Here is a 144,179-nt window from a genome sequence, read left to right as displayed (position 1 = left end):
AATTACAGAGTTAAATAGAAAGTAGTTACAGCTAATGGTAAAACTAATGAATTATGAAGTCATTTCACCATTATTTCCTTCAGGTTTAAAATGAAGAAGGTGGGCTAGGTCATCTCTGAGGCCTTCTTAAGCTCTAAAAATCTATGATCTGTAGAGAGTACCTCCATTTAAACTGACACTTAATGTTAAACATACAAAAACTTTCTGACACACAAACAAACATATAAAAACTTAGAATGCACCTTCTGTAAGTACCAATATAGCATTAGTATGGCTAAAGCCTGAAGTTTTAAAGGAAAATAGAAAGCAGATGCTTAAGAATAGAGAAGCCATAACTTAATAATTTGTGCAGTACCTATGAGTTCTGAATAAGGCACTTGAATCCACGAAGCATTTGACAAATTCCAGTTCATAACCATTTGTTTATCAGCATATTTCCAGATCCCCAAGTGTGGTGGAGATTGTAAATGTAGTATTATATAGGAATGCATTATGTATTATTATTTAGGAAATGATACTACGGAATAAGAAATTTTACAAAATGCATTTCATTATTTCAAAATTTATGGTCATAAAGGCAACTGGACAATGTCAGCAGGGTGAGGAACACAGCACTCCATCTCCCTGGTCATAACCAAATGGCCCCAATTTCCAGTCATTCATGCTTTCTGGAACATGAGTCTCCATTTCAAAATGTCCTAATAGTTATGAATGACTTGTTTCCAATTAAATACTAATATGTTTTTCTATCAGATTAGTTCATTATGGAATAATGTACATCAATTTCATGCATAATTTGCACTTTTACAGCTGAAACATCAAGAAGAAACATTATCATTAAATGTTGATTCATGAAGCTAAAAAAAAAAATAAAACATCATTTTTAATTCAAGCCCATGTTTATCAGGCCAGCAAGAACAGAGAATTGTGCAGAGACATCACACTGCTTCCCAAGGGGTCTCCACTTTCCCATATCAATGTCTACCCCTGTTTGCTGGCTGCTGCTTTCAAGGCAGAATTTCTAGGCATAGAAAGTTGTTCTGTTCCTAGTAAGAACAGAAATTTCACTCTAAAACAGGGGTTAGCAAACCACACCTAGTGGAATATGTGCATTGCCTGCCTGTTCTGCCTGTTTTTAGTTCTAGAAATAAGCATAATTAGTGCATTTTTAAATGGTTGCAAAAAGAAAAAAAAATTTTCAAAACATTTAAAAATTATATGAAATGCAAATTTCAGCATACAATAAATAAAATTTAAAACACAGCCAGCTTCCAGGTAGCCCTAGGGGTAAAATATCCACTTGCCAATGCAGGAGACACAAGAGACATGACAGTGATCCTTGAGTCATGAAGATTTCCTGGAGTAGGAAGTGGCAACCCACTCAAGTATCCTTGCCTGAAAAATTCCATGGGCAGAAGATCCTGGCAGGCTACCGTTCCATAGGGCTGCAAAGAGCTGGACACAACTGAGCACACACACACAGCTTCACTTGTTTATATATTGTCCATGGCTGTTTTCCTGCTATAGCAAAGTCAAAATGTCTCAATAGAAACCATATAATTCACAAGTTATACTTACTATCTGATCCTTCAGAGAAAAAGTTTGCTTATCCCTGGCCTAGGACATCAAGGAAATTGCCTGAGGCCCATATTCCATCCCACAATTGGAAATACGTTCTCTTTCCCATCCCTTATACAAAGTCAAATTTTGCTTTAGCACAGAAGCTTTCTATAAAAATATCTCTGTTTTTCATTCTAAAATGCCTCCCATGGTTCTTCAGGCTTAGTATAAAACAGCACCCCTACTTTTCTCCCTGTTTTCTTCCTTGAAGGGAACCCACTATTCTGATTATCCTATTTAATCCATTCTATTCTTCTCTGGCCCCAGTCCCAAACAGATTTCTTCCAAGCACTCCCTGCAGTGAGAATTTATTTTCTATTTGTTTGCATCTCTCACTAGAGAGTATACTCAATGAGCTGGAGTCTAAACATATTTTTCACCATCACCATCTTATAGTACTCTTTCAAAAATATTTAGTGATTGTTGACATGAGCAACAAGGCAGCTTGAGACACTCCCTTTGTCTCTCCCCTTCAGTCTACAACTAGGAAAACAACCATAACTCAACAAATGTTCCTCTGCCCAACATACAAAGAGGGATCCACATGTTTGCACATCTGAAGTGGATGGATTAAATATACAAAGGAGGCAGACCAAGGAACAGTGGAGGCAGTGGCCATGATTCCAGTCTATGGTCCGCAGGAGCTATGCCCACAGCTCAGAGAACCCAGCAGCAGCAAAGGAGCTAGAGCACACAACTCTAGCTTCCTGGCCACAGAGGGACCTATTCAGTTCAGTCAGTTCAGTTGCTCAGTTGTGTCCGACTCTTTTCAACCCCATGGATTGCAACACATCAGGCTTCCCTGTCCATTACCAACTCCTGGAGTTTACTCAAACTCATGTCCATTGAGTTGGTGATGCTATCCAGCCATCTCATCCTCTGTCGCCCCCTTCTTCTCCTGCCCCCAATCCTTCCCAGCATCAGGGTCTCTTCCAATGAGTCAACACTTCGCCTGCGGTGGCCGAAGTATTGGAGTTTCAGCTTCAACGTCAGTCTTTCCAATGAACACTCAGGACTGATCTCCTTTAGGATGGACTGGTTGGATCTCCTTGCAGTCCAAGGGACTCTCAAGAGGCTTCTCCAACACCACAGTTCAAAAGCATCAGTTCTTTGGTGCTCAGCTTTCTTTATTGTCCAACTCTCACATCCATACATGACTACTGGAAAAACCATAACTTTGACTAGACAGACCTTTGTTGGCAAAGTAATGTCTCTGCTTCTTAATATGCTATTTAGGTTGGTCATAACTTTCCTTCCAAGGAGTAAGCATCTTTTAATTTTATGGCTGCAGTGATCTGGGGATCTGCAGTGATTTGGGAATCCAAAAAAGAAAGTCTATCACTGTTTCCATTGTTTCCCCATCTATTCACCAGGAAGGGATGGGACCAGATGCCAAGATCTTAGTTTTCTGAATGTTGAGCTTTAAGCCAACTTTTTCACTCTCCTCTTTCACTTTCATCAAGAGACTCTTTTGTTCTTCTTTGCTTTCTGCCATAAGGGTGGTGTCATCTGCATATCTGAGGTTATTGATATTTCTCCCGGCAATCTTGATTCCAGCTCATGCTTCATCCAGTCCAGCATTTTGCATGATGTATTCCGCATATAAGTTAATTAAGCAGGGTGACAATATACAACCTTGACGTACTCCTTTCCCAATTTGGAATCAGTCTGTTGTTTCATATCCAGTTCTAACTGTTGCTTCTTGACCTGCATACAGATTTCTCAAGAGGCAGATCAGGTGGTCTAGTATTCCCATCTCTTGAAGAATTTTCCACAGCTTGTTGTGGACTCGTAGCCATAAGGAACTGGGAGTGGGAGCCACAGGGCCAACAACGCAGTCCCTTCAGCTGCAGTAATCCCCATAACTCCAGTTCTATTGCTTGCAGCTATGACACCCATGAATGCCACAATGCCAGATATAGCAGAGGCACCCAACTCCCCCCAACACACTTCTCCTCCTCTGCCCTAATGACAGTACCTATAACCCATGCAACTCTTGACATGGTGAAGGCCTTCGTCACACTGGTGATCCCAGCAACATCAGCAACCCAGGCAGCAGCAGGACACCAGTGTCCTGCGAGGCACAAAGAGTTATAATGATGAAGGCACTGGCATAACTTCTGGCAGAGATGGTAGAGGGTAGAAATATGGCCAGAGGCAGCTCAGGTAAGAGAAACCAAAAACTTGAGCTATGGCACCACCCACTGAAAAACAAATAAACAAAAAAATCTGTATTAACTGTTGAATTGTTAGAATCAAAGTTTAAAAAGCGTTACCTAAATTTAAAAGGGGTTAGCTGGGGACTTCCTTGATAGTCCAGTAGCTAAGACTCCTTACTTCTAATGCAGGGGGCCCAGGTTTCATCGCTGATCAGGGAACATCCCATATGACAGACTAAGAGTTTACATGCCACAGAAAAGAGTTGGCAGGCTGCAACTAAAGATCTCACATACTGCAATGAAGATCAAAGACCCCATGTGCTGCAACTAGGAGCTGGTGTAGCCAAATTAAAAAAAAAAAAAAAAAAACAAGTGTTAGCTCTTTCAAATGTGCAAGTGGAGGAACAGCTCATCAAACACCATGAAAAACACAGTAACACAGTACCACAAAAAGAAAATGACAATCCTCCACAATCTAATCTTGAAGTCATAGAATTTTATAATCTTATAGAGAATTCAAAATAGCTGTCATGAAGAAGCTCAATGAGCTCCAAGGAAACTCAGAAAGGCAGTACAATGAACTGAAGAATAAAATTAATGAACAGAAGGAATACTTTACCAAAGAGACTGAAACTCTAAAAAGAAAGTTAAACAGAAATTCTGGAACTAAAGAACTCAATAAATGAGATGAATTATGCAATAATAAGCACTGGATATAAGGAAGTCCATATGGAAGAGAAAATCAGCAGGCTTGAAGACAGAAATATAGACATGATTCAGGTAAGAGAGGAAAGGGTATCTTTTTTATTTAATTAAGAAAACTACAATAATTTTTCAACTCCATCAGGAAAAGCAACATAAGGATAATGAGGATCCCAAAAGTAAAAGAAAGGGATAAGTGAGCAGAGAGTTTATTTAAAAATACAATAGCTGAGAACTTCCCAAACCTAGAGAAGGAATTGTATACACAAGCCCACAAAGCTAAGAGAGTACCTAATTATCTCAATGCAAAAAGACTTTCTTCAAAACATATTATATTAAAACTGTCAAAAGTCAATGTTAAAGAAAGAATTTTAAAGGGAAAAAAAGATGACAACCTACAACAGAAACCCCATTAGGCTGTCAGCAGATTTCTCAGCAGAAACATTGCAGCCCAGTAGAGAGCTGAATAACATACCAAAATACTGAAAAACTAAAAACGATCATCCAAGAATATTCTATCCAACAATGTCATCCTTTAGACATGAAGGAGAAATAAAGTCTCTCCCAGGCAAAAAAAAAAAAAAAAAAAAGCTGAGGGAGTTCATTACCACTGCTGCTGCTGCTGCTAAGTCATATCAGTCGTGTCCAACTCTGTGTGACCCCATAGACGGCAGCCCACCAGGCTCCCCCGTCCCTGGGATTCTCCAGGCAAGAACACCTTAACACTAGACCTGCCTTTTAAAATAAAAAACTGTTGAAAGGAGCTCTTCTCCTTGAAACCAAAAGGAAAAAGTGCACAAAACTTTGGTAAGGTGATAAACAGAATCAGAAAATTTCAGCTCTATATCAGAATGTCGTTGAACACTGATTATAGCATAAAGGTTAAAGAGAGGAAAAAGCAGCAAAAATAACTATAGCTACTTCAACTTGGTAACAAACTCACAACATAAAAAAGGGATAATTTGAGACAGTACAAACATCAAAGGGGAAAAGGAAAAAATAAAATTCATATAGGCAAATGAAGATAAGATGCTATCAGCAGAAAAAGGACTATATTATCTATGAGATGTTTTCTGAAAACCTCATGGTAATAACAAAAGCAAATCTGGAGCGATGACATAAAGCACTTTAAAAAAAAGGCGGGGGGAATGACTAAAGCATTATAGAATACTACCAAAGTAAAATGGCAGACAAGAACAAGGAAAAAATAATGGAGCTATAGAGCAACCAGAAAACAAAAGATAAAGTGGCAATACTAAGGCCTCCTCTATCAATAATCACTGTAAATGTAAATAACTGAATTCACCAATCAAAAGACAGTGGCTAGATGAATTATACCTCAGCTCTAAAGAAAAACATGGGCTCGAAATTAAGGGATGCAAGATAATATTCCAAGCAAATGGAAGCTGAAAGAATGCAGAGCTCGTCATCTCACGTCAGGCAAAATAAACTGCAATCTTACAAAGATAACAAGAGACAAAGATGGGCATTATATAACGAAAAGGGAACAACTGATCAAAAACACATACTAAATGTTAATACATATGTACCAACCACAGAAACACAAAGACATTATAGCAATTATTAATAGACCTAAAAGGAGAATATGATAACTCAATAATGACAAGGAACTTCAACACTCCACTTACATCAGCAAATAGATCATCCAAACAGAATGTCAACAGGAAACATAGGCCTTAAATGAAACCTTAGATCAGATGGCCTTAACAGATTTATATAAAACATTTTGCCCTAATGAAGTAAAATACATGTTCTTCTGAAGTCCACATAGAGCATTCTCAATGCTTAAAACATATGTATACCTATGGCTGATTCATGTTGTTATATGGCAGAAACCAATGCAATATTGTAAAGCAATTATCCTTCAATTAAAAATACATTTTAAAAGCTATATGTGAGAACACAAAACAAGTCTCAATAAATTTTGAAAGATTGATATCAGATCTTCTCTAAGCACAATATGAAACTAGAAACCAACTACAAGTAGAAAGAGGGAAAATCACAAGTAAGTAGAGACTAAACAACATGCTGCTCAACGACTATTGGATCAACAAAGAAATCAAAGGAGAAATCAAAAATACCTGAAGACAAATGAAAATGAAATATAATGTACCAAAATCTGTTGGATACAGCAAAAGTGGCACAAAGAGAAAACTTGACAGAAATACAGGCCTACTTCAAGAAACTATTAACATCTCAAACAATCTAACCTTATACTTAAAGGAACAAAAAAAAGAAGAATAAGCCCAAAGTCAATAGAAGGAAGTAAATAATAAAAATCAGAATGATGATAAATGAAAATGAAACTAAAAAGACAATAGAACTGATCAATAAAAATAAAAGTTGGTTTTTTGCAAAGATATGGCAAAATTGGCTGGACTTGTTAAGAAAAAAAAAAGAATGCTGACAAATAAAATCAGAAACAAAAGGAGAAATAACAACAGATACCACAAAAATACAATGGGTTATAAGAGAATATTACAAAAAGCTATATGCCAACAAACTGGACAATCTCAAAGAAATGGATGAAAGACAAATATCGTATGATCTTACTCACTCATATGTTGAATATAAAAAAATTAAAACAAAACAAACAGACCAAAAAAAGGCAAAACAAATGTATAGATACAGAAAAGAGACTGGTGGTTACCAGAAGCAAAGAGGACTGAAGGAGGGTGAAATAGGTAAAGGGGGTCAACTATATAGTGATGAATAAAAACTAGAGTTTCAGTGGTGAACATGCAGTAGTGTATTCAGAAATTGAATTAAAATTGTTGTACATATGAAACTTCAGTTCAGTTCAGTTCAGTTCAGTCACTCAGTCGTGTCCAACTCTTTGCGACCCCATGAATCGCAGCATGCCAGGCCTCCCTGTCCAACACCAACTCCTGGAGCTTGCTCAAACTCATGTCCACTGAGTCAGTGATGCCATCCAACCACCTCATCCTCTGTCATCCCTTTCTCCTCCAGCCCTAAATCTTTCCCAGCATCAGGGTCTTTTCAAATGAGTCAGTTCTTTGCATCAGTTGGCCAAAGTATTGGAGTTTCAGCTTTAGCATCAGTCCTTCCAATGAATATTCAGGACTGATTTCCTTTAGGATGGATGGGTTTGATCTCCTTGCAGTCCAAAGGACTCTCAAGAGTCTTCTACAACACCACAGTTCAAAAGCATCCATTCTTTAGCACTCAGCTTTCTTTATGGTCCAACTCTCACATCCATACACGACCACTGGAAAAACCATAGCTTTGACTAGATGGACCTTTGTTGACAAAGTAATGTCTCTGCTTTGTAATATGCTATGTAGGTTGGTCATAATTTTCTTCCAAGGAGCAAGCGTCTTTTAATTTCATGGCTACAGTCACCATCTGCAGTGATTTTGGAGACCCCCCAAAAATAAAGTCTATCACTGTTTCCATTGTTTCCCCATCTATTTCCCATGAAGTGATGGGACCAGATGCCATGATCTTAGTTTTCTGAATATTGAGTTTTAAGCCAGCTTTTTCACTCTTCTCTTTCAATTTCATCAAGAGGCTCTTTAGTTCTTCTTTGCTTTCTGCCATAAGGGTGGTGTCATCTGCATATCTGAGGTTATTGATATTTCTCCCAGCAATCTTGATTCCAGCTTGTGCTTCATCCAGCCTGACATTTTGCATGATGTACTCTGCATATAAGTTAAATAAGCAGGGTAACAATATACAGCCTTGACGTACTCCTTTCCCTATTTGGAGCCAGTCTGTTATCTCAATATTTTAAAATGTATTTAGTACACTTAGCACTAAGTTTCCTAACACATGGAAGTTGCTTAATAAAATCCAAATGATTGAATGAATGAATAAGCAAGTTAAGTTAAGGCTACAAGAACCAGGAAAGAAAAGAGTAAAGAAAGGGTTTTTTGAAAGCACACTTTCTTTTTCACAAAAAAAGTTCTCATTTGTTTGAAAATAAAGGTTACAACTTATGGCACATTGACAATTTACCAGACACTATGCTTAGTTCTTTTCCTCCTATGGCCTCTGCAACAAATCATCACAAAACGATGGCTTAAACATAAGAGAAATGTATTCTCTCATAGTTCTGGAGGCCAGAAATCCAAAATCAAAATGTTAATAGATCCTCACTCCTTTCAGATATTCTAATAGAAATTCTTGTCTTGTCTCTTCCAGTTTTTTGGACCTGTTGACATTCCTTAGCTTGTGGATGCATCGCTTCAAACTCGGCTTCTGTCTTCATTGCCTCTTCTTCAGTGTATTTGTCTTTTATGTTTTGTCTCATACTAGGATACTTGTCTCTGGATTTAGGACCCAGCAGATTAACCTAGGTTGGTCTCATTTTAAGATCCTTAATCTAATTACATCTACAAAGATCCCTTTTGAAAATCAGGTCCCAGTCAAAAGTTCCAAAGAATCAGAACATGACATATATATTGGGGGCTACTATTTAACCCACCACATTTAGCATCTGGATACTAGTACATTTATGATTTTCTTAATTCCTAACAGTTACTAACCTTTCTCAAATTTAAAAACTTTAATAAATATAGTGGGAAAACAAGCATTTGAAATTCAGTGTGTCAGGATTTAAGACTATTCCCTTAACATGGCATTTTATTGCCTACACAGCAGACAGGGCCACTTTCTGAACTGCCCAATCTCACAGGCTGAATATACCAGAGTCCTGAGCCACACTAAATCTTGTGTTTCCCCTTACCTGCTTACACAGCATATGGAGCACAAAAATAGAAGCTATTTCACAATTCCCAACTCAGATTCTTTACCACATGAGCCACCAGGGAAGCCCATTCCCAACTACATTCTAGGCTAATCTGACACTGTTACCCACCGTCTCTAAAATTATGTTCCTATCTCTCTTAGTAAGTTTTACTTGATGTTCATAGTGTTCATGGCAAATTAAACTCACTGGATATCCACCACTGATATGCAGCGTGTATAAGAAATCCCAACAGATTTTTTTTTTTTTTAACCTTTACTGCAGCAGCCTTACAGAAGTAGAGAATATCTTCTAATTGGGATGTAAATCATACTGGAGCATCTTAAATGGAGACAAGGAAGTAGGGCATAATGAATGAATTCTCTGGCCACTTTGAATTAGACATGCCAGGAGTTGGTGGTGGACAGGGAAGCCTGGAGCGCTGCAGTCCAAGGAGTCGCAGTCAGACACAACTGGACGACTGAACTGAACTGAGTGACCGTCTGGTGAATGTAAACCGTGTGAATTTCTCCATCCCCCTTTAAATCATGTAGCTCAAAATTTACATAAAGTTAGTTCCTTGTGAAAATCCCCCTCCTAGCGACATGAGGGAATGCATGTACTTCCATTAGTAAACAATTTGCTCCTTCCTGCAGCTGAATCAGAACTGTTATACATCATGCCAACTGAAAGGGAAAATACAGTCAAGGAAATGGAAGGGTCAAAAGCCAACCACCTGGAAATTTAATGTCAGTTTTTATGTGTAGGCTCCTTCACCACAAACAAATATCACACTTTAATACCACTGAACAACAAAGGAAAACCTTTGACTTGTGGGCTTGTGGGAAAAACAGAATGAAAAAGCAGCATTCATGTGAGAGTCAAAACCTATCCTGCACTTTGGTGAAGAATAAAAAGGCTTTGTGCTATGCTTTTTACCTCTGCTGGAGGTGGGGTTCAGGCTGACTCCATGAAGAGGGAACAGACAATGACTGGGCAATTTCCATGTACCTGATCATTTCCTAGTTTTTGCATCATTCAATCCTCACAACTAACCTTGAAAGCAAGCAAAATGCCCTCATATTAGAGTTGAGGAAATTAAAACTTAGACTACCTAATGACTTATCAAAGGTCATGCAGTTGTTTAGCAGTGATGTTGGGTAAGCCAGAGATTCCCACAAGTAAATCTTAACTGCATCAATGATTTTTTTTTCTGCTCCTGCCAGTATATGTAAATATATGCTTTTAAAATAATGACATGCTAAATCTTGCAATCAAGTTATTATAGTATTCTGGTAAATCTGCAAGTGACATGCTGTTTTTGCTCAAGACGACCAGGATATGACATTGTCTCCTCCTATTACACCCAGCCAGCATACTGACTGTCAAATATCCACTGCTGTAATCTGTTTAGCAAAGTCAGATGCTTGATTGCTATGAATAATTGGATGCCATTAATAATGGTCAGCTCCAGGATATAGGAAGGTGGTCAAGCATGGTAATTGTATTTTGAACTCCGGCAGATTATTTCCTAGGGAGTAGGAAGACAACCACTATGTGGGATACAGTTTCTCTAAATACAATAGAGATAATTGCTTCCCTAGAGGTGAGGGGACAAGCCAAGGGCTCCCTTAATAATTTGTGTGATCAACTTTATAGGTCAAGGTTTTGCAAGATGAGACTAATACTGGAAAGAAAGTCTGACCATTGCTGAATGTCCTCAATAGTTAATTATTTCATTCTCTTGTTCAGATTAACAGTCAGTTTTATGTGTTGGGGGTAGGGGGATAACTAACTAAATCTGGAGACACCAGTGAGGTCATATCATTGACTGATTAGTAAATTTAATCCAGTTGATATTCATCCATAAAGGCCAACCATAAATATTTTACTGTTTAATGTAAATTAAATGTTCACAAAATATTAAAAGCTGTAAACACCACAGAATAACTAAATAGGACAACATTATTATCTTTTTTTTAATCCCTGTCAAAGAATGAAGGATTTTAAAATATCATTCAGGAGATTATCATAAAAATTAGAAACTAAAGAGATTAGGAAATGGTATATTTATATTCATGTGAAAAGAATAAACTGAAAATGATTTTAGAGGATGATAAAAGACTAGGGTAGTAAATAGAAAAAAGAGCAAAAAATAAAATCATAGAAATATGTAATACTTCAATAGCAAAAAGGCATGTTCTATTTCGGGCTTCCCTGTTGGCTCAGCAGTAAAGAATCTGCCCTCAATGTTGGAGACGTGGGTTTGATCCCTGGGTCAGGAAGATCCCCTGGAGGAGGGCATAGCAACACACTCCAGTATACTTGCCTGGAGAGCCCATGGACAGAGGAGCCTGGCAGGCTACAGTCCATGGGGTTGCAAAGAGTCTGACACAACCGAAGTGACTTAGCACACAACATGCACATGCTCTGTTTCAATACTCATTAGTTATCAGTTCCAGACTTGAACATGGAAACTATTTCTTAAATTGGCCAGCAAAATTAGAGAACAAAATTAGAATTAAAAATAAGTATCAGTTCAGTTCAGTCACTCAGTCATGTCCAACTCTGTGTGACCCCATGGACTGCAGCACGCCAGGCCTCTCTGTCCATCACCAACACCCAGAATCTACCCAAACTCATGTCCATTGAGTCAGTGATGCCATCCAACCATCTCATCCTCTGTCGGCCCTTCTCCTCCCACCTTCAATCTTTCCCAGCATCAGGGTCTTTTCAAATGAGTCACTCCTTCACATTAGGTGGCCAAAATATTGGAGTTTCAGCTTCAGCATCAGTCCTTCCAAGGAACAATCAGGAATGACCTCCTTTAAAATGGATTGGTTGGATCTTCTTGCAGTCCAAGGGAATTTCAAAAGTCTTCTCCAACACTACAGTTCAAAAGCATCAATTCTTCAGTGCTCAGCTTTCTTTATAGTCCAAATCTCACATCCATACATGACTATTGGAAAAACCATAGCCTTGACTAGATGGACCTTTGTTGGCAAAGTAATGTCTCTGCTTTTTAATATGCTGTCTAGGTTGGTCATAACTTTCCATCCAAGGAGTAAGCATCTTTTAATTTCATGGCTGCAATCACCATTGGCAGTGATTTTGGAGCCCCCCTCGCCCCCCTCAAAAATTGCTGCCACTGTTTCTACTGTTTTCCCACCTATTTGCCATGTAGTGATGGGACCAGATACCATGATCTTTGTTTTCTGAATGTTGAGCTTTAAGCCAACTTTTCCACTCTCCTCTTTCACTTTCATCAAGAGGCTGTTTTGTTCTTCACATTCTGCCATAAGGGTGGTGTAATCTGCATATCTGAGGTTATTGATATATCTCCCAGCAATCTTGATCCAGCTTGTGCTTCATCCAGCCTAGCGTTTCTCATTATGTACACTGCATGTATGTTAAATAAGCAGGGTGACAATATACAGCCTTGACATCCTCCTTTTCCTGTTTGGAACCAGTCTGTTGTTCCATGTCCAGTTCTAACTGTTGCTTCCTGACCTGCATACAGGTTTCTCAAGAGGCAGGTCAGGTGGTCTGGTATTCCCATCTCTTTCAGAATTTTCCACAGTTCACTGTGATCCACACAGTAAGGATTCCGCATAGTCAATAAAGCAGAAGCAGATATTTTTCTGGAACTCTCTTGCTTTTTCAATGATCCAGTGGATATTGGCAATTTGATCTCTGGTTCCTGTGCCTTTTCTAAAACCAGCTTGAACATCTGGAATTTCATGGTTCAGGTATTGCTGAAGCCTGGCTTGGAGAATTTTGAGCATTACTTTACTAGCATGTGAGATGAGTGCAATTGTGCAGTAGTTTGAACATTCTTTGGCATTCGAATGAAAATTGACCTTTTCCAGTCCTGTGGCCACTGCTAGTTTTCCAGATTTGCTGGCATATTGAATGCAGCACTTTCACAGCATCATCTTTCAGGAGTTGAAAGAACTCTACTGGAATTCCATCACCTCCACTAGCTTTGTTCATACTGATGCTTCCTAAGGACCGCCTGACTTCACATTCCAGGATGTGTGGCTCTAGATGGGTGATCACACCATCATGATTATCTAGGTCATGAAGCTCTTTTTGTACAGTTCTTCTGTATATTCTTGCCACCTCTTCTAAATATCTTCTGCTTCTGTTAGGTCCATACCATTTCTATCCTCTATTGAGCCCATCTTTGCATGAAATGTTCCCTTGGTATCTCTAATTTTCTTGAGGAGATCTCTAGTCTTTCCCATTCTGTTCCTTTCCTCTATTTCTTTGCATTGATTGCTAAAGAAGGCTTTCTTATCTCTCCTTGCTATTCTTTGGAACTCTAAAATATATCTCTCCTTTTCTCCTTTGTTTTTCACTTCTCTTCTTTCCACAGATATTTGTAAGCCATCCTCAGACAGCCATTTTGCTTTTTTGCATTTCTTTTTCTTGGGGATGGTCTTGATCCCTATCTCCTGTACGATATCATGAACCTCGGTCCATAGTTCATCAGGCACTCTGTCTATCAGATCTAGTCCCTTAAATCTATTTCCCACTTCCACTGGATAATCATAAGGGATGTGATTTAGGTCATACCTGAATGGTCTAGTGGTTTTCTCTACTCTTCATAGTAAAGGTATAAGTAAAAAAAAGAAAAAAATAGATGGGAGTATGGAATCATGATACTGCTTGAAACAATATTCTGAACACACTTGACAACTTTTCTGCTATTTGGAGGTAGGAGTTGGGCTGTTTTGACAATTTTTTCAAGGATATTATTCAGTTTTTAGATCAACTGTGAAATGACAGGCAAATGGATAACAGACATAATACAAAAGCTAAAACTATAAAACTTTCAAAAGAAAACAAAGTGTAAATCCTCACGAACTTGGTTAGGCTATGGTTTTTTAGATTTGATACCAAAAAGTAGATAACAAAAGAAAAACGTATAAATTGACTACCTCAAAATTAAAACTTTTTGCTGCAAATGATACCACCAAAAAAAAATGAAAAGACAATTCAGAGTGTGAGAAGACCTTTGCAAATCATAAATGTGATAGAGGATTTATATCTCAATACAAATAGCATAAGCAACCTAAATTGCCATCAACTGATGAATGGGTAAAATGTTATATAACCATATAAAGGAACATTATTTAACCATAAAAGGAATGAAGTACTGATACATGCATGCTACATGTTTAACACTTGGAAACATTATGCTATATAAAAGGAAACAGTCTCAAAAGGCCATATTTTATACAAATCCATTTATAAGAAAATAGACAGAATAATCAAATATACAGAGACAAACAGTATATTAGGGGTTGCCTGCTGTGCTGTGCTCAGTCGCTTCAGCCATGTCCAACTCTTTGTGACCTATGGATTGTAATCCACCAGGCTCCTCTGTCCATGGGATTCTCTAGGCAAGAATACTGGAGTGAGTTGTCATGCCCTCCTCTCAGGGATCTTCTCAACCCAGGAATCAAACCCATATCTCCAGTGTCTCCTGGACTTCAGGCAGGTTCTTTACCCACTGATCCACCTGGGAAGCCCAAGGGTTGCTGCCAGGAGCCAGCACGGGAGATGCCACCCATGACAAGGTCATGCAGGACTCGAGGGACTCCCTGGGCTGATCCCACCCATGACAAGGTCATGCGGAGAGACCTGACTAGCAAGGTGGATCAGGACTTGAGGGACCCCCTGGACTTGCTCGAGCATCTACCCCAAAACCAGAATCTGTCTGTCTTACTATTTTATGCATTTCACCAACTCTTCTGACATTAACAGGGGGCTATCCCCGACAACATTTTTCTGGAAAAAATTAACTTAGGGCTCTAGTTGATAAATCTCCTGGGCATGAAAGGAATATTTCAAACCCCCTGTTAGCAATTCTAGCTTACTTGGCAGGTTTATCCAGACTCTTGCAACATTGTTGAGCCAATGCTTGCTGCCAAGTTCCCACATCCCTTATCCATTGTGTTCCTGGGAGTGCATATAGTCAGGATGTAGAAAAAATAAGCAGTAGCCTTAGCATTAGCAACATTAGACTTTGAGTTAATAAGTTCTTTCTTTGCTGTAACCCACTAAATCTTTGCTCCATAAAAATGTAACTCTACTTTAAGGGTGACGCAGGCTAGGAATTTAAAAAGAAACACTTCAAGGAAAAATTATTGTTCTGGCTGACCAACCTTTATCAAAAAGAGGTCATAAAATATCAACAAGTCTCCAGGCCAGAAGATAATGTACAAACAATAAGACTCTTACAGGAAGAAACCTAGTATCGATAAAAGTTAATACTGACGGAATGTTGAGTTGACTCTGCATTTTTCACTTTGCTCAATGTACAACTCAGGGTATAAAAGCCCTCTCCGAAAATAAAGTGACGGGCCTTGCTCACTGAAGCTTGGTCTCCCCATGTCATTCATTTGCCAACGTCATCCATCCTGAGGATATCCCTGGACTCTGCTGAGGCTGGACATTGGCAGGTTGCTTAGGGCAGGGGAAAGAAGACAGGAGGGAAATGTGGATTTAATTCTAATGTGTATAGGGTTTCAAGAGGGAATGAAAGTGTTCCAAAATTAGATTATGGTGATGGTTGCACAACCCTATGAATATATGGAGCTTACCTGGTAGCTCAGCTGGTGAAGAATCCACCTGCAATGCAGGAGACCCCAGTTAGATTCCTGGGTCAGGAAGATCCCTGGAGAAGGGATAGGCTACCCATTCCAGTATTTGGGGGCTTCCCTGGTGGCTATTAAAAATCATTAAATTGAAACTGTAAATGGATGAACTGTAGGCATGTGAATTATATCTCAATTAATTCAAAGCTGTTTTAAAAAGCAATCCAAGCAAAGAAAAATATCAACAAGTATAAGTTATCTCCCTTGTGAAAAAATTATTTCATTTTTAGTCTAGAGGTTCAGAAGGAGGAACAACTTACCCATGGTTCCATATTGATCCAGAACCTAAGCAGGATCCCTAAGATTTCTGCTTCAAAAATCCCCTAAGACACCTCAATGCCATTGGGAAATTTCTTACCCTTTATGGTCTACTTTGGTAGTAGGGTGGGGGGTCTGTGGCTCTCAATGATAGCCTTACTAGCTGATGCCTTTACCCAGAAGCATTTCCATCAGCTGATATAAACTGAGGACACTATAAACTACAGGAAGTAGGCAATATAAATCTAGCGGGCATCTAATTTCCAACAAAATAGTAAGGGTCCCAAAACCTGGGCAAGGTCTAACTAGTTCCCTGAAAGGAGCATCAGATCAAAGCCTGCAAGGTTTTTAGGCATGAGAATATTATATAAAAAGATAATGGTCAGTTTCTAGAAATGAGAACCCAGAACCCAGATTTCTCAGTCCTCAAATATGCCTTAAAGCCTAAGCAGGAAACTGAAACCAGAGTTAAGAGGGTCAACTCTTTGACCTCTGCTCTTCAGTTAAAACCTTTTGCCTGTAGAGAACATTTCTTTCAAGAGCCTTTAAGCCTACACAAGGCTAGAGCTGCAAAAAAGGAAAATCTTCATCACAACTGCTATATTTTCAGAACCTTCATGCATCTTATTTTAAAATCAGAACAGTGAGAAAATGCCTGGGATACCAGTGGTGTCCTCATTTGTACAATGAAGAAAGTGAAGATCACCTACTTAGAGAATTCAGTGAAAATGAGGTACAAGCCCAAGTAAGAAAGAGTAACAGAGATACCTGTGGGGGGAGGGTGGCAGGAAGGGGTGCAGCACACCAGGGAGGGAGGGTGATGAAGAGATTCAGAGAGAGGTAAGAAGGACATCAGGGCCGGAGAACATTTTGAATCTTCTCTAGAACAGTTTAGACATGATGCAGAGGTTCATTATGCTCGGGAAAGAAACATACAAGACAAGAGAGTGGAAAGCATGTCTTTGTTCTCACTAATGCACTCAGGGCTTAAAAAGAAATTTAATCCTGACAGAAAATTCAGGATGTTTTTTGTTCCTATGCTAGTTCTTTTATTTGTAATAAACTTGCAGATTTCAAGTTTTTATTGTACTTGTTTTCTTTTACTTCTACTAAAATTATTTTTACTTCTTTTCATAAAATAAAAATGTATCTTAAAGAGAGCACTCTATCTTGAGATAGAGGAAATTAACCTGCAACATTTCCCTGTCAATTTTCAACCACAAAAAACTTGCCTGCACGTGAGAAGAAAAGGTGAGAGAGGAGACTGATAGTATATAGAGCTCCGTGTTTTATTCATCTCACCAGAAAGCTGTGGATATTAACTAATTACCCTATGTTATGCATCTGTAGGATAAAGAGTAATCCAGCTGTGTCCTACTTTAAGAAAAACTAAATCTGACTTATAAAATTTTAAATCTATCAAAAGTATAAAAAATGAAATGAATCAGAAAACATACACATAGAAGGATTCAAGATAAAGTAACAGTTTTTAAAAGAATGCTCTTGTAGTACATTTAAAATATGACTTCATTTATAAAACTTGAAATACTTTTTCCAAAACCCATTATTTAAAAACCCAAATGTATAAAAGTAGGTGTATTAGGGGGTTAGTTGTTAAATTCTTAAAAAGCTTTATTTAAAGAGCCCACCACCTCCACATCCTACTTCCATGTACTAGAAATATGATTTGATTTGCTAGCAATTGACTAAATGCAAATTCAGAGAAACACAGCCACTGTAGGAGCTAAATATGCTTATATTTGGCTGCTTCTGTGGGCAAATAGAAAAATTGAATATCTGAGTAATTTAAGAGTCATTCCCATATTAAAGCTTATAATTAAGTTCTCCTAATCTCTTATCTAGAGAAGGCATCGGCACCCCACTCCAGTACTCTTGCCTGGAAAATCCCATGAACAGAGGAGCCTGGTAGGCTGCAGTCCATGGGGTCGCTAAGAGTCAGACACGACTGAGCGACTTCACTTTCACTTTTCACTTTCATGCATTGGAGAAAGAAATGGCAACACACTCCAGTGTTCTCACCTGGAGAATCCCAGGGACAGGGAAGCCTGGTTGGCTGCCGTCTATGGGGTTGCACAGAGTTGGACGCAACTGAAGCGACTTAGCAGCAGCAGCAGCAGCAATCTCTTATTTATAAAGTATCTGTCTACAATACTAAAATATAGATAGATATAAATTACTCATGCCAGTGGAAGAAGCAGAAAACAATACCAAATAGTAGATAATTCTAAAATTATTTCATCTTAGCTTTTGACTAAATTTTATTTAACAATACAAAGATAGGCATTAGAAATCTAATTTTTCATGCACATAAACAGAAGTTTAATAATATTAAGTAGAATCTCTATGAGAAGTAGATTCAGGAATAGAACCTCAACACATGCTATAGTCAGGGAGGAAGTCTTGAGAAAATATCCTGGAGGCTGACAAAAGGCAAGTCTTCTGACTTCAAAATGAAATAGAAGATTTTAGGGGTAAGTACTGTACACTGATTCTTTTCAAACAAACCAATTTCACTTTTTAAAAACTTTTATTTATTGAAGTACCAATGGTTTTCAATGTTATATAAGTCTCATGTGTACATTATATTTTAAATTCTACTTACACTACACAGTGTTCACCCCCAAAAGTAGTTTCTATCAATCATCTTACAATTGACCCTCTTTACCCATTTTGCCTCCCCCCAACTTTCCCTATGGTACTCACTAACCTATTCTCTGTATTTTAAAATTTTCTTTTTTTTTAATGGAACCTCAAAAAGAATATCTATACTTTCAGCATTCCTTTGGTTGGCCTGGGACTGACTTTTACAAGGAATAGAGATGAATTCACTGGCCAGCTTGCATTTCTGCTTTTAGAGGCAATTCATGAAAATAGATTTGTTCCATCTGGTCTATAGGGTCCCAACTGCTGTGTAGTCCCCTAAGGGATCATGGCCAGGGTGTTTAGAAATTTGTGCAATTATCATCATCATCTCACAAAACAAACTTTAAAAAACCAATTCAAGCCAAGAAATGCATAATACAAATCCATTAAGATAGATTATCAGCAGTCCAGAGAACTTGAGCCTTGTGGCAATAAGGCTGAATGTTCACCAACAAGAAAGCAATGTAACCAACTTAAAACTGAGTATATAGCCATATTCTAGATAACTCCAATGCAGACAAAACACTGAGCTTCATGTAAGATTCTAATCTTGACTAGATTTTTATCTTATTAATTCATTCATTTCTAATAATCAAGTCTGCCAGGGCTAGGTAAAAGGGAGTACATTTCTTGACAAAATAGGAACATGGGACTAAATAACACAAGGGAATAAAATTATTTCCAACAATCTATTTAAAAATTCCATTAAGTAATTCTGGTTCATTTTGAAACTTGATAATGGAGCTACATATGAGTTCCATATGAATATGGAGTGATTAAAAACAATGCTCTCAGACAATAAGTATTAAAGCTGGTTATGTTTGTGGAAAACAGATAAGGGACCTCTGGTGAAACCAAAACACCGAGACTGAATATACATGTTGGGTATTCTATGAGAGGTAGGCTATGGCTGAATGGAGATTTACAAAACAAAACAGGGCTAAGAATAGAGACAGCCATGCATGTAATTTTTGTCAAGACAAATTGGCTGATTAAAGTTGTTAGATATTGTGATAAGACAAAAGGGGAACTGGTGAGAAAATTCACTAAGCTCAAATGAATAATAAAACTGAAAATGAACAAAGATTATAACTTCACTTCAAAAAAAAAGGGAGCTAATAATAATGCTGTTTGTATCCATAGCACCTTTTATCTTAGCAGCTCAGAGCATTGCGCAGAATCACTGAATCATGACATCTATGGCTGAAAGTGACCAAAAAGATAATCTAGTCCAAACACATACCCAGGCTTCTGTCTCTTCTACAACATCTCCCACACACAACCTATTTGAACCCTCTAGTAATCTCATTTCCTCCTGAGTATATCATCTCAGATCCATACAACAAAAACACAGAATATTTGGATTTGCCATTTTCTTTGCATTAAAGTATACAGCAATTTTTCTCATTAGGCAGAGCTATAACTTGGTAAGGCAAAAAGACAGGAAAAAAAGAGTGGACTACAAAATTTTGTAAGACAGAAAGTATGTAAGATGTAACTGACTTTGCATATCTTAGGAAGTTTGGAATAAGTCTATTAGATGATAGAGTATTGAGAGCAAAAAGTCTTTCCAGTCTCACTTCAGGAGCCTGGAAAGACTAAAAAATTACAATACCTCTGAGAGTAGGATATAGATAGTAGTTGTAAACCTGGTGAAGGTGGTTAAAACTCTGTGTAAGGAGAAGACAAACTTTCAGAACAACCTCACCCTACCACCCTGTATAGCTAAACAAGGACTGCACGTGGCAGAAGATTCATGTATTCAAAATTGCATTAAATGCCTACTATGTGCCAGACATTGATCTAGGAACTGTGGCTATGGCATTGAACAAAACACAAAAATCTGCCCTCATAGAGTTTATATTCTAGAGATAATACAGCATAAATAAATAAAGAACATCAGATGGAGACAATGACAGGGGGAAAAATCAAGCAGGAAGGATAGGAAGACAAAGGGAAAGGAAATCATTTTAAACAGGCAGGTCAGGAAAGGCTTTCCTGAGGGTGACAGCTGAGCAGAGATCTGAGTAAGATGAGGTGATTATCTGGTGAAAGTTTCCGCTGTGGGAAGAACAAGTGAAAAGGTCTGAAGAGGGAATGTCCTCGTGGACAGAACACAGAGACATTCCCCATAAGGAGATTAGGTTGGTTCAGGTAAAATGAGGGGTGTGGGGAATGATATGAAACTTGGTCTAGAGTTAATCATGCGGTAGGAGGAGGAACTGGAGAAGGAAATGGCAGTCCACTCCAGTGTTCTTGCCTGGAGAATCCCAGGGATGGTGGAGCCTGGTGGGCTGCTGTCTATGGTGTCGCACAGAGTCGGACACAACTGAAGTGACTTAGCAGCAGGAGGAGGAGGAACAGGTTGAGCAGGACTGCAAGAACAAAGACTTTGACAGAAAATCTAGCTGGAGAACAGTGAACAAGGGGGAGAGGAGAAGAGGATGAGGTCTGAGGGAAGGCCAAAGCCACAGCATGGAAGGCCACCTCCATTCTAGATGAGGTTGATTTTACTGCTTGCCATGAGAAGCTACTGGCAGACTGTAACAGATTCTGCTCTGGAGTCCTGCAGAGTAAGTCCTGTAGTAAAATGCTCTCTTTAGGCTCCAGGACTCATAATACTGATAAATCTTGACTTTTTAGACCTAGACTCTGTCCATTCAACTTGAGCCCCCTTGTCTGCCGTCCTTCTGTGAGGCTGCCACCCTTCCTCTGCGCTGAGACAGTAGGAAGGTCCTCAGACATCCTAGGCAGGAAATGAACCACTCATTATGGCAGCACCTCTGTTTCCCCATGTGTGTGCTCAGCCGTGTCTGACTCTTTGTTACCCCATGGATTGTAGCACGCCAGGCTCCTCTGTCCATGGGATTTTCCATGCAAGAATTTCCATGCAACCCACTGAAATGGGTTGCCATTTCCTCTTCCTGGGGATCTTCCCAGCTCAGGATGTAACCCTCATCTCCTGTGTCTCCTGCACTGCAGACAGATTCTTTATCACTGAGCCACCTGGAAATCCCTGACATCATTAAACATTTCCCAAAATAAATATCCATTGCTTCACGTCTAATATTATATGGGTTGCCATGGCCTGATGTTTATAAATGAAAACTAACCTGATAGAAAGAAAGTCAATTTTATTTCTTCTAAATTACTTTGATATGCAAATAAATGTTCTTCTGGTTTGTGGTGCTTGCACTGGAACCGCCCTGGTGCTATTATGATGTACATGCATGTGAACTAAATCACTTCAGTCATGTCCAACTCTTTTTGACCCTATGGACTGCAGCACACCAGTCTGGAGGACTATGTCTCCTCTGTCCATGGGATTCTCCAGACAAGAATACTGGAGTGGGTTGCCATGCCCTCCTCCAGGGGATCTTCATGGCCCAGGGATCAGATCCATGGTTCCTGCACTGCAGGTAGAATCTTTCCCACTGAGTCACCAGGGAAGCCCATTATGAAGTACATGTGCAAATAATTTCAGCCTACAGTGACCCACAGGTGATTTAACCTAATACAAGGACGACGGGTCAATAGGGAAGCAGGTCAGCTTGAGAAGACTATATATGGAGTCTGCATTAGTCGCCCTAATGCAAGTGATTCTGATAATCTCCAGCTTATAATGACTGCCCCAGCATACCCTCAGAATATGTAAAGCTCTAGGTGTCATTAAAATTATCCGATTTCCTCAGTGATGTTTTAAACTCTTATGGAAGAAGACAATCCAGAACCAGAGTACATCCTACCAATTTGGGAATGGGTAGGCTAGCTTAATATCTTAATATCTCTACCTTAGTATCTCTACCTCAGGAACCAACTAGAGCCATGATTCTTAACTCTTAACCCAAGATCACTGAACAGAAAATAGGAGGCCTGTGATCTGACTGACTGAAATTTAGCATGACTTAAATCATAAATAAGCAAAGAACACAATGAAATCAATGACACTTGTGACTTTATCATCAATAGAAATCATAAATATTTCCATATTATACTGCAATTGGCCCAGATATCTCAAAATATATTCATACCACTTTAATATAATGGAAATTACAAGACATCACACTAGATCTCATTATTTAATATATGATAAGAAAGCACATATGTTGCCATACCACATTTGTTATTTAAAATGTGAATAGCATATTTCATTATTACTGGGTTCCACTGAAGCCCTATGGATTTCTATATATAATTCACCTGCCCTACAAGGTAACTTGGTACATAAGGACACATGGTACCAGAAGAAGAAGAAAAGGAAGATGGGGTAAGAAGAGAAAAAAAGACAGAGGGGGTCCAAGACATCTTCAGGGCTGATGTACTTTAGGGGTAATGTTGTCTAGGTTAGCATATGCTCCTGCAGGAGAAAGAAAGGCACTCAGATGCTTATGATGGTCCTCATAAAATAGCACTTGATTAATCCAATACTTTGGCAAACCAATATGAAGAGCTGACTCACTGGAAAAGACCCTGATGCTGGGAAAGACTGAAGGCAGGAAGAGAAGGGGATGACAGAGGATGATATAGCATCACTGACTTGATGGACATGAGTTTGAGCAAGCTTCAGGAGTTGATGATGGACAGGGAAACCTGGCGTGCTGCAGTCCATAGGACAGCAAAGAAAAGGACATGACTGAGCGACTGAACTGAACTGAATGCTGTGCTGCCAAGAACCAGAGATGTCAGCCAGAAATCTGTGCTAACACATGAAGCCTATGTTCAGAGAAGAGCTGGACTTCAGTATTATGGACAATTGGAACAAGCACAAATGAACATATCCTGGCACTCTCCCTGACCCCTGCCATCTTTCATTGCAGTGTTCATTTGCAATTTGATCACATTAAATTGGAATTACCTCTTCTATCCCCACAAAGGGCTTCCCTCATAGATCAGTTGGTAAAGAATCTGCCTGCAAGGCAGGAGACCCTGGTTCAATTCCTGGGTTGGAAAGATCCCCTGGAGAAGGGATAGGCTACCAGTATTCTTGGGCTTCCCTGGTGGCTCAGCTTGTAAAGAATCTGCCTGCAATGTGGGAGACCTGGGTTCAATCCCTTGGTTGGGAAGATCCCCTGCTGAAGGGAAAGGCTGCTTACTCCAGTATTCTGGCCTAGAGAACTCCATGGACTGTATAGTCCCTGGGGTCGCAAAGAATCAGACATGATTGAGTGACTTAATACATTAAATAATGAGATCTAGTGTGATAAGTCTGATAATTTCCATTATATTGAAGTGGTATGAACATATTTTGAGATATCTGGGCCAACTGCAATATAATATGGAAGTATTTATGATTTCTACTGTTGATAAAGTCACAAGTATCATTGATTTCATTGTGTTTTTTGCTTATTTATGATTTAAACCTACTACCATCTACAGCACCATTTTATTGCCTCTCATTTTTCTTTTTCTCATCCTGTCCCCATTACTCCTTTGATCTTCCAGGTTTACAGACTTTTAGCTCTGCTTTCTTATTCTCCTTGCTCACCCATGGGTGATGCTGACAGCCATCAGTTGTTCTTCGGGAACATGCTATATTAACAGCCGCTGATGTCCCCAAACCACACTGCTGTTACACAACAGGCCAGCTGGTCATCAGAGCACAGAGACCAGGATAGGTGAGTACTAGCAGGGAAGGCCACACAGCCCCTTCTCTGAGAATCCTTAGGTGGTTGAGTCTGCCTCACAGCAACTGCCTCCCAGCAGGCAGCAAGTATCTGCTAGCCTCCCATTAATCTGCCAGGTTCAGATTTCCTGCCATTGTCACTCTTGAATTCTGATAACTCGATAACTGGAAGAGTTTATAAGCAAACAATGAAATCAGTGCCTAGAAAATATATTGAGACAGGCTAAATTTACTTAGAGGAAAGAGCATCTATTGACAGAAATTGCAGAATGACTTTTTCATTACAAGGAAAGAAAGACGGAAGGAAAAGAGGCAGTAAGAAAGGAAGCTGTACATCGCTTCTCATTAGAATATATTCCAGATTATCTGCACAGTGGAGAAACAAGAGGGGAAATGACAAACAAGCGGCTGAACTTAACACACTAGACATGAGTTAACTAAGAGCAAAGTTTAAATAGATCTGCATTCATATAAATAGTCTAATTTTCTGTATTAATGTAAATAACTAATACAAATATAATCACAGTTCTTCAAAAACTAATTTTAAATTGAACATTCCACAGACTACATTGCCCCTCTGCCTCACAGGAAGATGTTCATGGTGAGAAGAGACAGAAAATAACAACCATTGAAAGTGGTATGTACACTGCAAAATTGTCATTTCCAAATTCCAATCAGACCAGGTGAACCTCCTGCACAACTCCTGCCAAGAAAGTCACAACACACTCAGAATCAAAGTCAGCCCCTTTGCATATTGTCATTTGAAAAGACCCTGATGCTGGGAAAGATTGAAGGCAGGGAGAAGGAGACGACAGAGGATGAGATGGTTGGATGGCATCACTGACTCAATGGACGTGAGTTTGAGTAGACTCTGGGAGTTGGTGATGGACAGTGAAGCCTGACATGCTGCAGTCCATGAAGTTACAAATAGTCAGACACGACTGAATGACTGAACTGAACTAAACGAAACTGAACCAGACCTTCTGCGTTTGGCCCCTGCCAACTTCTCCCATCTCATTTTGGCACGTGACCCCTCTTGTTTGCTGCATGTAGCCACAGTGACTTTTTGCTCCTCAAGTAAATTTCCCCAACTGGAGCCTCTGCTTTACAGTCCCTTTCGTTGGACTATTTAACTCCCAAATTTTTCCATGACTAACACCTTCTATGATGGTCATTTGTGTCAACCTGACTGGGCTTAGGGATTCCCAGACAGCTGCTAAAACATTATTTTGGGGTGTCTGTGAGGACGTTTCTGGAAGAGGTTAGCATGTGAATTGGTGGACTGAATAAAGGTCACCAACTACAACTGGGCATCATCCACACTGTTCAGGGTCTGTATAGAACAAAAGGCTCAGGAAGTATGAATTTGCTCTCTTGCTTGAGCCAGGACATCCATCTTCTCCTGCCTTTGGACATCTGAACTCCTGATTCTTGGGCCCTCAGACTCAGACTGGAACTTACAACACTGGCTCTCTTGGTTGGAAGGATTCAACTTTGTACTAGAATTACACCACTGGCTTTCCTGGGCCACCAGTTTGCTGATGGCAGATTTACAACCTCCATAAACACGTGAACCAGTCTTTCTTAATAAATCTCTGTCTAGCTACCCATCTATCTATCTATTCATCTACCTATCTATCCATCCTATTATTCAATTCCTCTGGAAAACTCTGACAGATATACCTTATCATACAGCTTATATGTCACTATAGAAGCCTTCCCTGAGCACCAAACTAACTAAATGTTACCCCACCTCCAATGCCCTCTATCCTGTTACCTTACTTCATTTTCTTTAGAGCACCAATCCTGTAGGAAATTTTTATTTCTTTGCTTACCTTCCCCTGTCTTCTCCATGAGAACAAGGACCTTATCAGGTGTTTTTGTTTTTGTTTTTGTTTTTACTGCCATATCTCCATTAGAAGAGCATCAAGCACATAGTAAGCATTCAAATGTATTTTTGTGGATAGAGTCAATATTAAACGACTGCACTTGTTTGGATTGAGTCAATGGTGTCACCTGTTTGCCAGGTTCTTCTGATAGTTAAAACAAGATGATGATAGATCAACACACAAGCACTCACAGCCCCAAAAGGAATCTCTTTTCTGGAGATAAAGTATATTAGTGATAGTCAATATTTTTTTATTTTGTATCACTTAGCTAGGCTTATCAGCTATTCCAATCAACATGGCAGGAATGGTGGGGAGAATCACAATAGAGTTAAGTTTTTAACTATGGTTCAAGTCCATTAACTTGATAGGAGAAAAATACTACTGCTGCCATTTTATACACTAATTTCACACACTAAGAATCAGCAGGTAGTACAGAATAAATACGACTTTGAAGTCAGGAAGATTCAAGTTCACAGTCCAACTCTTTCATTTCTGTTTCAGACTGAATTGTGTCTCCCCAAAATTCATGCTTCAGTCCTAACCCTATTGTGACTGTACTTGTTAAAAGGACTGTTAAGAAGATAATAAGGCTAAATGAGGACATAAGAGTGGGGCCCTAATCCAATAGAATTGGTATTATAAGAAGAGAAAGAGACATCAAAGATCTCTCTCCTATGCACACACAGAAGAAGTCATCCAAGGACACAGTGAGGAGACCATCTGCAAGCCAAAATGAAAGGTCTTACCGGAAACCAACACTGCTGGCACCTTGGTCTTGAATTTCTAGCCTCCAGAACTGTGAAAAAAACCAAATTTCTGTTGTTTAAGTCACCCAATCTGTGCTATTTCGTTATGGCAGCCCAAGCACACTAACAAACCTCTAAAGGTGTGATCATGAACAAGCGATTTAACTTTCTAAGCTTAAAAGTCTATAAAATCAGAAGGGAAAAGTTAGTTTGCAGGATTTTGTGAGGACAAGAAGCAGTTTTATGCAGTTTCAAAGTAGATACTCAAAGGTCATTATGGAGCCCACTGTGGTTTGCCAGCCCAAATATCATCCTTTAGCATCCTACTCTGGAGAAGGCAATGGCACCCCACTCCAGTACTCTTGCCCGGGAAATCCCATGGACAGAGGAGCGTCCATGGGGTCGCTAAGAGTCATGCACGACTGAGCAACTTCACTTTCATTTTTCACTTTCATGCATTGGAGAAGGAAATGGCAACCCACTCCAGTGTTCTTGCCTGGAGAATCCCAGGGACCAGGGAGCCTGGTGGGCTGCCATCTGTGGGGTCTCACAGAGTCAGACACGACTGACACAACTTAGCAGCAGCAGCAGTAGCAGCATCCTACTCATCACCGAAGGTATTTGTCTACAAAGCCAACTGAATAACCAGTTAGGAAACCAAAGGTTGATCAACATCACACAGGACATACAATTCAGTAATGAGACTAACGTGAAGTGAAAGTGAGAGTCACTCAGTCGTGTCTGACTCTTTGAGACCCCATGGACTATACAGTCCATGGAATTCTCTAGGCCAGAATACTGGAGTGGGTAGCCTTTACCTTCTCCAGAGGGTCTTCCCAACTCAGGGATCAAACCCAGGTCATCCGCATTGCAGGTGGATTCTTTACCAGCTGAGCCACAAGGGAAGCCCAAGAATACTGGAATGGGTAGCCTATCACTTCTCCAAGGGATCTTCCCAACCCAGGAATTGAACCAGGGTCTCCTGCATTGCAGGCAGATTCTTTACGAACTGAGCTATCAAGGAAGCTCAGTGAGATTAAATTCACCATCAAATAAATAAATAAACAGAATGGAGGCTTTTAAATTCCAACCAATTGATATATAGACAAAGATTTATATGTCTTTATAGACACAGCAAGTATCAATTTGAAATACTCAAGAAATAAACTTATAATAAGTATTCAGTAATTATCAGAATACCAAAGAATGTGATTTATTTGATCAGAACTGTTATTCCCTTAGGTAACTCATATCATCTATCTGGGCCTCAATTTCCTCATATGTAACAAGGGGGATTTGGTCCACATTATTTTAAAGGCACTTCTAGTTCTGAGTCTGGGCTTCTCTTCTTTGAAAGATAAATCTACTGACACAGGGCCTGTGGTATTCCACTCTGGGGATGGTTTTAGATCTACAAAAGTTCATTCATCCCTTCTCTGACCTACCCCTGTCACCCCATCCCGATGAGGTGCGCACATTTATGGGTTGCCACCGAGACTGGGCAGTACAGTTCACTTCATTTCAGTTCAGTCGCTCAGTCGTGTCCAATTGTTTGTGACCCCACAAATCGCAGCACGCCAGGCCTCCCTGTCCATCACCAACTCCCGGAGTTCACTCAGACTCATGTCCATCGAGTCAGTGACGCCATCCAGCCATCTCATCCTCTGTCGTCCCCTTCTCCTCCTGTCCCCAATCCCTCCCAGCATCAGTCTTTTCCAATGAAGCAAATCTATGCATGAGGTGGCCAAAGTACTGGAGTTTCAGATTTAGCATCATTCTTCCCAAAGAAATCCCAGGGTTGATCTCCTTCAGAATGGACCGGTTGGATCTCCTTGCGTCCAAAGGACTCTCAAGAGTCTTCTCCAACACCACAGTTCAAAAGCATCAATTCTTTGGCACTCAGCCTGCTTCACAGTACAACTCTCACATCCATACATGACCACAGGAAAAACCATAGCCTTGACTAGACGGACCTTAGTCGGAAAAGTAATGTCTCTGTTTTGAATATACTATCTAGGTTGGTCATAACTTTCCTTCCAAGGAGTAAGAGTCTTTTAATTTCATGGCTGCAATCACCATCTGCAGTGATATTGGAGGCCAAAAAATAAAGTCTGACACTGTTTCCACTGTATCTCCATCTATTTCACATGAAGTAATGGGATCGGATGCCATGATCTTCGTTTTCTGAATGTTGAACTTTAAGCCAACTTTTCAACTCTCCTCTTTCACTTTCATCAAGAGGCTTTTAGCTCCTTTTCACTTTCTGCCATAAGGGTGATGTCATCTGCATATCTGAGGTTATTGATACTTCTCTCGGCAATCTTGATTCCAGCTTGTGTTTCTTCCAGTCCAGCGTTCCTCATGATGTACTCTGCATAGAAGTTAAATAAGCAGGGTGACAATATACAGCCCTGACATACTCCTTTCCCTATCTGGAACCAGTCTATTGTTCCATGTCCAGTTCTAACTGTTACTTCTTGACCTGCATACAGATTTCTTAAGAGGCAGGTCAGGTGGTCTGGTATGCCCATCTCTCTCAGAATTTTCCAGAGTTTATTGTGATCCACACAGTCAAAGGCTTTGTTATAGTCAATAAAGCCGAAATAGATGTTTTTCTGGAACGCTCTTGCTTTTTCCATGATCCAGTGGATGTTGGCAATTTGCTCTCTGCTTCCTCTGCCTTTTTGAAAACCAGCTTGAAAATTAGGAAGTTCATGGTTCCCGTATTGCTAAAGCCTGGCTTGGAGAATTTTGATCCTTACTTTGCTAGCGTGTGAAATGAGTGGAATTGTACGGTAGTTTGAGCATTCTTTGGCATTGCTTTTCTTTGGGATTGGAATGAAAACTGACCTTTTGCAGTCCTGTGGCCACTGCTGAGTTTTCCAAATTTGCTGGCATATTGAGTGCAGCATTTTCACAGCATCATCTTTCGGGATTTGAAATAGCTCAACTGGAATGCCATCACCTCCACTAGCTTTGTTCATAGTGATGCTTTCTAAGGCCCACTTGACTTCACATTCCAGGATATCTGGCTCTAGGTGAGTGATCACATCATCATGATTATCTGGGTCATGAGGATCTTTTTTGTACAGTTCTTCTGTGTATTCTTGCCACCTCTTCTTAATATCTTCTGCTTCTATTAGGTCAGAATGTGGTCCACTGGAGAAGGGAATGGCAAACCACTTCAGTATTCTTGCCTTGAAAACCCTATGAACAGTATGAAAAGGCAAAATGATAGGATACTGAAAGAGGAACACCCCAGGTCAGTAGGCGCCCAACACAGTACTGGAGATCAGTGGAGAAATAACTCAAAAAGAATTAAGGGATGGAGCCAAAGCAAAAACAATACCCAGATGTGGATGTGATTGGTGATAGAAGCAAGGCCCAATGCTATAAAGAGCAACATTGCATAGGAACCTGGAATGTTAGGTCCATGAATCAAGGCAAATTGGAAGTGGTCAAACAAGAGACGGCAAGAGTGAATATCGACATTCTAGGAATCAGTGAACTAAAATGGACTGGAATTGGTGAATTTAACTCAGATGACCATTATATCTATTACTGCAGGCAGGAATCCCTCAGAAGAAGTGGAGTAGCCATCATGGTCAACAAAAAGTCTGAAATGCAGTACTTGGATGCAATCTCAAAAACAACAGAATGATCTCTGTTCGTTTCCAAGGCAAACCATTCAATATCACAGTTATCCAAGTCTATGCCCAACCAGTAACGCTGAAGAAACTGAAGTTGAACGGTTCTATGAAGACCTACAAAACCTCTTAGAACTAACACCCAAAAAAGATGTCCTTTTCATTATAGGGGACAAGAATGCAAAAGTAGGAAGTCAAGAAACATCTGGAGTAACAGGCAAATTTGGCCTTGGAATGCGGAATGAAGCAGGGCAAAGACTAATAGAGTTTTGCCAAGAAAATGCACTGGTCATAGCAAACACCCTCTTCCAACAACACAAGAGAAGACTCTGCACATCGACATCACCAGATGGTCAACACCAAAATCAGATTGATTATATTTTATGCAGCCAAAGATGAAGAAACTCTATACAGTCAACAAAAACAAGACCAGGAGCTGACTGTGGCTCAGATCATGAACTCCTTATTGCCAAATTTAGACTCAAATTGAAGAAAGTAGGGAAAATCGCTAAACCATTCAGGTATGACCTCAATCAAATCCCTTATGATTATACTGTGGAAGTGAGAAATAGATTTAAGGGCCTAGATCTGATAGATAGAGTGCCTGATGAACTATGGAATGAGGTTCGTGACATTGTACAGGAGACAGGGATCAAGACCATCCCCATGGAAAAGAAATGCAAAAAAGCAAAATGGCTGTCTGGGGAGGCCTTACAGATAGCTGTGAAAAGAAGAGAGGAGAAAAACAAAGGAGAAAAGGAAAGATATAAGCATCTGAATGCAGAGTTTCAAAGAATAGCAAGAAGAGATAAGAAAGCCTTCTTCAGCAATCAATGCAAAGAAATAGAGGAAAAGAACAGAATGGCAGTACAGTCTAAAGCAAAGAAATCAGACAAAATGTATCTTCACATATCCCCACTTCTTTAGTCTCTCAGTAGTACAAGTTGTTCTAAAACTGTGGATTGGAGGGCAGTATTAGCATATAACTCTCGGGCTTGTGTTTATTCTCTGGTGAGGAATGTAAACTGTCAGTGCTGATAACATGTCTTTCATGGCTCAAATCATCATCACTGCACCAGAAAACCTGTTTTGATATAATTAGCCCATCCCTATATGAACTAAATGCCAAATGCAATTCAGGATTTATGCAGTGTCGGGTCCCAGTGGAGTATGCAAAGAGTCTTAGTGCCTGGGAAAAGCTTACAGAGAGAGGGGTTATGGGTGCTTACATCTAGATCCAGAGTGTGCAACAAAAGAAAAGGGCTGGATTTGCTGCATGTTCAATAAAATACCCCAAAGGCTGTCTTTTCTCTTTTTAAAAGGAGAGGGTGTTAACTAGGTATTTTATTTTTTCCTGAAAGATTTGAACTTGCAAATGAAGGATTTGGTCCGACAACCAAAAGGATTTGTGTCCCATCCGATAAAACACAGAATTGTGTTCTATGCCCTGAGGAAGTCTCCACAGTCTCCTCTTGATGTGATCTCAAGTCAGTGTGACAACATGGAAAAGCACATTTGGTCCCTAACACTTTCCTACTGCTGAAGCTTCCAACAGCATATCCAAAATAGTTCCTGATATTTTGAGAACTTTTCTTAAATCACTTATATAGGAAGACTGTTTTCCCACTCATCTTATCACAATAAATTCAATATATAGCATAATTATTTAAACAATGATTAACTTAAATTTTGTGATCCTTTCTTGTTTATGTATCTGTATAGTTCAAAGATTGTTTATAAACATATTCAAGTTTTATTGCTTCTTTTACAAAATGATACCATTTACCAGATACTTTTTCTTGAATGACTCCAAAGCAAGGCAAAAGTTTCACAGGTATGAAAACTCTAACACTATATATATATATATATATATATATACATACACACACACACACACACACACACACACATATATATATATATACATATCAGACATCTAAAGAGAGTTTTAAATTAACTATAATTTTTAAAATGATTAAAAGATAAAATATTTCTCTATATAGGTAATTCTTGTTTATGGCATGTATTTTCCAATTTTTCTGTAATTGCTACAAATTACTTGTAAAATAAAAAAATTTTTTTTAAAAAAAGAGAGAACCACAATAAGTCCCTTTAGACAGTGGTGAGACATTGAATATTTTTATAAGACAGGTAATTACTCTCAAAAATAACAGAAACTGTCACTGTGCTCTAAAAGAAGAATAAGTTACTTTTATAGGAAGATCTAAAACTCAATATTATATTTAATGTTATCCATAAAAAAGTATCACCAAAGATAATGAGTAGAAATGAAAGGAGTAAGCATGAAATGGAACTCAGAATATTCTTTTAGTCTATATCAACCTAGAACAATTTCCCAAATATGTCCTGTAGTACACTAGTAGTCCTCAAAATGTAAATGTTATGCCAAGAAAACAGAATTCTAGATCCCATGGTGAAATACATTTGGAATAAAAGGTAAAACAATATTACACATTTATTTATAGTGGGAATTCTCTGAGCCTTTAATATACTCGTGTCTTAGGGGGAGGACCTGAATCTGGTATGCACCGAAATAAAGAAAATATTCTAAGATTAAAAAAAGAAGTAATACTGTTTATGTTATAAAACTTTAAACAAATGAAAGCATATAAGATAAAAAGTAAAATTTTCTTTATTTTCTTCCCCATCTTCTATCTCAACTCTCCAGTAATAACTAGTGTAATAAGCTTTTTGTGTGTTCTCCCAGAATTTTTTTCTAAGCAAACACAAGTGTGTGTGTGTATATATGCATATTCATATAGAAATATATGTATATTTAATCATGCATATATATACACACATGAAGAAAGCTGAGCACTGAAGAATTGATGCTTTCGAACTGTGGTGTTGGAGAAGACTCTTGAGAGTCCCTTGGACTGCAAGGAGATCCAACCAGTCCATTTTGAAGGAGATCAGCGCTGGGATTTCTTTGGAAGGAATGATGCCAAAGCTGAAACTCCAGTACTTTGGCCACCTCATGCGAAGAGTTGACTCATTGGAAAAGACTGATGATGGGAGGGATTGAGGGCAGGAGGAGAAGGGGACGACGGAGGACGGGATGGCTGGATGGCACCACTGACTCGATGGACGTGAGTCTGAGTGAACTCTGGGAGTTAGTGATGGACAGGGAGGCCTGGTGTGCTGCGATTCATGGGGTCATGAGGAGTCAGACACGACTGAGCGACTGAACTGAACTGACTGATATATATATTTTACACAAAGTTTTATTAACTAATGTTAACTATGCTAGAAGCTAATCATATAAACTGATTTTTTGGAAACCCAGAAATAAGGTCTTGTCATTTTTAGATGATGGCAGGATTTCCTTATAGAGAAAAATATCAGCTATAACAATAGAAACTATAATAATATGATAGCTACTCTTTATTTAGTATTTACTATTTACTACTCCACTGCCTAGCACTAACCATACTTTTTACATACATTATCTCATTGCAACTGCACAATATTCTGTAAGATGTGTGTTATCCAGATTTTACAGATAAAGAACTAAATTTTGGTTAAGATAAATAACTTATCTAAGATAAACAATTAATTAATGGCCATTGTGAGACTGCAGAGTCAAAAATCTTAATTATTATGCTTTTTTATAAGATTCTTAACCTTGAAAAAAATGATAAATAAAACATACATTCCCTGAGAAGATATGAGAATTTGAGAAAATAATTGCTAGCATAACAGCAGAGGAAAAAAATTTTTTGCCAACATAAACATTTATTGCACAGATTCAAAAGCTGGCTTTTTATAAAATTTATAGTTGCACCATACAGTTCCCAAGAAGTCCCCTGCAAAAGTAATATCATGGCCAGTTGAAAAGCTTTGAAGATAGGAGGCAATGGTTTTCAACTTTGGTGACAGCTTCTTTTGTAATTGCTCCCTTCACCCCATCTCATATTTTCCTCTCCTCATTTCCTACTGCATTTCCTTATTCTTTGAGTTGAGAAAAGACAACAACACTTGCTGACATGCTTTACTTATGCCTCCATCTTGTCCAGTTCTCTTTTGCAGGCGATCAAGTTATGGATTCTTCTCTCTACCCCATCCCCAAACCCCCTCCTCCCCACTCTCCACCCCACACTCCAAAGAGACAAGCACTCATTAGAACCAGGCTCCAATATGAAACAGATGTTGGAATTTTCAAACAAGGACATCAAAATAACTAGGATTAATATGTCAAAGGCTCTAACAGAAAAGGCAGACAACAGATCAGACTGATAATGTCAGTAGAGACATGGAAATTCTAAGAAAAAAAAACAAAAGGAAATGATAGAAATAAAAAACACAGTAACAGAACTGGAGAATGACTTTGATGAACTTTTCACTAGACACAACATAGCTGAGGAAATAATCAGTGAGCTTGAAGACAGGTCAACAGAAACTTTTTGAACCAAAATACAAAAGAAAAAAAAATAAGGAGGATCTCTAAGAACTGTGATACAGTATTCAAAAGAATAACACACATATAATTAGAACACCAGAAGGAGAATAACGAATATGACAGAAGAAATATTTGAAGTAAAAATGACAAAGAACTTTCCAAAATTAATGACAGACACCAAAATTGTCCCCGGAGAAGCTCCAGGCAACAGGGAAATGACCCTACTTCTGTGTCCTTAACTTGCCCTCTCAAATCTCTTGGTCTTGGGCAGTGAAACTGGTTTTAAAGGGAAAGGAAAAGGTGCCTGTAATAGTTTCTCAAGACTGCTGTAACAAATTACCACTAACTTGCTGGCATAAAATAACACAGTTTTATAACAGTTTTGGAGGTCAGAAGTCTAAAATCAGGTAGGGCTGGTTCCTTTCATAGACTCTTGGGGAGAATTTGTTTTCTTGCCTTTTATAGCTTCTGGAAGTCTCCTGCTTTCCTTGGCTCATGTCCCTTTTTAAAATCACTACAACCTCTTCCTTCCATTGTAACATCAACAACTTCTCTTCTATAGTCAAATCTCAATCTCTCTCTCTCTCCTCCCCCTCTATCATAAGGACAAGTGCTATTACATTTAGAGACCATCTGAATAATGTGTAATAATTTCCCCGTCTCAAGATCCTTAAACTAACCATATCTACAAAGTCCCTTTTTTCATCTAAGTACTCATTCACAAGTTCAGAAGTTAATATCTGGATATCTTTGAATCACTCTTCAGCCTACCCAAGGTACCCTTTAGAGGCTTAGACAAAGCAGAGAATATAAATTGACTGCAATATACATCCATGGATCTGGTGTTCACTCACAGGACTAAGATTATTATGAAGCTTGATAAAGAGCTCCACATTAGCTACTAAGGATATCAAAGAACTCTAAGGCAAATTTCACCCAAGCCTTGCAGTTAGACAATATGCCTACATAAGAGATGTTGGTAAATGCTTTCCTCCTTTGTTTTACAAACTAAAGAAGTTGGCAGCTGTCTAATCCTTTATAATTTTGACAAGTTCTAGAGACACTAATTATAAAAGAGATGTTGTCTTATAAACTTTCAACATTAATTCATATGCAAGGTCTTGATTATCTTCCAACTTGAAAGGCTTATTTTTGAAAACGGTGGAAAATAGTGTATTTTCCTATGGAAGCTGGCAGAGTTTACATTCTTTCTATGAAACAATAAGCTTGAATTTCTAAGAATTTATTTTAGAGCATGAAGATATCTTTGACAAACATACTTCACCCTAGGCAATGGCTCCTGGTATTATTAGAAAGAGGCCTGGGAATAACTAAGAAAGCTTGTTTATATTTGAATAGAGGAGGAATGGGAGGTCATTGGGCTAAATATAGACAGAAATGACTTTTAAAACATTAACAATCAGTACTTTTGGCACCTGGAGAAGGAAATGGCAACCCACTCCAGTGTTCTTGCCTGGAGAATCCCATGGACAGAGGAGCCTGGCAGGCTACAGTCCATGGGGTCGCTAGAGTCGGACACGACTTAGTGACTAAACCACCACCATCACCACCACCACCGTTATTGGCACCAGCAAGTAAGAATGAATGCCAGCTAAAAACAAGCCTTGCACCCTTACTGCACGTATCTATTGCTGTCAGCCCTGAACATGCAGCAAGATTATCATAAGAAAATAAACATGTTAGTAGTCTTGGTTCAGGATTCTTATATTTCTGAACTTGCTTTTGTTACTACAGTTTATATAACTACTCTAAAAAAAAATTTCAATCACATACACGATGATGGGGAAGAAGAAATCTCCAAAAACAAGTAGCAACTGCGGAGAGATGAAACTTCCCTTTGAAGACAGGGATGGAGATGGTGATGGGAACCGAGCTTCTAAGATCAGGGCAATCAGCAGACGAGTCCCATCCTGCGCGATAAAGAGTCTTCTTCTCATTCACCTTTTGTAAATTGTACATCTCTCCTCTCATTTATCTACTTCCTCCATTTCCTTCTCTCCCTCTCTCTTTCTCTCTCTTCTCTCTCTCTCTGTCTCTGTCTCTCAACACAAACACAACCTTCCATCTCCCCTAGGACCTCCTTCACTCCATTTCAACCCTATTTTCTAGATGGAGGGTTCCAAATCTATACTTCCAGTTCAACTCTGCTCACCAACATGAGCTCCTGTTTGGAAATGTCTTGTCTTGGCATGAAGCACTTTCACGTATTTTATCAAATATTTCCTTACCCAAATTATTTTTTTAAACCTATGAAGTTGGCATTAAAACTTGTATTTTCCTAACAGAAAATAAGGCTTTGACTCCTCTGTTCTTTTCTTTTTCCACTTTTCTGACGTAAGCGACTGCAACTGTGTGTTTTGTTTTGCTTTTTAATAACACAGTCAGTTGATTTGGCTGATTCAAAGAACCAAGAAAATAAATGGTAAAAAAAAATTATCAGGACCTGATTTTTTAAAATAATTTGACAAGTTCACTAAGCCAAAATTACTAAAATCAGAATTTGTATCTGGACAAATTAAAATGTCACAGGGCCTGTGCTGAAAATATGGTTCTTAAACACATCCCATCATCTCAGTGGCCACCCCAGTTCATGCCCAGGCTAGATCCACTCCTGTGAATACTTAGAGCTAATGACACAAATCACTCTGCTGCTGCTAAGTCACTTCAGTCTAAGTCCTTGTAAAACAGGATGATTGCCCTGCTCATAGTAAATGTGGTGAGGCAATAGCTCACTGACAGGTGAAAGATGGATTGGAAGTTTTAGGGCATTCTGCAAACTTGGCCGGATCAATCTGAAGTAACAACAAAGTTCTCTGAGATCAATAGTTTTCAATGTATCATCTAGGATTCATTCTTGTATTTCCAGAAGTACCACTTCTAAAAGTATGTCTCTTATATAATGCCAACTCACATATAAGGAATGACTCTAGATAGATCCCTCTATCCTGATCAACACCTCCCACAAGGAAAGCAAGTGTGGTACAGGCTTTCAACTCATGTCCCAAGTAACTGCATAACATGACTCAATGACATACTGCCACTAAAACCTGGTGCAAACAGAGAAATTTGCTTCTGTGCAGACACCAGGTCAAACCCCATATTGAGAGACAGCATGTGTTTCTGTTGGCTTGGTCTCCTCTAAGGCAGACTGCAGAGGAAGTGTTGATTTTTATAACAAACCCAAATGAGCTACAAGGCCTGAACCCATCTAGCACATTTAAAGCAGACTGAATGCCAGGTGAGAAAAGTTATGGACTCCCAAGTCTTGGAACATATCCAAGCAGCCAAAAAACAAAGAGCTCTCTAACTGAAAATACAGAAACATTATCATAGTTATATTCCTTATCCTCAAAATAGCTGAAAAGTGAAACACAACAATATTACAAAAAAATAACATCTGTGTCTTTAGAAATGAGTGCTCCATGTCATGTTATGATGTTATTTAATAATTATAGATGTTGCCTGATCATTTGGTGATAGCAAAAATCTGCTAAGTGCTTGCTGTGTGCCAATAACATATTAAGAGCATTTTCCAATTTAATCTTCACAAAACCCTGTGATATAATAACTGATTTTTTCTCTCATTCTAGAGATAAAGAAGCGGATACTTGAAGGTTTCATAGTTAATGACAGACTCTGTCTGTATCCTTAACCTCGATATGATACTGCCCCTTAACCATCTTCAACTCTGTAGAAAAACTGATTACCAAATGTCAAAAAAATATATTAAAACTTCACCTATATTTGATCATTTTCAGGCAATTTATTATTGCCCTAACTACATTTCAAAGACGATATCTATTTATAGCTACCATGTACATTGCTATCCCTACGTGTTTTTTTGTCCCTAGAAAAATACTTTTTTATATGTTGCATTCAGATATTACATTAAGTACCTTTTCCAAAAATCCCTGTAAGTACAAATTATTTTTCTAAACCCACTTGCTGTCTTCCCACTCAAGAACTATAGACATGCTGAAAACCGTGTCTATCCTGTGCTTTCAATCCATGAACTGAAAAACCCAAGCCAGTTCCCACTGACAAATCTTATTATTCTCAGATACAGAAGAAGAGAAATATTCAAATTCTATGAACACTTTCTGTACATATTTCCAATCTCTATGGATAGGCAGTGATGCATGTAGAATTGCAATATTCTAATTTCCATTTGCCTTCATTTCCCCAATTTCATTTCCCACCACATTCCTGTCTTAGATCTTTTAAGTTAAAATACAGAAACATTATCATAGACAAGTATTCTAGGGATGGAAAAGAAGAAAAATAGACAAGGGAGCATCTTTTAAAGGAAAGAGTGAAGAAAACGCAAGTAGGCAATATTCTGGGAGTGTTAACATAGATGTAAATAAAATTTCTCCAGCTCAAGAGTTAGTTGGAAGCAAAGCTATCAAAAGCATCATAATAACTAACAGGCAGGCAGGATTACTATGTGTTAAGTGTTCTATTAATAGAATAATGTATCTCAATTCCCAAACAAACCTATAATTTATTATCATTTCATTTGTGTCGATGAGATTCCTTTGCAGCTTTCCCAGCTCTGCTCTTTGTAGCTCACCCTCTGAAGGGCTTTGGGCCGACCCCTATACCTGCATTTATTACATCATGGTGTAACATTATTTATCACTTATGGTCTGAAATCAGTGTGAGCTCCATAAAGGAAATAACTGGACCTTCTTTATTTCCTTTGTCCCAGAAATTTTCAGAGTTCTAGACTATGGTGAGTGCTTGATGCTTGACCTGATGTTTCTCAAGAACATACATTAGAGGTAGAGGAGAAACAGAGAAAACACCAGAATGCATTGGGGGAGCTCTAGTCTATTCTGCAATAATGAGAGAATTGTGGCTGTAAAGCAACCTCCTGCTCCTAAATAAATTTGGAGTCTTAAAATAACATGGACTAACAAAAATTAGGTTTGAATATAATTAACTTTTAGTTTACCAGTATGTCCCTGGGGCTGAGCATACAGGGACTTATTGCACTCTGTTTTTAAATAAATGTCAGAAAGGGACTAGGGGAGTTTCAAACCAGTTAAAAGCTTCACTTTTCTAGCAAGAGTGTTTATTCATAGAATCAAAACATGCCTGAGTGAATGCCCCTGCTCTTGAGCACATACCTGTGGCCCATATTGGAATACTCCTTTCTCATCTCCAAGCCATCCATTAGCACAAGCTTCTTCTACTGGCTCATCATTCAGTATCACAAAAAGCAAACTGCAAAACTACTCAAAGAAATCAACAGCTCCACCATATCCTCTCCTCCAGGATCAATGCTAATTTCCAAGTAGTGTAAGTTATGACCTACACTGGTCCTCAGAATGCAAACTGCACCCCTAGATTACTCAATCCTATGACAGCCAATTTGCATTATGAAAACAGAAGACATATAAGTAATCCATACATATGGGTTTCAGATAATCTAACAGTCCACACAAAAATGAATTATAGATTTTGCCCTTCAACCTAACATCACATTAGGTCCTTTGTACTGATGCTACAGTCCTACAGAAGTGAGGTTGTGGATTTACTTCCTCTCATAGGTCAATGAGCCTGGGATGGAGTCTAAGTTCCAGGCATGCCATCACTAAAAAAACAGAAACCCTGAGCCCCTTTCTCGTGGAAACAGAAATATACTAGTCCCCAAACAATATGATATACGAGTCTCCCAACTGCTAGCAATGGCTTGAGCACATAAATATGGGAGGTAGAAGCCTACATAGAAATTTTTAAAGGGCTCTATAAGACAACAGAGAGGGAGAGAAAGAAAGGTCTAGGATAGCAATGATGTTTCCTGCCCACTGTGCACAATCAAAGGAACTTTGGCTTTCTCATTTTTCTCAACAGAAGAGCTCTTCAATTTCTTAAAGGGTGGTAACATTCTTACATCATCCACAATCTTTTTAGTCTTGGCTAGTTAAAGGTGAATTGGTAATATTAGCAAAGAAAACCTTTGGAATTCATCATATTCCCTGGATTAAACATCAAAACCAGATGTTTTTAGTAATGATTTTCTGTATCTGGAGTCTGAGGCATCTTCTTTTCCAATTTTTTTTTTCTTTTATTAGAACAAGAAGGAATCAGTGGGCAATACGCTTACTATGTAGAAGCTTAATCAAGCTGTGCAACCGAGCTAAATAACACTTCCTTATTAGAAAGAATCGGGTAGGCCTAATTTGTGTAAATAGAGCCAATAGCACTGATACATATTTCTTTTGATATAGTAGATGAGTCATAGTCTAATTTTGTGAATATATAAATATTTGTACATCCATTCTTATCTGAATAAGACTGTGAAATATATGAAATACAATGGGCATACTACAATCTGATTAAGTTAAAACTTGTTCTTGTTAACCTAATTCTATAGTTTAATAATATTCTCATTGTTGTTGTTGTTCCATCACTAAGTTGAGTCTGACTCTTTGTGACCCCATGGACTGTAACACACCAGGCTTCCCTGTTCTTCGCCATCTGCCAGAGTCTGCTTAAACTCGTGTGCATTGAGTCAATGATGCTATCCAACCATCTCATCCTCTGTCGTCCCCTTCTCCTCCTGTCCCCAATCCCTCCCAGCATCAGAGTCTTTTCCAATGAGTCAACTCTTTGCATGAGGTGGCCAAAGTACTGGAGTTTCAGCTGTAGCATCATTCCTCCCAAAGAAACCCCAGGGCTGATCTCCTTTAGAATGGATTGGTTAGATCTCCTGGCAGTCCAAGGGACTCTCAAGAGTCTTCTCCAACACCACAGTTCAAAAGCATCAATTCTTCAGCGCTCAGCCTTCTTCACAGTACAACTCTCACATCCATACATGACCACAGGAAAAACTATAGCCTTGACTAGACGGACCTTAGTCAGCAAAGTAATGTCTCTGCTTTTGAATATGCTATCTAGGTTGGTCATAACTTTTCTTCCAAGGAGTAAGAGTCTTTTAATTTCATGGCTGCAATCACCATCAGCAGTGATCTTGGAGCCCAAAAAAACAAAGTCTGACACTGTTTCCACTGTTTCCACATCTATTTCCCATGAAGTGATGGGACCAGATGCCATGATCTTCGTTTTCTGAATGAGCTTTAAGCCAACTTTTTCACTCTCCTCTTTTACTTTCATCAAGAGGCTTTTTAGTTCCTCTTCACTTTCTGCCATCAGGGTGGTGTCATCTGCATATCTGAGGTTATTGATATTTCTCCCGGCAATCTTGATTCCAGCTTGTGTTTCTTCCAGTCCAGTGTTTCTCATGATGTACTCTGCATAGAAGTTAAATAAGCAGGGTGACAATATACAGCCTTGATGTACTCCTTTTCTTATTTGGAACCAGTCTGTTGTTCCATGTCCAGTTCTAACTGTTGCTTCCTGACCTGCATACAGATTTCTTAAGAGGCAGGTCAGGTGGTCTGGTATTCCCATCTCTTTCAGAATTTTCCAGAGTTTATTGTGATCCACACAGTCAAAGGCTTTGGCATAGTCAATAAAGCAGAAATAGATGTGTTTCTGGAACTCTCTTGCTTTTTCGATGATCCAGCGGATGTTGGCAATTTGATCTCTGGTTCTTCTGCCTTTTCTAAAACCAGATTGAACATCAGGAAGTTCACGATTCACATATTGTTGAAGCCTGGCTTAGATAATTTTGGCAAATACTAATTAAGGATAAAAGGATACTCAAACTTCGTGAAATCTCTGAGTTCAAAATATAGTCAAAGAATCATTACAGAAATAGGTACTTGCCCAGAGAGCAAAAAGAGCAGGTCTTAGTTATAGATTATCTTGTGTTTAAATAAACAGGTAAAGAAAAGCGTAACCAACTCTGTGATACCTGAATTTAAATGCTGCTCAAGTAGCACTTGCAAAGAGATCATTTACCCTCCCTCATAAGGAAGGCTAGAGAGACACTGAACATTTATAGTTTGCCTACTATGTGTCAGGTGCTATTCTAAAGAGTATATGCATGTCATTTAAATTAGTCCTCATATAGGTAATCACTTCATATTGGGGCCACTTTATCATTTAACTATACAGCACAGATATTTGAGTATTTACTTGCACTGAGCACCATTTTAAACATTGAAAATTCAACAGTCACTACAACAGACAAGATCTCTACTCTCATGGTTATCTGTCAAGGGCAGATCAATATTAAAGCAGTAAGCAAATGAATAATTTTAAATTTCCTATAGGAATAATGCCACAAAGATAATAAAAAAGTAAAATGGAACAGATGGTGACCAGGTTTTATCCAGGGTGATGTGAATATCCTATAATATACATGCTCTTTTCCATCCTTGTCAGATAAGGTGAGTTGGTGACACTGGCAAAATCCTTTGGAATTCAATGAACTCCCTGGAAAGTGAAAGTGTTAGTTAGCTCAGTCTTGTTGAACTCTTTGTGACCCTATATACTGTAGTCCACCAGAACCTCTGTCCATGAAATTCACCAGGCAAGAATACTAAAGCAGGTACCTATTCCCTTCTCCAGATGATCTTCCGGACCCAGGGATCAAACTCAGGTCTTCCACATTGCAGGCAGATTCTTTACCATCTGAGCCACCTGGAAAGCCCTCCCTGGAGTGACAATCAAAATCAGGCTCTTTAGGTAATGATTCTCCAGATCTGGAGACAAAGACAGCCTCTTTTCTGAATTAGAAACTGATAACTGGAACCTTTGGGGATATAGGAAAGCATCTCATTATGTCCCACTCAGCTTCCTCCTTCTCTGAGATTTGAAGGCTCAACATCTGTATTATATTGCCTCTTGTGAAATAATACAGAAGTTAGAATTCCTCCTGGCTCAAATAACAAGGTTTTTACAGTGTTTCAGTTGGCCAGACCTGACTAGGTCATGCCTTCAAAATGGGGGAAGGCATTATGTTTTCTCAAGCTCAGTCTTTAACCTCATGACAGTCTCTGAGGAAAGTGAAAACTTGGCTTTTAAGATGAACACACAATTCAATTAATGTTTTTATACTAATTCCCAGAATTACACTCTGGGTTCCATGGAAGAAACAAAGTTTTAAATAAGACATGATAGCTGCCCTTTTGGAGACTAACATTTAGTAGGCTCTAGTCCATCCTAAAGGAGAACAGTTCTGGGTGTTCTTTGGAAGGACTGATGCTGAGGCTGAAACTCCAATACTTTGGCCACCACATGTGAAGAGTTGACTCATTGGAAAAGACCCTGATGCTGGGAGGGATTGAGGGTAGGAGGAGAAGGGGACAACAGAGTATGAGATGGCTGGATGGCATCACTGACTCGATGGACATGAGTTTGAGTGAACTCTGGGAGTTAATGATAGACAGAGAGGCCTGGCATGCTGCAATTCATGAGGGCGCAAATAGTTGGACACAACTGAGCAACTGAACTGAACTGAACTGAGAATTGAGGAATATAATCATTACTTCTTGGTACTAATCTGTCCCAAGGTACATTGGTACTTGCTAAAAAGCATTTTTCAAGTCATGATTCTCTATGGAAATCCCCCAATTGCTATAGTGTTCTGATATATACTATACAGGAGACACATTTTATTCCATATAAACTTTAGCAAAATATCACTAGATAACAGTGACAATAAATAATACTTCAGAATTATATTCCAATTCACTGTCATTTTCCACTTGATATTTTTACTTGATTTTAGATTCATTAACTGACATTAATTATAGCTAAAGTACTCAACAACTTTCACAGTTTTCCACAGTTTATTGTGGTCCACACAGTCAAAGGCTTTGGCATAGTCAATAAAGCAGAAATAGATGTGTTTCTGGAACTCTCTTCCTTTTTCAATGATCCAGTGGATGTTGGCAATTTGATCTCTGGATCCTGTGCCTTTCCTAAAACCAGCTTAAACATCTGGAATTTCAGGGTTCACGTATTGCTGAAGCCTGGCTTGGAGAATTTTGAGCATTACTTTACTAGCGTGTGAGATGAGTAGAATTGTGTGGTAGTTTGAGCATTCTTTGGCATCGCCCTTCTTTGGGATTGGAATGAAAACTGACCTTTTCCAGTCCTGTGGCCACTGCTGAATTTCCAAATGTGCTGGCATATTGAGTGCAGCACTTTCACAGCATCATCTTTCAGGATTTGAAACAGCTCAACTGGAGTTCCGTCACCTCCACTAGCTTTGTTCATAGTGATGCTTTCTAAGGCCCACTTGACTTCACAGTCCAGGATTCTGGCTCTAGGTGAGTGATCACACCATCGTGATTATCTTGGTCGTGAAGATCCTTTTTGTACAGTTCTTCTGTGTATTCTTGCCACCTCTTCGTAATATCTTCTGCTTCTGTTAGGTTCATACCATTTCTGTCCTTTATCAAGCCCATCTTTGCATGAAATGTTCCCTTGGTATCTCTAATTTTTTGAAGAGATCTCTAGTCTTTCTCATTCTGTTGTTTTCCTCCATTTCTTTGCATTGATAGCTGAAGAAAGCTTTCTTATCTCTCCTTGCTATTCTTTGGAACTCTGCATTCAGATGCTTATATCTTTCCTTTTCTCCTTGGCTTTTCACTTCTCTTCTTTACACAGCTATTTGTAAGGCCTCCCCAGACAGCCACGTTCAGGAAGCAACAGTTAGAACTGCACATGGAACAACAGACTGGTTCCAAATAGGAAAAGGAGGACGTCAAGCCTGTATATTGTTACCCTGCTTATTTAACTTCTATGCAGAATACATCATGAGAAACGCTGGGCTGGAAGAAGCACAAGCTGGAATCAAGATTGCTGGGAGAAATATCAATAACCTCAGATATGCAGATGATACCACCCTTATGGCAGAAAGTGAAGAGGAACAAAAAAGCCACTTAATGAAAGTGAAAGAGGAGAGTGAAAAAGTTGGCTTAAAGCTCAACATTCAGAAAACGAAGATCATGATATCCGGTCCCATCACTTCATGGGAAATATATGGGAAACAGTCAAAACAGTGTCAGACTTTATCTTTTTGGGGTCCAAAATCACTGCTGATGGTGACTAAAGCCATGAAATAAAAAGACGCTTACTCCTTAGAAGGAAAGTTATGACCAACCTAGATAGCATATTCAAAAGCAGAGACATTACTTTGCCAACAAAGGTCCATCTAGTCAAGGCTATGGTTTTTCCAGTGGTAATGTATGGATGTGAGAATAGGACTGTGAAGAAAGCTGAGCACCAAAGAATTGATGCTTTTGAACTGTGGTGTTGGAGAAGACTCTTGAGAGTCCTTTGGACTACAAGGAAATCCAACCAGTCCATTCTAAAGGAGATCAGTCCTGGGTGTTCTTTGGAAGGAATGATGCTAAATCTGAAACTCCAGTACTTTGGCCACCTCATGTGAAGAGTTACATTGTAAAAGACCCTGATGCTAGGAGGGATTGGGGGCAGGAGAAGAAGGGGACTGTCCAGAGGATGAGATGGCTGGTGGCATCACTGACTCAATGGACGTGAGTCTGAGTGATCTCCGGGAGTTGGTGATAAACAGGGAGGCCTGGTGTGCTGGAATTCATGGGGTCATAGAGTTGGACACGACTGAGCGATTGAACTGAACTGAACTCACAACTCTGAAAAAATCTGCAAAATAAAGTGGTCCATTTTTATTTTTAGAGTGCTTTTCTGCTAACAATTATAAACTTTGAATGTAGTAGATTTTAGATATAGCATTTCATTTCCTGAAACAAGACTGCATTTCAGACATACAAAATGGCATATAATATAAATATATATATTCTTTAAGATAGCACTAGAATGATAGGAGACCCACTTCCATGGAAACATGTTTAAATCCAAGGTTAAATTACTTTAGAGCCTTTTTCATTAACAATAATAATAACAACAGTGCCATAACATGCAAAGTTGCTTCCAAAGTTCAAAGGAAATTAATTGCTTTAACTGCCTTCTACACAATACTTGTTTCTTTTCTACTGATTTTCCAGTTTTGCGTCTCAAATGCCTATCCTCTAGTTATTTCCACTATCTTTTGAGATGCACTCCTGTCCAGGTCATTGAGAAAACAAATGTTCATGACCTACATCTCTTCTCCAACCTCATTTTCATCTGCATTTGATACTAGGAACTCCTCAACTATTCTCTCTTTACCTGTACTATTCTAAGCTCATAAGAAGAGAAATCATATCCTTATATCCCTCTCTCACATTATTTTGCACATGAGTCCTCCAAAGATTCTTTAAATTAAAAAAAAAAAATCAGTATCTCTATCCTAGTTTCTTTGTTTTATACCCCAGAGATATTTCCTATTGTTTTTCACATTCCTGTACTCTCTCATAATTCAATCCATCTCCGATGTCTATAGATTCAATTTAAAAATATGTGTTTTATGTTTATCCTTACCCTTTTTTCCCCAGAGCTTTCAAGTACAACCATGATTCTCCTCCAAGCCCGATTATTTAAATAAATTCTAAAGTATATTTCAGACCCCTAAATTCGCCTCTTAAAGAGATCTTAGACAATATGGAATATGGTTCAACAGGTTACCTTTTATCACATTTTTTAAAAAATACTAACAAAGACTTTAAAATTATATTCCTATTATTCAAACACACTCCAGCCCTATAACTGGTTACTTACTTTTTTTGCAAACTCCATGATTACAATCACTTATTCCCCTCATAGAAAATGAGGATAATTGTGGCTTCTCCTTTGGAGAAGCCAAATTGTTTCTTAAACTCAAGGTCAGAGGATACACTGAATTGACTGATAACATTTCATAGACAGAACTCTCAGCTGGCCTCCGAGATTCCTAGCCCCTAGTATACACTCCTTGTATAATCCCCTTCCGTTGAGTGACGATGGGATCTGTGAATATGATCAATGTCAGTCTCATGATTAGATTACATTATATTGCAAACATAATTGAGGATGAAGGTGCCTAATAAGTTATCTTTGAGTTAATCAAAATGGAGTTTATCCCAGGTAGACCTAGGATGTAGTCATGGCACATTAGAAAAAGGTCTAGAGGTAACAGACAAGTAGCAGCAGCAGATGCTCTTCTGCTGACCTTGAAGAAGCAAACTTCCATGTTGTAGAGAGGGAAACATGGCAAGGAATGGTGAGCAGCTTCTAGGTGAGATCCTCAGTCCTATAACCACAAGGAATTAAATTACGCCAACAACCAGTGAGCTAGGAAGAGGACCTTGAACCTCTAATGAAATTACATCCCTGGAAACACCATGATTGCAGCCTGTGAGGCCCTGAAATGAGGACATAAACTATGCCCAGACTCTTGACCCACAGGAATTGTGAGATAATTAATGAGTGTTGTTTTAGCTGCTAAATTTGTATTCATTTGCTATATGGCATTTTGCTGTTGTTGTTGTTGTTCAGTCACTAAGGCAGGTCTGACTCTTTGCGATCCCATGGACTGCAGCACACAGCTCCTCTGACCTTCACTATTTCTCAGAATTTGTTCAAATTCATGTCCGTTGAGTGATGTTATCTAACTATTTTATCCTCTGCTGCTCTCTTTTCCTTTTGCCTTCAATGTTTCCCAGCATCAGGGTCTTTTCCAATGAGTCAGCTCTTCATATCAGGTGGTCAAATTATTGGAGCTTCAGCTCCAGCATCAGTCCTTCCAATGAATATTCAGGGTTGATTTCCTTTAGGATGGACTGGTTAATCTCCTTCCTGTCCAAGGGATTCTCAAGAGTCTTCTCCAATACCACAATTCAAAAGCATCCATTTTCTGGTGCTCAGCCTTCTTTATGGTCCAACTCTCACATTTGTACATGATTACTGGGAGAACCGTAGCTTTAACTATATGGACCTTTGTTGGCAAAGAGATGTCTCTGCTTTTTAATATGCTGTTTGTCATAGCCTTTCTTCCAAGGAGCAAGTGTCTTTTAATTTCATGGCTGCAATCACTATCCACAGTGATTTTGGAGCCCAAGAAAATACATCTGTCACTGCTTCCAATTTTTCCCCTTATATTTGCCATGAAGTCATGGGACCAGATGCCAGTTATACAGCACAAAAACCTAATTATATATTTTGTCTCCTCTTACTTGTTTTTCTGGACCTTTTTTTACTTAACTCATTTTGACTTCTTTGACTATATCCTGACTATCTGGAGTTTTGATTTCCTTATCATCCCAGCCTCTAGAAACTACATGTTTCTAAACCATGCTGAGCCTTCATGGATTTCTGACTTCTGTAAAATGCACATATCTCCCTTCTTTTGAGTTTCCCTCAACTCCTATCTCTTCATACTATTCACTCTATTATTGTACTTTTTCCTGGGTAGCTGTTTTGTGACAACCCACTTTGTCCTGCCACTTATGTCTCTGTCAGATAAAGAGCCAATCCACAGTCCTGTACAAATTGTTCAAATCCAAACTACACTATATCTCATGTTGAGTCGAGTACAGAATTATAGGTCAAAAGACCTCCAAGTTATCAGTGGAAATTTGCATCTGGCTCTCATTGTTTTCTGTCTGCCTTATAATTAACTTTTTGAGGAAAGTATCAGAGGATTCCTAAGAAAAAAAGCAGGTACTTGGTCTTGGTAACCAGACACTTCTTGATAGACCTGGGCAGATAGTTTGGTTTAAAAAGAGAAAAAGGCTTTAGGTGGCAGCAAATGCCCTAGGAAGCAGTCCTGTTACTGAGAGACCCAGTGTGGTTGCAGCCTGGTCTCTTCTCTCTAATTCTCCTGACTTCAGAAGTGTGAGCTGACCACATTGTTGCCTCCTTTGCCCTCTAAATCAGATTAGTCCCTAGATTCTGATCTCCCTCAGATCCCAGCTCCAGGGTTGACTCATTGACTATCCTTGTTGCCTGCATGACCCATCTGAAAGAGACTTTAGTTACTATGTTATCCTATCTTTTGTGGCCTCCATAATATTCTTGAGAAGGTGGCAAATAGACTCTGATTAATATCACTCAGCACTAGAGAATGAGCTCAAACAGTACATATCAAATCCGTAAACTGTTTGCTTTTCATATCCTGTCTACATTTAACTTTATGTGTCAACGTGACTTGGCCATGGAATGCCCATATATTTGGACAAACATTATTCTGGGTGTTTTTGGATGAGAATAGCATTTGAATGGGAAGGCCATGTAAAACAGATTGCTGTCCCTAATGTGAATGGCCTTTGTCTAATCAGTTGAAGGCCTGAATAGTACAAAAAGGCTGAGTAAGAGGAAACCTACCTGGCCTGATTACTTGAACTATAAGATCAGTCTTCTTCCCTTGGACTAGAACTTACATCATTGACTTTCCTGGTTCTCAGGACTTTAGACTTGGACTATGGCTTATACCATTCGCTCTCCTAGATCTCTAGCTTGGGACTTCACAACCCCCATAATCACATGAGCCAGTTCCTTAAAATAGATCTCTCTCTCATTCTCTCATTTATTCTCTTTTCCTCTCTCTCTCTCTGCATACACATACACAAACACACACACACAGTTGACATTTGAACATAGATTTGAACTGTGTGGGTCTGCTCATTACATACATTTTTTTCAACAGTAAATACTACAGTCCTATGATAGTTGGATCCACAATTGGTAGAATTCACAGATGAAGAACCACAGGTTCTGCAGAGGGTCAGTAATCCTAATTACCATGTTGTTCAAAAGTCAACTACAGATAGTCAGAAAAATAAGATAGACAGATAGAGAGATAGACAGATAGACAGATAGATAGATAGATAGATGCGGATATAGATCTACTATTGCTTCTGTTTCTCTAGAGAACCCTAACTAATACCCTTATCTGTCTGTCAACTGAGAGGCTTCTAAAGAGCAAGAACCATTCCTTGGGACTCCCTGCCTTCTTTTCCCATGTCCAGTACCATGCTTTGCATGCTGCGGGTGTTGTATAAATGTTGTTAACTAGATTCTTAAAGAAGGAAAATCTGTTGAAATCCCTTACCAAGAGTGTGATATATTAGTATAAGCAACATTGATTTGTATGCCCATTAGAGCTCCCAGCAAGCTAGATCTTTCCTATGGACAAATAATTTGAGTTGAAGAATAGGAAGAAGATAGCCTTTTCTCTCTGCAGAGGTTGCTGAATCAGTTCTTCTAAGGAGACTTCTCTGTTTGTAATCACTTCGGTATTTCTAAAATGGCAAGACAGTATACAAAGGAGTTAACATGAGATTGCCAATTAACAAATCAGAATCAGAGTGAAAATTAAAAAGCTGGAGTTTCAGAGGCTTTGTGGGTTTTTCTATTCAAAGAATAAAACAATTTTTTTTTTAAGAATAAGAATAATGAATTGAGGAGAAGGCAAAGAATGGCTAGTACAGCCTAGACAGAGGCTGTCTCCAGAAAGCTTTCAAAGAGCTATAGACTTTAGTCTAAGAGAAGAAAAAAGAACCAGGCATGTTAATCTCTAAATGAAGCCTTGCTAAGGCATATAACACTTTTCGCTTCACTATATTAGAATAAACAGGGTTATTGAGCCACAGCCTGGGCCATTTTTCAGTTCAATCTTCAGAATTCAAGGACAAGTAGGTAAGTTTACTTAAAAAAACTAATTTTGTTTGCCCAGACAAGCCCACCAAAGAGCTCTGGGCTAGATAAAAACATCCTGACAGTGGCACAATCAAAAGTTATTCTTGCAATTGATTCAAAACTCAAGCTCTCAAACAACATTCAGGGAGAACCTGACCTGACCTCATAGAGATTCTGAAGAATTTTCCATTTCCATTTCCAAAAACAATGCCATTGACCTCTATAAACAATAAGCAACTGAGATTCCAGGTTTAAAAAGAAATATGGAAACATCCTGGTACAAGTGCGGAACCTCTTGCTTCTTGGGAAATTAACCTAAAATATAAATATAACCTAATATTGGCACAGAATATGTTTATACTCCAAATGTTGATTAAATCTCTCCAAGTCCCACAGGGTTCTTATCCACAAAGCAGTAAGCTTTACTTTCTGTAGCTTTATAAATGTGTGTATCTCTCCAGTGGTTCGATTGCCTCCTATGAATACATTACATCATTAAGTGAGACCAATTGCCTTTTTGTTTTCAAGTTAGGGAGCCATCAGCTTGAATCTATCCACAAGCTTCCAAGTGAATTGACATATGTGTTTTCCTTCATTCTTTACCATTTCATTGAAAATGGGTTAAAACCCAGTTGCATGGTATTGGTTTCAAAATCAAAGTCAAAATAAAGATCCAGAGACTAGAAAAGACTAATAACTGCTTCACGTAAAGGGCTTAATTATTTAGCATAAACTTGCTTATTATATTAAATCAGCCTATCCATTCATCCCAAAAATAAACACTAAATAGAGCATCTCTGCAAAGACACATACAGGGTTGTGCTGCTTCAACACCAAAATTGTTCCCCACTAACTGGAAAAAGTTACACATCCAGTCAGTACTAGGGATGGATGGAGTACAAAGCCACAAGAAAGAAAATCAACATGTAGCTTAGAACTCTATTCAGACAGTCTCCATGATGCCAGGGCATAGTCCCAAGGTGGGGCATGATCCAGCTACTGCCCAAATCCCACACTTACCACTCAGTAGCACACACACAGAATAGATATAAATAACAATGCAAGAGCTTTGAAAATGGAACTGAAGGAATTCCCTGGTGTTATGGGTTAGAACTTAGCACTTTCACTGCTGGGGCCCAGGTTCAATTCCTGGTTGGGGAACTAAGACCCTGGAAGACCTGTAGAGTGGCCAAGGGCGGGGGAAAAACAAAACAAAACAAAACAAAACTGATACTGATACTGAAACTATAACCATTTGGAACTTGCAGACTGTACTGCACAGGATTGACTATATGCTAAAACAAAAATTTTCAACATTGTCAAAGATATTTAAACAACAACAGAGTCTCATAGCATAATGTTCAAATGCATAGGTACAATTCAAAATTACTCTACATATGAAAAACCAGAAAAATCCAACCAGCAAGGGGAAAAAACATCAATAGCCACCAATGCCAGGATGACACAAAAGTCCTCAATAAAATATGAGCAAACAGAATTAAAGCAGAGTTAAAAAGAAAAATAAAAAGTACTGTAAGTACCATAACCAAACAGAGGATATCCCAGGAATGTAATACTGGTTTAAAATATAAAAATAAATCAGCATTATCTACCATATAAACACTGTAAAGAAATAAACTGTGATAATATCATTTGAAACAGAGAAAGCATTTGACAGAATTAAACAACCATCTATGACAAACACTCTCAGAAAATTAGGAATAGAAGGGAATTTACTCAGTCTAATAAAAAGGCATCTACAAAAACCAATAACAAAACAAATGAACAAATTAGGAAATGCAGTGCCCAATCCCCCAATAAGTGTGATTAGCACAAGTATATACACAGGTCAGGCAGTGCATGATGTTTCCCAGCCTATGGCCACTGACCACATTTTCCTGCTTTGTTCATGACAAGAGTGAGGCAAAAAAAGAAAAAAAAAAATTCATGGTTTTGCTTTACCCATAGATCAGGAACAAGGCAAAGATGTCCACTCTATTCATTTTTATTCATCATACTGGCAGTTTTAGCCAATGTAATGAAACAAGAAAATAAACACAAGGCATATAAAACTAGAAAGGAAGAAACAAAACTGTTCCTATTCACAGATAACACAAAAGTCTATGTAGAAAATCCCAAGAATTCTACAAAAACAAACAAACAAAAAAATCCCAATACCTTTCAGTGAGTTTAGCAAGATTGTAGGATACAATATCAAATACAAAACTCAATCTTCTTTTTATATGTTAGTAATGAAAATTCGAAACTCTAAATTTTTAAAACATTTAAACTTTAAACATCATCTTCAACAGCTCTCTTCAAAAATGAAATACTGCGGTATAAAATAGCAAGACATGACTTGTATCTATATGCTGAAAACCATAAAACACTTATGAAATAAATCAAACCTCAGCTAAATAAGGGCTTCCCTTGTGGCTCAGCTGGTAAAGAATCCACGTGCAATTCAGAAGACCCCAGTTCAATTCCTGGGTCAGGAAGATCCCCTGGAGAAGGGATAGACTACCCACTCCGTTATTCTTGGGCTTCCTTTGTGGCTCAGCTGGTAAAGAATCTGTCTGCAATGCAGGAGACCTGGGTTTGATCCCTGGGTTGGGAAGATCCCCTGGCAAAGGGAACAGCTTCACCCAATATTGTGGCCTGGAGAATTCCATGGACTGTATAGTCCATGGGATCACAAAGAGTCGGACATGACTGAGCATTCACTTTCTTTTCTTTCATCTAAGTAAAGAAACATACTTGTTTTGTGAATTGGAAGATTCAACATAGTTATTAAGTCAATTATCCCAAAAATGACCTGCAGACTTAATGTTATTTATGTAGGAAATGTTGTTGATACAGACAAGCTGATTCTAAAATTTGTATGAACATTCAAAGGAATTAGACTAATTAATTGTTTGCTTAAACAAAAGAAGATATATCCACATAATGCAATACTACTCAGCAATAAAAATAAAACAAACATTAAAATACTAATGGAAACTTAGCAATTTTTTAAGTGAAGGAAACTAGATGCAAAATTACAAATAATGCATGATTCTATTTTTATGAAATATGAAGGAAGGCAAATTTCTAGATACAGAAAGCCCAGAAAGATAAGTGATTTCCCGGGGGATGGACGTAAGAGATTGATTGAAAGCAAATGGACATGAGAGAATCTGTTTGAGGTAACAGAAGTATTCTAAAACAGGATTATGGGGGTGGTTGTATAACACTATAAGTTACTGAAATGCACTGAATTTTACAAAGGATTGATTTATGGAGTGTAAATTATGCCTCAATAAAGCTTTGAAAAATAAAAACTTTAAGGAGCAAGCTACAGGAAGTTATTAATATGTATGAGCCAAGATTGGCAATACATTGATAACTGTTGGTACTGTGTGATAAGGATCATTATATTATTCTTTCCTCTTCTGTTTATATCTGAAATTAAGAATACTGATGTACATAAGTATCAGTATACTTCATGCTCATAAGTGGCCCTTTAGGCAATTAAAGTTGTTATGTAGACTTCCAAAAAGGCTCAGAATGGGACTGTTTGTGCCTACAAGATAATTTACACAATATTATATTAATGACATCTGAACTTCCTAAGGAAGTTCATATTGTATAATTCTATTGATATGACATGTCTGGAAAAGGTAAATTTATAGATTTTGAGATTCTGCTAATGAAGAATCTTGACAGGTCTTATCTACAAAAAGCTTTCCAAACAAAGACATTAAGTTAGTTGAGATTCTCACACTAGGCTGAAGTTGTGGGAGGAAAAAAAAACACTTTAACGTTTTAACACCCTTTGCTGCTAACTAGACTCAACACTTCCAAAAATGTCTTGTTTTTTCCTGAGAGTTGACATTTTTTGAGTTTTTACATCTAAGATAATCCCTACTTTTCTGGAGAAAACCAAAATGGTGTAAAGTCTATGGAATTTGGATTCAGAACAGAGTTAGGTCTAATTCCAAAGTTTACCAGCTATTTGACCTTCAGCAAATTAATTGTTCTTCATCCATTACACATGTAACAAATCTGACCTTTGCAGGGTATTGTGATTATTGAAGTCTATAAGCTATACAAAGCACCTAACAATCTGGCACAGAGCAGGTATTGAATAAATGATGATTTACTGTCCAGTCATTTTCTAAATGAGTTTATTTCACAATAAAATGTAGTAACTATTGTTATAATCTTGGTAAAGAATATAAGACACCCAGATTTTCAAATCTAACTTCTCCAATGAAGATGCTAAGGTTCAAAGACTCAAGAAATCCCAAAGTTAGAAACCAAACCTAGGCTAGAACCCAAGTCTTACTCAAAGGGGTCATTAAACGACCCCTTTTAATCAGATACTTTGAGTTTGCTTCCTCACTTTGCCATCTGACATCCTCTTTACACCTAGTTTCCTCATTTGTAAGGTTAAAAAAAATAACAATAGCAGCTACCTCCAAGGTTTGTTGTGATGATTAAATGAAATGAAGCACACCAGGGCTTAGACTAACAGGGCCCAGTAAATGTTAACTATAAGCACTGCATTTTCTGAATTCTAAGATATATTTTTATCTGTTCTATCTAAAGTCAGTGTCTTAAAATTGAAATTTATCTTAATTTTAGTAATTTTCTTTCCCCCAGAAAATTACTATGAATTCTACCTTTTTTAACTTATGATATATCAATTTACATTCCATCAACAGTGCAAAAGGGTTCCCTTTTCTCCACACCCTTTCCAACATTTATTGTTTGTAGATTTTTAATGATGGCCTTTCTGACTGGTGTGATACTTCATTGTAGTTTTGATCTGCATTTCTCTAATAATTAATGATGTTGAGTATCTTTTCACGTGTTTATTGGCCATTTGAAGAAATGTCTGTAGGTCTTCCATTTTTGGGGGTTTTTTGATATTGAGCTGCATGAGCTGTTTGTAGACAATGGTATGGAGGTTCCTTAAAAAACTAAAAATAGAACTATTATATGACCCATCCATCCCACCATTAGGCATATACTGAGAGAAAACTATAATTCAAAATGACACATGTCCCAGTACTCAGTGCAGCACCATTTACAATAGCCAGGAGATGGAAGCAATCTAAATATCCATTGATAGAGGATTGGATAAAGAAGATGAGGTACATATATATGACAGATTATTACTCAGCCAGAAAAAGGAATGAAACTGGGTCATTTGTAGAGATATGGATGGACCTAGAGACTGTCATACAGAATGAAGTAAGTCAGACAGAGAAAGGCAAATATCATATGTTAACACATATATGGAGTATCTAGAAAAATTGTATAGATGATCTTATTTGCAAGACAGAGACACAGACATAGAGAACAAACATACAGACAACAAGTGGCGGGATAAATTGGGAGATTGGGACTGACATATATACACTATTGATACTATGTATAAAATAAATAACTAATGAGAACCTACTGTATAGCTCAGGGAACTAATCAATGCTCTGTGGTGACCTAAATAGGAAAGAAATCCAAAAAAGAGGGGATGTACACACACACACACACACACACACACATATATCTGATTCTCTTTGCTATACAGTAGAAACTAACAACATTGTAAAGCAACTATACTCCAATAAAAATTAATTTTAAAACCTAAACTAAAATAAATAAATAAATAAAACTTATGTTTACTTAGACTCAAGGAAATGTCAAGTTACCAGTTTAACTGGGTTTTGTTTCCTCTACACTTTAATATATCCAAAAGGTTACTAAGATCATAGGTGAACTGAAGGCTGGCACCATGTCTTGCTCATGTTTGTAACCTAATACCTACCACTGGAGAGTAGATTAATAAGTATATACTGAATGAATGAATGAAAAGGAAGAGAGAGAGGAAAAAGAATGAAAAGGTGAAGAAAGATAACACAATGGGAAGAACAAGAAATCAGACACCAAGGAGATCTAAGTTCAAGTCTTCGAATTGCCATAGATTTTTGGATGATATTGGATAACATTTAAACCACTTTTTTTTTTTTAACTTTTAGGCAGGAATAATGATACCTACACAATAGGGTTGCATTGAGGATTAAATGACATGATTACTGTGACAGATACATGTAACCAACAACCCACTTTACATCTCCATTCAGATGTCTATCTTGAACTTACTATCTTCAAAGCTGAACTCTTGATTCAAGTCCCCAGCTCAGTAAATGCAACCTCCATCCATTCTTTTTTGAAAACAAAAACACTGGCATGTTACTTGACTCCTCATAGCAATCCAGTTCCCCCTCCCCATAAGAACAATCTATAGCGTCCAGCACCTCCCATCACTCCCAGAGATCCTTGTAAGTGAAAGTTTCTCAAACAAGCTTCATTTGCTTCATAGTAAGTCCACCTCTGCCCTGTGCTCATTCTTTCACTCCTTTAAGTCTCTGAAGAAAAGCCACCACCCTGTTTCTCTCAGCATCCTCCTACTCTGCTTCCCATTTGTTCATGGTACTTTACAGTCTGACAGCGCTCAAGACGATACATATTCGCTATTGCTGCTCGCTGTCTGTCTCCCTGACTACACATTGCCAGAACACGAGCCCCAGCGTTCAAAGTGCCTGTGTCAGCAGCTTAGTCACGTCCACCTCTCTGCAACCCCACGGACTGGAGCCCACCAGGCTTCTCTGTCCATGGGATTCTCCAGGCAAGAATACTGGAGTGGGTTGCCATTTCCTTCTCCAGGGGATCTTCCCAACCCAGGGATTGAACCCAGGTCTCCTGCAATGCAGGAAGATTCTTTACCATCTGAACTACCAGGAAAGTATTCAAGTAGGATCTGCTTTTTCCCCTATACCACTGGTGTCTAGAATAGTCAGTGACATATGTCGATTCTCAAACAAATAACCATTGATTTAGCTTAAAAATAGATGAAAATTAGGTCATTGGGTTATTATGACCAGAACTAATTATTTGCCTGAAATGCTTTTCCTTTTGTGAGGTGAATATCTATAATAAATACCTAGAAACAAAAACTACATCTTTACAAGTGTGTTGATTTCTAAGAATCTGAAATAAATTAATTTTGATGTCGTAAGTAAAATAACTGCAAACTTAATAAATCTCTTCAAAGCAGATAATCCTAGCAGTCATCTAATAGTCTTTTCATATTGTACAAATATTATGATGTTTGAAACTGCAGACAGTATGATGATTGAAACTGCACTGATTAATTTATGTTTCAGTTTCTTAACTAATCTACTAATTTACTGAATTAGCTAATGTAGTTACTGAATGACTAATAAATACAATTCAGAAATATGGTGAACTTGAAAGTGATTGGCATGGGAGGAAAATAAAAATAAAATTTCTTTTCAATATTCATATCCTGTTTTCTTCTCAGGGACCTTAATGAAGACAGACCATGCTCTAGAAATGGTACCATATCAAGTTTAGAAAGACAGTTCAGAACAACTGCTGTAGGCTTTTAATTCCTCCTTCCTCTTTTGTTCTACTAAAGAAAATTGGGATAGTAAGAAAAGACTATTTTTTTTAAATTCCATATCCTACCCATACTCAGAGAGAAAAGAATCCACAATTCATTTCAAAACCCTACAATAATCATAGCTGAGCAACTGATAATCCAGGAATTAACAAACTCTAATTAATGATGTCTCCTTATTGTAATATAATAAAGCAAACTTTATCATTTATCCCACTTCCCTCTGGATAATCCAAGGATAGCTGCATAAATTTATCAGATATAGAGAAATAGTTGTTACTGGGAAAAACTGAAGATTGAACACTCAATGAATGCTTTTAAGATGTGGGTTAACTATAGCTATCTCAGTATGCCCATCTTGGAATTCATCAGGTTCCTGTGCTTTAAGTTTCTTGACATCCACTATGCCTAGATCCATCTGCTATTTTCCAAGATAGCACTTCTCTGACTCCCAACATTTTCTCATTGAGGCCAATCTTTTATATTATCTAATGTTCAGGATCTCCCATCACCCATACACAGTGGCAACACCTTCAGGAACTTTATTACTGGTAACAAATTTCCCTTATTATCATCAGCTTACTCTATTAACCAAACGTCTGCATGTGTAGAAGAGAGGGTGAGAGACTAATTAAAGATCAGAAATTAAGAAACCTGGAAAGAAAGCAGCTCGATGCATTTGTGCTTTTCTCTTTCTTTCTCAGAATGTATCAGAAGTGGCTGAACTGGGTCAAATCGAAAGGGTTAATATTAGTACTTCATTCAAGGTTGAAATCTTTTACTGAGTAAATTTTAAGAGCTCTGTATTAGCTATTACTAATAATAATTTAATAACCATTAAAATATTTAGCAGCACACAGATAGGTCTTTCCCAGTGTGAAATGCAAGGGATTATTATTTTTGAACTGTGTGTTGGAGAAGACTTTTATGAGTCCCTTGGACTGCAAAGTGATCCAACCAGTTCATCCTAAATGAGATGAGTCCTAAGTGTTCATTGGAAGGACTGATGTTGAAGCTGAAACTCCAATACTTTGGCCACCTGATGCAAAGAGCTGACTCATTTGAAAAGACCCTGATGCTGGGGAAGATTGAAGGCAGGAAGAGAAGGGGACAACAGAGGATGAGATGGTTGGATGGCATCACCAACTCAATGGAGATGAGTTTAAGTAGACTCCAGGAGTTGGTGATAGACAGGGAGACCTGGCATGCTGTGGGTCCATGGGGTCACAAAGAGTCAGATATGACCAAGTGACTGAACTGAAATGAACTGAACTGATTATCCACTTCAGCTATAGATAGGCTTTCCATTTGATCTTGAAAGTGTAGGTCACATGCTAAATATCAATTCTAATAACTCAATTACAAGTGAAAACTTAGGAAGAAGGACTTTTGGAAAATAACAATATAGGTCTTAGCCTAAACCCCTCTTGGGGCTTAGTGTGGTGCTTCTTTGCACTGCCCTTAGCAGGGAGGATTCAAAATTATCCTCCTGCATTCTGGATTTAGTCCTTTCTGCCTTGATTGCTCAAGTATATTATTTGCTTGTGCTAGACACATGGAAAAGGCCTGGACACTGCCCACATGTGAACAGTGGACAGGATGGGTTCTATCTACCAAACTTGATAGTATCCCTAAAATATATAGGAGTCTCCATCCTCAAAATGTTCAAATGAGATAATTGAATACACAAAACTCTCAGATATGTGATCAAAATACTCACACTTGGCATCATGTACACAAACTTTAAATCAATGAACAACTGCTGTGGGTTGAACAGTGTCTCCCCAAAATTTATACCTGTCCAGAAACCCCAGAATGTGATCTTATTCAGAAACAGGGTCTTTGTAGATATAACTGGTTAAGATGAAGGCAAACTGGGTTAGGTTGGGCCTTAAATTTAATGACAGGTGTCTACAATAAGAGGAAAAAATACACAGAGATGCAGAGGAGAATACCAAGTGAAAACAGGCAGAGATTGGAAGGACATGTCTATAAGCCAACAAATGCTAAAGACTGCTTGTTATCACCAGAAGCTAGAAAAGAGGCAAGGAAATATCTTTCTCTAGAACCTGTGGAGAGAGCATGACCCTGCAAACACCTTGATTTCAGACTTTTAGCCTTGAGAACTGTGAGATAATAAATTCCTATTGCTTTAACCCATCCAGTTTGTAGTAATTTGTTATGGCAACCCTAGGAAACAAATACAGCAGCCAATACACACGGTTCCATAGAACTCAGGCTAACTTTGGGAGGATATTATTCCTTGAGAATGGACTTTGAAAGACAAAAGCTATAGACTAAGCCCACATCAGATATGCAAATATCAGTCTCCTCTTTGGGATGGGAAAAGTATAAAAATCATATCAACTGAAAAATATGCACAACCTAAAAGTTGACAGCTACATTTTATTTGGCAGACATTCTTAGGACTTCAAGCCCAGAAGACAGCATCTCAAACAACTGTTCCCAGGAGGCAAAGAGGAAGGTAGGATATACTGCAGTTTTTGCAAGGATACCAGGAAGTTGGAACAGAAAATTACTGTTAATAAAAGAAAACTAAACTATCTCAAGTTAAGGAATTTAGTTTTTTCTATTTATGGAAAGAGGCAAGAGTTTTAGTTCACTGAAATCATTGCTTTGATATGCACTTCAGCTATCTGGGGCCAGTATCCTGTGTTTTCATGCAAAGATGGGCACAATAAAGGACAGAGATGGTATGGACCTGACAGAAGCAGAAGATATTAAGAAAAGGTGGCAAGAATACACAGAAGAACTATACAAAAACGACCTTCATGACCCAGATAACCTAGATGGTGTAATCACTCACCTAGAGCCAGACATTCTGGAATGAGAAGTCAAGTGGGCATTAGGAAGTATCACTACAAACAAAGCTAGTGGAGGTGATGGAATTCCAGTAGAGCTATTTCAAATCCTAAAAGATGATGCTGTGAAAGCATCATCATAAAAGATGATGCTGCACTCAATACGACAGCAAATTTGGAAAACTCAGCAATGGCCACAGGACTGGAAAAGGTCAGTTTTCATTCCAATCCCAAAGAAAGGCAATGCCAAAGAATGTTCAAACTACCACACAATTGCACTCATCTCACATGCTAGCAGAGTAATGCTCAAAATTCTCCAAGCTAGGCTTCAATAGGACATGAAACATGAACTTCCAGACATTCAAGCTGGATTTAGAAAGGGCAGAGGAACCAGAGATCAAATTGCTAACATCTGTTGGATCATCAAAAAAGCAAGAGAGTTGCAGAAACACATCTACTTCTGCTTTATTGACTATGCCAAAGCCTTTGATTGTGTGGATCACAACAAACTGTGGAAAACTCTTCAAGAGATGGGAATACTAGACCACCTGACCTGCCTCCTGAGAAATCTGTATGCAGGTCAAGAAGCAACAGTTAGAACTAGACATGGAACAACAGACTGGTTCCAAATTGGGAAAGGAGTACATCAAGGCTGTATATTGTCACCCTGCTTATTTAACTTATGTGCAGAGTACATCATATGAAATGCCAGGCTGGATGAAGCACAAGCTGGAATCAAGATTGCTGGGAGAAATATCAATAACCTGACATATGCAGATGACACCATCTTTGTGGCAGAAAGCGAAGAACAACAAAGAGCCTCTTGATGAAAGTAAAAGAGGAGAGTGAAAAAGTTGGCTTAAAGCTCAACATTCAGAAAACTAAGATCATGGCATCTGGTGCCATCACTTCACGGCAAATAGATGGGGAAATAGTGGAAACAGTGAGAGACTTTATTTTGGGGGGCTCCACAATCATTGCAGATGGTGACTGCAGCCATGAAATTAATAAATGCTTACTCCTTGGAAGGAAAGTTATGACCAACCTAGACAGCATATTAAAAAGCAGAGACATTATGTTGCCAATGAAAGCCTGTCTAGTCAAAACTATGGTTTTTCCAGTAGTCATGTATGGATTTGAGAGTTGGACTATTAAGAAAGCTGAGCACCAAAAAATTGATGCTTTTGAACTGTGGTGTTGGAGAAGACTCTTGAGAGTCCCTTGGATTACAAGGAGATCCAATCAGTCCATCCTAAAGGAAATCAGTCCAGAATATACATTGGGAAGACTGATGCTGAAGCTGAAACCCCAATACTTTGGACACCTGATGGGAAGAACTGACTCATTTGAAAAGACCCTGATGCTGGTAAAGATTAAAGGCAGGAGGAGAAGGGGAGAAGGGGATGACAGAGGATGAGATAGTTGGATGGCATCACCGACTCAACGGACATGAGTTTGAGCAAGCTCTGGCTGTTGGTGATGGAGAGGGAAGTCTGGTGTGCTGCAGTCCATGGGGTTACAAAAAGCCAAACAGGACTGAGCAACTGAACTGAAATGAACTGAAATCATTTCTTTGGTATGCACTTCAGCTACCTGGGGCCAGCATCCTGTGTTTTCACATCCTGAGTTTTCTTAGGCTACACAGTCCAGTCAGGAGTGGCTGCATGCAGTCTGATGACTGCTAGATTGCAGGAATTCTTTGCTTCCTTCCTGATTTCCCTTGAGGCTCACCTTTGAAGCAGTGGTTAGGTGGTGGCTAGATACTTTGTTTACTGATACAGCAGGCAATAATTTATTTCTCAATTCCTTTCTCTTGGGAGAGGTTTCTAGATAACTCTCAGAGTCATAGTTGCCTCCACTTAGTTCTTTCCCATTTCTTCTTCTTCTTATTATTATTTGGCGAAGATTGTGCTACTAATTACTAGTTTTTCAAACGGTGCTATAAATTTTGATTTAGGGTCTTCAAGGTTTTGTTTTCGGCTCTAAGCAATAGTCTAAGATTGGGAAGCTATAATTTGGTGCTCAGATCAGGCAGAATGGGTGGTTATTGTTACAAGTTGTAATTTCCTGAGAAATGCTGTGGAATGTTCCAGAAAGTCAGGAGTTAACCAGAGTGAAATAAATTACAAGCAAAACAATCCCATCCATAATAATGTGGAAAAAATTGAGGGAAATATAATTAGATGAATTTGTAACTTTGTTTACATATAAATTAGAGAGCATGAAATTGAGTGCTGCTGGCCAAAGGTTGAGAAATTTGTACCCAGTTTGTAACTGGTAGTTGGCAGTAAACAGGAAACAATAAAGACAAAAATTCAGTGTTCCAGGCCCTCCCTGCATATCTATGCAGGAAAGTTTGCTCACTGACTAATGGCCCTCTTTCAGTGCTCTACACATCCTTCTTCAGTACCCTGAGCACAGCCACAGGTTTTAAAAGTCGTTTTAGCCACAGAAGATGTATGCAACTTGTTCTTGGGTTGGCTTCTCACAGAGACAGAAAGAGGGACAATTATGTTGTTTTTATTCATGCCAAGCTTTTTTAATGCCAGAGTGCTGAATGAAGCTTTCAAAGGAAAAAAAGCAACAAAGGAAAAATAATCAATAGTACAAGTTGACTAATGGCTAACAACTGTAAGTGTTTGGTGTACACAAAATATAACTGCAGGAGAGGAAAGAAGAGAGATTGAAATGCTGATCAAGAAGCCTGCTCAGTTTAAGAAATGGGAAGTGAGACTTTTAAATGAGATGCCAAAGAAAGAGTGCATTCCTGCTCATTCTCGGCACTGATCTCTCACATTGCATGTCTTCACAGCCCTTGCTAAAAAATGGAGCTACAAATTCTTTCTAAATTTCTTTTGAAGGAAGAGGGAAAATATGAGCTGGTTTTATCATGCTTACCTAAAATGCAAGAATAGTGGAAAATGCATTTTCTTGATGCACATGGACAGTAGCTCAGGTTTGAATATGTGAAATGAAAGCATCTCCTGCCATATTAATAAATAAATAAGAAATGTCACAGCCATTAGCTATTTCTGGCCTCCAAATGTGAATGAGGGCTCAAGGCTATCCAGAGCATGCTGCCACCACCAACCCACCCACTGCCAACCACCCCCCTCCACCCCCCACCACACACACACACACACACACACACACACACACACACACACACACACACACCGTGATGATTGCTAAGGAGCTGGTGGAATGCAAGAAGCAAGGTGAACAAGGCAACAAGATTAGCCCCAGATAGCTAAGGTGCATATGAAAAGAATGAATTCAGTGAGCCCAGAGGCTTGCATTTTCCATACATAGAAAGCTAAATCCCTTGATACCTGATCTTGATGTTCAGACTCCCTGTCCCCTTTGTTGCAAACTTGTATGTATATAGCCTGACTTCCCCTCTTGTCTCCTTGGAGCAGTTTTCTCAAAGCTGCTAAGATGCTCCGCTCCCAGGCTCACAGTCTGAAACATTCCCACCAAATAAAATATCTACTTTCAGGTTGTGACTCTATTTTTCAGTCGACAGATACAAGCTGGATCCTAATCATTTTTTTTCCTTTCTCCAGGACTCCATCCTCTCCCTTTGAGCTGTTATCCGCAGCTCCATGAACACAGCTGGGAAGACACCATGTAATCCTGTACCTCTCTGTGAGAAAAGTTGAGTCAGTGAAATAGCAGGACCTATATGAAAAACTCTTAAGAGCAACTGACTGACATATGTCGACTAAAAAAATTGCACAACATGAGAGTTGCAAGTTTTATTTGGGGCAAAAATAGGACTGCAGCCCAGGAGAGAGCACCTCAGATAGCTCTGAGAAACTGTTCCAAAGAGGTAGGGGGAAAAGGCAGTGTGTATGTGATTTTGGTGAAGGGGGAATATGTGCCATCAAGCACACATTTTCTGTAGAAAGTTTCTGCTAGTGTCATGAAGCTTCTGCTAGTCAGGAGAAACAATCGTCATCATGAGAAGATGTAAGAACTGGGCTCATAAAGTCAGCTCCTGAGAATATCTAACTATCTAAAGACCTGTGCTGACAGTTTCCAGGAGCACTGAGTGCCTCATTTCTGCTTTCCATCCTGAACTCCTTTAGGGGGTGTTGGAGGTCAGCAGCTTCAGTGTCACATGGTTTAATCCTCGTAGAGGTAGATGACAAGCACCCACGGCAAGTGTCAATTTGTGGTTGAGACTGTTAAAAGATAAACTAAGGCAGGAGACTTCCCTGGTGGTCCAGTAATTAAGAATCCAGGGGATGTGGGTTCGATCCCTGGTTAGGGAACTAAGATCCCATGTGCCACGGAGCAACTAATAAGCCTGTGCACCTCAACTACTGAGCCCGCACACCACAACTAGAGAGTCTGTATACTGCAACGAACGATCCCGAGTGCTGTAGCCAAATAAATAAATAAAATTAATTTTAAAAAAAGATAAAAGAGGCATATTTTAAAATGTCAAGAGTTTATTTCAGCAATGACTGGCCCAAATCAGGCAGCACCAAACATGAAGTGGTCAGGAGCATACCACCAAGGGGAGCCTGGAGGCTGGAGGTGGGGGAAAACTTTATACAGAAAAGGCAGAAGGAAAGCAAAGAAAGCATTGACTGGCTATAGCTTAAAGCCCCATTGGTTGATTGGCTCTCCTTCGGTTTTGATTTCATAACCTTCAGATATTTACAGGCGTAGATTTTAGTTTGCTTACACAGATCTCCACAGCATTAAACACACTTCAGTCTAACGGTATCCTTGTTTAATTAATTTAGCAAGATTTAGTTATACATGAACTTCCCTGGTGGCTCAGACCTTAAAGCGCCTGCCTACACTGTGGGAGACCCAGGTTCAGGCACTGGGTTGGGAAGATCTGCTGGAGAAGGAAATGGCAACACACTCTAGTGTTCTTGCCCAAAAAATCCCATGGACGGAGGAGCCTGTTAGGCAACAGTCCATGGGGTCGCAAAGAGTCGGACACGACTGAGTGACTTCACTTTCACTTTAGTTATACATAGAAGGAAGTGAAAAAAAAAACTAAGTGGATAAAGGATAGAATTTGGAAGGCAAAGACCTGGGATAAATCCCTGGCCTTGCCCCTCACCCTCACTCAGTGGCCTTGGACAAGCCCTTTTTTACCTGCTAATTCTTTAGACTCTTCCCTTGAAAACAGGGAGTTAAACCAACCTTACACAGGAGTCATAAGGATTAGATGCAGGAGCACTTTCTATATTCAGTTCAGTTCAGTTCAGTTCAGTCGCTCAGTCGTGTCTGACTCTTTGCGACCCCATGAATCGCAGCACTCCAAGCCTCCCTGTCCATCACCATCTCCCGGAGTTCACTCAGACTCACGTCCATCGAGTCAGTGATGCCATCCAGCCATCTCATCCTCGGTCGTCCCCTTCTTCTCCTGCCCCCAATCCCTGTCAACTCTTTGCATGAGGTGGCCAATGTAATACTTTCTATATTACATTTGCACTATTATAAAACATTGTTTTTCTCATGGGGAGGGAGGCAATCCCAGCCTTTAGTGAGGGAACAGCAAAGTTATCTCCACACTTCATTCAAAGTTTTATTATCATCGTGAAGGTGTAAACAACAGAGAACACCAGATTTGTTTTTATTTTGTTTGATCCCCACAGTTTATTTTTAAATTGACTAAGTTGTCAACATTTTAACACTGGGCTATTTTATACACACATTCAGTTTCCTGTCTTCTCTGGCAGCTAAAGGCCAACCTTCCCACACAGCAACAATCACCAGTTCTAAGCAAGGACTGCCCTGTTTTAGACAGCACAGGTGCTCTCCCCTTTCGAACAGTCCCACAGTGTCTTGTTACCAAATGCACAGATGCTTGGGTGGGTGTCACCTTTCAGAAGTAATTTCTCTTACACATGCTTACTTTGTTGAGTGTGGTAGGCTGAATAATGGTTCCCCAAAGATGTCCACATCCTAATTTCCAAAAACCCAACTACTTTACATGGCAAAAAGGGACTTTGCAGGTTTAATTTAGTTAAGAATCTTGAAATAGAATCATTATACTAGATTATCCAAGTGGGCCTAATGTAATTGTAAAGGTCCTTCCTTATAACAAGGAGACATTTAACTCTCTGTCATGACCCAAAGGCCCAGGTATACAAAGATACACATACCAAGAAAGATATTCTAGGGCTTGGAGGTTATCTCTCTGAAGCTGGCCAAAGGCTAGTCCTTTCTTTGGAATGTGCAAAGTTTGAGACCCCAGCACCTTTCTATACAGGGCAGTACCCGGCCCTTCACCTAAGTTCTCTTATAGCAAAATGCTTCTCTTTGAGTATCTACATTAAGCTAAGCATTTATATAATTGACACAGCAATAGTATTAATATGAATATGCCTAACATTTGGAGAAGCTAGTGTGGGCTATAGACAGGTTTAAAGAAAAACTAATCCAGCCTATATCCATTACACCCATTTTTATATTTGTGTGCTAATCTGATAACTAATCTCTCTCCCCTCTGTCAGCTGTTACTTAGCCCTTATGATAAATTCACTCAGTCGTGTCTGACTCCTTGCTACCACATGGACTGTAGCCCACCAGACTCCTTAGTCCATGGGGATTCTCCAGGTAAGAATATTGGAGTTGGTTGCCATGCCCTCCTCCAGGGGATCTTCCCAATCCAGGGACTGAACCCAGGTCTCCCACATTGCAGGTGAATTCTTTATAGTCTGAGTCACCAGGGAAGCCCTATGATGAACTAGTACCAAAAAACCACTAGACCACTCAGGTAAGAACTAAACCAAATCCCTTACAATTATACAGTGGAAATGACAAATAGATTCAAGGAATTAGATCTGATAGACAGGTGCCTGATGAACTATGGACAGAAGTTCATGACTTTGTACAGGAGACAGGGATCAAGACCATCCCCAAGAAAAAGAAATGCAAAGGATCAAAACGGTTGTCTGAGGAGGCCTTACAAATAACTTGGAAAAGAAAAGAAGTAAAAGGCACAGGAGAAAAGGAAAGACATACTATTTAAATGCAGAGTACCAAAGAACAGCAAGGAGAGATGAGAACACCTTCCTCAATGATTGGTGCAAAGAAATAGAGGAAAGCAATAGAATGGGAAAGATTAGAGATCTCTTTAAGAAAACTAGAGATACCAAGGGAATACTTCATGCAAAGATGGACTCAATAAAGGACAGAAATTGTATGGAAATGGCAACTCACTCCAGTACTCTTGCCTGCAAAAACCCATGGACAGAGGAGCCTGGTAGGCTATAGTCTATGGGATCATGAAGAGTCGAGCATGACTGAGCGACTTCACTTTCAATTTTTGCTCTCATGCATTGGAGAAGGAAATGGCAACCCACTCCAATATTCTTGCCTGGAGAATCCTAGGGACAGAGGAGCCTGGTGGGCTGCAGTCTATGGGGTCACACAGGGTCAGAAATGACAGAAGCAACTTAGCAGCAGCAGCAGCAACAGAAGCAGAAGATATTAAGAAGAGGTGGCAAGAATACACAGAAGAACTATACAAAAAAGATCTTCACGACCCAGATAATCACAATGGTATGATCACTCATCTAGAGCCAAACATTCTGAAATGCGAAGTCAACTGGGCCTTAGGAAGCATCACTACGAACAAAGCTAGTAGAGGTGATGGATCTCCAGTTGAGCTATTTCAAATCCTGAAAGATGATGCTGTGAAAGTGCTGCACTCAATATGCCAGCAAATTTGGAAAACTCAGCAGTGGCCATTGGACTGGAAAAGGTCAGTTTTCATTTCAATCACAAAGAAAGGCAATGCCAAAGAATGTTCAAACTACCACACAGTTGCACTCATCTCAATGCTAGTAAAGTAATGCTCAAAATTCTCCAAGCCAGGCTTCAACAGTATGTGAACCATGAACTTCCAGATGTTCAAGCTGGTTTTAGAAAAGGCAGAGGAACCAGAGATCAAATTGCCAACATCCATTGGATTATCAAAATAGCAAGAGTTCCAGAAAAACATCTACTTCTGCTTTATTGACTATGCCAAAGCCTTTGACTGTATGGATCACACAAACTGTGGAAGATTATTCAAGAGGTGGGAATACCAGACCACATGACCTGCCTCTTGAGAAATCTGTATGCAGGTCAGGAAGCAACAGTCAGAACTGGACATGGAACAACAGGCTGGTTCCAAATAGGGAAAAGAGTGCATCAAGGCTGTATATTTTCACCCTGATTATTTAACTTATATGCAGAGTACATCATGAGAAACGCTGGGCTGGAATAAGCACAAGCTGGAATCAAGATTGCTGGGAGAAATATCAATAACCTCAGATATGTGGATGACATCACCTTTATGGCAGAAAGCAAAGAACTAAAGAGCCTCTTGATGAAAGTGAAAGAGGAGAGTGAAAAAGTTAGCTTAAAACTCAACATTCAGAAAACTAAGATCATGGCATTTGGTCCCATCACTTCATGGCAAATAGATAGGGAAACCATGGAAATAGTGAGAGACTTTATTTTGGGGGGCTACAAAATCACTGCAGATGGTGATTGCAGCCATGAAATTAAAAGATGCTTATGCCTTGGAAGAAAAATTATGACCAACCTAAATAGCATATTTAAAAACAGAGACATTACTTTGTCAACAAAGCTCTGTCTAGTCAAAACTATGGTTTTTCCAGTAGTCATGTATGGATTTCTAGAGTTGGACTATAAAGAAATCTGAGCGCCAAAGAATTGATGTTTTTGAAGAAGACTCCTGTGTTGGAAAAGACTCTTGAGAGTCCCTTGGACTGCAAGGAGATCCAACCAGTCCATCCTAAAGGAAATCAGTGCTGAACATTCATTGGAAGGATTGATGCTGAAGCTGAAACTCCAATACTTGGCTAGCTGATGTGAAGAACTAACTCATTGGAAAAGACCCTGATGCTGGAAAAGATTGAGGGCGGGAGGAGAAGGGGACGACAGAGGATGAGATAGTTAGATGGCATCACCAACTCAACGGACATGAGATCGGGTAAACTCCAGGAGTTGGTGATGGAGTGGAGGGAGGCCTGTTATGCTGCAGTCCATGGGATCATAAACTCTGGTATGCAAAGAGTTGGACACGACTGAGCTTCTGAACTGAACTGATTTAGAAGTAGCTAGTATGATTCATGTTGATGTACAGCAGAAACCAAGGCAACACTGAAATGCAATTATCCTCCAATTAAAATAAATTTTAAAAGATGGAAGTTAGCTGATAATTAGCTAAATCTAGTTTTTCTGGCATTACATCCTAGGAAGGTTTTAATTCAGCCTTCTAATACATCTGATCATCAATATCAGTGTTATCATATGACTGACCTGTTTACATAAAGTCATAGAATTTTACCAACAATGCCAATGTTACATCATAATTAAGTGTGGTCATGATATGAGAGTATTTCCTTACAGAACAAATTGGTAAGAATTACAGAGGTTATCACCATGCCTTATCAAAAAAGAACTGGCCCTTGTCCATATACCAGACAACTGTTATAAACAGGTGTTTTACAGTTAGGCACAACTAGATTATTTCCAGGTTCCAAGTCAAATGGAAACAAAGCTAGTCATCCTGTGTCAGTTTATACACTTACACTGAGACTGCTTTCCATTATGTGCTACTGCATAGCAGGATCAACCGCCTTCTGAAGACATGGATAAGTGTTCCTATACTGTCTCTGCCAACTGTACTATAGGGTATGTCTTATTTTGATGTACTCTTGGGGATAGTGAACAGGACCAAAAATGATTGACAGATAAGGAAGAATGAACTGAGGGACAGGAGAGTGAAGAGGGGAATAGCAGACAACAACAAGGGGGGACAGCAGGCACTATGGCCTGACAGGACAGTCAAACTTAGGTAGTATAGGCAGGAGGACACCTGAGACACACGTGTATTTTACCTCCACGGCCAAGGATATGAGGGAGTAGGGAGACCAAGTTCCTGTGCATAAGGCGATTCTAAAAGAACAGAGACAGCATTGTGCACAGCAGTAACTTTTAAAAGAAAACAAGAAACAAGTTAATGTTCCAACAATGAGAGAATGAATACATTTTCTAAATTGCACAAAAATTAAATTCAAATTACTAAATTACAATTAAACAAATTCTTTGATAAAACAAAATTTGTAAAAATAAATCAAGTGGAAAAAGCAGGAAACAGAAGAATGCACACGACCTACCTAATTGATCAAATACATATTGTTTAGAGAGACATGCATATGTTATAAAATTATTTGTAAATGCTTTGTAATGCTGAATAAATTTAAAATAATTAATTCTGGAGACAAAGAGGAAGGAATTGGATCAGGGACAAGTATACTAGGGTGGGGTAGGAGGGAACTTCAAATCATCAGCAATCTTTTCTTTTTTAAACTATGTGGTAGATCCAGAAGTGTGTGTTCATAATTCTCTATACTTTTTTTGAATCTCTTAAATAAATCTTAATCATAAAAGGTAAAATTTTGTAACATTTTTAACATCTAGAGGGGTACTTTCATATAAATCATTTCATTTGGTGTGTAGGATAAAACTGAGATAGTGAAAGTAATTGTTACCAATATTTCATCTTATAAATGAAGAAACCAAGCCTCAATGAATATGCCACAACTAGTAAATAGAAGAGAGACAGGACTAGAACTAAGATCTTTGAGGTCTAAATCACGACATTTCTTTAATGCGGAAATATTTGGTCAGTGAGACTGTTGTCTGAACAGAGTCAAGGCTACAACTATTCCAGTTGTCCCAGTTTATCCTTTTCTCACCCTTAAATCAAATTGCGCTAAATCAAGCTGCAACCAAAAAATACTTATTGAGGTGCTGCTGCTTATGCCCGAGGTTATGAAAGGTCTTTCTACCAGGTTTTCTGAAACTTCAGACATTACCATTCCTTTCCATCATCATAAAAATCAAAACAGAAGTTAGTTCTATTCAGAACCACAGAATCATTTCCCCCCACCATGGGGGGGTGGGGTGGGGGACAAACTCTAGCTACTCAACTGAAAAGCAGAACTGACATCAGAAAATCTGGGCAATCAGAAAACTAAATTTTATTTTTCACTTTGGCACTGGATTTATGTTCACTAGATTACATCATACATCCGAGTCTTACTTTATCCAGTTGGGGTAGAAATAGACAGTTGACAATTTTGAAACACTCAAAAAACATTGCACGATCACAGAGCACTATTAATGTATCTTGCATAGCTTGTTGCTGCATTGTGGCTTAAAGTGCAGCTATTTGGTGTGCTGATCACAAAAGTGTACTATAAAGAGTTAATTTGCACTATCATTTAATAAACCTTTTCAAATAGCTCATGTTATAGTTCTATAATGATTACCCAGTTATCAGGTAAGGCAGTATAGTGTGGTAATTAATAGTATGGGCTATACTGAGCTTAGTTCCCAATCTATAAAATGAGAGTAATACTAACTACTTCCTAGAATTGGCATAATTCTGGTTGGGCCCAATAAAATTGGCTGTTTGCATTATTACACATAATCATCACACTAATTAAGGGACCACTGACTGGATTTTGAGGGTGGTAATTATGAATTGTATTCCCTGTACCATTTTCCAGAAAATCATCACTCCCCACCCCAACAGCATGACAGCAGCAAGCCTGCCATGTTTCTATAATGTGTCTGTGCCCTTTGCCACATAATTGGTTCAAGGGTTAATATTGTGACCCAAGCTGATTTGACTATTTATTCCTGAAAATTATGGAACTTGAAGGGAGAGAGAGGAAAAAAAGAAGAAAGTAAGACAAAAGAAGAAAAGTGAAAGGGTAAAAACCAAAGAGGCTAGTCTCTCAGTTTCTGTACCTGTAACTGTAAGGCTAAGATTGTCTTGGTGCCCACACTTCCTGGGACTAGATGCTGGAGAGGGAGAAAAACAAGGCAAAGAGCCAGAGAGAAGCAAGGGAGAGAGAGATGCATAATGGAAGCGGCTTTCAGGTCCCCCTTTCCAGGTTATTCCTGAGAGGTGGATGCCTTTGTCTTTGGATATTGCAGGGCATCCAAGTATCATCCTTTGGTACTTAGCTTACCCAAATTTTGATCATGTAATTTGCATCCAAAGAATGTCTTAAAATTTTCCATCCTGCTCTTCAGTTTCTTTAAAGGGAATATAGTCTATCCCCTAAGTCAATCCCCACACATCCTCCTAAGTCCTCCTGTCAGGGATTAACTAATTCCTGGCCTCCTACTACTCAAGGACAGATTCCTGCCCTCTAACTCCTTGGCCTACTATTCTCTGTATCAATCCTTCCTTCTGATTCCCCTGACATCAGGTCATGGCAACTGCTGGCAAGAACAAATTAGAAAAGGATGAAGCCACAAATCTAAAAAGGTAGAGAAAACTAGCTGAGAACAATCACCTCTCAGCGAATATTTGTCAATTCACAATGCAGGCTGGAGCATGTGGGAATCTTCAGTCCAGACTAAGCTCTTAATCTGGGCCAACATGGCAAGGCACTGGGAAGAGGAAAAGATCAAGTCTAGTAGGTAAGCATTAGGAGAGGCAAACAGAGAGAGAGAGAGAGAGAGAGAGAGAGAGAGAGAGAGAGAGAGAGAGAGAGAGAGAGAGGGAGAGAGGGAGAGAGAGAGAAAGCAGAACAACCTCAGAGGCAGAGTAAGAGACTGCACTGATGACTGCTCTCCTCCCTCTGCCAGAGATTCCCCTGTAGGCCTCTGACTTCTTCCAGCTGGAATGGACACTGTGGGCCTCAGGTTGCCTTCAGCCTGCAAGTAACATACATACAGGGCAGAGAATAACCAGCCTTCTAGTCAAAGCTGGGCATACTGCACTCAAAGACTATTTCTCAGCTGACATTTTCAGATACATAAATTTTTGGACATCAAAATCCTCACTGTTTAACTAAAGCCAATTCAAACAACTGAATGTATGCTTCCTAGACCAGGCACTGGCTAGGGCCTGAAGATACAAAAACAAATCAGACAATCTCTGGAAACATGTAAAGGGCATAGTGTCACTCCAGCCTGGTTTGGTTAGCTCCATCCACCTTCTAACTGGCATACTGACTAACTGTCATATCTGAGACTACTGCAGAAAACAGTACTCAAGAAACCAAGCACCACACTCAGAGAGTTGGAGAACTCAGGTTTATTACACCAGTGGGCCCAGAGGCATTAACACTTCAAGCTCTGAGCCCCGAACAAAGGGGTTACCGAGTCTTTATACATGGACAGGCATGATTGTGGATGGTGGGTTTGCAGGAGCTAAGACAATTGCAAAGAACTGCAGCAGGATAAGCTCCAGTTCCTACTATTGAGAGTTCCCTCTTTCTGAGACCTATGTGAACTAGACTTTGCAAGGAGCAAGCTGAGTTACAGAGGCAGAAGGAGAAGGAGGTAAAATTTTAACTTTTCTTCTTCATTCCTCCTGCCCCTTGATGCTTCTATCACTCATTGTAGAAAGAATCATCTCATGTTTTGGTAGGACATTCAGAGGTCTCCATTGTTTAGGAGGCTGTAACTTTATGGATTCAATCCAAGAGGTTATGAACTAGATAACTTCATTGAGGATACAAGGGCCAAACAAGAGCTCCACAATGAGAGGACCGGCTAAAGGGAGAAGCCATGATGCCCAGCTCCAGATATTGTTCCGGTTACCCCAGGAATTTGCTAGTTCCTCTCCTTTTTATGATTCATTCCCTTAGCTGTTGAACTATGTCCCTGACTATTTCTGATTGGTTTACATAAAAGCAGCATTCTTCATTTAAGAAGAGGCAGAGTCCTCTCTTTTCAGCTATCAGTAGGTCTAGCCCTCTCCTATTCTGTAAAACCACCTCAGCCAGGGAGTCTAGTTGGTCCTGTAAGGCCACTAAAGATTTGGCCACTCTCTCAATGTCGTCTGTGAAGTCTTTGGAGAGTATGTGGTAAAAGGTGGTTGATGACGCAATTCCTCCTATTCCCATACCTATCCCAGCCATACCTTGGACAAGCGGTTTCTCCCTACCACTGCCATTCCTGGCCTTCAATGTGGGATAGCTCCTCTATGCCCTCCTGCGCCGGCGCAGCCACCGCTCCTCGGGTTGCTCCTCCCGGCTGCCGGCCCTAGCCTCGGTCGGGGGTGTCTCCTCCCAGCTGCTGCCCTTGACCTCGGGCTCAGGGTGGCTCCTCAGGGTCACTGCCCCTGGCCTCGGGCTTGGGGTGGCTCCTCAGGGTCACCGCCACTGGCCTCGGGCGCGAGGTGTCTCCTCCCAGCCGCCACTGACCTCGGATGTGGGGTGTCTCCTCCCGGCGGTAGGGAGATAGCCCTCGTCTAGGGTAAGGAGCAGCAGCTGTGCTTTGCTGGAGCAGCCATGAAGAGATACCCCACGCCCAAGGTAAGAGAAACCCAAGTAAGATGGTAGGTGTTGCAAGAGGGTATCAGAGGGCAGACACACTGAAACCGTACTCACAGAAAACTAGTCAATCTAATCACACTAGAACCACAGCCTTGTCTAACTCAATGAAACCAAGCCAGGCCTGCGGGGCAACCCAAGACCGGCAGGTCATGGTGGAGAGGTCTGACAGAACGTGGTCCACTGGAGAAGGGAATGGCAAGCCACTTCAGTATTCTTGCCTTGAGAACCCCATGAACAGTATGAAGAGGCAAAATGATAGGATACCAAAAGAGGAACTCCCCAGGTCATTAGGTGCCCAATATGCTACTGGAGATCAGTGGAGAAATAACTTTAGAAAGACTGAGGGATGAAGCCAAAGCAAAAACAATACCCAGTTGTGCAGGTGACTGGTGATAGAAGCAAGGTCTGATGCTGTAAAGAGCAATATTGCATAGGGACCTGGAATGTCAGGTCCATAAATCAAGGCAAATTGGAAGTGGTTAAAAAAGAGATGGCAAGGGTGAACGTCGACATTCTAGGAATCAGCGAACTAAAATGGACTGGAATGGGTGAATTTAACTCAGGTGACCATTATATCTACTACTGCGGGCAGGAATCCCTCAGAAGAAATGGAATAGCCATCATGGTCAACAAAAGAGTCCGAAATGCAGTACTTGGATGCAATCTCAAAAATGACAGAATAATCTCTTTCTGTCTCCAAGGCAAACCATTCAATGTCACAATTATCCAAGTCTATGCCCCAACCAGTAATGCTAAAGAAGCTGAAGTTGAACGGTTTTATGAAGACCTTCAAGACCTTTTAGAACTAACACCCAAAAAAGATGTCCTTTTCGTTATAGGGGACTGGAATGCAAAAGTAGGAAGTCAAGAAACATCTGGAGTAACAGGCACATTTGGCCTTGGAATGCGGAATGAAGCAGGGCAAAGACTAATTGAGTTTTGCCAAGAAAATGCACTGGTCATAGCAAACACCCTCTTCCAATAACACAAGAGAAGACTCTATACATGGACATCGCCAGATAGTCAACACTGAAACCAGATTGATTATATTTTATGCAGCCAAAGATGGAGAAGCTCTATACAGTCAACAAAAACAAGACCGGGAGCTGACTGTGGCTCAGATCATGAACTCCTTATTACCAAATTCAGACTCAAATTGAAGAAAGTAGGGAAAATCGCTAGACCATTCAGGTATGACCTAAATCAAATCCCTTATGATTATACAGCGGAAGTGAGAAATAGATATACGGGCCTAGATCTGATAGATAGAGTGCCTGATGAACTATGGAATGAGGTTTGTGACATTGTACGGGAGACAGGGGTCAAGACCATCCCCATGGAAAAGAAATGCAGAAAAGCAAAATGGCTGTCTGGGGAGGCCTTACAAATCGCTGTGAAAAGAAGAGAGGCGAAAAGCCAAGGGGAAAAGGAAAGATATAAGAATCTGAATGCAGAGTTCCAAAGAATAGCAAGAAGAGATAAGAAAGCCTTCTTCAGCAATCAATGCAAAGAAATAGAGGAAAAGAACAGAATGGGAAAGACTAGAGATCTCTTCAAGAAAATTAAGAGATACCAAAGGAACATTTCATGCAAAGATGGGCTCGATAAAGGACAGAAATGGTATGGACCTAACAGAAACAGAAGATATTAAGAAGAGGTGGCAAGAATATACAGAAGAACTGTACAAAAAGGATCTTCATGAACGAGATAATCATGATGATGTGATCACTAGTCTAGAGCCAGACATCTTGGAATGTGAAGTCAAGTGGGCCTTAGAAAGCATCACTACAAATAAAGCTAGTGGAAGTGATGGAATTCCAGTTGAGCTATTTCAAATTCTGAAAGATGATGCTGTGAAAGTGCTACACTCAATATGCCAGCACATTTGGAAAACTCAGCAGTGGCCACAGGACTGGAAAAGGTCAATTTTCATTCCAATCCCAAAGAAAGGCAATGCCAAAGAATGCTCAAACTACCACACAATTGCAGTCATCTCACATGCTAGTAAAGTAATGCTCAAAATTCTCCAAGCCAGGCTTCAGCAATACATGAACCATGAACCTCCTGATGTTCAAGCTGGTTTTAGAAAAGGCAGAGGAACAAGAAATCAAATTGCCAACATCTGCTGGATCATGGAAAAAACCAGAGTGTTCCAGAAAAACATCTACTTCTGCTTTATTGACTATGCCAAAGCCTTTGACTGTGTGGATCACAAGAAACTGTGGAAAATTCTGAAAGAGATGGGAATACCAGACCACCTGACCTGCCTCTTAAGAAATCTGTATGCAGGTCAGGAAGCAACAGTTAGAACTGGACATGGAACAACAGACTGGTTCCAAATAGGAAAAGGAGTACGTCAAGGCTGTATATTGTCACCCTGCTTATTTAACTTCTATGCAGAGTACATCATGAGAAACGCTGGATTGGAAGAAACATAAGCTGGAATCAAGATTGCTGGGAGAAACATCAATAACCTCAGATATGCAGATGACACCACCCTGATGGCAGAAAGTGAAGAGGAACTAAAAAGCCTCTTGATGAAAGTGAAAGAGGAGAGTGGGAAATGTTGGCTTCAAGCTCAACATTCAGAAAACAAAGATCATGGCATCTGGTCCCATCACTTCATGGGAAATAGATGTGGAAACAGTGGAAACAGTGTCAGACTTTATTTTGGGGGCTCCAAAATCACTGCAGATGGTGACTGCGGCCATTAAATTAAAAGACGCTTACTCCTTGGAAGAAAAGTTATGACCAACCTAGATAGCGTATTCAAAAGCAGAGACATTACTTTGCCGACTAAGGTCCGTCTAGTCAAGGCTATGGTTTTTCCTGTGGTCGTGTACGCATGTGAGAGTTGGACTGTGAAGAAGGCTGAGCGCCGAAGAATTGATGCATTTGGAGAATTTGATGGTGTTGGAGAAAACTCTTGAGAGTCCCTTGGACTGCAAGGAGATCCAACCAGTCCATTCTAAAGGAGATCAACCCTGGGATTTCTTTGGAAGGAATGATGCTAAAGCTGAAACTCCAGTACTTTGGCCACCTCATGCTAAGAGTTGACTCATTGGAAAAGACTCTGATGCTGGGAGGGATTGGGGGCAGGAGGAGAAGGGGATGACCAAGGATGAGTTGGCTGGATGGCATCACCGACTCGATGGATGTGAGTCTGAGTGAACTCCGGGAGTTGGTGATGGAGAGGGAGGCCTGGCATGCTGCAATTCATGGGGTCGCAAAGAGTCGGACACAACTGAGCGACTGAACTGAACTGAACTGATCCCAGCCATGATTCCTAGACCAGCTAGTAGGGGTAGAAACTGGATGGCTCTTTTTGACCATGTATACACTGCCAGAGGTACAGTGAGAGTCTGGCTGTTAGGGACAATATTCATCCAGTGAGTGAGGAAAGCTAAGGTGCAGATACCCATCCAGTTGACTGGTAGACATAAGTAAGCATCTATCCCACAAACAAGGAAAAGGCCTTGATGGGGGTGGCACCATACTGTGTTTGTGGGAGGATGAGTGGGCCACTCACCTTTTAAAGTTTGATTACGTTGGTTCCTGGCTAAATTGCCTAAGGTTCAGTTCCTCCATCATTTGTAAAGCATTCTGGAGCCTTTTGAGTCAATTCAATTGCCCTTAAGACTGGCCCTTGTAAGGCTGGATCTATATGAGTTCCCATGGCTGTTGCATTATTTAATGGTACTGGTGTAGCTAAGTACCGTGGAACTCCTACGGATAAGCAGAGCCAGCAGTCCCTGGCCAGCTGGGGGTGGTGTCATTGAGAAGGCGATGAGTTGTGTTGAGAACCTGGTACAGATGAGGGCCTAAGGGGGGTTAACCCTATAATCTGGGTCACAACCCCAACAGGGAGAGCCTGATTTTTTAGGGCAAAGTTGATCCGTGATTTCACTTGTCTGCATTACTGTCCCTGTCAGGTAGGCTTTCCATCTATTTGGCAGACAGACACCTGTTCTGGGTTGTAACATCTGCATGGCATTTGGGGTAGACAGAGGCCCAGGGGCATGATGGCAATGCCATGGTGTCGGGATGCCACCTGGGGTTGGATCCTTGGGTGGGGGAAAGGTAGCGGCAGCGGGGATAGTGGCTGGAAAGCATTTGTGGAGCCCAGGCCCCTGGACATACATCACATGGTTACGAAGGCAGTAGGTGACTGACTGGCCTATAGGATTGGCTATTACACATTGTTCTAGCTGATGGTTAAGTAAGCGATTTTAAGGGTTGGCTGTAATGTTGACAGGTACTTGATGGATAAGGAACAGCACCATCTGTTACAGCAAGGGCACCAAAAGGCTGCAAAGCAGCCTGCACATAACAGATAACTGAACACTAGCAAAAGGTTTTCTCCCCACTTTGGGTTGTCACGGCTATAGCAACTGACCTTATCATGAAGGGGGGTCAGTTATACTGTGGAGCAATTTAGTTAATAGGGAGAATTGATCATAAGAGACATCTAATAAGAATGAGGCTTCCCACTACAGTGAGATAACACAGCTAACCACAGCTTCTGACGCAAATCCCAGTCCCAGGGTGTGATTGAAGCTAGTCCTGTAGCAAAGAGCACAGCAATAATACCAATCAGGGATAGAGTCCAGGGTTGACGATGAAAATCCATTGATATTTTAATAGCCAGATCCTCAAGCTTCTGCTGTGCACTGACCAGCCAGCTGCTGGAGTGTGGCTGGAGCAAGGCTGAAAAATCCTTAAGCTTCTGCTGTGCATGGACTAGTCAGCTTCCAGAGTGACTCGAGCAGGTTTAAGCCTCTTTCGTGGGTGAAGGCCATTGTTTTTGGAACCAGACCTTGACGGGATTTATGGGGTCCCAAACTGCTTTCCAGGTGTCCTCATTACAGGAAGCCGCTGCCTTCTTGACTCTGGTGTGGTGAGTCACACCAAGTCACACCAAAGGATGATGCCTGTAACTTTAACAGCAGTGGTTGCCAGGACAACCTGGCTGAAGTCCAAACTGGCTGAAGTGGTTCTTTTTTCTAATCTTTAACCCATACCTCATCTCCTGGCTGATAGGGATGAACACAATTGTCCAAAGGAATGGGTGTCCTTTCTAAGGTTTCTCAGGCAATATGATGGAAGACTTTTCCCAGGGCCTAGAGGTGTCAGGACCTCTCCAGGTCAGCTAGTTGTTGGGGGTTTCCCTTGAATTTTCCTATCACTGAGGGCATTCCCCCATATAAGATCTCAAAGGGGGAATAGCCTGAGCACCTCGGGGTGCATCTGGCTCAGAGTAAGGCTGGAGTAATATGTCAATCCAAGATAACTGGGTCTCCTGGCAGAGTTTAGCTAATGTGGTCTTGAGGGTCTGATTCATGCATTCAGCTTTCCCTGAGCTCTCTGGCCTGTAAGCAGTGTGAAGCTTCTGTTTGATTCCCAGTGTCCTGGATACAGTTTGGATTATCTCAGACACAAAAGCTGGCCCATTGTCAGACCCTACGGAGGGAGGCAGCCCATATCTCGGGATTAAGTCTCTTAATAAGGCCTTGACCACTTCTCGTGCCCATTCAGTGCATGTGGGGTAGGCTTCAGCCCATCTTGAGTGGGTGCTTATACCACAAGTAAATACTTAAGAGTCCCTATAGAGCTTGACTTCAGTCAAGTCCACCTCTAGATCTTCAAAGGTCAGTGTCCCAACTGTCTGCACCCCTGGGTTGGGTCCTGGTCCTTGGCTGGCATTGTTTTGCCCACAAGTCACACATCTAGCACTGATCTGGGCACATGGGGTTGGGAGCTTAGGAAAGAAACAGTAGCAGCTCAGTCAACTCTCCAGCACAGTTTCCTAAATGAGTTGTTTCATGATGTTGCTTTACCAGCTGGATTGCTAAATTGCTGGGGAAAGAGTCTTTGGTCTAGAAGCTTCCACCAGCCCTCCCTTTCTTTTATTCCTCCCTCATTTAGAGCCCATTGATCTTCTTCCTTGGTGTATCTCAGGGACAGAGGCAATTCTTGGGTCAAGAAGACCTTAAAGATTGACTCAGGGCCCACTGTGGGGCTTGGTTGGGTTGCCACCTCCTTGGCTCCCTGGTCAGCCAACTGATTTCCTTTGCTGATTGGATCAGTTCCTTGTTGATGGCCTTTACAATGGATGACTGCCACTTGGGAATGCTTCCAGACTGCTTCCAACATCTGAAGGATTTCTTTTTTGTTTTTAATCTCCTTTACACCCCTGCACCTCCCCTCAAGCTGTCAATAGTCCCCTTTCTTTATAAATGGCTCCATGTACACAAAAAGTAGCAAAGGCATACCTTGAATCAGTATAGATGTTGACTTGTTTCCCTTCAGCATGCCTTAGCGCCTTGGCAAGTGCCCATAGCTTAGCCTGCTGTGCTGACCACCCTCATGGCAAGGCCACAGCCTTCACTCTCTCATCAGTTGTTGCTATGGTATAGCCTGCTTTGCACTGCCCATGTTGAATGAAACTGCTTCTGTCAGTGAAGAGTTCCAGTTCTGGGTTCTGGAGGGGAATGTCTGTCACGTCTGGCCTGCTCGAGAAAATTTCATCTATGACCTTACAGTTATGATCAGGGGTTCCCATTTCTGTAGGTACAAAGTTGGTGGGGTTCAGCATCTACAAAGTCTCGAGTTGGACCCGTGGGTTTTCGCAAAGCAGTCCTTGATAGTGAGTCATCCTGGAGTTGGTCAGCCACTTATGCCCCTGGCTGTTCAACAGGGCAATAACAGCATGGGGAACCTTTACATTTATATTTTGTCCTAGAGTAAGCTTATCTGCTTCTCTGACCAAAACCACAGTGGCAGCTAATGCCCGGAAGCATGGGGGCCATCCTGCAGCCACTGGATCCAGCCGTTTGGACAGGTATGCGACTGGGCACTGCCATGGCCCAATTGTTTATGTGAGGACCCCCAGTGCAGTGTGATTTTTCTCATGTACAAAGAGGTTAAAGTCCTGAATCACATCTGGCAGCCCTAATGCTGGAGTGCCGGTCAAGAGTCTCTTTATCTTCTTGAAGGCTTTTTCCTATTCAGGTCCGCACTCTATGGGGTCCTTATCAGACCCTGCTGTGGCTTTAAACAAAAGCTTGGCAATTTCAGAGAAACCCAGTATCCAGGTCCGGCAGAATTTGGCAACCCCAAGGAACTCACAAACTTCTTGCTTGATGTTCAGACAAGGTATTGAACAGATGGCTTGCTTCCTCTCACATCCGAGCACCTGATGCCCTTTTGAGATGACAAACCCCAGGTACTTGACTTCCTGTCTGCAGATCTGAGCCTTTTTCCATGACACGTTGTACCCTATGGTGGAGGGTAGAGCCAACAGGGCTTTGGTACCTCTCCAGCAGTCCCCTTGGGTGGCACTGCTAGCAACAGGTCATCCACATACTGGAGTAGGTGCAGTTTAAAGATTCCCTGGGAAAGGCAGCAAGGTCAGCAGCCAGGGCTTCACCAAACAGGGGAGGTGAGTTTTTGAAGCCTTGTGGCAGTCGAGTCCAAGTCAGCTGTGTCTCTCTCCCGGTGTGTGCGTCTTCCCATTCAAAGGTAAACAAGAACTGGCTAGTTGGTGACAGCCAGAGGCAGAGGAATGAATCCCTGAGATAGAGGCAGGTGAACTATCTTGCCTGAACGAGTAAGAGACTCAGGAGAATGTAAGGATTTGGGACCACTGGATGGATGGTGATTACTGCACTGTTGATGGGGCAGAGGGCCAGGATGGTGCAGTAGTCATTCCCTCCAGGATTTTTGACTGGTAAGAGCAGAGTGTTTCAGGGAGACTGACATTCGATTAGGATTTCGGCATCTCATAGGCGCTGAATGCAGTCCCAAATTCCCAGGCATGCCTCCTGCGGTACTGGATATTTTTTTTGTCTAACAGGAGTGACTCCTTGTCTCAGGTCCACTACAATCAGAGCATGGTTTTTGGCCACACCTGGGGGACCCTTCTCTGCCCAGACATCAGGGAATTCTTTTAGCAGTCTGGGGGGACTTATCTGTTCCTTCCCTGATGAATAGAGATGCCATTCATCTTCCCTGGGCACAGTCACGGCCATCATCAGAACCGACTGGCTCCCCAAGGTGAGGCTTGCAGGCTTTCTGGAGGCAAAGGTGATTTCTGCCCCCAGTTTTGTCAGTAAGTCTCTACCCAGCAGGGGAATGAGGCATTCCAGACAAGTACAGAAATTCGAGTCACTAGATGGCCCCCTAGCTGACATGAACGGGCCTTGCAAAATGAGCAGGCTGCCATGTCCCCTGTGGCCCCAACAATAGTTGCTGTTCAGCCTGTGAGGGGAACCACGGCTGTAGTTACCACAGAGTGTTCAGCTCCAGGATCCACCATAAAAGTCATTGATTGGCCCCCTTTCATCGTGACCATGGCCTCCTGGGGGCCCAGGATCAGGGAGCCCGGTCTTCCCTATTCTGATTCTGCTCTAGCCAGGCCAATAAGGCTTTGGACAGCCAGCTCAGGCTGGTACCTTTCTTGTTGGGTTGACTGAACTTCTTTGACCCTTTAGATGTCCCTCTGTGATGGGGGCACTCATTCCCCCAGGGTCTGGTCTCTTTGCAATGGGCACACTGGTCATAGCGTAGTGGTGGTCTCTTCTTAGTTTCTCCTTTCCATGAACAAACAGTCGATTTCACTGGATCTGAGCTCCTCAGTGCTGCTGCTAGCAGGGCTGCTTTCTGTTTCATTTTTTTTCTCTGCTTCTTGTTGGGCTTCAGGGTCTCGGTTCACAAAGACTTTATTCGCTACCTCTAGGAGCTGTACTGCATTCATCCCAGCGAAGCCTTCTGGCTTTTAGAGCTTTCATTGGATGTCTGCACAGGATTGAGCCCCAAAGGCGACATTAATCATCCACTGATTCTCGGAGGTCTCAGGGTCAAATGAGGTGTATGTCCGGAACGCTTCACACAGTCTTTCATAGACATCGGTGGGGGTCTCATCTGCCTTTAGGATTATCATTGTAATTTTGGACATATTGGTGGACTTTTTGGCCCCTACTTGAAGTCCATGTAGAAGGGCATCATGGTAGTTATCCAGGGTTTCTTGTCCTTCTTTGGTATTAAAATCCCAATTAGGTCTCGTCTCTGGCATCACTTCTCATGCCCATCTTTCTACATCTAAGACCTCTGGGGGGCCTGTCTTCAGAGACATTTTTGGGCTTCAGTCAGGATGCATCACCTTTCCTCAGTGGTGAAGAGCTGGCGACAGTTGCCCCCATGTAGGCTGATGGGTGTGGAAAATGGACTCTAGGAGGTCAGTCATAGCCTGTGGTTCATCAGAGTATGCTGGCTATGGTGTTTCCAGTTTAGGAGATCAGTAGTGCTGAAGGGCTGGTAAAGAGGATGGAACGATCAGGGACTGAGCCATACTCGTTCACTTGTTGAGGACCTTGAGTTTCTCGCAGTGGCATCTCATGGACCGCAGTCAGCTGGTTAGATTGTTTGGCCGAGCAGAGCCGCTTCCCTACTGGCTCAGGGCTGGAATCTTGCTCATGAGGTGGTGCGGGGGACACGGAGGGAGGTGGGCTGTCTGGCAATGGGTCTGACGCTGGCTAGGGCCCACTTGGACTCCACAGCCATGAAGGCCATAAAGCTATACCATTGAGCCATCCCTCCAATGAGTCCAGTCAGGGCTCGGCAACCCAGAGAGTCAGAACACTGGTCCAAAAGAGAACCCAGAATACTGTCAGGCAGCATGTCTCCTCGTTCATCTTGGGGCTCCCCCACTCTGACCTGGCTGAGCCACCAGTCCGGCAGCTCAAGGGGCCAGTGTGTTTGGAATTTCACTGGGGCCTCCAGAAATGTTGCAAAAACCAGTACTCGAGAAATAAAGCGCTACACTCAGAGAGTTGGAGAACTCGGGCTTATTACACTGGCAGGACCAGGGGAGTTAACACTCCAAGCTCTGAGCCCCAAACAAAGGGGTTACAGAGTTTTTATACATGGACAGGCATGATCAAGCAGGTTTGTTGGTTTGCAGGGGCTAGGGCTATTGCAAAGAGCAGGACAAGGGAGTGAGATAAGCTCTAGTTCCTAGTATTGTGAGTCCCCACTTTCTGAGACCTACATGATCTAGACTTTGCAAGGAGCAAGTTGGGTTACAGAGGCAGAAGGAGAAGGAGGTAAATTTTTAATTTTTCCTCTTCAAGACAAGGTGCCTAACTTTTGTATGAGCCTTATTGTTCTCATCTGTAAAATTAAGATGATACATTGACTTTCAGGATTACTATGTGCATTGGAAAAACGTATCTAAAATGTTTAGAATGTGGTAGATGCCCAATTAATGGTACTTATTATTAACATGTCTATTGGTAACCCTATAAATGCTCTGGAGGAAAAAAGACCAAACTGAGAACTTGCAGGTTGTTTTCATCAGTATCATCTACCGTCCTCCCAGTTCAGTTCAAACATAGAAGAAAGATACTTACGTGTTTTTAGAAATTAATTTTTCTTCTTTTTAGCCCATAAGCATTATAAGCCTAGTTATTCTGAAAGTAATCAGTATCCAGTAGTTATAATACGAGACATTTGCTATAGATGTTCCTTGTGTTCACAATGCAAGGTGCCTGAAATTTGAGTTTTAATGCCTAATAGAATTTAGCCTCGGAGAATCAGAAATTGGCTGGACCTAAAAAGCACTATTGCTTAGAGTCACTGCTCTGCACTGCCTTGTCTGCCAATAAAATGAATCTTTTAAAAAAACTCATTGTATACAGGAGATTAACCACACTCTGAAATCACCTTCAAGTTAGGTACATATAATAACTTTACTTTCTGATATCTATTGATCATAAAACCCCAGAAAATGTGTTACAATCATGGATACTATGCTGACCAAATCTCCTGAATATATACCATGCAGTATTATTCTCTGGTTAAAAGTTAATTTGGAGCAGTTTGTATGGTAGAGCAGAAGGGATTTCAGATTAGAAGTTAGAAGAAAAAGGACTTGATCCCAGATGAGCTCTGAACTCATACTGTGTTACTAGACACATCATTTTATGGTCCCAAATTCCCAACCCAGGGCCTCAGTTTCTAATTCTATCAAATAAAGGGATCAGACAGCAGAGATGAAAAATGGGTCTCACCAACTCTAATCAATCACCATTATTACTACAGTTAACTACATTAAGAGAAGACTGTGGACTTTCCAAGTTAGAAGATCATGTTTTCATTCAGTCTTTAAAAAAAAAATAGCATCCCACATTTTTATGATTTTTATAAGTCCATATACACACCAAAAACATTCAGAGAGACAGCAAGTTCAGTTTGACTAACTGTAGTTAATCCTTCAAGATACATATTTCTTCCTCTAAGAAGTTTTTTTTCTTTATTTTTTCACCTTCACCCCTTCCTCTTCCTGCCTACTGTTTTTCATCTCTCAGAGAAAGTTGGTCTCTTCTAGCTCTCTCCTAGCAAGTTCACTCAGATTTATCAAAGCATGTGCTCTGTCATTTATTAATCTGTGGCACACATTCAGATAAGGATTCTTTAAGAGCATGTTCTACATAACACTAATCTTGCTACCTGTCCCAGGGTACACCAGAATTTGAGAATGAGGATTAAGAGAAGGAACAGACAGGGGAGTATGTTATATAAATGAACAGATGAATAAACACCTTCAGGGCCCTCACAGGTGGGAAATCATTATATTGAGTCCATTATATTGAACAGAAGGCTCTTTTCTGACTCCTAGAATGCAAGTTGTACGATTAAGTAAAACATTCAGAAAAACTGAAAACACGAGTCTCTTTAAAGAAGGTAAAAATACACAATCCAGTTTCTTCACTTCTTCAAATTTACCGAAAGATATATGTACCTTTTGTTTCTGACATCTGGACCATATAAGTTGAATTGTTCCATAGTAAAGAGGATTGGATGGCAGTGATGGATGGCAAACCATATGAAAATAACATATTTTCCATCTAAACATCAAGTCTCATTTAATTAAATTTTATTTCCAATATTCTTTCTTTCTTCCATTTAATGTTCGGCAATTTCTATTTTCCCAAGTATTACTGCTTTTCCCAGAATACAACAGGCACTATTAATCAAAGACGACACGTTCACTTAGAAAGTTTAAATAACCTTAAACACCCTCCAGGTAGCACTCATCCTAACGCCAGAGAACTAATCCTGTGGTAGATGATCTTGTGTATGCTGCACCTATGAACGTGCTGGTTGGTTTTTAAACTGCCCAAATTTCTATTTTCTTTTCCCTAGTCAAAATCGCATCAAAGAAGGAGTAATCAGGGGCCAAAACAGGCCAAGTTTCTTCCACATTTCCTCAGGCAAGGTTTTTTTTAATGCTTCATTTGCTGAAATGAAGTGACTTCACTATTGACCTTTTTGGGGGGAATATGATTTCTGTAGCTTCAGTACAGCTTTAAAAAAGGGTCATAGATGCGTATGTAAAAGACCCCAAAGAAATTTCCATTGAAGCCTACCAGAGCTAGATTAAAGTGAAGGCCAGCCAGGCAGCTGACTGGGGCACCAATCAATAAAAGGCATTAGAACACTGCTGAAATGTGATTAAATGGAGAAGCTTGCATTTACCAGAAGTCCTCTCAGGAAGAACATAAGAGTTATTAGGAAAGTGTTTTTGATAAGCCACATGGGATGGGACTTGAAGCCTCCAGTGGCACACCTCAGACACCTAGGGAATCAGCATTACCACTGCATTTTGCTGTATTCAGTCAGCTGTACATTTTTGCTTTGCTAAGTGTGATGTGAATGTCTGAGACCAGACCTGGCCACAAAGGAGAGAATAAGTGCCAGTACCAGAGAATCTCCTTCTCCCCTTTCCCTCACATTGTCTACCTTCCTTCTAAATAAATAATCAATGACTTTTTGAAGTGTATTATTTCCAAGGGGCAACACATTATTGACATACCTGTGGGACTCATGTCCTGCTCAGGGGAACAACCATGGGCAAATAATTCTAAGCCTCAAAGCATTAGGAAAGTTTTAAAAGGGTGGGCCAGAAAACAGTATGCTTCAGGGTCTCAGGAAGTGATAAGAATGCTTCCCAGTGGCAGGTGTCAACTCCCAGGAATGTGGCTATTCAAGGGGTCAGAATTGATGCAGCAGTGGGTTCTAGACGAGGAAACATGTGGACAACCTCAGAACCTTTATTTCTAAATTGTTTTCATGCTGTGATCTGGGATATAGCAAAGAGAGCTATGCCCCAAGTGGGGCTGCCTTCTGATCTATGCATCTAAAAAGGTTGAAGATATCCTTCCAACAGCATATAGAGGTTAAGCAAATTGTACTCGGTTTAATCCATGGTATTTCCTGGCTGTTTGGTCCATGGCCTAAATGAGCAATACTCTACTTTGCTCATAGTAAAAAGATTAAGCAATATAACACAATAATTTTAAATAAAAGCATCTTTACTGGGTGCTTTTTTCCTATCCAGTGAAAATTACTAAAACCCAAGGAATATATGATCCTTTCATTCTTCTAGGAATTCTTAATTTTACCCCTGGACCCAGTTAACACAACAGGAAGCAATGTAGTCTGATTGCATTAGCTAACCCCCCCCCAAAAAATAATAATAATAACTTTGCTGATGAAAGCTTTAATGTTATAACTTCATAATGCACTATTCCCACCCCCAATTTTTTCCCCTTAGCTGCCAGGAAGACCTGCACCAATTTAATTTTCAATTGCTGTAACAACATTAACCTACATTGTAACACATATATTTTTTCCCCATCTATATAGTTTGTTACTGTTAGTAATTGTTTCTTTCTGATTTAGAGCATTACTATAAATGTGTCTTTTATTTGTAAACTTTTCAAATTCTTTATGGAAATAAGAACTATATCATAAATTATAAATAGAATAAGATCATATTTTTTCATTTATCACCATTAATATTTAATGTACACTCCCTTCTGAATTTCTCATTAAGAAATGATATTATTGATATGCCAGATCAGAAATTTAGACTATCCAGAGAGCTTTTTAAAATTTTTTTATTTATTTATTTTAATTGGAGGATAATTACTTTACAATGCTGTGGTGGTTTTCACCATATATCAACATGAATCAGCCATGGGTGCAAATGTGTCCCCCTATCCTGAACCCACACCTACCTTCCTCCCCACCCCATCCCTATCCAGAGAGCTTTTTTTTAACCCTTTGTTTTATTGATATAATGAGGGATCCACACTTGACACTCTTTAACAGTGGAGATTCCTAAAACGTTCAAATAAGGCACAATTTCAAGTCTGAGACAGGTAATGTGTTAGTCATTCAGTTGTGTCTGACTCAGTGTGACTCTATGGACTGTAGCCCACCAGGCTCCTTTGTCCATGGAATTCTCCAGGCAGGAATACTGACTGTGTAGCCATTCTCTTCTCTAGAGGATCTTCCCAACCAAGGAATCAAATCTGTGTCTCCTGCAGGCAGATTCTTAACTCTTTGAGCCCACCAGGGAAGCCCTTGAGATAGGTAACTTGAGGAGAAATAAGGAGTACCATATTTATAAAACAGTACATGTCTTTAGTTATAGTACTAAGATATGATTCAAATAAAAAATCTAATAGATTTAAGAAAGATTTCTATTGCTGTGATTTATGTCAGAGAGTGCTCTGCCTATATTTTCCTCTAGGGGTTTTATAGTGTCTGGTCTCACATTTAGGTCTTTACTCCATTTATTTTTGTGTATAATGTTAAGGAATGATCTAATTTTACTTTTTTTTAAGCTATGTAGCTATCCAGTTTTCCCAGCACTATTTCTTGCAGGAACTCTTTCCAATGTGTACTCTTGCCTCCTTTGTCATAGATTAATTGACCACAGGTGCATGAGCTTATTACTGGGTTTTCTATTCTGTTCCATTGATTTGTATTTCTATTTTCATGTCAGTACCATACTGTTTTTATTATTGCAGCTTTGTAGTGTAGTGTGAAGTCAGGAAGCCTGATTCCTCCAGCTCTGTTTTTCTTTTCAAAGACTGGAGCCTATTATACAGAGTGAAGTAGGCCAGAAAGAAAAATACCAATACAGCATACTAAGGCATATATATGGAATTTAGAAAGATGATAATGATAACCCTGTATGCGAGACAGCAAAAGAGACACAGATGTATAGAACAGTCTTTTGGACTCTGTGGGAGAGGGAGAGGGTGGGATGATTTGGGAGAATGGCATTGAAACATGTATAATATCATATAAGAAATGAATCGCCAGTCTAGGTTCAATGCAGGATACAAGATGCTTGGGGCTGGTGCACTGGGATGACCCAGAGGGATGGTATGGGGAGGGGTGTTGGAGGGGGGTTCAGGATTGGGAACACGTGTATACCCGTGGCAAATTCATGTTGATGTATGGCAAAACCAATACAATATTGTAAAAAAATAAAATAAAATAAAAATTAAAAATTAAAAACTGAAATAAATAAATAAAGATTGTTTGGGCTATTCTGGGTCTTTTGTGTCTCTATACAAATTTAAAAATTTTTTTCAAGTTCTTTTACAACTAGAAATCTTTTTCAATCTGTCTCCCTGAATAATGGAAATAAAAACAAAAATATACAAATGGGACCAATTTAAACTCAAAAGCTTTTACACAACAAAGGAATCAAGAAACAAAATGAAAAGACAACACACAGATTAGGAGAAAATACTTGCAAATGATGTGACCAATAAGGGAGTCATCTCCAAAATTTACAAACAGCTTGAGATGCTTAACATCAACAAAACAAACAATCCAACTGAAAAATGGGCAGAAAACCTGGACATTTTTCCAAAGAAGACATACAGTGGTCAAAGGCACATGAAAAGTCATTTGACACTGCTAATTGTTAGAGAAATACAAATCAAAACCACAAAGAGATATCACCTCTCACCAGCTAGAATGGCCATCATCAAAAAATTCACAAATAATAAATGCTGGAGAGGGTGTGGAAAGAAAGGAACCCTCCTACACTGTTGGTGGGAATGCAAATTTGTATAGCCACTATGAAGAACAGTATGGAAGTTTGTTAAAAAACCAAAAACAGAGCTACCCTATGACCCTAAAATCTCATTCCTGGGCATGCATTTGGAGAAAAATATGATCCAAAAAGATACACACACACCAATGTTCACTGCAACAGCAAAGACATGGAAGCAACCTAAATGTCCATTGAAGAGGAATGGATAAACATATACAAAGGAATATTATTCAGCCATTAAAAAGAATGAAATAATGCCATTTGCAGCAATATAGATGAACCTAGACCTGCCTCTTGAGAAACACATATGCAGGTCAGGAAGCAACAGTTAGAACTGGACATGGAACAACAGAGTGGTTCCAAATAGGAAAAGGAGGACGTCAAGCCTCTATATTGTCACCCTGCTTATTTAACTTATATGCAGAGTACATCATGAGAAATGCTGGGTTGGAGGAAGCACAAGCTGGAATTAACATTGCCGGGAGAAATATCAATAACCTCAGATATGCAGATGACACCACCCTGATGGCAGAAAGTGAAGAGGAACTAAAAACCCTCTTGATGAAAGGGAAAGAGGAGAGTGGAAAAGTTGGCTTCAAGCTCAACATTCAGAAAACTAAGATCATGGCATCTGGTCCCATCACTTCATGTCAAATAGATGGGGAAACAGTGGAAACAGTGTCAGAATTTATTTGGGGGGGGGGGCTCCAAAATCACTGCAGATGGTGATTTCAGCTATGAAATTAAAAGACACTTACTCCTTGGAAGAAAAGTTATGACCAACCTAGATAGCATATTCAAAAGCAGAGATATTACTTTGTCAACAAAGATCTGTCTAGTCAAGGTTATAGTTTTTCCAGTGGTCATGTATGGATGTGAAAGTTGGACTGTAAAGAAAGCTGAGTGCCGAAGAATTGATGCTTTTGAACTGTGGTGTTGGAGAAGACTCTTGAGAGTCCCTTGGACTGCAAGGAGATCCAACCAGTCCATCCTAAGGGAGACCAGTCCTGGGTGTTCAGGAGGACTGATGCTAAAGCTAAACTCCAATACTTTGGCCACCTCATGTGAAGAGTTGACTCATTGCAAAAGACCCTGATGCTGAGAGGGATTGGGGGCAGGAGGAGAAGGGGACAACAGAGGATGAGATGGCTGGATGGCATCACCGACTCGATGCACATGAGTTTGGGTGAACTCTGGGAGTAGGTGATGGACAGGGAGGCCTGGCGTGCTTCGATTCATGGGGTCTCAAAGGGTCGGACATGACTGAGTGACTGAAATGAACTGAACTGAACTGAACTGAACTGAACTGAACTGAGAGGGACCTAGAGAGTATCATAGTTAGTGAAGTAAGTCAGACAGAGAAGGAGAAATATTGTATGGCATCATTTTATGGGGCATCTTAAAAGAAATGATACAAATGAATTTAACCTACCAAACAGAAATGAACTTGCAGACTTAGAGAACAAATTTATGGCTGCCAGGGAGAACAATGGGGGAAAGTGATAGTTAGAGAGTTTGGGATGGACACATACACACTGCTATATTTAAAATGAATAACCAACAAGGACCTACTATATAGCACGCTGGAATTCTGCTCAGTGTTATGTGGCAGTGTTGATGGGAGAGGAGTTTGGAGGAGAATGGATACATGTGTATGTATGACTGGTTCCTTCACTGTTCACCTGAAACTATCACAACATTGGTTAAAAAAATAAGTAAAATTTTAAAATTAAAAGTTAAAAAAATAAAGATGTATAGAAATTTCAGAATGGGATAATAGAGTTATATTAGACTAATATAAAAAACCTGAGATCTTTCCCTAAGGCATCACAAACATTTGGAAATTAATATCCCACAGGACAAACACAATTTCTACTATGCATCATTCTCTGTTGTCATTTCCAGAGGAAAAAACTGAGTTGTTAAGATTCAAGGATGAAACTAATAATTTGCTCCATGTCTTGACACTGAATGAAGTCTTGACCAAGCACTAAGTCAGGTCCCAAGCTTTGTTCTGTGAAGCACTGTGGTTCAAAAATAGCAATAAAAGTAGGTATCCAGAAAAGGAAATCCATGATCAAATAAGTTTGGGAAATGTTCTGTACCATGATTTCATTCTTTGAGATGCAAAATATTAACATATGAAAGTTTTTGAGATATCTTGCAGTCAAAAAGTTGTCACACTTTGCTTAACCTAGCTTTTCAAAATCTTCCGAGGATAAGAGAAACTGTTTTCCTGGGATCCCCATAAACATTCTGCACTGAAATCTGTGAAAATACTGTATCAAGTAGCCCACCCCATTTCCTGATTAAACTGAGTACAGAACACAGAAGACTTTGTAGTCTCACTTCCCAGGTGGCGCTAGTGGTAAAGAACCCAACTGCCAAGGCAAGAGACATAAGAGACAATCCCTGGGTTGGGAAGGTCCCCTGGAGGAGGGCATGGCAACCCATTCCAGTACTCTTGCCTGGAGAATCCCCATGGACAGAGGAGCCTGGCGGGCTACAGTCCATAGGGTTGCACAGAGTTGGACATGACTGAAGTGACTTGCACATCCCCTGTCTTTAGAGTCCTGCAAAGCAGGAATCCTGCCAGCCCAAGAGAGAAGAAATGCCTGGAGAGTCCATGACTACACTGTTATCTTTCTGAACTAGTGAAATAGCAGGGAAACTACTATTATTCCAAATCACAGATGAGGAATCTGAGACTCAGAAGAGTCAAGGTCACACACCTAGAATATAACAGAGCTGTGTTTTAAATCCAGGTCTGTTGGACCCTAAAAGCCATTCTATCAACCTCTAGAAAAGAAAATACAGGAGAGTTTTAGAAAACTATCTCAATGAGGGGGATGTACACATATACCCATATTTCTCAATGGCAATAAGAAGCTGCTACAAGTGCTATGAGTAGTAGGCACCAAATATCCATCTGATTCTGAGGGAAGGAAAATCATATAAAAGCCAGGTGATTTTCCCCCTCAGTTCCTGCCTAACTAATCTACTTACAATTTATTGACTATACTCTTCTCTTTCAAAATTCACTTGCCTTTCTTTACAGGTGCCAATCTCTTTATAAGGGTAGTTCTCCCCACAGTTTTAGTTCCCAGGAAATTCATTCTTTTAAAGCAGCTGAAAAGTCACTTTTTCTTTGAAAGCTTGTCTAACTGCTGCCTTCCTACTTTTATCCCTCCATCCCTCCTCTATGATCCCAAGCACACTGTACGTACCTCAACACTGCACAGCTCAGGCTGCAGAACCCCTGCTTGTTTACATACCTGTCTTCCACTTTATACCACAGCTGTGTCATATTTATTTCTGTGTCCCAGCAGGGAAAATAGGGCTTGACAAGCTGGAAATCTCTTTATAGACAGTCCTTGAACAAATTCATGTTAAATAATCAAATAGCCAACATGGCTATGGTAGGTAACCTGGGAGCTTTGGGGGTTAAAAATGATCCTCCTTTGAATAAATATTACAACTCAATTGAAGGAGTCTATGGGCCTAGAGGGGGGGAAAAAATGGTCTCAAAGGCCCTTGCTGAATCATCTAACTTCGGAGAAAACAAAACCGAACTTTAGGTCCCGCCCTGATGCTCCAGGCCTACATCTACTTGGGACTTATCACCCCCTGTCCAGAAACCTTCCACCCCCTACATCTGCCAGGGACATATCACCCCCTGCCCAAAACCTTCCATCCCCTGTTCAACTACAAATGCCATCTCAACTAAAGAATACCCCAAACATCCCACCTGACTAACGTTTCCCTTATCACTTCCACAAACCTCCCTTTACATATGAAGCCTGCCTGATCCCTCTCTCACTCACCTGGTCGTTAGGCTGACTGTTGCCCTGCCTTGCCTGAATAAAGGTAACCTACTCAACATTTAGAAAACTAAGATTATGGCATATGGTCCCATCACTTCATGGGAAATAGATGGGAAACAGTGGAAACAGTGTTAGACTTTGTTTTGGGGGGCTCCAAAATAACTTCAGATAGTGATTGAAGCCATGAAATTAAAAGACGCTTACTCCTTGGAAGGAAAATTATGACCAACCTGGACAGGACAGCATATTAAAAAGCAGAGACATTAGTTTGTCAACAAAGGTCCATCTATTCAAGGCTATGGTTTTTCTAGTGGTCATGTACAGATGTGAGAGTTGGACTGTGAAGAAAGTTGAATGCGAAGAATTGATGCTTTTGAACTGTGGTGTTGGAGAAGACTCTTGAGAATCCCTTGGACTGCAGGGAGATCCAACCAGTCCATTCTAAAGGAGATCAGTCCTGAGTGTTCATTGGAAGGACTGATGCTAAAGCTGAAACTCCAGTACTTTGGCCACCTCATGTGAAGAGTTGACTCATTGGAAAAGACCCTGATGCTGAGAGGGATTGGGGGCAGGAGGAGAACAGGACAACAGAGGATGAGATGGCTGGATGGCATCACTGACTCGATGGACATGAGCGTGAGTGAACTCCGGGAGTTGGTGATAGACAGGGAGGCCTGGCGTGCTGCAGCCCATGGGGTCGCAAAGAGTCGGACACGACTGAGCAACTGAACTGACTGACTGACTGACTGTCCTCCACTGAGGACGTCTCTCCTTCCTTTCTGCCTCAGCCAGAACTATACCTTACACCAATGATATATTCAGTTAAAATGAATGAACAAGTGTTACAAGCATCAATATGGGTAAATCTCAAAATGCTGAGCTAAAAAAGTACATTATAAAATGATACATGATACTGTTCAGATGAATTTTTAAAACATAAAAAATTGTGTTCTCTATTCTTTTTGTGTAGTGATGATAATTTATTAACAATATGCACAGGAATGGCAATCACTAATTCAAAGTAATGGTTACTTCTGGGGCAGAAAGAAGAACAGAATCAGTGAGAGCCACTCCTGATGCTTTAACTCTACCTGAATGCATTAATTCTTAAAAAGAAAAAATCTAAAGCAAATATGGCAAAATAAACAGATCTGACCCGGTGGGTAGATAGACATTGGTAATGTGTTTCTCTATAATATTCTGCATGTTTGATGCATTTCATAATAAAATATTTATATATCATTAACACTGCCAACTTAGGGAGGAGCATGACCCTGGGCATGTAGAACTGGGGGAAAACCTGAAAGTCAGGTTGCAGTGGAATACTAAGGTCTGAAACTCTAATGAGCTTTCTTAGGGGAGAAAATGGAAGCATCCATTTCACTGTTGGGCTTGGGGCTGCCTTAAGGAAAATATCATTGTCCCAATCCAGGGGCCCTGGACACATGATAGGGCTTCAGGAGATACCCCCACATGTCCCTATCCATTGTTCTCTGTCTATCCAGACCCCTATGTGCAGAAGTAAAGGGCCTCCCCTCTGGGCAGAAGCAGCCCAAATGGACAGGAACTGGACAAGCAAGTGGTACCTTTACTCAAAAAAAAAAAAAAAAGAAAGAAAAGAAATTAGCTCATCCTTTCCAGGTCAGAGGTAGCCAGAGCACCTGGCTCAAGAGCAGAGCTCACTCCATGGTGTCTCAGCTCCCCCCAAGCCTCATCAGTACAGCAACTGAACTACACTGAACATTGAGACCCACTTGTGCTTTTCCTAGCTCTGGAACCAGAGTCTCCAGGCCTTCCTCCCATGCCCCTTCTCCTCCAAATCCAACGGGGGAAGGAGATCAAACTTATGTCCAGGCGTGGAGTGTCCATTTTCTTGGGACTAGAGTCTTTTCCCACCAATAGAGAGGGAACGAGGGAAGGTGAAAGGGAAGGAGGAAGGCAGGGGCTGAGGGAGGGACTGGAGTCTCTCCCAGAGAAAGAGAGAACAAGGAGGGGTGGAAGAGGAAAACAAGATAGCATCCAATTCCTCCTGACACTCTGCCCTTCACATGGTCCCTGGTCCCTTCTTTCCAATTTTCCACAGGGAAGTCCCCAGAATGCCACTAAAAACAAGTACAACTTCCACCCTAATCTACCTGTTGACCCCTCAGGAAATGAGAATAATCCTTACACTTTCCAATCTCTTTCCAGCCTAAAGCTTTCTTTTATCTTCAAAAAGTTTTTTTAAACATCTTAAATTGTTTTTATATTATAAATTTTGTAATAGTACTAAAAATTGAAATTTAATATTCCCACTAAAATCACAAATTGATAACTTGTTTAATCAAATCTCTCTAACAGTCATCACTTAAACACACAACTAATTAAACCTGAAAGAAAAAAATCTTTTTACTCGGTTGATTTTACATTAAAAATCAACACAATTTTTCATAGTTGCAGGTGAGATTAATTATTATTGCAAATCACAACTGTGTATGAGTACATACTGTTTATTGAGCCAAGATTTGTAGGAGTTGCTGCAGAAAAGATAAATTAGACACAGTCTATGCTTTCAAGAATTTGTTATCCATACTTATGAATGACTATTGTCTTTTAAATGTATTTGACAGACCATATAAAAATGAAAATTAGCTATTTGCTTTGATTTGACTGGATTGGATGGTACCATAATTATGTCTTTTACATTTCTGTTGTGATTACTTTCCTGACCTGTACTGAACAGAGCCCACAGTCAGTAGATTAGCAGTAAATCCAGAATACACTTCAAATTGATTAAAGAAATATAATTGTCACTTATAGGAAGACAGAAGCCTTTGCAGCTACAAAAATCGATAAGAGTGCAGTCACCAACCACTAATTATGTTTACCTAAATTATGAAGGTTATCGACAAAGAAATGTACAAAGATGGCTGAAACACTTGACCTATTATAAATTCGCTAAATCAGAAGTCAATCTAAATATATCCAGGAATGTAAGTATAGAGTATTTTCTCCCATTCAGAATTTTGTAGTCCTAGAGTGAATAGCATATTAAGGTTAAACACTGTCCTACAAACCAGTAATGAACATTAATGATCTGTACCTCTTATTTTAAAATTCATGTATAGATATAATTTATATATAATACAGAATGCCTCCAGATATGATAGCCAGAGACATGCATTATATCACTTAAAACAATATGAGATACTCAAAATGACAACACAGTACCTTCTTATAATAGGAATGTTTACCTCTTCTTTGGAAAGACCACCAAACTCAACAGGTAAACTTTTTCAGGAGAATCTTTTATGTTCCTTCCCATTTGATTTAAGAATCCTGTCTACAATATCCCTACTAGATGATTATCCAGTGTCTGCTTAATAAACCATACTGCTGAGCTCAGCACTTCAGAAGTATCCTCTTAGGTAACCTAGACCCTGAAACCTCTCATCGCTCTTCTTCACATTGTAGTGCATGATCATGGTGACAATTTGGACTTTAGAGCCAAAAAAATCTCTATCTGAATCTTGTACTAGCAGTGTGATCTTTGGCATAATTCTATAAGTGTCAGTTTCCCAATCTGTAAATAAGGACAATAACAACAACGTTTCATAGAATTGCTGTGAGAATTAAGTGGAGGATGTGTATAAAGTGCTAAACAATGAATGAATAGTAAGTGCTGGATAGAAATCCTTGTTGATAGCAATTCTGGTGTTTTGTTGTTTTCACATTATGTGACTACTCTGGGGCATTATTCCTATGGACCACAGCTTCCTTCTTAAATCTCTCTTGCCTGGTTTCCACTACGTTGCTGCAGGGGAGGAAAAATTTTCCCACTGCCCATACGTTCTTGGCTAGGGTTCTGTAACAAAAAAATAAATCAACAAGAAAAAAAGCACACAAATATATTTATGATAAGTTTCACATGATAGGAGCTCTCATATGTAAATAAAGACCAAAGTGCAAAACCTAAGTGTTTACATATTAGGTTAAAAAAGAGAGGCAATTGTGAGATATAAAATATCACTATTTACCAGAGAAATGCAAATCAAAACCACAATGAGATATTATCTCACACCTATCAGAATGACTACTATCAAAAAGACAACAAAGAACAAGTACTGGTGAGGATGCTGAAGAAAAGGAATGCTTGCGCCCTGTTGGTGAGAATCTAAATTGGTGCAGCCACCAGGAAACTATGTGGAGCTTCCTCAAAATGTTAAAAATAGAACTACTCAGGGTAGGGTGGGAGGGAGGTTCAAGAGGGAGGGGATGTGTTTATACTTAGAGCTGAGTTACAGTGTTGTAGAGCAGAAATCAATATAATACTTTAAAGCAATTATTCTCCAATTAAAATTTTTTTAAAAAAGAACAACAAGAGTGTGGAGGGCAGGCGGGGGGAAGAACTACCATATAATCCAGCAATTCCACTCCTGGGTATTTTTCATAAGAAAATAAAAACACTAATTTGAAAAGATATATGCACCCCTGTGTTCATTGCAGCAGTATTTACAGTAGCCGAGACATGTAAACATGTCTTACTGCTTACTCATCCATCTGATATGTAAAAATAATATCCCTATAATTATTTTCCAGACTCCACTCCATCCTATGCAATGTGCTATCTAAGCAGAATGACTGTTACTCCCTGTTGTGCTCTGTGCTCTATTCCTGGAATATGCTTCTCTAAATTCACTGACTGATTACATAATTTAGTAATTTTTAAAGCACAATTTTCAAATCCTGGCTCCTTAGTCCCAGCTGAACAAATTACATAGCATCTCTAAACATCAATTTCTTTATCTGTAAAATAGGGATTATAATAATAGTACCTACACTGTGAGGTCATTATAAGGAATTTAAAAAATAGTAGCAAGGAGTAAAACAGTAAGTTCTGAATAAAATTTAGCTGTAACTATTAATATTATAGTTATTATCACCACTATTCAATGCCCTCTTCAGAAAAGCCAGTGCACACAAATCATAACATTGAAAATACTGGCAACTCATTTTGTTGTTAAAATCCTGGTTCATTTAGCTTTTACAATCTACCTAAGCCATGTTTCCACTATCTAAGTTTGCTCCAATCTGAGAATTATTGGGTTAATCTTTGACTAAGCTGCCTCTCCTAACATTACACATGTTGTTCTCCAGGTATGATCTTATTTTAGGATGTCTCCTCCATCTCAGGATTTAAAATTTTTTTAATTAGCAGTTCTGCCAAATATATGTATCATCTATCTTTCACATTTTGGAGTTGTACCTGTATACCCTCCCAGGAAATACATAAAGTAAGGTTTTAGATTATAGTTAAGAAACCAATATGGAAATAAGGCAATAAGGCCTTATTGCCAAATTCAGACTTAAATTGAAGAAAGTAGGAAAAACCAACAGATCTTTCAGGTATGACATAAATCAAATCCCTTACGATTATACGGTGGAAGTGACAAATAGATTCAAGGAATTAGATCTGATAGATAGAGTGCCTGAAGAACTATGGACAGAGGTTCGTGACATCGTACAGGAGTCAGGGACAAAACCATCCCCAAGGAAAAGAAATGCAAACAGGCAAAATAGTTGTCTGAAAAGGATTTACAAATAGCTGAGAAAAGAAAAGAAGTTAAAGGCAAAGGAGAAAAGGAAAGACGTACCCATTTTAATGCAGACTTCCAAAGAACAGCAAGGAGAGATAAGAAAGTTTTCCTCAGTGACCAATGCAAAGAAATAGAGGAAAACAATAGAATGGGAAAGACTAGAGATCTCTTCAAGAAAACTAGAGATACCAAGGGAATATTTCATGCAAAGATGGGCTCAACAAAGGACAAAAATGGTATGGACATAACAGAAGCAGTAGATATTAAGAAGAGGTGGCAAGAATACACAGAAGAACTATACAAAAAAGATCTTTATGATGCAGATAATCACGATGGTGTGATCACTCACCTAGAGCCAAACATCCTGAAATGGGAAGTCAAGTGGGCCTTAGGAAGCATCAATTAAAACAAAGCTAGAGGAGGTGACGGAACTCCAATTGAGCTATTTCAAATCCTAAAAGGTGATAGTGTGAAAGCGCTGCACTCAATATGTCAGCAAATTTGGAAAACTCAGCAGTGGCCACAGGACTGGAAAAGGTGCATTTTCATTTCAATCCCAAAGAAAGGCAATGCCAAAGAATATTCAAACTACCACATGATTACACTCATCTCACATACTAGTAAAGGAATGTTCAAAATTCTCCAAGCCAGACTTCAACAATACATAAACCATGAACTTCCAGATATTCAAGCTGGATTTAGAAAGGGCAAAGGAACCAGAGAGCAAACTGACAACATGTGCTGGATCATGGGAGAAGCAAGAGCATCCCAGAAAAACATCTACTTCTGCTTTATTGACTATGCCAAAGCCTTTGACTGTGTGGATCCCAACAAACTGTGGAAAACTCTTCAAGAGATGGGAATATCGGACCACCTGACCTGCCTCTTGAGAAATCTGTATACAGGTCAGGAAGCAACAATAAGAACTGGACATGGAACAACATACTGGTTCCAAATAGGAAAAGGAGTACGTCAAGGCTGTATATTGTCACCCTGCTTATTTAACTTCTATGCAGAGTACATCATGAGGAACGCTGGACTGGAAGAAACACAAGCTGGAATCAAGATTGCTGGGAGAAATATCAATAACCTCAGATATGCAGATGACACCACCCTGATGGCAGAAATCAAAGAAGAACTAAAGAGCCTCTTGATGAAAATGAAGGAGGAGAGTGAAAAGCTGGCTTAAAGTTTAACATTCAGAAAACAAAGATCATGGCATCCGGTCCCATCACTTCATGGGAAATAGATGGGGAAACAGTGGAAACAGTGTCAGACTTTATTTTGGGGGGGGCTCCAAAATCACTGCAGATGGTGACTGCTGCCATGAAATTAAAAGACACTTGTTCCTTGGAAGAAAAATTATGACCAACCCAGCCAGAATATTAAAAAGCAGAGACATTACTTAGCCAACAAAGGTCCATCAAGTCAAAGCTATGATTTTTCTTGTAGTCATGTATGGATGTGAGAGTTGGACTATAAAGAAAGCTGAGCACTGAAGAATTGAGGCTTTTGAACTGTGGTGTTGGAGAAGACTCTTAAGAGTCCCTTGGACTGCAAGGAGATCCAAACAGTTCAACTTAAAGGAAATCAGTCCTAAATATTCATTGGAAGGACTGATGCTGAAGCTGAAACTCCAATACTTGGGCCACCTGATGCGAAGAACTGACTCATTGGAAAACACCCTGATGTTGGGAAATATTGAAGGCAGGAGTAGAAGGGGACAACAGAGGATGAGATGGTTGGATGGCATTACTGACTCAATGGTCATGAGTTTGAGTAAACTCCAGAATTTGGTGATGGATAGAGAGGCCTGCTATGCTGCAGTCCATGGGGTCACAGAGTTGGACACGACTCAGTGACTGAACTGAACTGAACTGAGCAACCAAGCCAAATTAAACTAGACAATGCAAATTCTGGACTAGTCTTGTCCTGTATGGATTATCTGTTCATATCAAGAAAATAGAATAAGTGAAATGGATGCAACCTGGCCACTCTAATATTGCCTCTACATGTTTTTAAGAGAACAATTCAACACACTTTTAGGAAAACTCAAATCATGTTAAATTGTCTCTTGGATTAAAATTGTGCCAAGACATTATAGAGGTGTTTTTCAAGTGATTTCAACATTCTTATGTCCAGAACTTTTCTCTAAATTTAATAAATCTCACACAATTGCTTATTTCCCAGATCAGTGAATGGTTATAGGGACACAGATCATTACAAAACATAAAGATCTTTACACCATTGTGTCTATTTCAGCTGTCAGAACATACTACCATCATGTTTAGCAGCCAAATATCTAAAAGTAACATCTGGTAGAGTTTTCGGTACCAAACAACTTATAGACTTGGTTAATGAACCCAAAATATTTGAATATAAGTAGCTATTTTAAATTTATACATTTAATCCTCCAAGCCTCAGTCATTGGCAAAGATAAAGAATAAATTAAATAACTTTGGAATACTATAATCTTCATCAACTATTTGACCAAAGTCAACATGAACTACCTAGGTAAATGAATTACTTAGAGGTAATAGAAATTAGGCAACCTACAAATAGGTAACTTTCCATTGAGCCACTGGCTCTAACATTATAGGAGGAAAGTAGTAATAATATTTTTATTTATAACTGAAATTAAGGAATGAATTATTTAGTAGTCAAGACTTTCATAACCTTTAAAACTTGGTTTCTAGAATGTAGGATGCCTAGTCTTGTAGGACTCTGGGTACCTCTGAAGCATACCACACGGGAAATTCCTCGGAAAAGCCCACTGTGCTAACGTATTTGAATAGTAAGGCTTTTATCACCATTCTAGATACAAAAAGATTCAGAAATTAAGTAAAAACTGTTGTATCCTGTTCAAAGAACAGTGGGAGATGGGAGTGGGGTGGAAGGAATAACCCCTGTAAGAAGCTTAGATGGAGCTGATCTGCAGTCTAATGCATTTCTCCATTAATATTTCAGATGCTATTTTAAGCCTTGCTAAGTACCAGAAACCCAGTTTTGCTTTTTTCTATGATAGGTTCCTATCTAAAGGCCAGTTACTAAGATGACACTTTTCTGACCATGGACACTGAGTCTCTCTGTCCTGCTCAGGAAATGTTTTGTCTTGCTTTGGGCTATTATCTAGGGCAAGTTGAGGTTCTCTTCTGAGATTTGTAAGGTCCTTATATTAATAATTCTATTATAATTTCTGACTGTTCTCACAGTCGACCCTATTCACAGAAGCAGCAGACCAAATTTCAGGCAAAATGTTTCCAAATATAATAAGCAAACTTTATGAAGCAGTTCTTGAAAACTCAGTGTATTTCAATGACAGCAAATGCTACAATCTGTTTAGCTCTTGGTGGAAAAAGAATGGTATGACTTGATAAATAGCCAGCACTTATATTTACATCAATTGTACCCTTCTGAATAATACTACACTGTTGATGCCTAGGATAGGATTTATGTTGGAAATTCAATTTAGTGGCTCAACTGAGGCAAATATTTACAATGTTTCACTGAAAAGCTCTCTATCCAAACCTCCCGTTTTCAGGTTTGTAGAAGGTACTAAAGATTGATGAGGCCAGACATAAACCTGACTCATTCATTGGTAGCCAACCAAAAGCTATCCTGTGAATATTAAATTGAGGCTGAGCTATTGAACAATACTTATTTGCTCATTCATTCATTGCTTGCCTACTCAATCAATATTTATGAAATGCCTGTTTATTATTATGAGAGTCACTTCAAACAAATATTTAGAAATGAAAAAGGGTAAATAAATAATTAAAATTTGTTTGGACCATAATATCTAATTTAATTCCCTACCAAAACACTTTACTTACTGTTTCATCAATGTGATCAAAATGTTAAAAGAAATACATGACCAGTTAAACTGGATTATAGGCAAGAACTACATGAAATTATTTCATTATACTACCAAAGAATGTATAGGCATCATTCTATGAGAACAAACAGGCACACTGAAGTCTTTCCCACTGGTATATTTGAACATATTCATGTCTATATGATTTGATCAAAGGTAAAGAGGTTCATATGAAGATAAGGAGACTGTGGAGAAATCCATTTCTAGCAGTATAGTGGCTCAGAACCCAACAAACTGCCTGAAAAAAAAAAAAACAACTAAAAGGACTAGAGAAATTATTAAAACTTATTTTAAGATGTTTCAGTGGATAATTAATGCTAAGAAATATTCAGAGGCCAAAAGTTAAGTGGAAACAGGAATTCAGAATGATGAGCAAATCACCAGAATCACATTTAGTTTTAAAGCCAAAACTGACGAACCTGACCTTCACTCATCAGGACCTTCCAGGACACCAGAACAGTAAATAAAGCCAAAGACCCTCCAAGTCAGGGAATGCCACAGAAGAATTCATCTATGAAACGTGGTCCAACAGGTATGACCTCTAAGGTAAAGTGCTTGGAAGTTGGCAGCTGGAAGTTAGACTGTTGACTGTTCCCAAAAGTGCCTGGAAAAAGACAAAGAATCGCCTCAGCCAAAGTAGCAAGAAAATTGAATTCATAGTTAAAACTACAAAACATACAAGGAAACAGCAAATAGAAAAATCAGACCAAAAGAAATCAGACATTGTTAGGTATAGGAATGGTATTATTGCCATCCAGGAGAAGTTTCCTTTTGTTAGGAATGCATACTGAAATATTTAAGAGTCAAGTATTATACCTGTAACTTATTTTTAAATCATTCATCAACAATATAAAATACATATAGATAGAGCATTGGAAAATGATGAAATATATGTGATAAAATGATAAAAACTGTTGGATCTAGGAGGAAAGTATAAAGATATTGATTATAATTTTCTTTAAGTTTCTCTTCATGTTTGAATATGTGTGTATCACTGATCCTGTTCATGATGCCAACTGTCTTGCTGTTCATACTGTCTGCACTGTTCTGTAGGTAAGGCTTGAGCTAAGAGGCTGGAAGAAGATGCGAGGAGCCATAGAAAGTGCAGACAAATTCATTCTCTCCTGGCTGGCACAGCAACCATAACACAGCCTCTCTCCTGGCTGATGCGGCAGCTGTAGCATTGGCCACAACGTAACCATAACAGAGCCATAACATAATGGAGCTCCATGTAGCCCCAGTGAAGTAGCAGCCAGGGCTTCCACGGTGAGGCTCATACAGGCATTCTGTACACAGTAGCCCACAACCAAGCAAGTACCTGTGACACGCATGCAGTGCTATAAGTGAGCACAGCTGTTACATAACCATGCAAAGTCATTGTTTACAGGACATGGGGCAAGAGGGTGTGAGAGCATGGGGCCAGAGAGCCTGATTGGTGTCATCTTGTTAATTTCCCCACAATGTTATGGAAATAAAAAAGGTTGGAGAGATTAAAAAAAGAGATCAGATGTTGGAAGTACTGAACACATAAAAATACAAAACATAAGCTAAATTGTTATTGATAACAAAATAAAAGAAAAGAAAACAGCAAATATTTTTAAGTGGTCAAGAGATTTGAAAAAGGGCAAAACAAACTTGTATCTTATTGCTAATAATGGTAATGGTAAGTGTAGAAGGAGTGATACGATTAAAACACAATTGATTACAAATCATAGTATTGATTTGGGCAAGATTACCAATGGATGGTAGAACCGTTAGATAAAAGTTTGATAAGGTACATAATATTTACCTAATTTTAAAATTTCTTCCCACTGACTGCCTATTAATTGCATAAGAGAAAAATTAAAACTTTATAGTAGAATAATCTGGTTGATACCATGTAACCAGCTAATCAAAATTAATAGTCTAAATAATGAAAGAAATTGACATTCCTATATAAGGCAATGATATAAGAATCCTTCATCAGCAAAGCAAAAGGAAAAGGAGAAAAGAAAAGACATACTTCTCTTTGCCAGTGAAGTGAAGTGAAGTGAAGTGAAGTGAAGTCACTCAGTCGTGTCTGACTCTTTGCGACCCCATGGACTGTAGCCTACCAGGCTTCTCCCTCCATGGGATTCTCCAGGCAAGAGTACTGGAGTGGGGTGCCATTGCCTTCTCCAGGGGGTCTTCCCGACCCAGGGATCAAACCCAGGTCTCCCACATTCCAGGAGGATGCTTTAACCTCTAAGCCACCAGGGAAGCCAGTGAAGCGAAAGGTAAAGGAGAAAAGGAAATATATACCCATTTGAATGCAGAGTTCCAAAGAATAGCAAAGAGAGATAAGAAAGCTTTCCTCAGTGCAAAGAAATAGAGGAAGACAACAGAATGGGAAAGATTAGAGATCTCTTCAAGCAAATTAGAGAAACCAAGGGAACATTTCATGCAAAGATGGACACAATAAAGAACAGATACGGTATGGATATAACAGAAACAGAAGATATTAAGAAGAGGTGGCAAGAATACACAGAAGAACTATACAAAAAAAGATCTTTATGACCGAGATAACCACAATAGTGTGATCACTAACCTAGAGCCAGACATCTGGAATGAGAAGTCAAGTGGGCCTTAGGAAGCATCACTATAAGCAAAGCTAGAGGAAGTGACGGAATTTCAGTTGAGCTATTTCAAATCCTAAAAGATGATGCTGTGAAAGTGCTGCACTCAATATGTTAGCAAATTTAGAAAACTCAGCCGTGGCCACAGGACTGGAAAAGGTCAATTTTCATTCCAATCCTGAAGAAAGGCAATGCCAAAGGATGTTTAAACTACTGGACAATTGCACTCATCTCACACGCTAGCAAAGCAATGCTCAAAATTCTCCAAGCCAGGCTTCAGCAGTAAGTGAACCGTGAACTTCCAGATGTTCAAGATGGTTTTAGAAAGGGCAAAGGAATCAGATATCAAAATGCCAATATTTGTTGGACCATGGAAGAAGCAAGAGAGTTCCAAAAAAACAGCTACTTCTGCTTTATTGACTATGCCAAAGCCTTTGACTGTGTGGATCAGGACAAACTGTGGAAAATTCTTCAAGAAATGGGAATACCAGACCACTTGACCTGCCTCCTGAGAAATCTGTATGCAGGCCAAGAAGCAACAGTTAGAACTGGACATGGAACAACAGACTGGTTCCAAATTGGGAAAGGAGTAGGTCAAGGATGGGATGTATATGGTCACCCTGTTTATTTAACTTATATGTATCATGAGAAATGCTGGACTGGATGAAGCACAAGCTGGAATCAAGATTGCTAGGAGAAATATCAGTACCTCAGATATGCAGATGATGCCACCATTATGGCAGAACATGAAGAAGAACTAAAGAGCCTCTTGATGAAATATAAGAGCCTCTAGCCAGAATATTAAAAAGCAGAGACATTACTTTGCCAACAAAGTTCCATCTAGTCAAAACTATGGTTTTTCCAGTAGTCATATACGGATGTGACAGTTGGACTATAAAGTTGAGCACTGAAGAATTGATGCTTTTGAACTGTGGTGTTGTAGAAGACTCTTGAGAGTCCTTTGGACTGCAAGGAGATCCAACCAGTCAATCCTAAGGGAAATCAGTCCTGAATATTCATTGGAAGGACTGACGCTGAAGCTGAAACTCCAATACTTTGGCTACCTGATGCAAAGAACTGACTCACTGGAAAAGACTCTGATGCTGGGAAAGATTGAAGGCAAAAGGAGAAGAGGGCAGCAGAGAATGAGATGGTTGGATGGCATCACTGACTCCATGGACATGAGTTTGAGCAAGCTCCAGGATTTCATGATGGACAGGGAGGCCTGGCATGCTGCAGTCCCTGGGTTCACAAAGAGTTGGCCATAACTGAGACCGAACCAAACTGAACTGATATCAGGCACTGAAAAGGAAAAACTGTAATTTATATAGCATTGCTATTGAAAGTACAGCTGGACCCATGTTGAGGGATATTTCAGAAAAGAACCAGCCAATACTCTTCAAAAATGTCATTATAATTAAAGCTAAAAGAGACAGTGTTCCAAATCAAAGGAAACTAAAGGGATATAACAACTAACTGGATCTGGATTCAGAGGAAGATGCTGCTATAAAAGGAATAATTGGAACAATGGTTGAAATATGAATATGGACTGTGTAGTGAATAACAGTAATATATCAATATAAAATCTCACAACTGTGATCAAAACTCTCATAGTATCATGACTTACTCTCAAATGACCCAAAATAGAATACATAGGTTGAAGAAAAAAATAAAGTGAAGAATGCCATTGCTGATAATAATTATTTTGAATCTATGCCAGTTAATACACCATGTTAGTCATAGAATAGAAAAATAGACCAATGGTATAGAATGAAGGGCCCCAGTAAAAGATTCTCACATATATGAAATATAGATGTCTGACAAAGATGACATTGTCAGTCAGTATGGAAAGGACACCATTTTCTTAAATGGCTCGGAAATAATTGGTATCCATATAAAGGAATGGAAATTTTACCCTCACATTATGAAAAGTCAACTCCAGAGTATTAAAAACATAACTGTGGCAGGGCAGGGACAAGAAAGCAAAACTGTAAGTTTTTATGAAAAGAATAAAATAATGTCTATTTGGATTAAGGGAGGATTTCTTACACAAGGTTAAAAAGTTAAAACTATAAAGGATGGCTACATTTGAGTACATTGCAGTTACAGTATTCTATTCATTAAAATGTTCTGACAGAGGAAAATGAACAAGTCATGAAAAAGTGAAGATTTATTCAATATATAAACCAAAAATCAACGAGAAAAATATAAAAATTCAATAGAAAATAGTCCCAAGACTTAAATGGATAATTCTCCAAAGAGAAATCTTGAAGAACAATACGTTATAAATAAACTTATTTAACTTATATGCAGAGTACATCCTGAGAAATGCTGGACTGGATGAAGCACAAGCTGGAATCAAGATTGCCAGGAGAAATATCAATAACCTCAGATATGCAGATGACAGCACCCTTATGGCAGAAAGTGAAGAGGAACTAAAATGCCTCTTGATAAATGTGAAAGAGGAGAGTGAAAAAGTTGGCTTCAAGCTCAACATTCAGAAAATGAAGATCATGGCATCTGGTCCCATCACTTTATGGCAAATAGATGGGGAAACAGTGTAAACAGTGTCAGACTCTGTTTTGGGAGGCTCCAAAATCACTGCAGATGGTGATTGCAGCCATGAAATTAAAAGACACTTACTCCTTGGAAGAAAAGTTATGACCAACATAGATAGCATATTCAAAAGCAGAGATATTACTTTGCCAACAAAGGTCCATCTAGTCAAGGCTATGGTTTTTCCAGCGGTCATGGATGGATGTGAGAGTTGGACTGTGAAGAAGGCTGAGCACCCAAAAACTGATGATTTTGAACTGTGGTGTTGGAGGAGACTCTTGAGAGTCCCTTGGACTACAAGGAGGTCCAACCAGTCGATCCTAAAGGAGATCAGTCCTGGGTGTTCATTGGAAGGACTGATGCTGAAGCTGAAACTCCAATACTTTGGCCACCTCATGTGAAGTGTTGACTCATTGGAAAAGACCCTGCTGCTAGGAGGGTTTGGGGGCAGGAGGAGAAGAGGGAGACAGAGGATGAGATGGCTAGATGGCATCTCACTGACTCGATGGACATGACTTTGGGTAAACTCCGAGAGTAGGTGATGGACAGGGAGGCCTGGCATGCTGCAATTCATGGGGTCGCAAAGAGTCGAACACGACTGAGCGAGTGAACTGATGACTTTCCAGTTACATTCAATCTAAGAAACATGGACAAGAATAGCCCTACCACTGTTTAAAACAGAAACTGGAAACATAAAACACTCATCAACAGTAGAATGATAAATTGTGTTATATTCGTACAATACTGCCCATTATATGATGGAATAATGACAACTTAAAATGAACAAACTACAGTGAAAGCTATAACATGGATAAATCTCAAGAATATAATGTTAAGAAAAAAGTAAAGCACACAGAAGAGAAGCAAAAGCTCACTTTCATTTATCTTAAAGTTAAAAAACATGGAAAACTAAATAAATTCTTATATAAGAAGGACTAACTGCTTTCCTGGTGGCTTATCAATAAAGAATCTGCCTACAATGTGGGAGCCACAGGAGTCATGGGTTCCATGCCTGGGTCAGGAAGATCCCCTGGAGGAGGGCATAGCAATCCACTAAAGTATTCTTGCCTGGAGAATCCCATATAGAGGAGCCTGGTGGGCTACAGTCCATTGGGTCACAAAGAGTCAGACAAGACTGAAATGACTTAGGAAGTCAAGGCAAGAAGGAAGAGGGGGTATAGAATTTGGGAAGAGAAGAAAGAAACCTTCAAAATTACTGGTAATTTTCCATTTGTCAAATTAGGTGGTGGGAACACTGTCTTATATTAAACACATATTTTTAAATATTCTATCTACTTAATAATAAAAGAGAAAGAGAAAACAGGACTTGTATTTCTTATGATCTGAGCAAATTCCAGAAAACAGTGGAGGACAAAAGAGCCTGCATGCTGCAGTTCATGGGGTCGCAAAGAGTTGGACACTACTTAGAGACTAAACAACAACAACAAACATTCTTATGAACAATCTAGTTAGAAAAAGCAAGTTATGCTTCCTGTACTGAGATTCTTGACCAGGAAACCTATGTTCTTCCAGAATGTTATGTATTTTCCTTTGTAATCGTTCTCTAGGAGATCTTCAAAGCCAGCAACAATAACAACAAGTTTAACTGCAAGCTGAAACATATATATAATAGGATTAGAATTTTATTCAAACCATTAGGAGAACAAGAAAATAAGATGCATGATCTTGAGCAAGCCATTTACATTTGGCACTTATCTAGAAGCTCTGACTGAATCTGCAGATAAACAGACCTATGTGGATGCAAGAGTCCATGTTGTTGTGGATTATTCATTATAAAGACACATATTACATCTTCAAATGTGTAGTATATTTCATGTGAATGAGTGTCGTGGCACTTCAATAAGAAAGACAGCTGAGTGTTGAATTTTTTAGAGGTTTCTGCTAGAATACTTTTATTCTTTTTTTAGTTTTGCCAAGAGAATGCACTGGTCATAGCAAACACCCTCTTCCAACAACACAAGAGAAGACTCTACACATGGACATCATCAGATGGTCAACACTGAAATCAGATTGATTATATTCTCTGCAGCCAAACATGCAGAAGCTATATACAGTAAACAAAAACAACCAGGAGCTGACTGTGGCTCAGATCATGAACTCCTTATTGCCAAATTCAGACTGAAATTGAAGAAAGTAGGGAAAACCACTAGACCATTCAGGTATGACCTAAACCAAATCCCTTATGCTTATACAGTGGAAGTGAGAAATAGATTTAAGGGCCTAGATCTGATAGAGTGCCTGATGAACTATGGAATGAGGTTTGTGACATTGTACAAGAGACAGGGATCAAGACCATCCCCATGGAAAAGAAATGCAAAAAAGCAAAATGGCTGTCTGGGGAGGCCTTACAAATAGCTGTGAAAAGAAGACAAGCAAAAAGCAAAGGAGAAAAAGAAAGATATAAGAATCTGAATGCAGAGTTCCAAAGAATAGTAAGGAGAGATAAGAAAGCCTTCCTCAGCGACCAATGCAAAGAAATAGAATAAAACAACAGAATGGAAAAGACTAGAGATCTCTTCAAGAAAATTAGAGATATGAAGGGAACATTTCATGCAAAGATGGGCTCGATAAAGGACAGAAATGGTATGGATCTAACAGAAGCAGAAGATATTAAGAAGAGGTGGCAAGAATACACAGAAGAACTGTACAAAAAAGAGCTTCACGACCAAGATAATCATGATGGTGTGATCACTCACCTAGAGCCAGAAATCCTGGACTGCGAAGTCAAGTGGGCCTTAGAAAGCATCACTACGAACAAAGCTAGTGGAGGTGATGGAATTCCAGTTGAGCTATTTCAAATCCTGAAAGATGATGTTGTGAAAGTGCTGCACTCAATATGCCAGCACATTTGGAAAACTCAGCAGTGGCCACAGGACTGGAAAAGGTCAGTTTTCTTTCCAATCCCAAAGGAAGGCAATGCCAAAGAACGCTCAAACTACCGCACAATTCCACTCATCTCACACGCTAGTAAAGTAATGCTCAAAATTCTCCAAGCCAGGCTTCAGCAATACCTGAACCATGAACTTCCTGATGTTCAAGCTGGTTTTCGAAAAGGCAGAGGAATCAGAGATCAAATTGCCAACTTCCGCTGGATCATGGAAAAAACAAGAGAGTTCCAGAAAAACATCTATTTCTGCTTTATTGACTATGCCAAAGCCTTTGACTGTGTGGATCACAAGAAACTGTGGAAAATTCTGAAAGAGATGGGAATACCAGACCACCTAACCTGCCTCTTGAGAAATTTGTATGCAGGTCAGGAAGCAACAGTTAGAACTGGACATGGAACAACAGACTGGTTCCAAATAGGAAAAGGAGTACGTCAAGGCTGTATATTGTCACTCTTGCTTATTTAACTTATATGCAGAGAACATCATGAGAAACGCTGGGCTGGAAGAAACACAAGCTGGAATCAAGATTGCTGGGAGAAATATCAATAACCTCAGATATGCAGGTGACACCACCCTGATGGCAGAAAGTGAAGAGGAACTAAAAAGCCTCTTGATGAAAGTGAAAGAGAGAGAAAAAGTTCGCTTAAAGCCCAACATTCAGAAAATGAAGATCATGGCATCTGATCCCATCACTTCATGGGAAATAGATGGGGAAACAGTGGAAACAGTGTCAGACTTTGTTTTTTTTTGGTGGGGGACTGCAAAATCACTGCAGATGGTGACTGCAGCCATGAAATTAAAAGACACATACTCATTGAAAGGAGGGTTATGACCAACCTAGATAGCATATCCAAAAGCAGAGACATTACTTTGACAACAAAGGTCCGTCTAGTCAAGGCTATGGTTTTTCCAGTGGTCATGTATGGATGTGAGAGTTGGACTGTGAAGAAGGCTGAGCACCAAAGAATTGATGCTTTTGAACTGTGGTGTTGGAGAAGACTCTTGAGAGTCCCTTGGACTGCAAGGAGACCCAACCAGTCCATTCTAAAAGAGATCAGTCCTGGGATTTCTTTGGAAGGAATGATGCTGAAGCTGAAACTCCAATTATTTGGCCACCTCATGCGAAGAGTTGGAAAAGACTCATTGGAAAAGACTCTGATGCTGGGAGGGATTGGGGGCAGGAGAAGGGGACGACAGAGGATGAGATGGCTGGATGGCATCACCGACTGGATGAACGTGAGTTTGAGTAAACTCTGGGAGTTGGTGATGGACAGCGATGCCTGGTGTGCTGCAATTCATGGGGTCGCAAAGAGTCGCACACGACTGAGCGACTGAATGAACTGAACTATCTGTGATATTCACTGAGGATCATCGCTCCTCAAGAATATGATCACCCTCAACTACTCTATGGACTACTTCTATACCCAAGATCGCTGAACTCATATACTTTTATTCTTTCAAAAGGTTCTAAAGTACCACAGATTTTCCAACATTACACCCAAGTAATATATGTATGGGTCACAAAATGTTGGACATGACAGCACCATACACATATGTGGGATTCCCAGGTGACACAGTGGTAAAGAATCTGCCAGTTCAGGAAATGCAAGAGACTGCCTGGCAATGCAGGTGACACAAGAGACTCAGGTTTGCTCCCTGGGCTGGGAATATATCCTGGAGTAGGAAATAATAATCCACTCCAGTATTCTTGCCTGGAAAAATTTCATGGACACGGAGCCTGCTGAGCTACAGTCCATGAGGTCACAAAGAGTTAAACATGACTGAGCACCATACATGTTTGTATTCCCATTGGTTCCCTCTAGTGAATGTATCACAGCTTCATTCATTTCCTCTGCCACAGTATTCCAAACATTACTACTAATTTTTTAATGCAGTAAAATTTTTAATTTATATTTTCATTTCAGCCCTGACATTCATAGTATGTTCAGTACACAATTTCAGCAAAACTGTAACAGTTTTTTCCATGATCAGGTTGAAAACATAATAAATAGGATCCAAAAATAGCTGTTCTTATTGATTAATATGGGACCTTACATGTCTCTTCCCAGCAAAAGACTATGATCATTCTGAAGATAGTAACCATGTTAATTTATCACAGGTACCTTAAAATCCCAGCCACTCAATAAATTTTGTAGGATAGAAGAATGAATAGATATTCAATTTTAAAATCTTTAGGTTAGAAAATGTCTGTTTTTGCTGCCAAGGACACATTTCTCCTCCTGGTAATGGCATTCTAGTGGCAAAACCACTTCTTATACACTTTTGTGCCTGTGGTTTGGGCTTCAGCTACCTCAAAGCTTCCAGCTTCTGGTACAGGTGTATAAAATGGTCTGGTCTCAGCTCTGACCATAGTAGTTTATTTAGGGAAGAGCACAAGACACAATGCAGGCCAATGAGACTCAAATTCAAGATGGATGTAACTGTTGGGAAACAGAAGCTTTATACTCTTTATACTGAGAATTATAACTCTGTGAATATCATCAACCTGGAGCTACCAGAGGCCACCAAATTGAGAGTTTTCCTGAGAATACAATCAGCACAAAATAGAGTCAAATAGCAGGAGAATCACAGACAAAATTCTGCTGCCATTTGTTGAGTCCTATATCTAAGAAAGAATTATGCTGATGCACATTGCAAATTGTCAGTAATATGAGCTAATATATTCTTTTTAATACTGATTGATATAAACTTCTATTTAGGAGTTCCATAAAGCCTCTGACAAGAGACAGTATAATTAAGTAGCCTGGGCTCACAGAGCCTATAACCAGGGCTTAGCAACCCGAATGGAAGGCCTATAGTTAGGGGCTGAGGACCGAGATGGAGACATAAAGGGAGAAGAGCTTAAAAGTAGTGACAGGAGCAAAACAAACCAGGGTATCAGTAGAACAAGTCTTGTGGCAGAAGATGAAAACATTAGTCTAAGGCAGAAACAATGGAAAGCAAGAAGAGAACATAATATAGTCCCTTTTAAAGGAGGACTTGGCAGGTGGCCAGAGCAATAATGCTCTTGGCTCCTTCAGATTTATTTCCCACCGCTGCTCCTCTCTAGATCCCTATCTCAAGTCATTTCCAACCTTTATTTGGTGACCCACATAGACCTTGTGGAGCCTATCCTCAGTGCCTTTGCATATACACCTTTGCATCCCTATGCCTAAATGTCCTCTTCTTTCACTCAGACTTCAAGACCCAGCCTAAATTTTCCTCTGAGAAGCTTTGAGAGGTCCCCTCTCTACCTTGTGATCCAGCTCCATGGGAAGGCCTGGACTTCTGGAAGGCACTTCCTTGTTTTCACTCACCTATAATACAAGCTCTTTTAATAAAGAGAACTTGTCTAATTCACTTTAACATCCCCATACAATATCTTATCCATAATGCATACTTCAAAAATATGAATTGATAAAATACAAATTGCATGAAGAAACATTAAAGATGACCAGCAACAAAATAGTAATATAGGTTCTACACTTACATCAACCCCAAATAAAAGGCTAAAACAAAACACCATCATACCAGAAGGTCAAATAAATATATTCAGCATTTGCTATAGCCATAGCACTGGAAAAGAAATTTCTCTACATTCTAGTCCAACCTCTACTCATTCTCAAATGCAAACTAGATCTTCCTCCCATTTCCTTATTACTCTGCACCCCCTAAAGTTGCCTCTATGCCAGATCAAGGCATTCTCTGTAAGTCAAGTTCATCTTAAAAATGTAGCATGCGCTCAGCTGTCAGAATGCTTTTGCTTTCTGTCAGCCTCATTATTTTCCTTCTCTGTATTATAAACAACTATAGAATGATGACAAAATATTTGTATGTGTCATTTTGTTATTATATGTAGCTGAGTTTTTATTGAATAGTTTTAGTGATCACAATTTGACATAAGAAAATGAAAATTCCTTCAGATTCTTTATATTTTTCATAAATAAAAAAGCAAATTTTATTTCAGGCTGAATACAGATTTTTCAAAACCTTAGAGAGGAACTAAGGAGCTTATTGCAAATACTTAAAGTGTTAACAAGTAGTAGAGGAATTAAAGATAGCATGGTTTCAGAGGATAAAACTATAATAAATGCATAAAAATTAGCAGAAGACAGATTTTAGCTTAAAATAAGTAAGAACTGCCCTGCAATTAAAGCTGCCCAGTAATGGAGGAGCTGAATTACAGAGAATTTAGCAAGAGTCATAAAAAGAAATATTCTCACAAATTCTATGTCTTACAGATATTACTTCATTAATGTTCATGGCATTTTGAAATATGTAACAAAGCCATCAGTCTCCCTTTTGTAGATGAAGAAATCAACAGGCAAATGGTTTGCCCAAGGTCACATATTGACTGATGCAAGTTTGATCTTCTCTTTCTTATATAACATTTGCTTACTGTCTTAGAAAACAATAATCGTGCAATTGCAGGTGAAGTTATTTATTGCTATTTAATCCTTGATCTAAGCAAAACTTGGAATTTTATATCTAAGACTTGGCCCTCTTGGAATTTCTTAATAGTTAAGATTTTTATAGTTCTGCAAAGTCTTAAGTGTCACACTTTAATTAGTTTTAACCAATTTTTAATCAAAAAAGTTAGATCCTAATGATCAGCATACAAATTGCTAGATCATCTGTAACAAGTGTTAAAACCATTAAATGTCAGCATGTCATTATAAATCCAGTGGCAGTTGGGAGAATAAATGTCAAATTTTTCATTATTTTTCTTCAGAGTTTAAAAAGCAATTGCCAATGTCAGCCACAGTTAATATTCCAATCTTTTAGCTAAGAAATAAGCACTTGCATGAACCCCAAAGAAAAATGAGATACAAATTTCCCTCAAATCCTAACATTTACAAAGAACTATTGCTTCCATATAAGGGTCAAATTTCAAATTAAGTTAGCATTAAAAACCTATTGGAGGGTAGACAACTAAGATTCACAAAGGGAAAAAATGAGGGGAAATAGACAATTTAAATAATAAATATTTTTAACATAAATTTACTTATTTTAATTGGAAGCTAATTACTTTACAATATTGTATTGGTTTTGCCATACATCAACATGAATCCACCACAGGTGTATATGTGTTCCCCATCCTGAACTCCCCTCCCTCTTCCCTGCTCATACCATCCCTATGGGTGATCCCAGTGCATCAGCCCCAAGTATCATGTATCATGCATCGAACCTGGTCTGGCAATTTGTTTCACATATGCTATTATACATGTTTCAATGCCATTCTCCCTAATCATTCCACCCTCGCCCTCTCCCACAGAGTCCAAAAGATTGTTCTACACATTAGTGTCTCTTTCGCTGTATTGCATAAAGGGTTATCATTACCATCTTCCTAAATTCCATATATATGCATTAGTATACTGCATCGGATAATCACAGATAATCATGGATATTCACGATGGTGTGATCACTCATCTAGAGCCAGACATCCTGGAATGTGACATCAAGTGGGCCTTAGAAAGCATCACTACGAACAAAGCTAGTGAAGGTGATGGAATTCCAGTTGAGCTCTTTCAAATCCTGAAAGATAATGCTGTGAAAGTGCTGCACTCAATATGCCAGCACATTTGGAAAACTCAGCAGTGGCCACAGGACTGAAAAAGTCAGTTTTCATTCCAATCCCAAAGAAAGGCAATGCCAAAGAACGCTCAAACTACCACACAATCGCACTCATCTCACACGCTAGTAAAGTAATGCTCAAAATTCTCCAAGCCAGGCTTCAGCAATACCTGAACCATGAACTTCCTGATGTTCAAGCTGGTTTTCGAAAAGGCAGAGGAATCAGAGATCAAATTGCCAACATCCGCTGGATCATGGAAAAAGCAAGAGAGTTCCAGAAAAACATCTATTTCTGCTTTATTGACTATGCCAAAGCCTTTGACTGTGTGAATCACAAGAAATTGTGGAAAATTCTGAAAGAGATGGGAATACCAGGCCACTTGACCTGCCTCTTAAGAAATCTATATGCAGGTCAGGAAGCAACAGTTAGAACTGGACATGGAACAACAGACTGGTTCCAAATAGGAAAAGGAGTATGTCAAGGCTGTATATTGTCACCCTGCTTATTTAACTTCTATGCAGAGTACATCATGAGAAACGCTGGATTGGAGGAAGCACACGCTGGAATCAAGATTGCTGGGAGAAATATCAATAACCTCAGATATGCAGGTGACACCACCCTTATGGCAGAAAGTGAAGAGGAACTAAAAAGCCTCTTGATGAAAGTGAAAGTGGAGAGTGAAAAAGTTGGCTTAAAGCTCAACATTCAGAAAACGAAGATCATGGCATCCGGTCCCATCACTTCATGGGAAATAGATGGGGAAACAGTGGAAACAGTGTCAGACTTTATTTTTTGGGCTCCAAAATCACTGCAGATGGTGAATGCAGCCGTGAAATTAAAAGACGCTTACTCCTTGGAAGGAAAGATATGACCAACCTAGATAGCATATTCAAAAGCAGAGACATTACTTTGCCGACTAAGGTCCGTCTAGTCAAGGCTATGGTTTTTCCAGTAGTCATATGGATGTGAGAGTTGGACTGTGAAGAAGGCTGAGCGCCGAAGAATTGATGCTCTTGAACTGTGGTGTTGGAGAAGACTCTTGAGAGTCCCTTGAACTGCAAGGAGATCCAACCAGTCCATTCTGAAGATCAGCCCTGGGATTTCTTTGGAAGGAATGATGCTAAAGCTGAAACTCCAGTACTTTGGCCACCTCATGCAAAGTTGACTCATTGGAAAAGACTCTGATGCTGGGAGGGATTGGGGGCAGGAGGAGAAGGGGACGACAGAGGATGAGATGGCTGGATGGCATCACTGACTCGATGGACGTGAGTCTGAGTGAACTCCGGGAGTTGGTGATGGACAGGGAGGCCTGGCGTGAAAGAGTCGGACACGACTGAGCGACTGAACTGAACCGATACTGTATCGGTGTTTTTCTTTCAGGTTTACTTCACTCTGTATAATAGGCTCCAGTTTTGTCCACCTCATTAGAACTGATTCAAATGTATTCTTTTAATGGCTGAGTAAGACTCCATTGGGTATATTTATGTACCATAGTTTTCTTATCCATTCATCTGCTGATGTACATCTTGTTCCCTCCATGTCCTGGCTATTATAAACAGTGCTGCGATGAACATTGGGGTACACGTGTCTCTTTCAATTCTGGTTTCCTCAGTGTATATGCCCAGTAGTGGGATTACTGGGTCATATGGTAGTTCTATTTCTAGTGTTTTAATGAATCTCCACACTGTTCTCCATAGAGGCTGTGCTAGTTTGCATTTCCACCAACCATGTAAGAGGGGTCCCTTTTCTCCACACCTTCTCCAGCATTTATTGCTTGTAGACTTTTGGATCGCAGCCATTCTGACTGGCCTGAAATGGTACCTCATTGTGGTTTTGATTTGCATTTCTCTGATAATGAGTGATGTTGAGCATCTTTTCATGTATTTGTTAGCCATCTGTATGTCTTCTTTGGAGAAGTGCCTGTTTAGTTCTTTGGCCCATTTTTTGATTGAAGTGAAGTCGCTCAGTCATGTTCAACTCTTTGCGACCCCATGGACTGTAGCCTACCAGGCTCCTCCCTCCATGGGATTCTCCAGGCAAGAGTACTGGAGTGAGTTGCCATTTTCCTTCTCCAGGGGATCTTCCCGACAAAGGGATCGAACCCGGGTCTCCTGCATTCCAGGCAGATGCTTTAACCCTGGTGGCTTAGAGGGTCGTTTATTTTTCTGGAATTGAGCTGCGTAAGTTGCTTGTATGTTTATAAGATTAATTATTTGTCAGTTGCTTCGTTTGCTATTATTTTCTCCCATTCTGAAGGCTGTCTTTTCACCTTGCTTATAGTTTCCTTTGTTGTGCAGAAGCTTTTGATTTTAATTAGATCCCATTTGTTTATTTTTGCTTTTATTTCCAGAATTCTGGGAGGTGGATCATAGAGGATCCTGCTGTGGTGTATGTCAGAGACTGTTTTGCCTATGTTCTCGTCTAGGAGTTTTATAGTTTCTGGTCTTACATTTAGATCTTTAATCCATTTTGAGTTTATTTTTGTGTATGGTGTTAGAAAGTGTTCTAGTTTCATTCTTTTACAAGTGGTTGACCAGTTTTCCCAGCATTACTTGTTAAAGAGATTATCTTTAATCCATTGTACATTCTTGCCTCCTTTGTCAACGATAAGGTGTCCATAGGTGTGTGGATTCATCTCTGGGCTTTCTATTTTGTTCCATTGATCTATATTTCCGTCTTTGTGCCAGTACCATACTGTCTTGATGACTGTGGCTTTGTAGTAGAGCCTGAAGTCAAGCAGGTTGATTCCTCCAGTTCCATTCTTCTTTCTCAAGATTGCTTTGGCTATTTAAAGTTTTTTGTATTTCCATACAAATTGTTGAAATTATTGTTCTAGCTCTGTGAAAAATACCGTTGGTAGCTTGATAGGGATTGCATTGACTCTATAGATTGCTTTGGGTAGTATACTCATTTTCACTATATTGATTCTTCCAATCCATTAACATGGTATATTTCTCCATCTATTAGTGTCCTCTTTGATTTCTTTCATCAGTGTTTTATAGTTTTTTATATATAGGTCTTTAATTTCTTTAGGTAGATATATTCCTAAGTATTTTATTCTTTTCATTGCAGTGGTGAATGGAATTGTTTCCTTATTTTCTCTATTTTCTCATTATTAGTGTATAGGAATGCAAGGGATTTCTGTGTGTTGATTTTATATCCTGCAACTTTACTATATTCATTGATTAGCTCTAGTAATTTTCTGGTGGAGTCTTTAGGGTTTTCTATGTAGAGGATCATGTCATCTGCAAATAGTGAGAGTTTTACTTCTTCTTTTCCAATTTGGATTCCTTTTATTTCTTTTTCTGCTCTGATTGCTGTGCCCAAAACTGCCAAAACTATATTGAATAATAGTGGTGAAAGTGGGCACCTTTGTCTTGTTCCTGACTTTAGGGGAAATGCTTTCAGTTTTTCACCATTGAGGATAATGTTTGCTGTGGGTTTGTCATATATAGCTTTGATTATGTTGAGGTATGTTCCTTCTTTTCCTGCTTTCTGGAGGGTTTTTATCATAAATGGATGTTGAATTTTGTCAAAGGCTTTCTCTGCATCTATTGAGATAACCATATGGCTTTTATTTTTCAATTTGTTAATGTGGTGTATTACATTGATTGATTTGCTGATATTGAAGAGTCCCTTCATCCCTGGGATAAAGCCCACTGGGTCATGATGTATGATCTTTTTAGTGTGGTGTTGGATTCTGTTTGCTAGAATTTTGTTACGGATTTTTGCATCTATGTTCATTAGTGATATTGGCCTATAGTTTTCTTTTTTTGTGGCATCTTTGTCAGGTTTTGGTATTAGGGTGATGCTGGCCTCATGAGTTTGGAAGTTTACCTTCCTCTGCAATTTTCTGGAAGAGTTTGAGTAGGATAGGTGTTAGCTCTTCTCGAAATTTTTGGTAGAATTCAGCTGTGAAGCCATCTGGACCTGGGCTTTTGTTTGCTGGAAGATTTCTGATTACAGTTTCAATTTCCGTGCTTGTGATGGGTCTGTAAAGATTTTCTATTTCTTCCTGGTTCAGTTTTGGAAAGTTGTACATTTTAAAGAATTTGTTCATTTCTTCCAAGTTGTCCATTTTATTGGCATATAATTGCTAATAGTAGTCTCTTATGATCCTTTGTATTTCTGTGTTGTCTCTTGTGATCTCTCCGTTTTCATTTCTAATTTTATTGATTTGAATTTTTTCCCTTTGTTTCTTGATGAGTCTGGCTAATGGTTTGTCTATTTTATTTATCCTCTCAAAGAACCAGCTTTTGGCTTTGTTGATTTTTGTTATGGTCACTTTTGTTCCCTTTGCATTTATTTCTGCCCTAATTTTTAAGATTTCTTTCCTTCTGCTAACCCTGGGGTTCTCCATTTCTTCCTTTTCTAGTTGCTTTAGGTGTAGAGTTAAGTTATTTATTTGAATTTTTTCTTGTTTCTTGACGTATGCCTGTACTGCTATGAATCTTCCCCCTAGCACTACTTTTACAGTATCCCACAGGTTTTGGGTTATTGTGTTTTCATTTTCATTCATTTCTATGCATATTTTCATTTCTTTTTTTATTTCTTCTGTGATTTGTTGGTTATTCAGAAGCGTATTGTTCAACCTCCATATGTTGGAATTTTTAATAGTTTTTCTCCTGTAATTGAGATCTAATCCTACTGCATTGTGGTCAGAAAAGATGCTTGGAATGATTTCAATTTTTTTGAATTTACCAAGGCTAGATTTATGGCCCAGGATGTGATCTATCCTGGAGAAGGTTCCATGTGCGCTTGAGAAAAAGGTGAAATTCATTGTTTTGGGGTGAAATGTCCTATAGATGTCAATTAGGTCTAGCTGGTCTATTGTATCATTTAAAGTTTCTGTTTCCTTGTTAATTTTCTGTTTAGTTGATCTATCCATAGGTGTGAGTGCGGTATTAAAGTCTCCCACTATTATTGTGTTATTGTTAATTTCCCTTTTCATACTTATATATTGTGGTGCTCCTATGTTGGGTGCATATATATTTATAATTATTATATCATCTTCTTGGATGGACCCTTTGATCATTATGTAGTGTCCTTCTTTGTCTCTTTTCACAGCCTTTGTTTTAGTCTATTTTATCTGATATGAGTATTGCTACTCCTGCTTTCTTTTGGTCTCTGTTTGCATGGAATATCTTTTTCCAGCCCTTCACTTTCAGTCTGGATCTGTCTCTTGTTTTGAGGTGGGTCTCTTGCAGACAGCATATATAGGGCTCTTGTTTTTTTATCCATTTGGTCAGTCTTTGCCTTTTGGTTGGGGCATTCAACCCATTTACGTTTAAGGTAATTATTGATAAGTATGATCCTCTTGCCATTTACTTTATTATTTTGAGTTCGAGTTCATACACCCTTTTTGTGTTTCCTGTCTAGAGAAGCTGGTTTGGTGGTGCTGAATTCCCTCAGCTTTTACTTGTCTGTAAAGCTTTTGATTTCTCCTTCATATTTGAATGAGATCCTTGCTGGGTACAGTAATCTGGGCTGTAGGTAATTTTCTTTCATCACTCTAAGTATGTCCTGCCATTCCCTGCTGGCCTGAAGAGTTTCTATTGAAAGATCAGCTGTTATCCTTATGGGAATCCCTTTGTGTGTTATTTGTTGTTTTTCCCTTGCTGCTTTTAATATTTGTTCTTTTGTTTGATCTTTGTTAATTTGATTATTAATTAATCAAATATATAAAATTATCAAATAACTTATCAAATTAATAATTAGATTAATTATTAATTTGTTCTTTTGTTTGATCTTTGTTAATTTGTTTTATCTTTGTTAATTTGATTAATATATGTCTTGGGGTGTTTTGCCTTGGCTTTATCCTGTTTGGGACTCTCTGGGTTTCTTGGATTTGGGTTATTATTTCCTTCCCCATTTAGGGAAGTTTTCAACTATTATCTCCTCAAGTATTTTCTCATGGTCTTTCTTTTTGTCTTCTTCTGGGACGCCTATGATTCGAAAGTTGGGGTATTTAACATTGTCCCAGAGGTCTCTGAGATTGTCCTCATTGCTTTTAATTCATTTCTCTTTTTTCTTCTCTGATTCATTTATTTCTACCATTCTATCTTCTACCTCACTAATCCTATCTTCTGCCTCCCTTATGCTACTATTTGTTCCCTCCAGAGTGTTTTTGATCTCATTTATTGCATTATTCATTATATATTGACTCTTTGTTATTGCTTCTAGGGTCTTGTTAAACCTTTCTTGCATCCTCTCAGTCCTTGTCTCCAGGCTATTTATCTGTGATTCCATTTTGTTTTCAAGATTTTGGATCACTTTCACTATCGTTATTCAGAATTCTTTATCAGGTAGATTCCCTATCTCTTCCTCTTTTGTTTGGTTTGGTGGGCATTTATCCTGTTCCTTTACCTGCTAGGCATTCGTCTGTCTCTTCATCTTGTTTATATTGCTGTGTTTGGGATGGCCTTTCTGTATTCTGGCAATGTGTGCAGTTCTCTTTATTGTGGAGTTTCCTCACTGTGGGTGGGGTTGTACAGGTGGCTTGTCAAGGTTTCCTGGTTAGGAAAGCTTGTGTTAGTGTTCTGGTGGGTAGAGCTGGATTTCTTCTCTCTGGAGTGCAATGAAGTGTCCAGTAATAAGTTATGAGATGTCAATGGGTTTGGAGTGACTTTGGGCAGCCTGTATATTGAAGCTCAGGGCTGTGGTCCTGTGTTGCCAGAGAATTTTCATGCTATGTCTTGCTCTGGAACTTGTTGGCCCTTGGGTGGTGCTTGGTTTCAGTGTAGGTATGGAGGCATTTGATGAGCTCCTGTCAATTAATGTTCCCTGGAGTCAGGAGTTCTCTGGTGTTCTCAGGATTTGGGCTTAAGCCTCCTGCTTCTGGTTTTCAGTCTTATTTTTACAGTAGCCTCAGGACTTCTCCATTTATACAGCACCATTGATAAAACATCTAGGTTAAAGATGAAAAGTTTCTCCACAGTGAGGGACACCCAGAGAGGTTCACAGAGTTACATGGAGAAGAGAAGAGGGAGGAGGGAGATAGTGGTGACCCGAATGAGATGAGGTGGAATCAAAATAGGAGAGAGCAAGCTAGCCAGTAATCACTTCATTATGTGCACTCCACAGTCTGGACCACTCAGAGATGTTCACAGAGTTATACAGAGAAGAGAAGAGGGAGGAAGGAGACAGAGGTGGCCAGGAGGATAAAAGGGGGAAATGAAAAGGAAAGAGACAGATCCAGCCAGTAATCAGTTCCCTAAGTGTTCTCCACCACCTGGAACACAAAGAGAGATTCACAGAGTTGGGTAGAGAAGAGAAAGGGGAGGGAGGAGATAGAGGTGATCTGGTGGAGAAAAAGGAGAGTCCAAAGGGGGAGAGAACAGTCAAGCCAGTAATCTCACTCCCACATAAAAATAAATACTGAAGATTGGGTTCTTAAAGTACAAAATTGATAACAAATACCAAAAAGCAAAGATTAAAAATCTAGAATAGAGGTTGGATTTTCAAAAATACACTATTAAAGAAAAAAAAAAAAACAAAGTCACAAAATTATTATATATATATATATATATATATATACACATATATATACACACACACACATATGAAGTAACACAAGCTGGAATCAAGATTGCCAGAAGAAATATCAATAACCTCAGATATGCAGGTGAAACCACCCTTATGGCAGAAAGTGAAGAGGAACTAAAAAGCCTCTTGATGAAAGTGAAAGTGGAGAGTGAAAAAGTTGGCTTAAAGCTCAACATTGAGAAAATGAAGATCATGGCATCCAGTCCCATCACTTCATGGGAAATAGATGCGGAAACAGTGGAAACAGTGTCAGACTTTATTTTGGGGGGCTCCAAAATCACTGCAGATGGTGACTGCAGCCATGAAATTAAAAGACATTTACTCCTTGGAAGAAAAGTTATGACCAACCTAGATAGTATATTCAAAAGCAGAGACAAGCCTTTGCCGACTAAGGTCCGTCTAGTCAAGGCTATGGTTTTTCCAGTAGTCATATGGATGTGAGAGTTGGACTGTGAAGAAGGCTGAGCGCCGAAGAATTGATGCTCTTGAACTGTGGTGTTGGAGAAAACTCTTGAGAGTCCCTTAGACTGCAAGGAGATCCAACCAGCCCATTCTGAAGGAGATCAGATTTCTAGGATTTCTTTGGAAGAAATGATGCTAAAGCTGAAACTCCAGTACTTTGGCCACATCATGCGAAGAGTTGACTCGTTGGAAAAGACTTTGATGCTGGGAGGGATTGGGGGCAGGAGGAGGAGGGGACGACCAAGGATGAGATGGCTGGATGGCATCACTGACTCGATGGATGCGAGTCTGAGTGAACTCCGGAGTTGGTGATGGACAGGGAGGCCTGGCGTGCTGCGATTCATGGGGTCACAAAGAGTTGGACATGACTGAGCGACTGAACTGAACTGATATATGAAGTTTGCTTTAAAAAATAGGATCTCTTTTTTTTTTTTTTGCAAAGTAATAGTAGTTTATAAAAATGAAAATTAAAGGAGTAATAGAGGACTTAAAATTTTTAAAAAATTGTTTTAATAAAGAATGATAGCAAAAATATATCTAGGACTTTCTCTGGTGTTGTTGTGGGCAGTGTGGGGTCAGTTCATTTTTGGATAGTTCCTTGATCCAGCTTATATTTCTCAAGATCTATAGGCCCCTTCCTATGTAGTCGGTACTAACGACAGGGTTTTAATCTATTGCACCTGTCACTCCAAAGGAGGTTCCCCCTGTTTGTTTTAGCTTCTTTTTGCTGGTCTCTTCAGTGTCTAATTGGGAGAAGGCAATGGCAACCCACTCCAGTACTCTCGCCCGGAAAATCATCAGTGTCTAATTTCTGCCCTGACACAAGGGGGCAGTGGTGGACACTTTTTTAGGCTCACTTGTTCAGTCGTGCTGCGGGGAGGGAGGGATGCTGCCAACAGATAACACCGGCATGTGCTCGCAGTGTATCAGCCACACTGGGTTTGCCCCCCCTCACAGCGTGTGTGCTTTCCCTGTCTACACTGCTTAGGCTCTAGGTTGCTCTGCCAGGAACTGTCTGAGGTGGGCCCTGGGTTGTGTGCACTTTCCAGGTCTAAGCCGCTCAGATTCAGGCACTCAGATAGTCCTCAGAGGCGCAGACTCGGTTGGGCCTGTGTTTTGTGCTGTTCCCAGGTCTGAGCAGCTCAGGTGACCAGGTGTTTGGCAAGCACGGTTGCTGCTATTTATCGCCTCCCTCGTCCCTGCCACTCAGTTTTCTGGATGTACAACCGGCACACCTTCTCAGGCAGATGTTGGCCGTCCAGAATCCCAAGAAGTCTTAGCAACAAAGCCTGCTTGCAGTTTGGTAGATAATGCCTCTCTGGGGCCGCGATTGCCCCCTTCCTGCTCTGGCCGCTTGTCACCAGAGGGGGATAGTCTGCAGCCGGCTAGCTCTGCTCAGTCCTTTCTTCTGTGAGCGGGCCTGGCGGTGTCTCAGGTTAGGGCTTATCCCCTGGTAGCTATCCCACAGTCTGATTTGCTAGCCCAAGCTAGTTCCCTCAGATTGCCCTCGGGGCATTCAGGCCTGGTCCTTACTCTAAGCAATGCAGCCCGCACCTCCCTGCCCAGCCCCCACTTGCTAGTGGCGGGTACAGGTGTCTGTGCTGCTTCTCCACCGAGGGAGGTACTGTTGGGCACGTAATCTGTGGGTTTTAGTTATTTATTTATTTTTCCTCCCTGTTATGTTGCCCTCTGTGGTTCCAAGGCTCGCCACAGACTCGGCAGTGAGAGTGCTTCCTGGTGTTTGGAAGCTTCTCTCTTTTTTAAGACTCCCTTCCTGGGACTGAGCTCCACCCCTACCTCTTTTGTCTCTCTTTTTATCTTTTATATTTTTTCCTACCTCCTTTCGAAGAAAATGGGCTGCTTTTCTGGGTGCCTGATGTCCTCCGCCAGCATTCAGAAGTTGTTTTGTGGAATTTACTCAGCATTCAAATGTTCTTTTGATGAATTTATGGGGGAGAAAGTGGTCTCCCCATCCTATTTCTCTGCCATCTTAGGACAGCCTCCTAAATAATAAAATTAAAGACACCAAAAATCAATAAATGAAATTTTTCTTTATTATTAAGAAAAGCAATTTTAAAATAAAATTACAGTGAAATATTATTATTTTTACTTATCAAACTGAAAAGGTTTTAAAACATAAAAACACAGTGCTGTTGATAATGCAGTGAAACTAGTGTTCTGTGATAGGTAGCCTCAAAGATGTCTGCCATGATTCCTGCTTCCTTGTACTAATGCCCTGAGCCCATGATGGCTCAGATGGTAAAGAATTTCCTGAAGTGCAGGAGACCTGGGTTCTATCACCTGGAGAAGAAAATGCCAACCTACTCCACTATTCTTGCCTAGAAAATTCCATGGATAGAGGAGCCTGGCAGTTTCAGTCTATGGGATTACAAAGAGTTGGACATGACTGAGCAACTAATATTGTCATTAGGTACTGTAGACACTTAGTAACTTGTTTTTAACAGAGTATAGCAAAAGTGTGAAATGTCATCTCCAAAGTTAACTTCCAAAAAAATTGTGCCTTCCATGTTGCTTGCTCTCTTTCATTCACTACTCTGCTCACTCACAGAATCCAGCTGCCAAGTTGTGAGCTGCCATACGAAGAAGACAATTTGGCAAGGAACAGACACCTCTGGCCAAAATTCAACAAGGACTTGAGGTCTGTCTAAGGCCACGTGAGTGAACTTGAAAGCAAATGCTTCCACATTTGAGCCTTGACTGCAGTGCTAGCCAATATCTTGACTGCAGTTAACCAAGTAGAACAATGTGGTGTATCTGACCCTTAGAAACTGGGAGATAATAAATATTATTGATTTCAGTTGTAAACTTTGGGGAAATTTTTTATATTATAGCAATAGACAACTAAAACATCCTCTCACATACTTTCAGATTCTGGAAAGTTAGTATGACAATATGTGTTAATAGCCTTGTATAAAGTTTATTCATTTTTATCCAACAATTTCACATCTAGTATTCTTTATAAAGAAATAAATTGAAGTGTGGTAAAAGACTATTTATAAGAAAATCAACACATTATTTGTGATAGTATTACTAGGTAAAACCATCACCTTTAATGATTAAAGTTTTTAAATAAACCAAATGTCCCTCAATATGGAAATACATAAAAATACCAACAAGATTTTGTAAAGGAGACAATTCTGGAAGAAGAAAGTAATGAAGGAATACTAGCCCTACCCTATATTAAGACATATTTTAAAGTTACAATAACTAAATCAGCAAGGCTTGGCACATGAATAAATGGATCAGAATAGACACTCCAGATATAAATACAAATAGATACAGAAATTTAATGTGCTTAAAGTGATATGAACAACAGACTGGTTCAAAATTGGGAAAGGAGTACACTAAGTATACTGTCACCCTGCTTATTTAAATTATATACAGAGTACACCATGCAAAATGCCAGGCTAGATGAATCACAAGCTGGAATCAAGACTGCCATAAGAAATATCAATAACCTCATATATGCAGATGACACCAACCTAATAGCAGAAAGTGAAGAGGAACTAAAGAGCCTCTTGATGATGGTGAAAGAGGAGAATGAAAAAACTGGCTTAAAACTCAACATTCAAAAAAACTAAGATCATGGCATCCAGTCCCATAACGTCATGGCAAATAAATGGGAAAAAAGTAGGAACAGTGACAGACTTTGTTTTCTTGGGCTCTAAAATCACTGGGGATGGTGACTATAGCCACAAAATTAAAAGACACTAACTTCTTAGAAGAAAAGCCATAACAAACCTAGAGAGCGTTTTACAAAGCAGAGACATCACTTTTTGCCAACAAGATCCATGTAGTGAAAGCTATGGTTTCTCCAGTAGTCATGTATGGATGTGAGAGTTGGACCATAAAGAAGGCTGAGTGCCAAAGACGCTTTTAAACTGTGGTGCTGGAGAAGACTCTTGAGAGTTCCTTGGACTGCAAGGAGATCAAACCAATTAACCCTAAAGGAAATCAACCCTGATTATTCATTGGAAGGACTGATGCTGAAGCTGAAGCTGAAGCTCCAATTCTTTGGCCACCTGATGAAAAAAGCCGATTCACTGGAAAAGACCCTGATGCCAGGGAAGATTAAGGGCAAGAGGAGAAGGGGATGATGGAGGATGAGATGGTTGGACGGCATCATTGACTCAGTGGACATGAGTTTGAGCAAAAACTCTGGGAGATAGTGAAGGATAGGAAAGCCTGGCATGCTATACTTCGTGGGGTCAGAAAGAGTATGACTTAACTTAGTGACTGAACAGCAATCAGTTCAGTTCAGTCACTCAGTCGTGTCTGACTCTGCAATCCCGTGAACCACAGCATGCCAGGCCAACAATGATCATATCAAACTGGAAAAAAAAATGCAAGAAAACAATTAAGAGTCAAAGGGCTAACTTTACAATTCAAAGGGCTCCTAAAAATAAATTTTAAAAAGACAATAAAAAGTACAGAAAAATGGCTAAGTAATACGAAGAGTGAATATAGATAGAAGGAAATTAAAATAGCTCTTGAACATGGTAAAAAAAAAATGCTCAAACTCTTTCATAATGAGATAATGAATGTCCCCATCTGAATGACAAGGTCCAAAGTTCTTAATAATATGAGTGTGTGGAACAGCGGGCACCATCAAACACAGCTGATGGAAGTGTTCACTGCTGCAACCTCTCTGGAGAGCAATTTGGTTGAAACTATCAAACTTCCCTTTTTAAAAAAAATAATTTATTTATTACAATTGGAGGCTAATTACTCTACAATATTCTGTAGAGTACAATATTCCCAATATTGTAGTACAATATTCTACAATATTCTCCCCACCTACTTCCCCATTCCATCCCTCTGGGTTGTCCCAGTGCACCAGTTTTGAGTGCCCTGTTTCATGCATCGAACTTGGACTGGTCAGTTCTTTCACATATGGCAATATAAATGTTTCGATGCTATTTTCTCAATTCATCCCACCTTTGCCTTCTCCCAGAGTCTAAAAGTCTGTTCTTTATATCTGTGCCTCTTTTGCTGTCTCACATATAGGGTCATCATTACTATCCTTCTAAATTCCATATATATGCGTTAATATACTGTATTGGTGTTTTTCTTTCTGACTTACGTCACTCTGTATAATAGGCTCCAATTCCATCCACCTCATCAGAACTGACCCAAATGTGTTCTTTTTAATAACTGAGTAATACTCCATTGTGTATATGTAGCACAACCTTCTTATCCATTCATCTGCCGATGGACATCTAGGTTGCTTCCATGTCCTAGCTATTGTAAACAGTGCTGTGATGAACTTTGGGGTACACATGTCTTTTTCAATTCTGGAAACCACCAAACTTCTGATCCTGCTAGAATTGTACCCTGCAGAATCAGTCACAATTGGATAAAATCATACAGGTTTGGAGATATTCAGTACCACATTTTTAATAACTAAACATGTGGGACAGTTTAAACAGGCATCAATAGGAGGCTAGTTAAATAAATGAATGAACTTCATTAAATGGGATAATGTGCAGCCTCAAAAATGAATGAAGTAGTTCTACATACACTGATACACAGCAACTGTAAGACACACTGGAAAGCTTAAATAAATGTAGAATTGTATGAATATGCTCTCATTTGTATCTTTAAAAAAAGAGAATATATATTCTATGAATATAACCCACAATTTATCATTCATTGCAAAAATGTATATGAATTAATAATGATTTTTTCTGAAAGATGATGTTGCAAATGGTTTTTATTTTCTTAATTTCTTTTCCCACATTTTCTAAAATAACTACATGCAATATTCAAAGAAAACATACTTTCAAAACACACATGTACATATTAGAAAACATTAGCAAACATTACGCCCAACATTGATTTAAGGGATAGGAGGAAAGTCTGTTGTTGTTTTTTAAGGATTCCCATAGCTGAGCATTTTCTTCATGCAGTCATGAAAAATGAACATTATATTGACTTTCACATATGTCACATAAAATTGAAAGGACAGAGAAATGGAAGAAAGGGTATAATCAATCTTTAGGCACAACAGTTTGCTTTTCTTTTTAAATGTCTTTTCCAAAAGCAATTACTAAGGAAGAAATGAAACCTGAATCAAAAGAAACACAAACAGGTTAATACAAGCCTTCAAAACACTTTTGTAGGTTAAAGTAAGTTAGACTTGGCAAGTAACTGTCTCTTTCAGTGGAGACAGAGTACATTACGGAACCAGTATATTTGATGGTTTGGGGAAGGTCCACACTAACAGCAAAAAAATCTTTATTCACTAATTTCAACATGCCAGTAATGTAAACCACCTATTGGCCAAACTATAAAATAGAGAGGAACATTATTCTTCAGATTTACAAAGTCATTGAAATATATAGCAGTATAGAAACATCTTCCAATTTGACATTATTCATTGGTAAGTACTATGATCTGTGTATTTTTGTTCCCCCAAAATGCTTATGTTGAAACTCTAACCTCCAAACGTGATGGTATTAAAAGTCAGTGCTTTGGGGAGGTGATTGTCATGTGGGTGGAGCCCTTATTAATAAGATTAATAACAGGGACCTCACAGAGTTCCCTAGCACCTACCATCACATGAGATAATATGCAAGTCTGCAACACAGAAGAGAACCCTTACCTGACGATGTTGGCACCTTGATCTTAGACTTTCAGCCTCCAGAATTATAACCAATAAGTTCCTGCTGTTTATAAGTCACCTGCATGCATGCGGGCTAAGTCACTTCAGTTGTGTCTGACTCTTTGTGAACCTATGGACTGTAGACTGCCAGGCTCCTCTGTCCATGGGATTCTTCAGACAAGAATACTGGAGTGGGTTCCCACGCCCTCCTCCAGAGGATCTTCCTGATCCAGAGATTGAACCTGCATCTCTTAGGTCTCCTGCACTGGTAGGTGGGTTCTTTACCACTAGCACCACCTACAAGCCACCTAGTCTGTAATATTTTATTACAATAGCCCCAAGACAATGAACAGAAAGTTAACTTTTCTCTTCAGGATCCCATCTGTCATCTGATGCCTTACTCACGAGGTTAAGTTCAGGAAGGAAAGTATGGCATGAAGGAACTTCTTTCCTTCAGTGACTGTTTTTCTAGATTTTACTGATGTGTAGGGAGAAGGGCACAGCCTTCAGGAGAAACAGGGTGTGAGATGCATAGGGTTTGGTACAATGAGGGAGAGGTATTAGAGAAACTGATGGCATTGGAGGGCGATGGTGGAGCATGGCTGTCCAAAACCATGTCTGGGACTCTGAGAAAGAGTTACTTCACAAGATTAAACACAACCCACATGTATGCTCACAGATACTGGCAAGTGTGGGAGTGTTCAGCTTCCCTTAAGCAGGTAGAAGGCTGGAGTACAGCTTTTGAAAGGATGAGAAGATCCCATGGTCATAAACCAGATCTACTAATCAGAATTTTCCAGGTGAGGTCTCATACCCTGTGTTTTTTAAACTTCCTAGGTGACTCTGAGTCATGAGAACCATCATCCACCATTTGAGAATGATTTTTCTGTTACATCTTACCCTAAATCACTCCTATATTGTACACCTCATTCTTTTCTAGTTATAATGCTGTTATCTTCCAGACCAATTTATTGCTGACAGGCTAAAGCATGGGAAATCATCTGAATTTTTATTGGCCAATATTAAATAAACAGCTGCAGTTGCTAAGCAATCAAGCCATTATTATCAAAAGACAAATTTCAGTAACATATCACTTGATTAAACCTATACAAAAGGCAGGGTGTGTGATCAATCAATATTTCTAATCCCCTTTTCTATCAACTACAAGTTTTGAGTACTACAAGAAAATCAGTATATAATTTTATTTTGAGTCACCAAGGAAATAGAATAACTAACCTCATAAACAGAAAAGACCATAAGAATCATTTAGTACAACACCTCTTCTGATGCCTAAATCTTTACTACAGCACTGCTGACAGGTGATTTTCTAGTCTGGTATAACCAGAGAATGGGAACTTATTAGTTAATGCCAAAAGAAGAAAATGCAAATCTGCAGATGAAAAACAAAATTATAAACACTTACATGAAAGCAGTCTCAGTTACCCAGAAAACTACAAGCCTGGAGTTTTGCTCATGTATTCCTGTTGTTAATCTGACATATGAATTTAGAGTTAGCGTAAACAAAAGGACAGCATCAATGCACTAGACTATCACAGGATGGGCTTCCTTGAAAATGCTGTCCTCATACTTACATCCTATAAAATTCACAGACTGCAAACAACTCTAAAGTTGCCACTGAAATAATAGGCCACATTTTTATTGCACTACAGATCTCTTTATAAAAAGATAGAGAGAAGAGTCAGAGGAGAATCTAGACTCGACATGACAACAATTTAGCTGGTTAAACTAAGCCTGACTCTCCTCTTGTTCACAGCATTCACCTGGCCCTTATTATGAAGTACCTAGTACTGCTTAGGGTCTTCATGGGTGACTCAATCTTTCCAACAAGCTATTTACTACACAAGTTAAGGCACCTTCCATTGGGACTACCCAAGCAAAATACAGGGTGCCCAGCTAAATTTGAATTTCAGATAAACAACACTTTTTAGCATAAACATGTCCCATGCAATATTCCAAGTTGATTTAGGGTAGAGGATGTCACCTGCAATTGTGTCACTTAACATCCAGACAATTTCTATGCAATCTAGAAAAAAACTTTCCATGCAATATTTGAAACTTACACTAAAAAAATTGTTTATCTGAAATTCAAATTAACTAGGTGTCATGTATTTTTATTTACTAAAGACAGCAACCTTATCTAGGATACCTATATATCTCTAAAAGGCCAACTCAGGACTCCAGGATAGCAAGTATTTGACAACCTATGCTGATTAGTTGAACTAATGTATTCTGATCCAGACAAACCTGAATACAGTGAAGTCGCTCAGCCGTGTCCGACTCTGCGACCCCATGGACTGTAGCTTACCAGGCTCCTCTGTCCATGAGATTTTCCAGGCAATAGTCCTGGCGTGGATTGCCATTTCCTTCTCCAGGGGATCTTCCCAACCCAGGGATGGAACCCGGGTCTCCCGCATTGTAGACAGACACTTTACCGTCTGTGCCACCAGGGAAGTCTAGACAAACCTGAAGATAAGTGTTAAAGAACACAACATCTCTAGCACTTGGCCCTTGGTTCCTCCCTGTTCCAAGAGACCAACTGTTTATCCAACCCAACATCTTCTCTGGGTTAGTGAGATAACCAAGAATCTGACCTGGGTTATTTCCAAGCAATTGTTATAGGGCATGGAAGGTGGAAGGACTAGTCCAAGTAGTACTGAAATCCAAGGGAACAAGTATCAAGCTCTAAGCCCCAGGCAAGGCAGGCTCCACAGTGGACTACCCAAGGGTCAAATGTAGATCAGAAGATAAAGATCTGTGACAGGAGGGTGATTGAGAGAATCTCAAAGAGCAGGTGCAGGCAAATCAAAAACAGGGATCAGGTGTCCAAGCATTGAAACCATTTGGACAAAATCCTTCCCTTAAGTTCACAAAAGGCAATCATGGATATGCTGACCATGATTTTTCTCTGTGTGGTTCCTTATTCTGTTCCGTTAGCCTTCTCCCAAGAAAGTAATACAGCTGTGTCTTTCCAAATTCATGCCCCACCAGAGACAGTGGTAGGAAAAGAGATCCATGTTCCTTAAAAGAATAATGTCATATTCTCCAGGCAGCACTGCACTGAACAGGCCAAAAGTTTCCTGCAGCAGACCGAGGGAGCCAAGCATACTCAGAAAGTGTGTGCTAAGTTGTGGGGGGATGGTAAAAGGAAGACCACAAAGGGAGGAGAGGCACACAGGTCATTTTTAGGTATGCCTTTTATTAGTTCCCTTCCCCTGTGAAATTTCTGAAATCCCTCGCAGAGCACCCTGTGGTTGCTTCACCCTCAGTGGTGTCCTGACTACCTTTCTCACTGGATGCTTTCTCTGTTTTTACCAGGTATGCCAAAACTCTCAGCCCAGAGCCAACAGGCCACAAAGTTGTGTTGCTGACTGCCTGTGGGACCCTCGGGGGACCCTGAAGCAATACTACCTAGTTGGTTGGTGCCTTAGATGCTGCCTGAACCATGAAGCCAGAAAGGTCTGTATTCAAATCCCTGCCCAGCTATTTTTCCACCGTTTGCCAATAATAAGGTTACTAATTTCTCTGTCGGAGAAGGCAATGGCACCCCACTCCAGTACTCTTGCCTGGAAAATCCCATGCACGGAGGAGCCTGGTGGGCTGCAGTCCATGGGGTCGCGAAGAGTCAGACACGACTGAGCGACTTCTCTTTCACTTTTCACTTTCATGCATTGGAGAAGGAAATGGCAACCCACTCCAGTATTCTTGCCTGGAGAATCCCAGGGATGGGGGAGCCTGGTGGGCTGCCGTCTATGAGGTCGCACAGAGTCGGACACGACCTCAGCTTAATCCCCTACCTTCTATAACAATTTATGGAGATAGGAGGTGTCCAACTTTGACTCTATATATGGACAATTAATAAACAGAAAGAATTCTATCAAAAGAATTTCTTACAGAAGAGTAGAAGTGAATGAAGAGTTAGAAAATCTAAGGAGCATGTATAAATTAGCAGATCTAGGTGACATTAAGGTAAAATATTAATAGAACTGACAAACACACCTACAGCATCCTTTCTCATTTCACCTCAAAGGCTTTTGTGAAACTGAAATGACTAGTGAGGAACTGAGGAATTAGTGTTAAATCTTTATATCTTAATAAAGATCCAGGAAAGAATCAGCAAGTTAGTGAGATTTTCCTGATATTATTCTAAGAGATGCTGCAAATATCAGTGAGCAAAGATAAAATGATACAAAAATAAATAAATAAACTTGGAAACACAAGCGAGACGTAGCTGTGTAAAACTCAATGTGAAAAATGCTAACTCATTTAACTGAGAAGATTGCTGTGCCCAAGGGACTTGAGGAAGCAGGGAACTAATAATGAAAAAAGATACCAAGGGGCAAACAAGAATAGCAAATTAGAAAGAAGTTTATATTATGAGCCTTGCCAGGAAGAAGAAGGAACACCATTGTTTGAGTATATGTACAAACTCCTATTATTCCACTGTGGGAAAAAAAGATGTATGCAGCAAAACTCTACTGAGATTGCTCTGAGGATGGCATACCAAGTGTGGCAATTCAGAAGGTCACAGTTATAGCTAAGTGAGGGGAATGAGAGGAATAAACGTATTATAATAAAGGAAATGATAGTTCTCAGAGTGGGAAACAAGGACAGCTGAGTTGTTCATAAAAAATGGGCAGCATGTGAACTTAGCCCATAAATAGAGGGAAACTATGTGTAATGGGGGATGGCGTTTTGTCGGAACAGAAATTAAGAAAGAGGAGGGATTTTAGAAGGAGAAATGCAGTGTAATAACCTGGTAAAACCATGAAGAGTGAAGCCATGAATCTAATACTGCCCAGGGAGCAAAGGCAAGTCCATGTCTCCAGGCCTTTAATCGAGCTGAGATCAGATGCTAGAGGGTGTCTGTGCTCCTGCAACATGGCCTTGTTGATGCAATAGACCAAATGACCTAGAGGGCCTTTCCTGGGAAAAGGTTTATGGTATGAAGAAACATATGTCCTTCTCTACAGGGAACATCTCAGATAATAATGAAGCAGAAATCTTTGCTCCCTATAGTTATTACAAGTCCCAAGGCCTGGTTTCAGCAGTGACCCAAATCCCAAGGCAAATTCAACTTAATATGTGATACTTTCATTAGCAAAGAGGATAGGTGGCTTCAACACATTTCTTCTGCTTAGAAAGTTTCTGACAAAGGTCAAATGATGTAGGAGAATTAGTGGTGTGTTCCAGTACTCCAGAATAAGAAAGAGTTACAGTGTTAAAAAAAAAAAAATGAATTAAGTCCTAACTATTATAATGTCAAAAGTGACAGAATTATAAAAGTTATATCCAGGAGTCTTGGGATGTAGGGAGAAAAGGGCAGGGATTGCATTAAGTTTGAGAAATAAGAAGGAGACAGGGTCTTTCTGTAGTCTGGCAGAACAGACTGAGATAGAGAGAGCTCAATAAATATATAAAGGAAAGTAGAAAGGCAAAGCAAAAGGCAGGAAGGAGGAAGGAAAAAGACCCACACTAGAATTCTCTCTATGCCACTAACTGGGAGCTTCCATAGACTGCAGTGAGTGGGATTCAGGGCCCCCTGGAGTTCTAACCCGAAGTATCTAGTGATGCATAAATTGTCTACAACAGAACAGCACACTGTATGGAGCCTATAAATGTGTATGTACTCAGTCTTTCAGTTGTGTCTGACTTTTTGTGACCCCCATGGACTTTAGCCCACTCGGCTCCTCTATCCACGGGATTCTCCAGGCAAGAATACTGGAGTGCAGTGCCATTCCCACTCCAGGAGATCTTCCCAACCCAGAGATCGAACCCATGTTGCTCATGTCTCCTGCACTGGCAGGTGTCTTCTTTACCACTAGCGCCACCTGGGAAGCCCATAACTATAACTACCCCAACGGGGAAAGCAGCTCAAAGATTTTGTAGTAAAATCAAGCACTTCCGATTAGATAACTATTCGCATTTTGAGAAAACCACTCTTGGCCTTCTACTGGTAGAAACTGAGTGTCTTATAGTGCAAAACCAGGAGACATGGAAGTAGGTGCTATTTGATATCAACAACCCTCAAATATAAGTATGCCCTGCGTGTGTGTGTGTTAGTCGTTCATTCATGTCCAACTCTTTGTGACCCCATGGACTGCAGTCCACCAGGCCCCTCTGTCCATGGGATTCTCCAGGCAAGAAAAATGGAGTAGGTTGCCATTTCCTCCTCCAAAGTATGCCTTGTGGCATCTGGTTACAAAAAGGACAAGGTATTTATGAGATCAGTTCAGTTCAGTCGCTCAGTCATGTGCGACTCTTTGAGACCCTATGAATTGCAGCACATCAGGCCTCCTTGTCCTTCACCAACTCCTGGAGTTTACTCAAATTCATGTCCGTAGAGTCAGTGATGCCATCCAGCCATCTCATCCTCTGTTGTCCCCTTCTCCTCCTGCCCTCAATCTTTCCCAGCATCAGGGTCTTTTCCAGTGAGCCAATTCTTCACATCAGGTGGCCAAAGTATTGCAGTTTCAGCTTCAACATCAATCCTTCCAATGAACACCCAGGACTGATTTCCTTTAGGATGGACTGGTTGGACCTCCTTGCAGTCTAAGGGACTCTCAAGAGTCTTCTCCAACACCACAGTTCAAAAGCATCAATTCTTTGGTGCTCAGCTTTCTTTACAGTCCAACTCTCACATCCATACATGACCACTGGAAAAACCATACCCTTGACTAGACGGACCTTTGTTGGCAAAGTAATGTCTCTGCTTTTTAATATGCTGTCTAGATTGGTCATAACTTTCCTTCCAAGGAGTAAGCGTCTTTTAATTTCATGGCTGCAATCACCATTTGCAGTGATTTTGGAGACCAAACAAATAAAGTCAGCCACTATTTCCCCATCTATTTGCCATGAAGTGATGGGACCAGATGCCATGATCTTAGTTTTCTGAATGTTGAGCTTTAAGCCAACTTTTTCACTCTCCTCTTTCACTTTCATCAAGAGGCTCTTTAGTTCTTTTTCTTTTATGAGGTCAGGCTTGAGTAAATCTTGAAGGCATAAATAGGTGGCTCCCTTTCCTGGTGTGGCTGCTTCTAAAGTCCCAGTTCCAAAACTATATAACCACCTTTCTGTCAACTTACTTTTAAAGTCTGGAGAGAAGTTCTCTCGGTCAGCCTGACTAAAAGGACATTTTAAGACTGACTTACAGATGCTTTTATCCAATCTGTTGGTACCAGAAATGAACTGCTGCAGTGAATGGGCCTTTCAGCAGTTCTTCCTATGGGTGACTTCACCTAGAAGCATAGAAGATCTAAGGTGAGTTTATATCAAGTCATGGACAGTGGTTAATTGTTTCTACAGATTGTCAGGAACTTGGAAGGATCATATCCCTTGGGAGATTCAAGAAAAGAAGATTCAGGAAAGAGCTACGCAAATGGGCCCACAGTGCAAGAATATTTTTGTCCCATAGGAATGATGACCAAAGTGCCGCTACCAGGGAGGAGGCTTTATATAAACAGTTATTGAGTCTCTTTCCCATATCAACCCATGCTTGCTCATTGGGTTCATGAATAAGGTAACCATGGAGATAAGAATGGAAGTTATACATGGGTTCAACAATGTGAAGCTTCTCTATCTATAGGACAGGGAAAGAAAGAATTAAACAGGGTGTGAAATGAGTTTGGGGAGTTAGTAGGGATAGATCATAGCAGACCTTGAAGCACAAAGATGTTGGTCTTTATCTAAGAGAATTAGGAGCCATGGTTGTATTTGGAGAGAGGGGAATATATAACACGCTCTTGGTACAAAATATTTTGGAGAGGAGGAAGTTCCAGTAGCCCAGGTTAAGAGGTGGTGCAGCCTAGACTCAGGTACTGCAGTACACAGATAAGTACGATGATGGACTGGAGCAATATTTGGAAGTTAATATTTATCAGGATTTGTAAGAAGACAGGAAAGATGCAGGAGCCCCTCGCCAAGACAGGAAAACACTGGAAATGGACCCAAAAGGAAGGAAAATCTCTTTTGTATAGAAACCTATATTCTCAACGAATATACCCAACTTCCTCAACCAACCACCTCAAAAGATTAAATCAACCTGAAGTGCTCAAAAAGCAGAGTCAGGCTTTGCCCTCAAAAATATGTGCCTACTGCTCACTGATGCCCAATCTTTTTTTTTTTAATAAAAATATCAAAGTCACCACACTTCACAGTTAGAAGTAAAAGACATTATACCAGTTTCCTAGGGCCACCACAGAGAAGGAAATGGCAACCCACTCCAGTATTCCTGCCTAGAGAATCCTGTGGACAGAGGAGCCTGGTGGGCTGCTGTCCATAGGGTCACACAGAGTCAGACACAACTGAAGCAACTTAGAATGCATGCATGCATGCACTGGAGAAGGAAATGGCAACCCACCCCAGTGTTCTTCCCTGGAGAATCCCAGGGATGGAGCAGCCTGGTGGGCTGCCGTCTGTGGGATCGCAGAGTTGGACATGACTGAAGGGACTTAGCAGTAGCAGCAAGGCCACCACAACAAATTACCAGAAACTAAGAGGCTTAAAACAAGAGAAATTTCTTCTATCACAGTTTTGGAGGCTAGAAATCCAAAATCATCAGCAGCAGAATCATGAGCCCCTTCAAAGGCTCTAAGGAAGAATTTTCCCTTTGCTCTTCCAGGTTCTATTGGTTTTGTGGCTATGGAAATGTAACTTCAAATCTCTGCTTCCTTCTTCAGATGGCCTTCTTCTCCCTGTGTATCTGTGTCATCTCCTCTTCTATCACCAATAAGGACATTGTCCTTAGATGTAGGGCCTACTCCGAAACCAGAATGATCTCATTTTGAAATTCTTAATTACATTTGCAAAGACTCTATTTCCAAATAATATCACACTCACGAGGACTGTGGGTTAGGACTTGTCCACATCTTTTGGAAACCCCTATTCAATCTATTACAGGTAAAAAACATTAAAAAACTGCTTTGATACACTTTGCTTAGGCATACTTACATGACTTTCAGCTAAAACAGCATTCTCCAGAGTGTGTCAGACAAACATAAATTCCTGGAGAGGCTCAAAATACATTTTTACAATGCTAAAATAAGTTTGGGGAACACTGAATACTATAAACCTCTCGTATGATTTATCATTTCCACATACCTATTTCAGTTTCTGAGAAGTCTTACAGTAATAAAACCCATTCAAGTTGTTCAATCTTGAATTTTCCAAACTTATTTGACTCTTGAACTTTTCCTTCTGGTTACAGGACACACACTGACAACCAAAAACCTATGCTCCATGGAACATACGGGCTTCCCTGATAGCTCAGTTGGCAAAGAATCCACCTGCAATGCAGGAGACCCCTGTTCAATTCCTGGGTCAGGAAGATCTGCTGCAGAAGGGATAGGCTACCCACTCCAGTATTCCTGGGCTTCCCTTGTGGCTCAGCTGGTAAAGAATCCACCTGCAATGCGGGAGACCTGGGTTTGATCCCTGGGTTGGGAAGATCCTCTGGAGAAGGGAATGGCTACCCACTCCAGTATCCTGGCCTGGAGAATTCCATGGACATAATATAGTACATGGGGTTGCACAGAGTCAGACATGACTGAGTGACTTTCACGTCACTTCATGGAACATATTCACAGATATGTTAACATATAATCAATTAATAATCAGTAACTATAAATGATCTGGGTTTCTGGATGCCTCTCAATTTTGATGGGGAAGAAGAAGACATGAAAGAAGGTCTTAAACCTTGAGGAGAGAGGATTAAGTGACCACTGAATTCAGGAGTGGGGTATGCTGGAGTATTCAGTCAGTATGCTGGGGAAGGTACAGAAAGAAGAGACTGGAGGCTCAAAAGAATTTTTCTCAAAGAATTTATTCATTTCAAACTGTGAGGATCAGCACATGTTGTGAAACAGGTTTTCGGTTGATTACTTAGATTTTTCATTTCTTGTGGTTTTTTTTTTTTCGTTTGGTTTTTTGGTCAGTCAAGTAAAAGCATGTACAGCAACTTGGTGATTTATAGTTATTTTTGTTTTATATTTCCTCAAACATGATTTCCTTGTAAAAAGGCATGTTTCCCACAGGTTTTATTAATCAAAGTGCCAGTGTAACTGCATTTCTGTCATTCTGACTTCTCCCTGTAGTTGCTCCTAAGCGAAGTAGTCTTTCTTCTTAGTTCCTCAACTACCAAACACGTATAACAGAGTGCTGTCTTGGTTAATGTGAATCCTGTTTGTTCATCTGGATGAGGTATAAACCTACATGCCCAAGGTGAGGAAGTAAGCCCCATTCATCTGGAGATCTGGTCATTCCCAATAGCCAAACTTAGATCGGAAGGCAAGGTTCCAGAGAAAACACAAGTCTCACCTCCCCTGGGAGTGCCTCCCAGATTCTTGCACCACCTACAGTGCTGCCAGCCTGCCTCCTATGCCATTCTCTGCCTTTGTGAAAGGCATGCAGAAGAGCTCTCAGACTCTGGTATCATTTCTTCAATGGCCATATCAAAG

The sequence above is a fragment of the Capra hircus genome, chromosome 11, assembly GCF_001704415.2.
Source record: "Capra hircus breed San Clemente chromosome 11, ASM170441v1, whole genome shotgun sequence".
In the NCBI taxonomy this organism is placed as follows: domain Eukaryota; kingdom Metazoa; phylum Chordata; class Mammalia; order Artiodactyla; family Bovidae; genus Capra; species Capra hircus.
This window is presented reverse-complemented; position numbering follows the sequence as displayed.